The following is a 143,254-nucleotide window of genomic DNA, read 5'->3' as shown; positions in this document are numbered from 1 at the left end:
GGGTTGCATTACAGGGAGTATTTTTTCACGGCCCCTGCGGACGCAGACAAATTTGTCCAGGAAAACGGGCTGGGAAAACAGCAGCAAAGACAACGGTGAAAAGATCACCCGAAGGGTTTGAATTAACCTGAGAGTCACTTTGCGCGGGACCGCACTGCCTCACTCTGAATACGAGAACCAAAATATAGGAAGGAACAGCCGAGGGCAGCGGAGCACAGGAGAGGGTGAGGAAGATAGCAGGAGGGGAAGGGTAGATGCATAACCGACCCCAGGAGGGTGTAATGATATGCATAAGCAATTCTATATGTTAATATGTTAGACCTCCAACCAGCAGGTGGCAATAGAACTACACCACATGACACTGCAACCTCGGGGAGTCTGGGTGAGGAGTCATCGTGTTTTGTATTAGCTCTCGTAGTCTAGTTGTTAACAGTTTTCAGTTCATTAGTAGTATTAGTATTGTTTTCTACCCACGTTATTGTAATTTAATAAATCTTAACTAGTCACAAACTAAGGGCAGCACGGTGGTGCAGTGGATTAACCCTGCTGTCTCACAGTGCCGAGGTCCCAGGTTCGATCCCGACTTTGGGTCACTGTCCATGTGGAGTTTGCACATTTCCCCGTGTTTATGTGGGTCTCGCTCCCACAACCCAAAGATGTGCAAGCTAGGTGGATTGGCGATGCTAAATTGCCCCTTAATTGGAAAAAATGAATGGAGTACTCTAAATTTAGAAAAATAAACGAGTCACGAACTAAACGTTCTTTGGTGCACTGACTCAATTATTGCAATGCACTAGAACATAACATGGTACCAGAAGTGGTGATCTACTAATTGAAGATCTGAAGTAAAGAACGTAGGAAACGGTACTACTAAAAACAAAATCTATGAATCAACAAAAAGCATCAAAAGAACACATCTCAACACTCAACTGGTCACCAAAAAAAAAAAATGGATAGCCTGAAAACACCACAAAGTCTTTGTGTAACTGGTAACGTAGATGCAAATTGACGAGCTTTTAAGCAGCACTTTACCTTGTACATAGCGGCTCTAGGTTTACAGGCACAGCCTGATGAACGAAAAATAGTGTTGCTACTCACTGTAGCAGGTCCAGAGGCGATCAAAATGTTTAACACATTTGTATTTGAGTGAGGCAGATAGTGAGAACTTTGATGCCACTGTTAAAAAGTTCAATGAGCATTGTACCCTGAAGAATTAAACTTTTGAAAGGTACATTTTCAGAACGCACATGCAGCAGACAGCCGGGTCGTTCAACAGTTCTCACGCATCTAAAATTAAAGGCTCAGTCTTGTAATTTTGCCACATTAAAATCATCAATGATCAAGGATCAAATCATATTTGGCATAAAAAACAAGTGCGTGAACGTCTTTTGAGTGAGAATGAGCTCCAGCTTGAGGATGCGATAAACATTTGTCATGCCGACGAGTTAGCTGAGCAGCAAATCAACACATTGAACATGAGAAGTTTAGACGTGAAAATCGGGAATTGAGTCAACGCTATGGATGTTGTGACACACCCAAAAGTAAAATGTGGTCTCAACAGCAGTGGCCATTTTAAATGATTGCCAGAGGCCACCATTTTGTGTAAGCGGTGTGAAAATAGATTCCCGCCTTTGGGAAAATCTGTGCGAAGTGCAAAGGCAAAAAAACAATTTGCCAAGCAGTTTTTCCAACACAAAAAGTCAACTCACAAAAATCTATAAACACTGTTGAAGAAATTAATTTAGAGGATACATTCTTCATTGATGGGCGGCACAGTAGCACAGTGGTTAGCACTGTTGCTTCACAGTGTCAGCGACCCGGTTTCAATTCACGGTTTGGGTCACTGTCTGTGCGGAGTCTGCACATTCTCCCCGTGTCTGTGTGGGTTTCCTCTGGGCACTCCGGTTTCCTCCCACAAGTCCCGAAAGACGTGCTTGTTAGGTGAATTGGACATTTTGAATTCTCCCTCAGAAAACCTGAACAGGCACCGGAGTGTGGCGACTAGGAGATTCTCACAGTAACTTGATTGCAGTGTTAATGTAAGCCTACTTGTGATAATAAATTATTATTATTGAGGTCGTTACTAATGAAGACAGGGCCAACGTAGCCAATCAAAATGAAATGTCTTTGATGAACAAAAGAAGTAGTAATAATGAAGTATGCTCTATAATTAAAGATAACTGGACAGTTTCTTTACTTGTAAATCAAACGTTTAAAAATGTCAAACTCGACACAAGAGCGAGAGCAACTCTCATCAGTATCACGGATATTGAAGCGATGAGAATCAAGCCCAAGATTTTGAACAGACCAGTATTTTTAAAAGATTACAATGGTCAAAGGATTAATTCTTAAGGCATGTGTGAGCTTGAAGTTCAAATCAAAGACAGAATCCATCATGTGAAATTTTCATTTGTAGCCACAGATTGTGAATTGTTACGAGGTGTGGAAACTTGTGAAACATTTCAGTTAGTCAAGAGAGTATATAGTGCTGACTATGGTTTGAATGCGCACAGTGGATTGGTGGATTCAAAAGTACAAGCATTTTCGGAGATTTTTCAAGGTTTCGGTGTCTTGCCATTTACTTACCAAATTCACTAAAGGATAATGCGCAACCCATAATACGTGCTCCTAGCATCATTAAGGGATTGGTTGAAAGCTGAACTTGATAGAATGACGAATCTGTGAGTTATTAAGAAAACCGAAGAACCAACAGAGTGGGTAAATTCAATGGTGTGTGTTAAGAAACGCAATAACGATTTAAGAATATGGATCCGAAAGACCTCAATTTCAACATCAAGCGAGAACATTATCCAATACCAAAACGTTTATGTGATTCTCTAATTCTGAATGAAGACTGAAGACTTACAGTTAACACAAGCTCTTTATTCAAAGGGTTCTTTCTGCTTCCAGAGCTCAACTAGATGTAAAACAGTCAAGAGATATGACCAGTGAAACTAAGGTAAACTGCCTATGCTGAGCTCTCTCTGTCTGCTGCTGCTCCCCAGCTCTGTGCTTCTCAAAGAGGCGGATCCTACCTTGGGCTTGACCCGTTATACCCGTCTCTGATGCTGCCCTCTAGTGGTGCTGTGACTGTTACATCTGTGCTGCAGTCCCTGATGTATGTGCAGATGTATGTACAGATGTACAGATCACTACAACATGAAGAAATAATGAGTGAAATGTCAGGTGTGACATGCTTCAGTAAACTGGATGCATCTCAGGGTTTTTGGCAACTCAAATTGGTTGAAAAGAGTACAAAGTATTGTACATTTAACACTCCATTTGGGTGCTTCTGTTTTCTTCTAATGCCTTTTGGGATAATAACCGCATCTGAAATCTTTCACGGGGCAATGGAGCACATTGTGGAAGGTATTCAAGGAGTTTATGTGTATTTTGACGACATAATAATATGGGGTTCTACGAAGGAACAACGCAACGACCGACTCATCAAAGTACTAGAATGTTAAGACGTATGGGCTAAGGTTGGACAAAGCCAAGTGTCAATTTGGCACTAAAGAAATTACGTTTCTGAGGGACAAGTTGTCTGCTCAAGGCGTACAGCCCGATCAAATGAAAATACAGGCAATATTGAATATGCCACGACCATCAGACGAGAAAGGATGTCTGAGGATATTAGGAATTATCAACTTTATAGGCAAATCTATTCCGAATTTGTCAGTGAAGACAACGTGTCTGAGAAAAGTGATCAAGAAGATCAATACTCTTGAATAGATGAGCATGAGCAAGAATGGCTTCTCTGAACACAGCTTTGAAAACAGTTCCACTGCCAGCATTTTTCAACCTGACCAAGAAAATGAAAAGGATTGGAAGCCAGTTGCCTCTGCGTATACATCCATGACCGAATCCAAGTGTCGATAAGCTCAAATTGAGAAGGAATGTCTTGGACTAGTTAATGGCCTGGAAAAGTTTCATAGCTATGTGTGTGGCCTGCCAACTTTTCTGGTAGAAACGGATCACAGACCGTTGGTAGCCATTGTCAAAAACAACCTAAGTGTGATGTCACCACGCATCCAGAGAATGATGAAGAAGCTACAGTGGTATAATTTTGATGTAATTTACACTCCAGGCAAGCACATTGTAGTTGCAGATGTGCTATCAGGAGCTACAGCTGTGCTGCAAGACAATCATATTGAAGATGCTGTGCAGGCATCCAGTGGCGGCCATGATGTGAGTGGTCGCATTTTTGGTGGCTCCCGCTCTTGGTGGTATTTGCGGACCTTTTCCCCGGCTAACGGGTGGATGTGTTGAGCGAAAAAGGTGCAGGAGGGGTGGAAGGAGAAAGTGTCCCACCGGTGGATGGATTGGTGGACCAGAAGTGGTCGAAAAAGAAATGAGCAGTTGGAGATAATAAGAACTAGGAGCAGGAGTAGGCCATCTGGCCCCTCGAGCCTGCTCCGCCATTCAATGAGATCATGGCGGATCTTTTGTGGACTCAGCTCCACTTTCTGGCCCGAACACCTTTATTCTTCAAAAAACTATCTATCTTTATCTTAAAAACATTTAATGAAGGAGCCTCAACTTCTTCACTGGGCAAGGAATTCCATAGATTCACAACCCTTTGGGTGAAGAAGTTCCTACTAAATTCAGTCCTAAATCTACTTTCCCTTATTTTGAGTCTATGCCCCCTAGTTCTGCTATCACCCACCAATGGAAACAACCTGCCCGCATCTATCCTATTTATTCCCTTCATAATTTTATATGTTTCTATAAGATCCCCCCGCATCGTTCTAAATTCCAATGAGGACAGTACCAGTCTACTCAACCTCTCCTCATAATCCAACCCCTTCAGCTCTGGGATTAACCTAGTGAATCTCCTCTGCACATCCTCCAGCGCCAGTACGTCCTTTCTCAGGTAAGGGGACCAAAACTGAACACAATATTCCAGGTGTGGCCTCACTAACACCTTATACAAATGCAGCATAACCTCCCTAGTCTTAAATAGTTGATAGTTGCAGGGGAAGATGGCGGAGGGTCAGGGACCGGACTACACTCTCAATGGTCGATGGAGCGGGTAGTGGGCTTCCTGAAAGTGAATGGACAACCAGGGTGATCCACATCTGGCATTGCTCAGTTATCGAGCATCATCTTTAAGCAATGGTTTGTCTATGCTGTGGGACTGGTTAGGATCTGGAATACACTGACTATGCAGTGAGTGGTTAGGATCTGGAATACACTGACTATGCAGTGGGACTGGTTAAGATCTGGAATATACTGACTGTGCAGTGAGTGGTTAGGATCTGGAATATACTGTCTATGCAGTGAGTGGTTAGGATCTGGAATACACTGACGATGCAGTGGGACTGGTTAGGATCTGGAATATACTGACTGTGCAGTGAGTGGTTAGGATCTGGAATACACTGACTAAGCAGTGGGACTGGTTAAGAACTGGATTATACTGACTGTGCAATGAGTGGTTACGATCTGGAATATACTGTCAATGCAGTGAGTGGTTAGGATCTGGAATACACTGTACAGTGGGACAGTTTGGATCTGGAATTTACTGACTATGCAGTGGGACTGGTCAGGATCTGGAATATACTGACTGTGCAGTGAGTGGTTGGGATCTGGAATACACTGACTTTGCAGTGAGTGGTTAGGATCTGGAATACACTGTCTGTACAGTGGGACGGGTTAGGATCTGGAATACACTGACTATGCAGTGGGACTGGCTAGGTTCTGGAATATACTGACTATGCAGTGAGTGGTTAGGATCTGGAATACACTCGCTACGCGGTGAAAGGTTAGGATCTGGAATATACTGTCCATGCAGTGGGACTGGCTAGGATCTGGAATACACTGACTATGCAGAGAGACAGGCTAGGATCTGGAATACACTGACTATGCAGTGGGACTGGTTCGGATCTGGAATATTCTGTATGCAGTGAGTGGTTAGGATCTGGAACACACTCTATGCAGTGAGTGATTAGGGTCTGGAAGGGAATGAATATGCAATGAAACTGGTTAGGATCTGGAAGGCACTGACGGTGCAATACGTGTTAGGATCTGGAATATACTGTCTATGCAGTGAGTGGTTAGGATCTGCAATACGCTGACTATGCAGTGAGTGGTTAGGAGCTGGAATACACTGTCTATGCAGTGAGTGGTTAGGGTCTGGAAGAGACTGAATATGCAATGAAACTGGTTAGGATCTGAAAGACACGGACGGTGCAGTGTGACTGGTTAGGATCCGGAATTCATTGCCTGTGCAGTGCGACTGGTCAAGACCCAGAATTCACTGTCTATGCAGTGACAGCGTTAAGCCCTAGAATATCCTGACTATGCAGTGAGTGGTTAGGATCTGGAATATATTGACTATGCAGTGAATGGTTAGGGTCTGGAATATATAGACTATGCAGTGAGTGGTTAGGGTCAGGAATATATTGTCTGTGCAGTGAGTGGTTAGGATCTGGAATTTAGTGTCTATGCATGGAGTGGCTAGGATCTGGAATATACTGACTGACTGCAGTGAGTGGTTAGGATCTAGAATACACTGTCTATGCAGTGAGTGGTTAGGATCTGGAATATCAGGGGCTGGTTTAGCACAGGGCTAAATCGCTGACTTTGAAACAGACCAAGGCAGGCCAGCAGCACGGTCCAATTCCCTTACCAGCCTCCCCGAACAGGCGCCGGAATGTGGCGACTAGGGGCATTTCACAGTAACTTCATTTGAAGCCTGCTTGTGACTATAAGCGATTTTCATTTCACTATCTATGCAGTGAGTGGTTAGGATCTGGAATGTACTGACTAGGCAGTGAACGGTTAGAATCTGAATAGGCTGACTATGCAGTGAACAGGGAGAATCTGAAATACACGTCCATGCAGTGAGTGGTTAGGATCTGGAATGTACTGACTATGCATGGAGTGGTTAGGATCTGGAATACACTGTCTATGCAGTGAATGGTTAGGGTCTGGAATACACTGTCTATGCAGTGAGCAGTTAGGATCTGGAAGATACTGACTATGCAGTGAGTGGTTAGGATCTGGAATATACTGACTGCAGTGAATGGTTATGATCTGGAACATACTGTCTGTGCAGTGAGTGGTTAGGATCTGGCATACACTGTCTATGCAGTGAATGGTTAGGGTCTGGAATACACTGTCTGTGCAGTGAGCGGTTAGGATCTGGAATATGCTGACTGTGCAGTGAGTAGTTAGGATCAGGAAGGGAATGAATATGCAATGAAACTGGTTAGGATCTGAAAGACACTGACGGTGCAATACGTGTTAGGATCTGGAATACACTGTCTATGCAGTGAGTGGTTAGGATCTGGAAGAGATTGAATATGCAATGAAATTGGTTAGGATCTGGAAGACACTGACGGTGCAGTGTGACTGGTCAGGATCCGGAATTCACTGCCTATGCGGTGTGACCGGCTAAGACCCGGAATTCACTGTCTATGCAGTGACAGAGGTTAAGCCCTGGAATATCCTGACTGTGCAGTTGGTGGTTAGGATCTGGAATATACTGACTATGCAGTGAGTGGTTAGGGTCTGGAATATACTGACAATGCAGTGAGTGGTTAGGATCTGGAATATATTGACTGTGCAGTGAGTGGTTAGTGTCCGGAATATATCGACTATGCAATGAGTGGTTAGGGTCTGGAATACACTGTATGCAGTGAGACTAGTTAGGATCTAGAATACACTGTCTATGCAGTGAGTGGTTAGGATCTGGAATATCAGGGGCTGGTTTAGCACAGGGCTAAATCGCTGACTTTGAAACAGACCAAGGCAGGCCAGCAGCACGGTCCAATTCCCGTACCAGCCTCCCTGAACAGGCGCCGGAATGTGGCGACTAGTGGCGCTTCACAGTAACTTCATCTGAAGCCTGCTTGTGACTATAAGCGATTTTCATTTCACTATCTATGCAGTGAGTGGTTAGGATCTGGAATATACTCACTATGCAGTGAGTGGTGAGAATCTGGAATATACTGTCCATGCAGTGGGACTGGCTAGGATCTGGAATACACTGACTATGCAGAGAGACAGGCTAGGATCTGGAATACACTGACTATGCAGTGGGACTGGTTCGGATCTGGAATATTCTGTATGCAGTGAGTGGTTAGGATCTGGAACACACTCTCTATGCAGTGAGTGATTAGGGTCTGGAAGGGAATGAATATGCAATGAAACTGGTTAGGATCTGGAAGGCACTGACGGTGCAATACGTGTTAGGATCTGGAATATACTGTCTATGCAGTGAGTGGTTAGGATCTGCAATACGCTGACTATGCAGTGAGTGGTTAGGAGCTGGAATACACTGTCTATGCAGTGAGTGGTTAGGGTCTGGAAGAGACTGAATATGCAATGAAACTGGTTAGGATCTGAAAGACACGGACGGTGCAGTGTGACTGGTTAGGATCCGGAATTCATTGCCTGTGCAGTGCGACTGGTCAAGACCCAGAATTCACTGTCTATGCAGTGACAGCGTTAAGCCCTAGAATATCCTGACTATGCAGTGAGTGGTTAGGATCTGGAATATATTGACTATGCAGTGAATGGTTAGGGTCTGGAATATATAGACTATGCAGTGAGTGGTTAGGGTCAGGAATATATTGTCTGTGCAGTGAGTGGTTAGGATCTGGAATTTAGTGTCAATGCATGGAGTGGCTAGGATCTGGAATATACTGACTGACTGCAGTGAGTGGTTAGGATCTAGAATACACTGTCTGTGCAGTGAGCGGTTAGGATCTGGAATATGCTGACTGTGCAGTGAGTAGTTAGGATCAGGAAGGGAATGAATATGCAATGAAACTGGTTAGGATCTGAAAGACACTGACGGTGCAATACGTGTTAGGATCTGGAATACACTGTCTATGCAGTGAGTGGTTAGGATCTGGAAGAGATTGAATATGCAATGAAATTGGTTAGGATCTGGAAGGCACTGACGGTGCAGTGTGACTGGTCAGGATCCGGAATTCACTGCCTATGCGGTGTGACCGGCTAAGACCCGGAATTCACTGTCTATGCAGTGACAGAGGTTAAGCCCTGGAATATCCTGACTGTGCAGTTGGTGGTTAGGATCTGGAATATACTGACTATGCAGTGAGTGGTTAGGGTCTGGAATACACTGTCTATGCAGTGAGTGGTTAGGATCTGGAATATCAGGGGCTGGTTTAGCACAGGGCTAAATCGCTGACTTTGAAACAGACCAAGGCAGGCCAGCAGCACGGTCCAATTCCCTTACCAGCCTCCCCGAACAGGCGCCGGAATGTGGCGACTAGGGGCATTTCACAGTAACTTCATTTGAAGCCTGCTTGTGACTATAAGCGATTTTCATTTCACTATCTATGCAGTGAGTGGTTAGGATCTGGAATGTACTGACTAGGCAGTGAACGGTTAGAATCTGAATAGGCTGACTATGCAGTGAACAGGGAGAATCTGAAATACACGTCCATGCAGTGAGTGGTTAGGATCTGGAATGTACTGACTATGCATGGAGTGGTTAGGATCTGGAATACACTGTCTATGCAGTGAATGGTTAGGGTCTGGAATACACTGTCTATGCAGTGAGCGGTTAGGATCTGGAAGATACTGACTATGCAGTGAGTGGTTAGGATCTGGAACATACTGACTGCAGTGAATGGTTATGATCTGGAACATACTGTCTGTGCAGTGAGTGGTTAGGATCTGGCATACACTGTCTATGCAGTGAATGGTTAGGGTCTGGAATACACTGTCTGTGCAGTGAGCGGTTAGGATCTGGAATATGCTGACTGTGCAGTGAGTAGTTAGGATCAGGAAGGGAATGAATATGCAATGAAACTGGTTAGGATCTGAAAGACACTGACGGTGCAATACGTGTTAGGATCTGGAATACACTGTCTATGCAGTGAGTGGTTAGGATCTGGAAGAGATTGAATATGCAATGAAATTGGTTAGGATCTGGAAGACACTGACGGTGCAGTGTGACTGGTCAGGATCCGGAATTCACTGCCTATGCGGTGTGACCGGCTAAGACCCGGAATTCACTGTCTATGCAGTGACAGAGGTTAAGCCCTGGAATATCCTGACTGTGCAGTTGGTGGTTAGGATCTGGAATATACTGACTATGCAGTGAGTGGTTAGGGTCTGGAATATACTGACAATGCAGTGAGTGGTTAGGATCTGGAATATATTGACTGTGCAGTGAGTGGTTAGTGTCCGGAATACATCGACTATGCAATGAGTGGTTAGGGTCTGGAATACACTGTATGCAGTGAGACTAGTTAGGATCTAGAATACACTGTCTATGCAGTGAGTGGTTAGGATCTGGAATATCAGGGGCTGGTTTAGCACAGGGCTAAATCGCTGACTTTGAAACAGACCAAGGCAGGCCAGCAGCACGGTCCAATTCCCGTACCAGCCTCCCTGAACAGGCGCCGGAATGTGGCGACTAGTGGCGCTTCACAGTAACTTCATCTGAAGCCTGCTTGTGACTATAAGCGATTTTCATTTCACTATCTATGCAGTGAGTGGTTAGGATCTGGAATATACTCACTATGCAGTGAGTGGTGAGAATCTGGAATATACTGACTATGCAGTGAGTGGTGAGGATCTGGAAAACACTGACTATGTAGTGGGACTGGCTAGGATCTGTAATATACTGACTGTGCAGTGACTGGTTAGGATCTGCAATACGCTGACTATGCAGTGAGTGGTTAGGGTCTGGAAGAGACTGAATATGCAATGAAAGACACTGATCTGGATCTAGAATACACTGGCTATGCAGTGGGACTGGCTAGGTTCAGGAATATATTGTCTGTGCAGTGAGTGGTTAGGATCTGGAATTTAGGGCGAAATTCTCACCCAACGGCGCGATGTCCGCCGACTGGCGCCAAAAACGACGCCAATCAGACGGGCATCGCGCCGGCCCAAAGGTGCGGAATGCTCCGCATCTTTGGGGGCCGAGCCCCAACATTGAGGGGCTAGGTCGACGGCGGAGGGATTTCCGCCCCGCCAGCTGGCGGAAATGGCGTTTGTTGCCCCGCCTGCTGGCAGAAATGGCGTTTTGTGCCCCGCCAGCTGGCGCGGAAATGCGGCGCATGCGCGGGATCGTCAGCGGCCGCCGACAGTTTCCCACGCATGCACAGTGAGGAGAGTCTCTTCCACCTCCGCCATGGTGGAGGCCGTGGCGGAGGCGGAAGGGAAAGAGTGCCCCCACGGCACAGGCCCGCCCGCGGATCGGTGGGCCCCGATCGCGGGCCAGGCCACCGTGGGGGCACCCCCGGGGTCAGATCACCCCGCGCCCCCCCCCAGGACCCCGGAGCCCGCCCACGCCGCCTGGTCCCGCCGGCAAATACCAGCTTTGATTTACGCCGGCGGGACAGGCAATTTCTGGGCGGGACTTCGGCCCATCCGGGCCGGAGAATTGAGCGGGGGGTCCCGCCAACCGGCGCGGCCCGATTCCCGCCCCCGCCCAATCTCCGGTACCGGAGACTTCGGCGGGGGCGGGATTCACGGCGGCCAACGGCCATTCTCCGACCCGGCAGGGGGTCGGAGAATGACGCCCTTAGTGTCTATTCATGGAGTGGCTAGGATCTGGAATATACTGACTGACTGCAGTGAGTGGTTAGGATCTAGAATACACTGTATATGCAGTGAGTGGTTAGGATCTGGAATATCAGGGGGTGGTTTAGCACAGGGCTAAATCGCTGACTTTGAAACAGACCAAGGCAGGCCAGCAGTACGGTCCAATTCCCGTACCAGCCTCCCCGAACAGGCGTCGGAATGTGGCGACTAGGGGCTTTTCACAGTAACTTCATTTGAAGCCTGCTTGTGACTATAAGCGATTTTCATTTCATTATCTAACCAGTGAGTGGTTAGGATCTGGAATATACTGACTAGGCAGTGAACGGTTAGAATCTGAATAGACTGACTATGCAGTGAACGGGGAGAATCTGAAATACACGTCCATGCAGTGAGTGGTTAGGATCTGGAATGTACTGACTATGCAGAGAGTGGTTAGGATCTGGAATACACTGTCTATGCAGTGAGTGGTTAGGATCTGGAAAACACTGACTATGCAGTGGGACTGGCGAGGTTCTGGAATACACCGACTAAGTGCTGAGTGGTTAGGGTCTGTCGCCAACATTAAGGGCATTTAAATGGTCATTGGATAAACATATGGATGGTAATGAAATAGTGTAGATTGGCTTTAGATTGGTTTCACAGGTCGGCGCAACATCGAGGGCTGTTGCTGCGCTGTAATGTTCTATTGTCTATTGCACTGACTATGCAGTGAATGGTGAGAATCTGGAATACATTATATGCGGTGAGACTAGTTAGGATCTAGAATACACTGTCCAGGCAGTGAGTGGTTAGGATCTGGAATATCAGGGGCTAGTTTAGCACAGGGCTAAATTGCTGGTGGATCTGGAATTTCAGGGGCTGGTTTAGCACAGGGCTAAATCACTGGCTTTGAAAGCAGACCAAGGCAGGCAGCAGCACCGTTCAATTCCCGTACCAGCCTCCCCGAACACGCGCCGGAATGAGGCGACTAGGGGCTTTTCACAGTAACTTCATTTCAAGCCTACTTGTGACTATAAGTGATTTTTGTTTTACGATCTATGCAGTGAGTGGTTAGGATCTGGAATAAACCGACTAGGCCTTGCGTGGTTAGGATCTGGAATACACTGACTATGCAGTGAACGGTTCGAGTCTGGAATAGACTGACTCTGCAGTGAGTGGGTAGGATCTGGAATATACTGACTATGCAGGGAGTGGTTCGGATCTGGAATTTAGTGTCTATGCAGGGAGCGGCAAGGATCTGGAATATAATGACTGACTATGCAGTCAGTGGTTAGGATCTGGATTACACTGACTATGCAGTAAAGGGTGAGAATCTGAAACACACTGCCTTTGCAGTGAGTGGTTACGTTCTGAACAACACTGTCCATGCAGTGAGTGGTTAGGATCTGGAATGTACTGACTACGCAGTGAGCGGTTAGGATCTGTCGCCAACATTAAGGGCATTTAAATGGTCATTGGATAAACATATGGATGATAATGGAATAGTGTAGACTTCCGGTTGCGGCGATGCCCTGCTAGCCGCACGTTTCGGCGGCTCCAGCTCCAACGGACCTTCGGGCTCTTTGAAGAGCCCCAACGGGAAATTTTTGGGCGACGCAACCCGGTGTGGGGTGAGTGAATAGGGAGTCCCCCCCAACGAAAGAGGAAAATATCGGCGGCGGCTGCAGCGCGAGGAATCGTCGACGAAAGGGACAGAAAGGGAGAAGACACAAGATGGCGGCGGAGAAAGCCCAGGCGACACGGGGGCCCGAGCAAGACGAATTTCTGAGACGGTGTGTGGAGCTACTAAAGAGGGAGGTGCTGACCCCGATGCTACAGGCAATTGAGGGGCTCAAGGAGGCACAAAGGACCCAGGAGATGGAGCTCCGCGTGGTGGAGCAGAAGGTGACGGATAATGAGGACGAGATCCTGGGCCTGGCGGTCAAAACACAGACGCACGAGGCACTCCATAAAAAGTGTATTGAAAGGATTGAGGCCCGAGAAAACAGAGCGCGGAGGAAGAACCTTCGGATACTGGGTCTCCCTGAGGGAGTGGAAGGAGCGGACTGTGGAGCTTATGTAAGTACGATGCTAAGCTCATTGATGGAGGGCGAGAAGGAGGGCGAGTTTTAACCGAGCCAAGGAGGTGTTACACAAAAAGGTGAAGTTCGGGATGCTGCACGACTATGGGTCACGTACCAGGAGAGACACCATTATTTCGATACGGCGGAAGAAGCATGGATCTTTATTAAAGAGGAGAAATTGGATCGGAACTGAGGGACTGATACTGTAGGGAATGTTATTGTTATTGTTATGGTTGATGTAAATAGAGAAGTAAATTGGGATGGGGGGAGACACTAGGAAATGTGGGCGCCGGTGAGGGGGGAAAGAAGGGACATAGGCGGAGAATGAGGAATGGGAGGGGGAGAGGAAAGGGAGCTGCGCCACAAGAGGCGGGTCAGATAAAGGGATGTTCCCGCGCCAGAAAGATTATGGCGGGAAGACAGGCGCAAGGTGGATGGGAGTTCCCCACACGGGGGGGTCAAGGAGTGAGCAGGAGTAGCCGGGGTCAGTTGAAGTCAGCTGACTTGTGGAAGTAATATGGGGGGAGCAATCATGCTAGAAAGGGATCTAGCAGGGGGGGGGGGGGGGGGGTGGGACAACTGGGTTGCTGCTGCGGAAATCAAAAAGGAAATGGCTAAAGAGTGGGTGGACGGGGATGGAATGCGACGCCTGGGGAGCGAGTGGGAGCACGGAGGCGGGATATGGGACTGGCCTAGAGAAGGTGATGGCTAGCCGACACGGGAGGGGGGCAGGTACCTCCCTAGTGAGGCTGATCACGTGGAACGTGAGAGGCCTGAATGGACCGACAAAAGGGCCCGAGTGCTCGCGCACTTGAAAGGACTAAGGGCAGACGTGGCTATGCTCCAAGAGACACACCTGAAGGTGGCGGACCAAGTTAGGTTAAGGAAAGGATGGGTGGGACAGGTGTTCCACTCAGGACTAGATGCAAAGAATAGAGGGGTGGCCATATTGGTGGGGAAACGGGTAGCATTTGAAGCAAAGAACATCGTAGCAGATAGCGGAGGTAGATATGTAATGGTGAGTGGCAGGCTGGAGGGAATGGAGGTCGTGTTGGTTAATGTATATGCCCCGAATTGGGACGATGCGGGATTTATGAGATGGATGCTGGGTCGTAGACCGGACCTGGAGGTAGGAAACTTGATATTGGGAGGGGACTTCAATACCGTGCTGGACCCAGGGCTAGATAGATCCAGATCAAAGACCGGAAGAAGGCCGGCAGCGGCCAAGGTGCTCAAGGGGTTTATGGACCAAATGGGGGGAGTGGATCCATGGCGATTTCTTAGACCGAGGGCCAGGGAGTTCTCCTTCTTCTCCCACGTCCATAAAGTGTACTCCTGGATAGATTTTTTTGTTTTGGGAAGGTCGTTGATCTCAAGGGTGGAAGAAGCTGAGTATTCAGCCATCGCGGTTTCGGACCATGCCCCACACTGGGTGGACCTGGAATTAGGAGAGGAAAGGGAGCAGAGAGCACTCTGGCGATTAGATGTGGGATTGATGGCGGACGAGGGAGTGTGTGGAAGAGTGCGGGGGTGTATTGAGAGATACCTGGAGGTCAATGACGACGGGGAGGTCCGTGTGGGAGTGGTATGGGAAGCACTAAAAGCAGTGGTCAGAGGAGAGCTGATCTCCATTGGGGCCCACAAAGGGAAAACAGAGGCCAAGGAAAGGGAAAGATTACTGGGGGAGATTTTAAGGGTGGACAGGGAATTTGCAGAGACCCCGGAGGAGGGACTGTACAGGGAGAGGAGACGACTCCAGACGGAATTTGACCTCCTGACCACCAGAAAGGCGGAGGTGCTGTGGAGGAAGGCACAGGGGAAGAGGTATGAATATGGGGAAAAGGCTCATCAGTTGCGAAAGAGGACAGCGGCGAGGGAGATAGGGGGAATTAGAGACAAAAAGGGAGCCACGGTGCGAAGAGCAGGGAAGATAAACGAGGTGTTCAAGACCTTCTATGAGGGACTGTATAGGTCCCAACCCCCAGAGGGAGAGGAGGGGATGCGGCAGTTCCTGGATCAATTGAGGTTCCCGAGGGTGGAGGAGCAGGAGGTGGAAGGCCTGGGGGCACCGATTGGGGTGGACGAGGTTATTAAGGGGCTGGGGAACATGCAAGCAGGGAAGGCTCCGGGACCAGACGGGTTCCCGGTGGAATTTTATAGAAAATACGTGGACTTGTTGGCCCCGTTGTTGGTGAGGACGTTCAATGAGGCCAGGGAAGGAGGGACTTTACCCCCGACAATGTCGGAGGCGACGATATCGCTAATTCTGAAGAGGGATAAAGATCTGTTGCAGTGCGGGTCCTATAGACCTATTTCATTATTGAATGTGGATGCCAAATTGCTGGCAAAGGTACTGGCATCGAGGATAGAGGACTGTGTCCCGGGGGTGGTGCACGAAGACCAGACAGGGTTCGTAAAGGGGAGACAACTGAATGTCAACGTGCGACGACTATTAGGGGTGTTAATGATGCCCCCAGTGGAGGGGGAGGCAGAGATAGTGGCGGCAATGGATGCAGAGAAGGCATTTGATAGGGTGGAGTGGGAGTATTTATGGGAGGTGTTAAGGAGGTTTGGGTTCGGGAACGGGTTTATTAGCTGGGTCAAACTTCTTTATGGGGCCCCAACGGCAAGTGTAGTCACGGGTCGGCAAAGATCGGAGTATTTCCGATTATATAGGGGAACAAGACAGGGATGCCCGCTGTCTCCACTGTTGTTCGCGTTGGCAATTGAACCTCTGGCCATGGCGTTGAGAGACTCCAGGAAATGGAGAAGGGTGATTAGAGGGGGAGAAGAACACCGAGTCTCGCTATACGCGGATGACCTACTGTTGTATGTGTCGGACCCAGTGGGGGGGGATGATCGAGGTTATGCAGATGTTGAGGGAGTTCGGAGATTTCTCGGGCTATAGGCTTAACATGGGGAAGAGTGAACTATTCGTGATACACCCAGGGGACCAGAGTAGAGAGATAGAAGGCCTGCCTCTAAGGAAAGTGGAAAGAAACTTCCGATACCTGGGGATTCAGATCGCTAGGAGCTGGGGAACCTTGCACAGACTTAATCTGACACGATTGGTAGAACAAATGGAGGAGGACTTCAAGAGGTGGGACATGCAGCCTCTGTCGTTGGCGGGCAGAGTGCAGGCAATTAAGATGATGGTCCTCCTGAGGTTCTTATTTGTATTTCAATGTCTCCCTATACTAATCACTAAGACCTTTTTTAAAAAAATAGACAGGAGCATCACGAGCTTCGTGTGGGCAGGGAAAGTCCCGAGGGTAAGGAGGGGGTTCCTACAACGTAGCAGGGACGGAGGAGGATTGGCGCTACCGAATTTGGGCGACTACTATTGGGCCGCCAATGTGGCGATGATTCGTAAATGGATGATGGAGGGAGAGGGAGCGGCGTGGAAAAGACTGGAGAGAAAGTCCTGTAAAGGGACGAGCTTAGAGGCGCTGGTGACGGCGCCGCTACCGCTCTCACCAAAAAAGTTTACCACGAACCCGGTGGTGGCGGCAACATTGAATATCTGGGGACAATGGAAACGACAGAGAGGTGTGCGGGGAGCCCTGGTGGGGTCCCCAATCAGGAACAACCATAGGTTTGCCCCAGGAAGAATGGATGGAGGATTTCAGAGCTGGCACCAGTTGGGAATTAGGAGGGTGGGAGATTTATTTATAGATGGGACGTTTGCGAGCTTGGGAGCATTGGAGGAAAAGTATAAGTTGCCCCGGGGAAACTTTCTTAGATATATGCAGGTGAGGGCGTTCACAAGACAACAGGTGAGGGAATTTCCGCTGCTCCCGGTACAGGGGATTCAGGACAGAGTGCTTTCGGGGGGGTGGGTCGGAGAGGGCAAGGTGTCAGAGATATACCGAGAGATGAGGGAAGAGGGGGAGGAGTTGGTGGGCGAATTAAAAGGAAAGTGGGAAGAAGAGCTAGGGGAGGAGATAGAGGAGGGTATGTGGGCTGATGCCCTAAGCAGGGTAAATTCCTCTTCCTCATGTGCCAGGCTTAGCCTGATTCAATTTAAGGTGCTACATAGAGCACACATAACGGGAGCAAGGTTGCGCAGGTTCTTCGGAGTGGAGGACAAGTGTGGGAGGTGCGGCGGAAGCCCGGCAAACCACACACATATGTTTTGGTCGTGCCCGGCACTGGATGGGTATTGGAAGGGCGTGACGGGAGTGCTTTCCAAGGTGGTGAAGGCCCGGGTCAAACCAGGCTGGGGGCTAGCTCTATTTGGAGTAGCGGATGAGCCGGGAGTGCAGGAGGCGAAAGAGGCCGACGTTGTGGCCTTTGCGTCCCTAGTAGCCCGGCGAAGGATTCTACTCATGTGGAAGGAGGCAAAACCCCCCGGACTGGAGTCCTGGGTAAACGATATGGCGGGGTTCATAAAACTGGAGCGGATATAGTTTGCCCTGAGAGGATCGGCTCAAGGGTTCACCAGGCGGTGGCAGCCATTCCTCGACTACCTAGAGGAACGTTAGAGGGAAGACAGATGACCAGCAGCAGCAACCCAGGGAGGAGGGGGGGGGGGGGGGAAGTTTTAGTTTATGTTAAACGATTAGATTACCATGTTGATTAGCCATTTGTTTATTGTTAAACTTTCTTTACTGTTATGTTTGATCTGTAAAGGGAAAAAAAAAATTTCGAAAAAATTTTCAATAAAACATTTTTTTTTAAATAAGATAATGGAATAGTGTAGATTGTCTTTAGATTGGTTTCACAGGTCGGCGCAACATCGAGGGCCGAAGGGCCTGTACTGTGCTGTAATGTTCTATTGTCTATTATACTGACTATGCAGTGAATGGTGAGAACCTGGAATACACTGTATGCAGTGAGACTAGTTAGGATCTAGAATACACTGTCTATGCAGTGAGTGGTTAGGATCTGGAATATACGGACTGTGCAGTGAGTGGTTAGGATCTGTAATACACGGACTGTGCAATGAGTGGTTAGGATCTGGAATATACTGACTGTGCAGTGAGTGGTTAGGATCGGGAATACACTGACTACACAATAAGTGGTTAGGATCTGGAATACACTGACTATGCAGTGAGTGGATAGGATCTGGAATATACAGACTGCGCAGTGAGTGGATAGTATTTGGAATATACTGACTACACAGTAAGTGGTTAGCATCTGGAATACACTGACTGCAGTGAGTGGATAGGATCTGGAATATACTGACTATGCAGTGAGTGGTTAAGATATGGAATACACTGACTATGCAGTGAGTGAATAGGATCTGGAATATATTGACTATGCAGTGAATGGTTAGGATCTGAAATATACTGACTGTGCAGTGAGTGGTAAGGATCTGGGATATACTGACTATGCAGTCAGTGGATAGGATCTGGAATATACTGACGACACAGTGAGTGGTTAGGATCACAATACACTGACTATGCAGTGGGACTGGCTCATTTCTGGAATTCACTGTCTATGCAGTGAGTGGTTAGGATCTGGAATATACTGACTGTGCAGTGAGCGGTTAGGATCTGGAATATACGGACAGTGCAGTGAGTGGTTAGAAACTGGAATACATTGACTATGCAGTGAGTGGTTAGGACCTGGAAGGGAATGAATATGCAATGAAACTGGTTAGGATCTGGAATATACTGTCCATGCAGTGAGCGGTTAGGTTCTGGAATACACAGTATGCAGTGAGACTGGTTAGGATCTGGCATATCCTGACTGTCAGTGAGTGGTTAGGATCTAGAATATATTGACTATGCAGTGAGCGGTTAGGGTCTGGAATACACTGTGTGCAGTGAGACTGGTTAGGATCTAGAATACATTGTCTGTGCAGTGAGTGGTTAGGATCTGGAATATGAGGGGCTGGTTTAGCACAGGGCTAAATCGCTTGCTTTGAAAGCAGAAGAAGGCAGGTCAGCAGCATGGTTAATTTCCCGTACCAGCCTCCCCGAACAGGCGCCGGAATGTGGCGACTAGGGGCTTTTCAGAGTAACTTCATTTGAAGCCTACTTGTGACTATAAGCGATTTTCATTTCACAATCTATGCAGTGAGTGGTTAGGATCTGGAATATACTGACTATGCAGTGAGTGGTTAGGGTCTGTCGCCAACATTAAGGGCATTTAAATGGTCATTGGCTAAACATATGGATGATAAGGGAATAGTGTAGATTGGCTTTAGATTAGTTTCACAGGTCGGCGCAATATCGAGGGCCGAAGGGCCTGTACTGCGTTGTAATGTTCTATTGTCACTATGCAGTGAATGGTGAGAATCTGGAATACACTGTATGCAGTGAGACTAGTTAGGATCTGGAATACACTGACTATGCAGTGAATGGTTAGGATCTGCAGTACACTATGCAGTGAGTGGTTAGGATCTGGAATACACTGACTATGCAGTGCGTGGTTAGGATCTGGAATACACTGACTATGCAATCAGTGGTTAGGATCTGGAATACACTGTGCAGTGAACGGTTAGAGTCTGGAGTATACTGACTACAGTGAGAGGTTAGGATCTGGAATATACTGACTATGCAGTGATTGGTTAGGATCTGTAATACACTATCCATGCAATGAGTGGTTAGGATCTGGAATATACTGTATGCAGTGCGTGGTTAAGATCTGGAATATACTGACTATGCAGTGAGTGGTTAGGAACTGGGATACACTGTCTATGCAATGCGTGGTTAGGATCTGGAAGAGACTGAATATGCAATGAAACCTGTTAGGATCTGGAAGACACTGACGGTGCAGTGTGACTGGTCAGGATCCGGAATTCACTGCCTATGCGGTGTGACTGGCTAAGACCCCGAATTCACTGTCTATGCAGTGACAGCGGTTAAACCCTGGAATATCCTGACTGTGCAGTGGGTTGTTAGGGTCTGGAATATACTGACTATGCAGTGAGTGGTTATGGTCTGGAATATACTGACTATGCAGTGAGTGGTTAGTGTCTGGAAGATATTGACTATGCAGTGAGTGGTTAGGGTCTGGAATACACTGTATGCAGTGAGACTGGTTCGGATCTAGAATACACTGTCTATGCAGTGAGTGGTTAGGATCTGGAATATCAGGGGCTGGTTTACCACAGGGCGAAATCGCTGGCTTTGAAAGCAGACCAAGGCAGGCCAGCAGCACAGTTCAATTCCCGTACCAGCCTCCCTGAACAGACGCCGGACTGTGGCGACTAGGGGCTTTTCACAGTAACTTCATTTCAAGCCTACTTGTGACTATAAGCGATTTTCTTTTCACTATCTATGCAGTGAGTGGTTAGGATCTGGAATAAACTGACTATGCAGTGAGTGGTTAGAGTCTGGAATATACTCTCTGTGCAGTGAGTGATTCGGATCTGGAATTTAGTGTCTATGCAGGAAGTGGCTCGGATCTGGAATGTACTGACTGTGCAGTGAGTAGTGAGGATCAGGAATACACGGACTATGCAGTGGGACTGGCTAGTTTCTGGAATATACTGACTGTGCAGTGAGTGGTTAGGATCTGGAATATACTGATTATGCAGTGAATGGTTAGGTTCTGGAATATACTGACTGTGCAGTGAGTGGGTAGGGTGTGGAAGGGAATGAATATGCAATGAAACTGGTTAAGATCTGGAAGACAGTGACAGCACAATACATGTTAGGATCTGGAACATACTGTCTGTGCAGTGAATGGTTAGGAACTGGAATATACTGTCTATGCAATGGGACTGGTTAGGATCTGGAATTCACTGCCTATGCGGTGACAGCGGTTAAGCCCTGGAATATCCTGACTGTGCAGTGGGTGGTTAGGATCTGGAATATACTGACTATGCAGTGAGTGGTTAGTGTCTGGAATACACTGTCTATGCAGTGAGACTGGTTAGGATCTAGAATACACTGTCTATGCAGTGAGTGGTTAGGATCTGGAACATCAGGGGCAGGTTTAGCACAGGGCTAAATCGCTGGCTTTGAAAGCAGACCAAGGCAGGGCAGCAGCACGGTTCAATTCCCGTACCAGCCTCCCCGAACAGGTGCCGGAATGTGGCGACTAGGGGCTTTTCACAGTAACCTCATTTGAAGCCTACTTGTGACTATAAGCGATTTTCATTTCACTACCTATGCAGTGAGTGGTTAGGATCTGGAAGATACTGACTAGGCAGTGACTGCTTAGGATCTGGGATACAGTGACTGCGCAGAGAGACTGGCAAGGAACTGGAATACGCTCTATGCAGTGAACGATTGGGATCTGGGGCGCAATTCTCTGGTATCGGTGCGATGTCCGCCGACTGGCGCTCAAAACGGCGCAAATCAGTCGGCCATCGTGCCGCCCCAAAGGTGCGGAATGCTCCGCATCTTTGGGGGCCGAGCCCCAACCTTGAGGGGCTAGGCCTGCGCCGGACGAATTTCCGCCCCGCCAGCTGGCGGAAAAGGCCTTTGGTGCCCCACCAGCCGGCGCAGGAATGACATCTCCGGGCGACGCATGCACGGGAGCGTTAGCGGCCGCTGACGGCATTCCCGCGCATGCGCAGTGGAGGGAGTCTCTTCCACCTCCGCCATGGTGGAGACCGTGGCGAAGGCGGAAGGGAAAGAGTGCCCCCACGGCACAGGCCCGCCCACAGATCGGTGGGCCCTGATCGCGGGCCAGACCACCATGGGGGCACCCCCCGGGGCCAGATCGCCCCACGCCCCCCCCAGGACCCCGGAGCCCGCCCACCGTGGGGGCACCCCCCGGGGCCAGATCGCCCCGCGCCCCCCCCAGGACCCCGGAGCCCGCCCGCGTCGCCTTGTCCCGCCGATAAGGTAGTTGGTCTAATCTACGCCGGCGGGACAGGCATTTTAGTGGCGGGTCATCGGCCCATCCGGGCCGGAGAATCGGGGGTGGGGGCCCGCCAACCGGCGGGGCGCGATTCCCGCCCCCGCTCAATATCCGGTGCCGGCGAATTCGGCAACCGGCGGGGGCGGGATTCACGACAGCCCCCGGCGATTCTCCGACCCGGCGGGGGTCGGAGAATCTCGCCCCTGGAATATACCGACTATACAGTGAGTGGTTGGGATCTGGAGTACACTGAGTATGCAGTGGGACTGGCTAGATCTGGAATACGCTATGTAGAGAGGCAGCCTAGGATCTGGAATACACTGTCTATGCAGTGGGACTGGTTAGGATCTGGAATATACTGTCTTCCCAGTGGGACTGGTTAGGATCTGGAATATACTGTCTATGCAGTGGGACTGGTTCAGATCTCCAATACACTGTCCAAGCAGTGAGTGGTTAGGATCTGGAATACACTGTCTATGCAGTGAATGGTTAGGATCTGGAATATACTGTCTGTGCAGTGGGACTGGTTCGGATCTGGAATGCACTGTCTAAGCAGTGAGTGGTTAGGATCTGGAATACACTGACTATGCAGTGAGTGGTTAGGGTCTGTCGCCAACATTAAGGGCATTTAAATGGTCAATGGATAAACATATGGATGATAATGGAATAGTGTAGATTGGTTTCACAGGTCGGCGCAACATCGAGGGCCGAAAGTCCTGTACTGCGCTGTAAAGTTCTATGGTCTATTATACGGACTATGCAGTGAATGGTGAGAATCTGGAATACACTGTATGCAGTGAGACAAGTTAGGATCTAGAACACACCGTCTATGCAGTGAGTGGTTAATATCTGGAATACACTGACTACACAGTGCGTGGTTAGGATCTGGAATTCAGTGTCTATGCAGGGACTGGCTGGGATCTGGAATATACTGACTATGCCGGGCGTGGTTAGGATCTGGTACACTGACTATGCAGTGAACGGTTAGAGTCTGGAGTATACTGACTATGCAGTGAGTGGTTAGGATCTGGAACATACTGACTATACAGTGAGTGGTTAGCATCTGGAAAACACTGTCTATGCAGTGAGACTGGTTATAATCTGGAATACACTATCTATGCAGCGAGTGGTTAGGATCTGGAATATACTGACTAGGCAGTGAGTGGTTAGGATCTGGAATATACTGACTAGGCCGTGAGTGGTTAGGATCTGGAATACACTGTCTATGCAGTGAGTGGTTAGGATCTGGAATACACTGACTATGCAGCGAACGGTTAGATTCTGGAATACACTGACTATGCAGTGAGTGGTTAGGATCTGGAATACATTGTCTATGCAGTGAGTGGTTAGGATCTGGAATACACTGACTATGCAGCGAACGGTTAGATTCTGGAATACACTGACTATGCAGTGAGTGGTTAGGATCTGGAATACATAGTCTATGCAGTGCGTGGTTAGGATCTGGAATACATAGTCTATGCAGTGCGTGGTTAGGATCTGGAATAAACTTACTGTGCAGTGAGTGGTTAGGATCTGGAATAAACTGACTGTGCAGTGACTGGTTAGCATCTGGAATACACTGGCTATGCAGCGAGTGGTTAGCATCTGGAATACACTGGCTATGCAGTGAGTGGTTAGGATCAGTAATACACTGTCCATGCAGTGAGTGGTTAGGATCTGGAATACACTGTCCATGCAGTGAGTGGTTAGGATCTGGAATACACTGGCTATGCAGTGAGTGGTTAGGATCAGTAATACACTGTCCATGCAGTGAGTGGTTAGGATCTGGAGTAAACGGACTATGCAGAGGGACTGGCTAGGATCTGTAATGCAGTGACTATGCAGAGAGACTGGCAAGGATCTGGAATACACTGTCTATGCAGTGAATGGTTAGTATCTGGAATATATTGTCTGTTGTGTTATGCTTCTTCATGTAGCATAACTGCTTCTTTGATGTATGGTCTGACGAAGGAAGGTTCAGACTTGGAGCTAGGTTTAACGCATTTATTTAACAGTTAACAATTCTGCTACTTGAGTTGAAATGAAATGAAATGAAAATCGGAACACCCGGAGGAAACCCACACGCATACGGGGAGAATGTTCAGACTCTGCACAGACAGTGACTCAAACCGGGAATTAAACCTGGGACCCTGGAGCTGTGAAGCAATTGTGCTATCCACAATGCTACCGCGCTCCCCGTCTGGAGTCATGTCCGGTGCACTGGAATCATCCTTGGCTTGTCAATGCTCCCCGTCTGGAGTCCTTTCGGTTCACCTGAATCAGCTTTGGTTTCTTGACACTCCCCATCCGGAGTCATTTCAGGTTCATTTGAATCATCTGAGGTGTCACATGAATCATTTGAGGTGTCACATGAATCATCTGAAGTGTCTTGATGCTCCCCGTCAAAACGTTCAGGAATGCATTTTCTTGTGGAGAGGCTCGAGTGGATGAGGTTTGAATTAACGTGGTGTCACTCTATCACTAGTAACCTCACTTTGATTGTCGAGTGCCTCTGTACATACTAGCTGAGGTCTGTCAGTCTCACTGAGATGTCGCACATCTTGTATGGGAATTGCGAAGCTTTTGTCACTTGTCGCACATACAGTGGGTATACCTTCAGTGTCTTCTTGTCGGTTAGATGAGCTGGGTAGACTGTCAGAGTTTTCTTCTGGTGGCTCAAATAATCTGGGTAGACTGTCAGAGTCTTTTTGTTGTTCACGTGAGCGTTAGACTGCATAGTCGTCTTGCTGTGCACTTGAGCATGGCAGACTTGCATCGTCTGCTGCTGGTTGCTCAGATAAGGTTGCTAGACGATCATGGTCTTGTTCATGCAAAGACTGCTCTCTGGAGTATTGCATTGCTTCCATCGTGGAGTCTGTCAACGAGCTCGCTGTGGAGGCTTGTACCGCTCTTTGTGTGGAGTCTAGCATCGTTCCCTTTGTGGAGTCATGCAGTGGTCTCGCTGTGGAGTCTTTCTGTGTTCTCTGTGTGGAGACGTGCAGTGGTCTTGCTGTGGAGTCTGTCATTGCTTTCTGTGTGGAGTCGGGGACTCTTCGTGGTGAGTGGATCACTCTTCGTGGTGCGTGGATCACTGGTTTGGTGTCAGGCCGCTCTCTGTGGGTTGTATCTCTCCCTGTCTTTTGGCATCAGGCTGCTCTCTGTGGGCTTGTAACGCTCTCTGTCTCTTGGCGTCAGGCCGCAGCAGAATCCTGTACTTCTGGGTTAGGATGTCGTCTGTGCTGGGCTGAGGATCCTCAAATCCGAACAACTGTGTGTCGGATTCTTCACTGTACAACACATCTCGTTGCGGTTCGGATTTGGTACTGAGGTCGCCACGTCCAATGATGAAATCATCTTCCGAGTCATAGTCTTCAAGGACCATATCATCACTTTCTGTGTCGGAGCTGTCATTGTGCTCGCGATGTCCAAAGAAGAAATCAATGTCTGAATCGTAGTCTTCAAGAACCAAATCATTTCTTTGGGCGGTGCTAGCTGCTTGTTTCAGGGTTCTGCAGATTACTTTCAGCTACGGTCGAAGTTCAGGCATTGTGCTGTCGTTCCAGGTGAAAGAATTGTGTTTTACGGCTTTAAAACTTTTTCCCCTTATTTTCCGGAATTTGCCCTTAAAATGGGCATGGTCCGCCTCTGACGTCATGACGCTTGTGACGTAGAGCGTAGGAATGGATTGCGCATGCGTAGATCGCTTTTCCTTTACTTTGTGCCGTTTGCCCACGCATGCGCGAAACACTGTTTTGCCGGTTCTCGTCTTCTAGGGAACTGCGCATGTGCGGCTCCTTTCTCAAGATGGCTGCCAATCAAAACTCCCGTTTTCTTTTGCTGCAAGCCTACCTCTGCCTCGTGGTGAGTGTGGGATCCAGTTTTACTGATTTTGTTTGTGTTTTTCTTGCAGTATTTTTCAAACTTGTCCAGTACTGTCTGGAAGTCTCTCTTGTCTTGCCCTTTGAAGTACTTGAAGGTCTTGAAGATTCTGCTGCACTTGCACGCGCAATGGTGAGCATAAGCTTTATTTTCTTTGCATCCGCCGCGCTATCTAGGTCGGACGCTACCAGGTAGATCTCAAATCTTTGTTTGAATGCACGCCAGTTGGCACTGAGATTGCCGTGGTACCTGAGCTGCTGAGGAACCGGAATCTCGAACATCTTGCCTGGATGCTGTTGCTGGTAGTCACGGATCTTGAGTTGAACTATATAGATTCAACAGGGCACTACTGGTACCATGTTGTGTTATGCTTCTTCATGTCGCATAAGCTGCTTCCTTGATGTATGCTCTGACAAAGAAAGGTTCAGACTTGGAGATAGGTTTAACACATTTATTGAACAGTTAACAATTCTCCTACTTGAGTTTGACTCTCCTGCTAATCTTGCTACAGTAACTCAGTCCAACTAACCAGTCTGCTCTAATCCATGCGGTGGGTGTGATGCTTCCGATCTACCCCGTCCTTCTCCCCTGGTGTCGCCTGTGGAAAGAGCATGTGTGCCCTGTCCTTTTATATGGGTTGCCCCCTTGTGGTAGTGTCACCTCTGGGTGTCTTGACTGCCCATTGGTCGTGTCCTTTTCTATGTGTTCATTAGCTGTATGTCTGCATGTCAAAATGTCTCTGGTGTTCCCTCTAGTGTTTACTTAGTCTTAGTGTATTTACATTAAACCCTTGAGTATTTACAGTGATGCATATCACCTCACTGTCTATGCAGTGAGTGGTTAGGATCTGGAATGCACTGACTATGCAGTGAGCGGTTAGGATCTGGAATGTACTGACTATGCAGCAAGTGGTTAGGATCTGGAATATACTGACTACACCGTGAGTGGTTAGGATCTGGAATACACTGTCTCTGCAGTGAGTGGTTAGGGTCTGAAATATACTGACTGACTATGCAGTGAGTGGTTAGGATCTGGAATATACTGACTATGCAGTGAGACTGTTTAGGATCTGGAACTCACTGTCCACACAGTGAATAGTTAGGATCTGGAATACACTGTCCACCCAGTGAGTGGTTAGGATCTGGAATACACTGTCCAAAGTGAATGGTTAGGATCTGGAATACACTGTCTACGCATTGAATGGTTAGGATCTGGAATATACTGACTATGCAGTGAGTGGTTAGGATACGGAATTCTCTGTCTACGCAATGAGTGGCTAGGGTCTGGAATACACTGTCTACGCAATGAATGGTTATGCAGTGAGTGGTTTGATCCGGAATACACTGTCTATGCAGTTCGCTAGGATCCAGAATGCACTGCCCGAGTGTGTGGTGGAGGTAGATGGCTTTCAAAGGGAATTTGAGCAGGTATCTGAAGAGAAAAAGTTGATAGTGTTACGGGGAAAGGGCAGTGGATTGCGACAAGCTAAGTTGCTGTTCCAGGAACCCGGCACTGACTCAATGGGCCAAATGGTGTCCTTCTCTGATGTAAACAATCTATGACAATTCCTGCTGGAACCTAAGGAGTGAGGAACATCCATTCATTTGCTTGAAGGTTAAGTTTCCATTGATCTTAAAAGCGGATTCACATGACATGCACATAGACCGTCTGATTGAGATACCAAGCGCAAATAAAAAGTATGGATTCAATCAGAAAGATCACACCTAAGGATGGTGGATCTGGAGTATTCACAGAAATAAACCAGGAAGTATTGTAGGAAGCAAGATGCTTGATAGCTTAAACATGGAAGTCTGCCCTGGTGATTTCCACCATTTGAAAATTCCTATTCTGTCAGGCAGAGGATAAAGAGAGAAATAATGGATACCGAAGAGAGATTTACAATCTGCCATCTAATGGGTTATGAAAAGAGTAAAGGATACCGTGGATACAATTCAATTTCAACTGGCTTCCGATCATTTTGAGGTAGATTAATGGATGTCTCGAAGCACAAGTATTGCACAGATGAGAACAACAGACACTAGCACTGCCAGTGAAGTGTTTGAGCAACTCAGCATTTCAAGCTGCACGAGAGGTTTATTTTCTGATACTAGTTATGGAAAAGGACAGAAAGTGGAGTTGCAAGAAAGAAGGCAAATAGAAGGAATTGAAAGAAAAGAGGAAGCGATGCCCCTGAAATTTATACAGCATCTTTGATATATTCAGGGCATCCCATAGCTGTTTATAAACACTGTTGTGGTGTAGTCAAACACAGCAGCCAGTTTAAGCAAAACAGGGTGCCAGGAATAGCAAAAGGATCTTCAGCCTTGTCTTTTTCACTCGCTTGCAATGTTCCATCATCTTTGAGGATAGCAATGTTCATAGAACTTCCTGCAGCTCCCATTAATTGTCCACCGCCATTAATGGGACTGGATGTAGCAGGACTGCAGCGCTTCAATCTGACTCATTGGGCTGTGGGATTTCTTAGCTCTGCGTATGGCATGCTGTTTCTGCTGTTTTAGCAGGCGTGCAAACCTCAGTTGTAGCTTCTTTGGATTGCCATTTCATTTTTCCAAATGCCTGGTGCTCAGGCATGCTGTCCTATACTTCTCAGTGAACCAGGGTTGATGCCCGACTTGACTGCAATGGTTTGGTGAGAGATGTGCCGGGCCAGGAGGTTACAGTTTGTGGTCGAGTACAATTCTGTTGCTGTCGGTGGCACATAGCGCATCATGAATGCCCTGTTTTGTGCTGTGAGATTTGTTCTGAATCTATCAAATTTAGCACAATAAGGTGGGACATCTTTGGACACTAAGGGGCAATTTTTTTAGTGTGGCCAATCCACCTAACCTGCACAGCTTTGGACTGTGGGAGGAAACTGGAGCACCCGGAGGAAACCCATGCAGGAACGGGGAGACCTCCACACAGACAGTCACCCAAGCTGTGAGACAGCAGTGCTAACTTCTGCTTAAAGGATGAGTGTGATACTACTGAACCGAGCTGACAGCTTAGTCTAAAACTACTTAGTGACACCAATGATCCACAGCCACATTGAAGGGTTACTGAAATTTATAAATGCAACTTCATTCACTGTTAAATAATTCTATTTATCCAAAACTAGTCACAACAAACGATCGATATAGATTTTGTACATTCCCAATCTCATGAAGGCACTGATTTACACAGACGTTTCGATTCAAACTCCACTGCAGTAACACACCCAAGTGGCTTATTCTTCAATGCTGACAAGAAATTTAACTGCAAAGTCATTGCAGCTGACCTGATCACTTTGACACACACTTTCCCAGGGAGCGGAGTGGAAGATTTGAATGAATCAGCTGGGGGAAGGATCTTCTCTATCCTTGATACTCATAAATAAGTTGCATGCATACAGGAGAAAATAGCTGAAGGATTATATCAATACTAAATCTCTCCGTTCTGCATCAGAACCTATTTGAGAAGAAGTACTTTCACACATTTCTTCACCTATATTTAAGTTAATGCGGAAGGGTGAGAAGATTTTATCAGTCCTGCAGGCCAGCACAGCTCACGCTACCCAGGTTAGCACCCTGTTTCTTGCACTCCTTTGCCAACCTGTTCTTCAGTTTGAAAACTTCAGTTCAACATTATGAGATTGCACAGCAGAACACGCAGTGATTGTCCTGACAACATGCTGTACTGTCACTTCCAGCACACAATGATGTTTGAGTCGTTCTCCAGCCTCTCATCCAATTCCTTGTAACTAATTCCTGAGAGAAAGACAAAAAAAAGTTATAATTCCCGTGAAAAAATATCAAATCCTCCCAAGCAGTTGGTCTCGGCTACAGCACAAGCCAGGCACAGAGTCAAGATGTCAAAATGAACACTCTTGCTTTGGAGTCAGTAGGTTATCGGGTTCACAAGCTCCACTTTGACACTAGAGCACCAAATCTAGGCCGATACCCCAGTGCTGGAGGTGCGGCCTTTCAGATGAGATGTTAATCGCCCATCAGCTCTCTCAGGCCAAGGTGAAAGACCCCGTGGCACTGTTTTCAAGAGCAACAGGGGAAAATCTCCTGTTCTGTTACAGTATGGGTTAGATACAAAGTAAAGCTTTGTTTCAATCTCAGAGATCTGCTTTGACAAAATGCTTCACTTCAATCTCAAAGATCCTGTAATATTGTTCCTTTTCTAGCGCCAGCCCTTCTATTGCCTCTCTGATTGAGAATCCCAGTTATGCTGCTTATTGGAGCTATAGATCCATATCCAACATACTACTCAGACTGAATTCATAAAGGTCCCTTACTGCCAATCGTCTGGATTGTGAACACTCTTCATAGTCCTGAACTCATCTAATCCTTTGCATCATTCTATTCCCTTGGCTGCCTTTGTTCTCATAACGGAGTGATTCTTTGTGGGCTGGTGTACCTGTTTTGCAGCAGATTTCATCGTAGCTGTGTGAACCAGTGTAGAGACGTGGTGGCCGGCTCCTCTCGTCGCGGTTGATCTTTACTGGATATTTGTGCAGTCGCCGAATTAGATCTTTCATTAGACCAAACTGGATCAACTTCCTGCCATCAGAGGAGAATGAGATAGGTTGGCTATTCTTTAGCAAGTCACTTACAAGGCGCCCCGAAGTCTCTCCACTACTTACAGGTGTTACGACAGCCTGGGCTAGGGTGTGGTCAATTCCAGCCCCGCTTGACCCGGACTCGCTACGTGAGTGACTTAACCAACAATTTTTATAAAGGTTTTGAGATCTTTGGTCCTAGATTGCTCCAATGACTTCCAGGCACCAGATTTGTAAGTAAAAACACAATAACTGTTTATTTATAAAAAGAACCAACGCCCCACATGGAGGTTGGACGTTGCCCTACTAGCTGACAAGGCCTTCAACGAAAAGATATCGCAGGCCATAGCAGAGTACACGGAGAACAATCAGAACGGGGAGGTCTCACCCTCCCCGTTCTGGGAAGCGCTATAGGCTGTGCTAAGAGGGGAAATCATTGCTTTCAAAGCGCGAAGAGATAGGGAGGAAAGGGCGGCTAGGCAGCAGCTGGTCGACTCCATACTGAAGGGAGACTGTAAATACTCCGAGGCCCCGACCGGAGAGCCCCTGGCGGAGAGGAAAGAGTTACAAAAGAACTTTGATCTGCTCTCCACCAGGAAAGCAGTGCATCAACTCCACCAGGCACGTGGGACCCTATATGAACACGGAGACAAAGCCAACCGCCTGCTGGCACACCAGCTGAGAAAACAGGCAGCCACCTGAGAAATTGCACAAATCAGGGATACCAGAGGCACACTAGAAACAGAACCAGAAAAGATCAACAAAGCCTTCAGGGCCTTTTATCAAGAAGATAAACACCTCAGAGCCCCCAATGGAGGAGCCCGGGATGAAACGGTTCCTTGATGGACTGGACATACCAGTCATGGGGGAGGGCAGAAAACAGGGCCTGGAAGCACCACTAGCACTGGGAGAGATCATGGACAGCATTAGCTCCATGCAGGCGGGGAAGGCGCCGGGACCCGACGAGTTCACGGCAGACTTCTACAAAAAATTTGTGACAGCACTGGCCCCGCACCTGCAGGAGATGTTCACAGACTCGCTGGCCAAGGGCACACTGCCACCCACGCTAGCACAGGCCTCAATCTCGCTGATACCTAAGAAAGATAAAAACCCAACGGAATGTGGGTCATACAGACCCATCTCATTGCTGAACGCAGATGCCAAAATACTGGCCAAGATTCTGGCCAAAAGGCTGCGTGCCAGAAGTGGTCACAGAGGACCAGACAGGCTTTGTCAAAGGTAGAAAGCTTACTTCGAACATTAGGCGCCTGCTGAACGTGATAATTACCCCCTCCGGGGAGAGAACACCAGAGGTGATCGTCTCCCTAGACGCAGAAAAGGCCTTCGACAGAATCAAATGGAAATACCTCATAGAGGTACTGGAGCGGTTCGGGCTTGGAACAGGATTCACCTCCTGGGTAAAGCTCCTATACACCGCTCCCATGGCGAGTGTACGGACAAACAACACCAACTCCCGATACTTCCAGCTGCACAGGGGCACCAGACAAGGATGCCCACTGTCCCCGCTGCTGTTTGTTCTAGCAATCGAACCACTAGCAATTGCGCTCCGAGCAGCAAAAAGCTGGAGGGGGGATCCGAAGGGGCGGCAGAGAGCACAGAGTCTCACTCTATGCAGATGACCTACTCCTCTACATTTCGGACCCACAAAGCAGCATGGACGGAATCATCGCGCTCCTGAAAGAGTTTGGCGCCTTCTCGGGCTACAAACTCAACATGAGCAAAAGCGAGGTCTTCCCAGTACACCCACAAGTAGCACTAATGGGACTGCCGTTTAAACAAGCCCGACAGAAATTGCGCTACCTGGGGATCTAAATAGCCCATGACTGGAAAGGGACCCACAAATGGAACCTCACCAGTCTGACAGTGGAAGTAAAAAAGGACCTGCAAAAAATGGAACACACTCCCACTCTCCCTTGCAGGGAGAGTCCAGACGATCAAAATGAACGTGCGGCCCAGGTACCTTTTCCTCTTCAGATCCATCCCGATCTACATCCCCAAGGCCTTTTTCAAAGCACTGGACAAACTAATCATGGAATTCGTATGGTTGGGGGGGGGGGAAATTACTGCTGGCAGATGTACTGTTTGGTTTGACCTCTGGAGACCCCCAGTACCAGTGCTACAATTCTACCACTGGCGGCGACGGCTGAGCGAATAAGGGGATGGATCAAGGAGCCAGAAGCCGAGTGGGTGCGTGCGGAAGAGGCCTCCTGTAAGGGGACCTCCCTCCGGGCCCTCGCCATGGCGACACTCCCATCCCCACCCAATAAACACTCCAGCAGCCCAGTGGTGATCGCCACCCTCCAGTCCTGGAACCAACTATGGCAGCAATTTGGCCTGACCAAAATGTCGGACAAAGCTCCCATCTGTAACAACCATAGGTTCACACCAGCGCTGACTGACGCCACCTTCAAAAGGTGGGGACAGGACGGAGGGACACTGACAGTCAGGGACCTATACACGGACGGCAGGATCGCAACAATGGACGAACTGACAGAGAAATTCCAGCTCGCCAGGGGGAACGAGCTAAGCTACCTGCAACTCAAAAACTTCCTACGAAAGGAGACAAGGACATACCCACAACCGCCACAACAGACATTACTGGAAAAGCTACTGGACGCAAACATACTAGATAAAGGAAACTGCAGAGACATGTATGACCGACTGGTAGAAGGGTCCGACACTGTACTGGACGCAACAAGAATGAAATGGGAGGAGGATCTGGGGATCGAAATAGGGTGGGGACTCTGGAGCGAAGCACTGCATAGGGTCAACTCCACCTCCACGTGTGCAAGGCTCAGCCTGACGCAACTAAAAGTGGTACATAGAGCCCACTTAACAAGAACCCATACGAGTAGGTTCTTCCCGGAGTTGGAGGATAGATGTGAACGGTGCCAAGGAGGCCCGGCCAACCACGCCCACATGTTCTGGTCTTGCCCCAGACTTGCAGGGTACTGGACAGCCTTCTTCGAGGCAATGTCCAAGGTGGTGGGGGTGAGGGTGGAGCCATGCCCGAAAGTGGCGGTCTTCGGGGTTTCAGACCAGCCAGATCTATTCCTGGGGAGGAAGGCGGACGCCCTTGCCTTTGCCTCCCTGATCGCCTGACGTAGAATCCTGTTCGGCTGGCGGTCAGCAGCACCACCCAAAGCTGCAGATTGGCTGTCCGACCTCTCAGAATCTCTCCAAATGGAGAAAATGCAAATTCGCCATCCGAGGGTCAGACGACTGCTTCCACAGAACGTGGGAGCCATTCACCCAATTGTTCCGGGACCTGGTTGTGGCCAACCAACCAGCAGAAGAATAGCCAGGTAGCTTATGGGGAAAGTAGCCAAAGCATGCGAGGGAGAGATAGACCGGGAGAGGGGGGGGACAGCTAATTCTAAAAGGAAGGAAAGGCGAACCACGGGGAGGGGGGCGGAGGCAGGGGGAGGGGGGAGAAGGGGGAAGAGACAGAGAACAATAGAGGAGAGCCAGGGAGGTGGGGGCGGCGGGGAAACATTAACAAACTTGGCATCCACAGGAACAGAGAAAAAGGAAAAAACAGACGGAAGACGGGAGGGCTGGCTGAAGCGGAAGTGAGCACGAGACGGCAACGGCAGCGAAATCCATCCGGGAAAAGCAAGGGACACCACCAGCACCATTTGAGTATTGCCCTCCGTAATTGTCTCTCCGGCACCCAAATGTATATCGACCCCCCCCGCCACAAACAGATGGCTACTTGTGTGTAAATAATTGATTTTGTATTTCTCCCGTGTTGTTACCTTTTTTCTTTCTTTCCCTTTGTGATTTGTGTGTGTATGCCCTTCTCTTCTTCTATATATATATATATATATATATATATGAATATATAATATCCTGTGCCCATAACGGCAAATATACTTTGTTCAAAAACCCAATAAAAAACATCTATATAAAAAAAAAAATTAGAATTAGAAAAAGAAAAGTTAAAAAATGCAATAACTAAATTAAAATAATGGCCTGCTAATCTATTACTTTCCCCTTTGACCGTCCCACCCTCGACCCAAACACACACAAGACAGATGCACATAGAGCAAGGGAAAGGGGTAAAATGATAAGGGATTCAAATATGGAAGTCAGAGAGATGTGTTGATGATGTTGAAGCCTTTGTAGCCGGCTATCCTCCCAGACATGGAGTGTTGAAAACCTCCAGTTCAAGAGGATCATTTGGCATGTTCATTCAGGCAGAATTCACAATTATCACTCACTGAGGTAAGATTAGAGTTCTTCAATTATCAGATTTTAAAAGGAGGTTTCAAATAACCCAGCTTGCCTGGTGCTGGTCTGGATCTTCCAGACCAGCACCAGGCAAGCTGGTTTATTTGAAACTGGCTGTGTGTGGAGAGAGAGAGAGTGAGAGAGAGCGAGAGAGAGAGCGAGAGAGAGAGAAAGAGTGAGGTTCAAAAGTGAACTTCACTCTACAAAATGAAGTCTGTCTGAATTTGGCAGAACATTCCGGAACTCTGGCACCAATCATCATCGAGAGCCAGTCAAGTCCTGGGAAATCAAAGTAGCCGATTGACTGCCAGCCAAGTCCATCAAAATATGTTATTACTGGGCCAGACCAAATAGCACTGGTACTGGGGGTCTCCAGAGGTCAAACCAAACAGTACATCTGCCAGTGGGGGTTTCAGTAATTCATCCAGATACAAAAGTTATAACAGCCATGACAACAAAAAAATAAAGGGAATACACGAGAGTAATCAGGTTTAAATAGGAGGGTCCTTACACAGGGCATAAGACAGGAGCACGTTGGGATTCCCTCCATTTTGCTAGGTTGCGGCAATGAAACTCTATGCCACCTAGGACAAGGCAGTCAGCTTGATTGATACATTACCTACAGACCAAGAATTCACATCCCTCAACCACCGCCGCACTGTGGTTACACTGAAATACCATCTACAAGATGCACTGCAGCCACTTGTCAAGGCTTCTTCGACCAGACCTTCCAAACCTGCGACCTCGACCAATTAGAACGACAAGGGCAGTAGGCACTGAGGAACACCATAACTTGCCAGCTTCCCTCTTAAATCACTCATTATCATGACTTTGTAGGTGTATCACTGCTCCTTCATCATCACGGAGAGGAAACCCTGGAATATCCTACCTAACAGCACCCTGTGGGAGCACCTACAACCCCCAAACTGCAGCAGCTTAAGAGTAATTAGAGATGGGCAATGGCTGCTACACATCTCGAGAATTAAAGAAAAGAAAGCATTAGACAAAATCAGCAGGAGCAGAACGAGGGTAGGGAGCCCATCATCCTCATTCGTTCGATTTGCTCGTTTAAATAAATCACAAAGAGTATGAAGAAGTTATAGTTTGTCCACACTGTGCCACAAGTTCTGGCTCAACATCTTACCTCTCGTCCACGTGTTGAAGTTGTTGTGCGTAGCGGGAGCAGAGATCTCGAGCTGTAGTGCCAGGACTGAGCCCACAGTATAGCTGGAATACATCTCGCAGATTGGCACGCTTGTGTCCTGCAAACAAAGGCTGCAATTAACAGGTCTCCAAAGGCTTCCCACTGCTATAGGACCCACCTCTCCTCCACAAGAGCCCATGGGGAAGTTTGAACTACATTTACATCCAGTGCCATTGAGAATGTAAGAAACCATAGGGTATTCAGTTCAATATATGCATTCTCTGACTGATTTCAATTCTAGATATTAACTAGTGTTTTACACAGCAACACCATTACACCTTTTGTATTAGTAACCTCACTCTCTCTCAAACACTAAGTTGGTGGTTTCCACAATAATCCTCTGGGATCTGTACAATGTTTAAGACTATTCCATTTAATGTATTAATCCAGGAATTAGCCCTGATGCTAACATACAACCGTGATTGTCTGCTAATGTAGCATAGGATGAGTTAACACCAGCAGTAAATTAGCCAACTGAGGCATGTCATAATTACACAGCAAGCATTTGTTCACTATTATGAACAGTAGTTTCTATCCTGTAATGCCTTCTCCTGGTTCCTCAATCCCATATCAGTTATTTTTATTGTGACTGGGCGACGGCTGGTTTGTGATGCGGAGGAACACCAACAGCGTGGTGTTCAATTCCTGAACTGGCTGAGGTTATTCATGCCTTCTCAACCTTGCATCTCGTCTAAGGTGTGATGACCCTCAGGTTAAATCACCACCAGTCAGCTCTCAAAGGGGAGCCTATGATTCCAGGACTGTGGCATATTTCTCCTTATTGTGAACGTCACTTGCCAACTACTAGCTCAGTTTCTCAACAGATCCAAATCCTTCCCAATCTATTTGGATAATTTCTCATCAGTTGTCCTGCCTCTAATTTTACCCTTTAATCGCTTTTAATGTCTTCTCCAAATGATGCATTTTCAAACTAAAATAAATAGCCCCCCCCCCCCCCCCCCCCAATTAAAGGGCGAGTTACTCACAAACTCCCTTCATCTTGAAAAGTTTCCATTTATTGAAATTCTTTCTTCTCTTTTGGCAAATTAAATTGCTCCATAGGGGCTGGTTACCATGTACCATTCCACAAGTGCCAATTGTTGGGCAAATATTACACAGGTCCTGACAGATCTCGGGTACTTGGTCCGAATAAATGTCATCTGTGGAGGGCCCAAATGTGTTCTCATCCAATATTCACACATCTCCAACAAAGGTCATCAGATGCTGACAAAGAAATGGGAACATTGGACAACTTGTTTCTTGCTCCCTAACCCAGGGTTAATTTGTCGCCATGGCGAAGATCAGTGCAATGGGTCTGGGATAGGCCTGCAGGGCTCATGCACACTGTCCGGGGCCTCGGAGGAGCCATTTCCTATTTAAGGCAGTTTTCTATGCAGCGGTCTATTCCATTTCCTTTGTCATACCACGGATTTACCTGAGCCACTAATCAAAAAGGATGCTTATTAAATACTTTGTAAATCTAACTGTATGAAATCTGTCCCATCCAATAAACCAGCCTTATCTTGGAACACTCCATTAGCCTGTATTTTCAAAGTAATTTCAAAGATTTTTCAATGTTATGTCTGTAACATTTATTCGGCAGTGTATGCTTCAACCATTTTATTTAAAGAATGGTGTTATAATTGTCACTGTCTAAATCTCAGGGGCATGATCACTTCAGAAAATCTCTAAAAATGAATAACAGTTTCACCTGAATAACGCAGTAAAGTGGTAAAAACAGGGATTTCTCCAACAGGGGCATGGAGTTGGGATGGCTCAGACAGGACATTTCTCAGCTCAGTTGGCCGTAAAACATTTATGCTGCTACAGAATCTTGTTCAAGCGGCAAAATCAGGAGTGAAGTCTGTCGTGTTAAGCACACTGAGATAACATGGGCTGCAACTGGATGCAGCTGTAACTGAAATGTACTCCAGACCTTGAAGTTAGTTCAATTAGATTTACTGAACCTGTCACACAGTTAGCACAGTTCTCTGTGAGTTCAACTCTCTGCTCACCTAAGTGTGATTACTCTGTCTGACTGAACCAGACTAGCTCTTAGCCACGTGCTGTAGGTGTTATGTGATATATACACCGGACTCACTCTGTAGATGTCCCCAGTGGAAAGAGGCGGAGTGTGAGTGCCTCGTGCCTTTTATAGTGGGAAACCACCCCCAAGTGTTCTGCCTGCTGATTAGTTATGTCCTGTTCTCTGTGCTCATTAGCTGCCTGTCTGTATCTCATTATATGCATGTCTGCATATCATGACATCTCCCCTTTTGAAATGTTTTTCTGCAGCATATGTGAAAGTATTTACATGTGTAGGCCGAAAAACTAACTTATTTACATACTATGGCAGATGGGAACATATGTACATGTGAAAACAGATGTCTAATGTGCGAAAACAGAACATAGCAAACAAAACAAATATTCATAAGTCCAGTCTCTGGGGCTTGCGTCTGATCCTGGTCGACCGCCGGAGAGGTGATGGTGGGGACGACGACGCCTTGATGGGCGGGATTGCAGCCGGACTGGTGGCCTCGTGGTTCGAGGTGTCAGGAGGTGGCACAATAACAGATGGAAACAACGAAGAATGTGGTTGCGGGCGGGCAACTGTGCGCAGTGCCCATCTGTTTCGCCGCATAACAGAGCCATCAGCCATACGCACAACATACGATCGAGGAGCAACCTGTTGAAGAACAACCGCTGGAGCTGACCAGCCTCCATCAGGTAGCTTGATCCGAACAGCATCCGCCGGGGATAGCACAGGCAAATCGGTGGCATGAGCATCATAGCCCTGCTTTTGCCGGTCCCCGAGTTTCTGCACCTTCTGCAGCACCGGGAGGTGATCCAGGTCAGGCAAGTGTATGGCTGGAAGAGTCGTCCGCAGGTCCTTGTTCATCAGGAGTTGGGCCGGTGACATGCCAGTAGACAGAGCGGTTGCCCTGTACGCAAGCAGCGCAAGGTTGATGTCAGAAGCAGAATCCGCGGCCTTGCAGATGAGCTGCTTCACTAAGTGCACCCCTTTCTCAACCTTCCCGTTGGACTGCGGGTAATGTGGGCTGGAAGTGATGTGATGAAACTGATATACCTGGGCAAATCTTGACCACTCTTGGCTGCTGAAGCAAGGACCGTTGTCACTCATGACAGTGAGTGGAATACAATGCCTGGAGAACGTCCCCTTACAGGCCTTGATGACGGTCTTGGATGTGAGGTCCGAGAGCTTCACGACTTCTGGGTAGTTGGAAAAATAATCAATGATTATCACATAATCACGACCATTGGTGTGAAAGAGGGCGATGCCCATCTTGGACCATGGGGAGGTCACGATTTTGTGCTGCTGAAGCGTCTCCTTGCTCTGTGCTGGCTGGAAGCGTTGACAGGTTGGACAGTTGAGGACCATATTTGAGATGTCCTGACTAATCGCGGGCCAGTAGACAGCTTGCCTGGCTCTGCGCCTGCACTTCTCGACACCCAGATGTCCCTCGTGGATTTGTCGGAGCACCAAGCTCTGGAGACTGAGTGGAATGACAATGCAGTCCAGCTTGAGGAGGATACCATCAACCACCGTCAGGTCGTCCTTCACATTGAAGAATTGAGGGCATTGTCCTTTTCGCCAGCCATTGGCGAGGTGGCGCATGACATGCTACAGAAGAGGGTCTTTGGCTGTCTCGTTGCGAATGTGGATCACCTTTTCATCCGACGCTGGGAGGTTACTGGCCCACAGCTGCTGTGATTCAATCTATTGGATGAATGCCGGCAGGTCAGCAGGCAAGGTTATGGAGCGGGACAAGGCATCCACATTAATGAGCTCCTTGCCAGGCGTGTACACGAGCTCAAAGTGATACCTTCTGAGTCTGAGGAGGATGCGCTGCAGCCGGGGTGTCATGTCGTTCAGGTCCTTGTGGATAACGTGGACCAGAGGCCTGTGGTCCGTCTCGACGGTGAACGTCGGCAGGCGAGAGACATAATCGTGGAACTTGAAAATTCCACTGAGAAGGCTCAGGCATTCCTTTTCAATTTGGGCGTACCGCTGCTCGGTGGGTGTCATCGCCCGTGATGCGTAGGCAACCGGTGCCCAGGATGAGGTGTCATCGCGCTGGAGCAACACCGCGCCGATGCCGCCCTGGCTCGCATCTGTCAAGATTTTTGTTTCCCTGTCAGGGTCAGAAAATGCCAATACAGGTGCCGTGGTGAGCTTGGCTTTCAGCTCCAACCACTCTGCTTGATCAGCTGCCTGCCACTCAAAGGCAGTAGACTTTTTAACCAGGTGTTTGAGGGCCGTAGTGTGCGAGGCCAGGTTTGGGATAAACTTGCCCAAAAGGTTTACCATGCCGAGGAAGCGCAGCATCGCCTTCTTGTCTTCAGGGGTCTTCATGGCTTTAATGGCCTTGATCTTGTCCGTGTCCGGACGCACACCCTGCTGAGATATCTGGTCCCCAAAGAACTTCAATGTCGACATGCCAAAGCAGCACTTGGCCCTGATCAGCTTGAGGCCATTGGCATGGACACGGCGGAATACCTGCTGGAGACGAGAGATGTGCTCTTCGGGGATTGTGGACCATATGATAACGTCGTCCACATACACATGAACCCTTCAATGCCCTCCATCATCTGCTCCATGATTCTATGGAAGATCTCCGAGGCCGAGACAATGCCGAACGGCATACGATTATAGCAGTACCTGCCAAACGGTATGTTGAAGGTGCAGAGCCTTCTGCTGGACTCATCCAGCTGGATTTGCCAGAACCTATGTGACGCATCTAACTTTGTGAAAAGCCGGGCGTGTGCCATCTCACTTGTTAGTTCCTCCCGCTTCAGGATGGGGTAGTGTTCCCGCATTATATTCGGGTTGAGATCCTTGGGATCAATGCAGATGCGCAGCTCTCCCGAAAGCTTCTTTACACATACCATCGAGCTGACCCAGTCAGTTGGTTCAGTAACTTTGGAGATGATGCCCTGATCCTGAAGATCCTTTAACTGTGCCTTCAGGCACTCCTTCAGTGGAGCCGGAACCCGGCGTGGAGCGTGGATCACAGGCGTGGCATCAGGCCGCCACAGGATCTTGTACCGATATGGCGGGGTGCCCATCCCGTCAAACACATCCGGATACTGAGCGAGGATGTCGTCAATCCCGGCTTGAAGATCCACATTGGGGGAGGTCATTGTGTAGACCCGCTGCACAAGGTTTAACAGCTTGCATGCATGTGCGCCGAGCAGGGAGGCCCTGTCTGGCTTGACAATTTCAAACCTTAGCCTTGCGTGAATGCTCCTGTTGGAGACGAGCAGATGGCAGGATCCAAGTGCTGTGATGGCATTGCCGTTATAGTCCAGGAGCTGGCAGGCTGCTGGAAGGAGTTTGGGTGGCTTCTTGATGCGGTTGAAATCTGCCTGTGAAAGGAGGTTGGCAGAAGCACCTGTGTCCAGCTTGAACTGGATAGAGCATTGATTTACCTGCATCACCGCACGCCATTCGTCCGCAGAATCCAGTGAGGATGGGCAGGCTCAGTGCTGATGTCGGTTAGGCATGTTCACGTGTGGTGATGATGCCCACATGGTAGGGGGACTCCAGGCAATCATCCTCTGGATCCTTTATACTGTCAGGATCAGAATCCTGTAAACCTTATTGGACACTCCGAACGCGCCGTCGTCGGAATTGGGACCGCTGGCCCCTGACTGGTGGTGCAGACCTGCACAAGGCTGCATAGTGTCCAGGCTTTCCGCAATTTAAACAGCGCCTGCCTCTTGCAGGGCGGTGTTTCTTTAAGTGGGCGGTGCCGCAGTTCGGGCACGTCATGATGTCGTTATGCTCAGTGCGTTGTCACACATGAGCAGTGCAGTCGGCAGATGTTTGCACCTGTGCAGTGTAGTGATCGGTCGCCTCGTTATCCCATTCGCATCGCGCATGCTTGGGGCTCCGGAAGGAGCGCGCGAAATGGCAGCTTTCATCAATGCTGAGGCGCTGCATCCGGACGATGGTCTGCACGCACTGCCTCGTGGGAGGCAAGTTTCTCATTTTCAGCTGATTTGTATTGGGAATACCGATTTTTGTCGTGCTCATGCACTGTACATGTTTCAATCGCGACTGACAGGGTCATATGCTTGATTTTTAAAAGCTGCTCTCTCAGAGGATCAGAGTGAATTCCAAAAACGATTTGGTCTCTGATCATGGAGTCAGAAATAGCACCAAAGTTGCAGGACAGCGCTTGTAGACGGAAATTAGTGAGGAAGGAGTTGAAATATTCACCTTTACCTTGTAGGCATTGTTTGAATATATAGCGCTTGAAGATTTCATTGGTGTCCACTTCACAATGACTATCAAACTTGTCCAGGATGGTCTGAAACTTTGTCTTTCCTGGCCTTCGGTGAAGTTAAACGAGTTGAAGAGTTGGATGGCTTGAACCCCTGCAGTTGAGAGGAGCAGCGCGATCTTTCTTTTATCATACGCACCCTCGATCTGAGGCTTCGATGTACAGCAGAAACCTTTGCTTGAAAGTCCGCCAGTTGGCACTGAGATTTCAGGAGGTCCGCAGCTGTTGAGGAGCCTGGATCTTCTCCATGGCGCCAGAATACTGGTCGTCACGGAACAGATTGAGGTAAACCTAGGGATAACAGTCTTCTGGTACCATGTCATGTTAAGCACACTGAGATAACACGGGCTGCAACTGGATGCAGCTATAACTGAAATATACTCCAGACCTTGAAGTTAGTTCAATTTGATTTATTGAACCTGTCACACAGTTAGCACAGTTCTCGGTGAGTTCGACTCTCTGCTAACCTAAGTGTGATTACTCTGTCTGACTGAACCAGACTAGCTCTTAGCCACATGCTGTAGGTGTTATGTAATATATACACCGGACTCACTCTGTAGATGTCCCCAGTGGAAAGAGGAGGAGTGTGAGTGCCTCGTGCCTTTTATAGTAGGAAACCATCCCCAAGTGTTTTGCCTGCTGATTGGTTATGTCCTGTTCTCTGTGCTCATTAGCTGCCTGTCTGTATCTCATTATGTGCATGCCTGCATATCATGACAAAGTCCTTCAGTGAATTAACGAATATCTTAAGAGGAATATTTCTCTCCCAACCGTTATTGATTGTAGAAAGTCTTTGGTTCCACCGCCGTAGTCAGAAAGAAGGTGATACCATTTTACAGTTTGCAGCATCTTTTAGGTTAGCTAGATAACAGAGAAGGGCTGGATGATGATTCAAAATGGATACCTTAAGGAACAAGGCTGCAAAAGTGCAACCATGTCACTACTGCACATAGGTTGGACACTCAGCGGGGGAATGTTGAAGTAAAACAAATACATGCAAGAACTGTGGTACGTTGGGCTCAGAAAATGTCTTCTACACCAAGAAGGTTCAAGAAGAACAGCACAGTCAAACAATCTATTTGTGAAACAAATTAGTGGATAAAGCTCAAGATCATTCAAAAGACAGCAAAACCGAGTGACTGCAAGAGCTAAAGCTGGGTGTTTTGTCTTTGCAGTGCGATCAACAACGTTTTTAGGCATATCCAAAACTTGAAGGTCATGAAATTAAAGTCGGTATTGTCATGTTACGTTACTACGTGTAACGCAGGCTGCTACTTGATGCAGTCTTTACTAAAGGATACTCCAGACTCTGAAATGAGTGCAACGTGTTTATTGAACAATTAACACAGTTCTTAAATGAATTTGGCTCTCTGCTAATCTAGCTGTAGTAACTCAGTCTAACTATACCAGCTTGCTCTAAGCCATGTGCCAGGGTGTGATGCTGCTGCTGATCAACCCTGTCTTACTCTCTGGGTGTCTGTCTGTGGAAGAGGCAGATCCTGTGTGCCCTGTCCTTTTATATGGGTCGTGTAGTGCCCCCTTGTGGTAATGCCACCTCGGTGTGTCCTGATTACTCATTGGTTGTGTCGTGTTCTAATGACCCATTGGTTGTATGTCTGCATGTCATGACATCTCTGGTGTTCCCTCTAGTGGTTACTTAGTTGGAGTGTATTTACATTAACCCCTTGTGAATATAGTGATGCATATCACTACAGGTACGAGCGCAGCAGTATTGCTAATACCTGAGACAATTTATCACCAGAAATTGAAGTATTTGCTGTCATGTGAGAATACCTTTAAGAAATGGGTGTTTACTACTGCAGTGATGTCAGAGAGTGGGTGGAGCTGGGTTGTCTGTCAGCTTTTCACTTTCGTTTTTGAGCAGGCTGCAGGGTGTGTTTTAGTTTTGTTTTCAGTGTTGGAGCTGAAGCCAGACCAAGCAGGTGTACTGCTGTTCTCTCTGCCATCAAAAGACTATCTCTTGATCATTTGATGAATTCAGAATTATCAATGTTTTCAGTAGTGACTTTAACCTGGTGTGCTTCTGATAAAGGTTTTGTTTTAAGTCGTATGGATGTTAAAAAGGAAAGCTTAAAGGTTCACTTAGTGTTTGAGTCTTTGGGGGTTGTATTTGAATTAATGGATGCTAGGATGTTCACTGTATGTTTTAAAAAGGTTAACTTGAGTTCATAGAATAAACATTGTTTTGCTTTACAAAATACGTTTCCATTTTTGCTGTACCACACCAGTAGAGTGGGCCGTGTGCTCCCCATACCACAATCTATTAAAAGTTGTGGGTCAGGTGAACTCCATGATACACTTCGGGGTTCTCTAAACCCTGGCCCATAACAAATTGGGGGCTCGTCCGGGCTAAAAGTCTATCTATTGGACTGGCTTAGTGAACGTAAAGACAGTGAGGGGTGAGCATATAGTGATTGCTATTCAGGTGTGGTATTTCAGGGCTTCCGGTTGCGGCTATGCAGAGCTAAGTCGCACTTTCGGCAGCTCCCGCTTGGAACGGACTTTTGGGCTTTCTTCAGGGCCCCCAACGGAATTTTTTCTACATTTCCTGGTGTGGGAAGAAGACTGCAACATTCCCCCGACAGTGTATGGCTTGGACCAGGAGCGGGGCGACTAAAAAAGTGGTGGTGAACCCAGAGAAAGTGCGAGGGAAGAAGAGCCAGATGGCGGCAGGCGGGGACCAGGCAGCATGGATGCAGTGGGCGCAGGAGCAGCAGGAGGTTATCCAGCGCTGTTTCAGGGAGCTCAAAGCGGAACTGCTAGAGCTGATGAAGGCTTCTATCGATAAGCTGCTGGAGACCCAGACGGCCCAGGGGGTGGCGATCCGCGAGGTCCGATAAAAGATCTCCGATAACGAGGACGAGATCTTGGGCTTTGCGGTAAAGGTGGAGGCGCACGAGGCGCTCCACAAGAAATGACAGGAACGGTTCGAGGAAATGGAGAATCGGTCGAGGCGGAAGAATCTGCGGATCCTGGGCCTCCCGGAGGGGTCGGACGTGGGGGCATATGTGGTCACCATGTTAAACTCGCTGATGCCCCTGGAGCTGGAAGGGGCCCATAGAGTGCTGGCGAGGAGGCCCAAGGCTAACGAGCCGCCGCGAGCGGTGCTGGTGCGGTTTCATCGGTTCGCTGATTGGGAGTGCGTGCTCAGATGGGCCAAGAAAGAGAGGAGCAGCAGGTGGGAGAACGCGGAGGTGGCGAAGAAGAGGGCCGGGTACAACCGGGCGAAGGCAGTGCTGCACAGGAAGGGGATGAAGTTTGGCAAGCTGCAACCGGCGCGACTGTGGGTCACCTACAAGGACCAGCACCATTATTTTGAGTCCCCGGAGGAGGCGTGGGCCTTTGTTCAGGCCAAGAAGCTGGACACAAACTGAGGGTCGGGATGGGTGGTCGGGGGTTGCTGTTGGGGTGTTACATTTTGAAGGGGGGGTTCTTTGCTCTTGTTTCTTTTTGATTCGGTGTGGGTGGTTAGGGTGGGTTGGGCACTGTTTTGGTTGGGTCTGTCGGGTGGGCTCTTGGAGGGGGGCAAGTAAATGGAGTAGGGGTGGATGGCCGGTAGGGGGGATGGGGCCCCGCGGGGGAGGGGGAGGCCCGAGTCGGGGGTGAGGGGACTGGGCCTGTAAAAGGAGCTGCGTCAGAGATGACGGGGCCGGGCAGGTGGAAAGCGCGGGCTTTTTCCCACGCTGAAGGCTGGCGGGAGCGGGGCCGGGGCGGGGAAGCAAGGGTTGTTTCCCCCGCTTGGGATGGAAGGGGGAGGCGGAGAGCCTGATGATGGGTAATGGAGGAGGAGGGGATGTACCACAATGGGAAGAGTCAAAGGAGAGGCGGGAGTGGCCGGGGTCAGAAGGAGTCAGCTGACTTGCGGGAGTGCAATGGGGGGAGCAAAGCAGCCAGGGGGGGGGTTCTAGCTGGGGGGTGGGAACCGGGTTGCTGCTGGTATGGTCAAGGGGGAGCTGGAGCGAGTAGAGGGGGTTGGGACAGGGGTCTGTCGCCGTGGGGAACGGGCCGGGCGTAGGGTGCGGGCGCATGGCTGGCCGAGGAGGGGTTATGGCTAGTCGGCGGGGGAGGGGGGCGGGTAGCCCCCTGATCCGGCTGATAACCTGGAATGTAAGGGGACTGAACGGGCCGGTCAAGTGGGCCCGGGTGTTCGCGCACCTGAAGGCGGATGTGGTCATGCTCCAGGAGACACACCTGAAGGTGGCAGACCAGGTAAGATTGAGGAAGGTGTTAATTTCGGGGTGTTAATTTATTATTTATGTATAGGAGGGAGGGGGGCACGGGGGTTGTTTTATTTTGTTTTGTATTTAATTCTATTGGGTTCCTTTTTCATTTTGTTGTTGATATTTTCTGAAAACTTCAATAAAAATTATTTATTTAAAAAATGGTGTGGTATTTCAGTTTAAGTAGGGAGTGTGTTGTGGACAATGGCTCTTTCAGAGGCTCTGAAGTTTTTGGGGCTGGAGACGGTCACACGCAGTACCTTACGGACAGAGACTAAAAACAGACTGTTAGATTGGGAAAAACATTGCAGTTAACATTACCTGGCAAAATGCGAAAAGATGAGGTCATTATGGCGGTGGCTAAGCATTTAAAGTTAGCTGAGACTCATTGGAAATAGCAAAAATTCAGTTACGAGTTAAACAAATGGAACACGAGAAAGAATTAAAGCAGCTTGAATACGAAGGAGAGAGGAAAAAGAAAGAGAGGTAGAGAGAGAGAGAGAGGAATAAGAAAGAGAAAGAGAAAGAGAGAGAGAAGAAAAAGAGAGAGAAGAAAGGAAAACAGAAAGAATAGCCCAAGCAGAACAAAAAGAAAGAGAAAGGGAGATACAGATCAGGGAAAAAGATAAAGAGAGAGAGTTTGAACTTCAGAAAATGGCCATGAAACATGACAGTCAGTTAAAATTGGCAAACGTAAAGGGAAACGTACAGTTGGATGATAGTGATGAGGATAGTGTGAAAGAGCGTCATAGTCGAAGGCTTGGTGGGAATCTATTTAAATATGACCAAGCATTGCCAAGGTTTGACGAGAAGGAGGTAGAAGCGACTTCCGGGTGCGGCTATGCAGAGCTAGGTCGCATATTCGGTAGCTCCCGCTTGGAACGGACTTTTGGGCTCTTTTACAGGGCCCCCACAGCATTTGTTTGACATTTCCCGGTGTGGCAAGAAGACTGCAGCATTCCCCTGACAGTGTCCCCCAGGAATGTTGTGTCTTTTGGCTGCCAGACCCGGCAGAAACAGTAAAGGATTTGGCTTTGGCTGCAGGTTTAGACAAGGGCCTCTTCCAGCATGCAGGCGGGGGAAGGGCAAGCTTAAAGCTGCAATCTGACTTGACTCTATCAAAGGTGAATTCTAGCAGCAGAGGGAACAACTGTGAAAGGATCTACCAGGGCCATTGAAGAAGCAGGGACGAGGCTTCCGGTGGCGGCCATGGAGGAGTAGGTCGCGCATTCGGCAGCTCCCGTCTGGAACTGACTCTCAGACCTTTTTCAGGAGTTTCCATAGACTTTTTAAACGGACCAGAAGTGTAACGGCCAAATGAGCGGCACTGGGGCAACGGGAGAAGCGAGGGAAAGAAAACAAAATGGCGGCGGCCAGGGACAAAGGGGAGCTGCAGGAGTTCATCAAGCGCTGCTTCGAGGAGCAGCGCGAGGAGATGCGCAAGGAGATGTTGGCGCCTATGCTTTCGGCAATTGAAGGACTCGGGATCACCCAGAAGGTCCATGAAGCTAAGATCCAGGAGGTACAGAAAAGAGTCAGTCAGAACGAGGACGAGCTCGTGGGCCTGGCGGTGAGAGTGGAGCAGAACGAGGCGCTACACAAGAGGTGGGCGGGAAGATTCGACGACCTGGAGAACAGGTCGAGGAGAAAGAATCTGCGAATCCTGGGTCTCCCTGAGGGAGTGGAGGGGGCTGATGCCGGGGCACACGCGAGCACAATGCTCGAGGCGATGATGGGCACGAAGGCCCCTTCGAGGCCGCTGGAGTTGGACGGGGCACATCGGGTGCTGGCGAAGAAGCCCCAGGCAAATGAGCCGCCAAGGGCGATGGTGGTGAGGTTCCACCGGTTCACGGACAGAGAAAGGGTCCTGAGATAGGCCAAGAAGGAGCGGAGCAGTAAGTGGGACAATGCAGAGATCCGAATATACCCGGACTGGAGCACGGAGGTTGCAAAGCGGAGAGCGGGTTTCAACCGGGCCAAAGCGGCGTTGTACCGGAAAGAAGTGAAATTCGGAATGCTGCAGCCAGCGGCGACTGTGGGTCACATACAAGGGCCAACACTATTACTTCGAAACGCCTGAAGAGGCGTGGACCTTTGTACAAGCCGAAAAGTTGGACTCTAACTGAGGGTTTGTGAGGGTAGGGGGGGATGTTTGAGGTTTGATGTGTGATGGTTGTTGTATATAGGGGGTCAATCACGCGCAGGAAATGTTACATGGGCTGGGGGAAGAGAGACAAGGCCGCAACAGGAGCTGCACCAGAGGGGGTGGAGCGGGCGTTGGAAAGCGCGGGATGTTTTCCCCACCTCCAAGAAAGGCGGGAAGGGGAACGAAGGAATGCATATGGATTGGGAGACTCCCACGCGGGGAGGTCAATGGGACAGTGGGGGAAGCCGGGGTCAGCAGGCGTCAGCTGACTTACGGGAGTGACATGGGGGAGCAAAAAAGCTAGACAGGGGTCTAGCGGGGGGGAGGGGAGGGGGGGAAAAAGGGTTGCTGCTGCACTGGCCGAAAGGGAATGGGACACAGAAGAGGTGATCGGGACGGGGATCCCCCTTCTGGGGGACTGGACGGTGAGGGAGGTGTGGACACGGGACTGGCCCAGAAAAGGAGATGGCTAGTCGGCGGAGCTTGGGGGGGGTGAGAGCCCCTCCAATCTGGCTGATAACGTGGAATGTGAGGGGCCTGAATGGGCCGGTGAAGAGGGCTCGAGTGTTCGCGCACTTAAAGGGACTGAAGGCGGACGTGGCCATGCTCCAAGAGACACACCTGAAGGTGGCGGACCAGGTCAGGCTAAGAAAGAGATGGGTAGGACAGGTATTCCACCCGGGACTGGACGCGAAGAATAGAGGGGTGGCAATATTGGTGGGAAAGCGGGTGTCATTTGAGGCCAAGACTATTGTAGCGGACAATGGAGGGCGATATGTAATGGTGAGCGGTAGGCTGCAAGGGACGTGGGTGGTGTTGGTAAACGTATACGCCCTGAACTGGGATGATGCAGGATTCATGAAGCGCATGTTGTGGCGCATTCCGGACCTGGAGATAGGAGGCCTGATAATGGGAGGGGACTTCAATTCAGTGTTGGATCCAGCACTAGACTGCTCCAAATCAAGGACTGGAAAGAGGCCGGTGGTGGCCAAGGTACTTAGGGGGTTTATGGATCAGATGGGGGGGAGTGGACCCATGGCGGTTTGCAAGGCCGCAGGCCAGGGAATTTTCTTTCTTCTCCCATGTACACAAAGCCTACTCCCAGATAGATTTCTTTGTTCTGGGTAGGGTGCTCATCCCGAGGGTGGAGGGGACGGAGTATTCGGCTATAGCCGTTTCGGACCATGCCCCACACTGGGTGGAACTGGAGCTGGGAGAGGAGAGGGACCAACGCCCGTTGTGGCGGCTGGATGTGGGAATGCTGGCGGACGAGGTGGTGTGTGGGAAGGTGAGGGGGTGTATCAAAAGGTACTTGGAGGCCAACGACAACGGGGAGGTGCGGGTGGGGGTGGTATGGGAGGCGTTGAAGGCGGTGATCAGGGGAGAGCTAATTTCCATTAGGGCTCATAGGGAGAAGACAGAGGGTATGGAAAGGGAGAGGTTAGTGGGGGAGATTTTGAGAGTGGACAGGAGATATGCAGGGGCCCCGGAGGAAAGATTACTTGGGGAAAGACGACGGCTCCAGACGGAGTTTGACCTGTTGACCACAGGGAAGGCGGAGGCACAGTGGAGGAAAGCGCAGGGGGTGACCTACGAGTATGGGGAAAAGGCTAGTCGGATGCTGGCACACCAGCTCCGTAAGAGGATGGCAGCGAGGGAAATAGGGGGAGTCAAAGATGGAAGGGGAGCCATGGTTCGGAGTGCGACGAAAATAAACGAGGTATTCAAGGCCTTTTATGAAGAGCTGTACAGATCCCAGCCCCCAGCGGGGGAAGAGGGGATGAGACGATTCCTAAATCAGCTGAGATTCCCGAGGGTGGAGGAGCAAGAGGTGGCTGGTTTGGGGGCACCAATTGGGTTGGAGGAGCTGAGCAAGGGTTTGGGGAGCATGCAGGTGGGGAAGGCCCCGGGACCGGACGGATTCCCAGTGGAGTTCTACAGGAAGTACGCAGACCTGTTGGCCCCGCTACTGGTGAGGACCTTTAATGAGGCAAGAGAGGAGGGGACCCTGCCCCCGACAATGTCGGAAGCGACAATTTCTTTGATCCTAAAGCGGGACAAGGACCCACTGCAATGTGGATCGTACAGGCCGATCTCGCTCCTCAATGTGGATGCAAAGTTGCTGGCAAAAGTGCTGGCCACGAGGATCGAAGACTGTGTCCCAGGGGTAATCCACGAGGACCAGACGGGATTTGTAAAGGGCAGGCAACTAAACACCAATGTGCGGAGGCTCTTAAACGTGATAATGATGCCATCGGAGGAGGGAGAGGCGGAGATAGTGGCAGCTATGGACGCGGAGAAGGCCTTTGACCGAGTAGAGTGGGAGTACCTCTGGGAGGTGCTGCGCAGGTTTGGGTTCGGGGTAGGGTTTATCATCTGGGTTAAGCTCCTTTACAGAGCCTCGGTGGCAAGTGTAGTGACGAACCGGCGGAGGTCGGAGTACTTTCGACTGTATCGAGGGACGAGGCAGGGGTGCCCCCTGTCCCCCCTGTTGTTCGCATTGGCGATCGAACCATTGGCCATGTCATTGAGGGAGTCTAATAAATGGAAGGGGGTGGTCCGAGGGGGAGAAGAGCATCGGGTGTCGCTATATGCGGATGACCTGTTGCTGTACGTGGCAGATCCAATGGAGGGAATGGTGGCGGTCATGCAGACTCTAAGGGAGTTTGGGGAGTTTTCGGGCTATAAGCTCAATGTAGGGAAGAGTGAGCTCTTTGTATTACAGGTGGGGGACCAAGAAAGAGGGATAGGGGACCTACCGCTGAGGAGGGCGGAGGGGAGCTTTCGGTATCTGGGGATCCAGATAGCCAGGAGTTGGGGGACCCTACATAAACTGAATCTGACTAGGTTGGTGGAGCAAATGGAGGAGGATTTCAAAAGATGGGACATGTTACCGCTCTCGCTGGCGGGTAGAGTGCAGCCGGTCAAAATGGTGGTCCTTCCGAGGTTTCTGTTTGTGTTTCAGTGCCTTCCCATCGTGATCACTAAGGCCTTTTTTAAGAGAGTAGGCAGGAGTATTATGGGGTTTGTGTGGGCGAATAAGACCCCGAGAGTAAGGAGAGGGTTCCTGGAACGCAGTAGGGACCGAGGAGGGTTGGCGCTGCCAAACCTGGGGAGCTACTACTGGGCAGCAAATGTGGCGATGATCCGCAAGTGGCTTATGGAGGGAGAGGGGGCGGCATGGAAGAGGATGGAGATGGCGTCCTGTAAAGGAACGAGCCTGGGGGCGTTGGTGATGGCACCGCTGCCGCTCTCGCCGACAAAGTATACCACGAGCTCGGTGGTGGCCGCAACGCTAAGGATCTGGGGCCAGTGGAGACGGCACCGAGGTGCAATGGGAGCATCGGTGTGGTCCCCGATCAGGGGTAACCACCGGTTTGTCCCGGGGAAGATGGACGGGGGGGGGTTCCTGAGCTGGCATCGGGCGGGGATTAGAAGAATGGGGGACCTGTTCATCGACGGGACGTTTGCGAGCCTAGGGGCACTGGAGGAAAAGTTCGAGTTACCCCCGGGAAATGCCTTTAGATATATGCAGGTGAGGGCTTTTGTGAGGCGACAGGTGAGGGAATTCCCGTTGCTCCCGGCACAAGAAGTTCAAGATATGTGATCTCGGGTGTATGGGTCGGGGAGGGCAAGGTGTCGGAAATACACCAGGAGTTGAAAGAAGAGGGGGAAGCGCTGGTAGAAGAGTTGAAGGGTAAATGGGAGGAGGAGCTGGGGGAGGAGATCGAGGAAGGTCTGTGGGCTGATGCCCTAGGTAGGGTTAATTCCTCCTCCTCGTGTGCCAGGCTCAGCCTGATATAATTTAAGGTGGTCCACAGAGCGTACTTGACGGGGGCGAGGTTGAGTAGGTTCTTTGGGGTAGAGGATAGATGTGGAAGGTGCTCAGGTAGCCCGGCGAACCATATCCATATGTTTTGGTCATGCCCGGCACTGGAGGGGTTCTGGAGAGGAGTGGCGGGAGCAATATCTCAGGTGGTGAAAGTCCGGGTCAAGCCAAGCCAAGCTGGAGGCTAGCAATATTTGGAGTAGTGGACGAACCGGGAGTGCAGGAGGCGAAAGAGGCCGGCATTCTGGCCTTTGCGTCCCTAGTAGCCCGGCGAAGGATCTTGCTAATGTAGAAGGAGGCGAAGCCCCCCAGCCTGGAGGCCTGGATAAATGATATGGCTGGGTTCATAAAGTTGGAGAGGATTAAGTTTGCCTTGAGAGGGTCTGCGCAGGGGTTTTACAGACGGTGGCAACCGTTCCTAGACTATCTCGCGGAGCGTTAGAAGAAGGTCGGTCAGCAGCAGCAGCAACCTTGGGGGGTGCATCCTGGGAGGGGGGGGGGGGGGGGAAGAGGGGGGACAGCCTGGGAGGGTGGATGAGCAAGAGATAACATGAAGGGTTGGGGAAACTGGCACGTACGGGTGAGGGCCAGTGTACAAAGCTGTGTAAATATATCATTTTGCCATGTATATATCTTGCTCTCGTTTTTTTAATGTTACGGGGTTGGGGGGGGGGGGGGTTTATTGTTTGTGAGGGAGAAAAATTGTGTTGTAAAACTTTAATAAATATATATATATTTTTTTTTAAAAAGGAGGTAGAAGCTTTTTTCATTTAATTTGAGAAGGTGGGTAAACAAACGAAATAGCCACAGGAAATGTGGGTATTACTGATTCAAACAAAGCTGGTAGGTAGGGCTAATGAAGTGTTTGCATCATGACCAGAGGAGGTACCCAAGTCGTATGAGGTGAGAAAATCCATCTTAGGTGCTTATGAACTCGTGGCTGAAGCCCACAAAGGTTTAGAAATTTAAGGAAAGAATTTGGTTCAACATACATGGAGTTTGAAAGGATCAAACAGAGTAATTTGATAGGTGGATAAGGGCTTTGAAAATAGACCAAACGTATGAAGCTCTCAGAGAAATTATACTTTGAGGAGTTTAAAAATTCAATTCCTGATGTAGTGAGAATTCATGTGGAAGAACAGAGGGTTAAAACTGCGAGATTAGCAGCAGAAATGGCAGATGATTATGAATTAGTTCATAAATCAAAGCTTGGTTTCCAACATCAGTTTCAGCCTGTGAGGGATAGAAACTGGGGACATGAGAAATACTCAAGTGGTAAAGGTAAAGGTGATCTGATGGGAGATAATAAGGATTATAGTCAGATTAAAGAAGAAATTCAGGAGGGTGGAAGAGACATGAAAAGTTTCAAATGCTTTCATTGTAATAAACTAGGCCATGTAAAGTTACAGTGTTGGTGGTTGAAGAAAAGCACTGGGAAGGCTGATGTGGTAAAACAGGATAAGACAGGAGGGTTTTTTTTAAAGGAAAGCCCAAGTGAAGCGAAGGAGGTGCAAAATATTGTACAGCCTGATCAAGAGATGATTGATAAGAAGGTGCCAGATCTCTTTAAAGAATTTACTTGTGTGGGTAAAGTTTACTCATGTGTATCAGGAGGAGCAGGTAAATAAGTCACAATTTAAAGAGATACGGGAGCTAGTTAATCTTTAATGGTAAGAGATGAGGAGTTATGTAGTTTGGGAAGAATGTTGCCAGAAAAGGTTGTAATATGTGAAATTCAGGGTGAGAGGAGTAGCGTTCCATTATATAAGGTAAGGTTGGAAAGTCCAGTGAAGGGTGGTGAAGTGGCAGTAGGAGTAATAGAGAAACTATCTTGTCCCGGAATACAGTTTATCTTGGGTAATGATATAGCTGGATCACAGGTGGGAGTGATGCCTACTGTGGTTGATAAGCCAGTGGAAAATCAGACAACTGAAGTGTTGAAGGACAAATATCCTGGGATTTTTCCAGATTGTGTAGTAACAAGGTCGCAAAGTCACAGGTTAAGACAAGAGGAGAAATCAAAGAGTGAAGATGGCGTTGAAGTGCAATTGGCAGAAACAATTTTTGATCAGATGGTTGAAAAAGAAGAATGGGGGAGGATAAGGCGGATATTTTTAGTTCAGGAAAATTGCCGGGGTTACAACAGAAAGATGTAGAAATAAAACTGATGTATCAGAAAGCATACAGAAGAGGAATCTGAGTGCATATCAGAGTGTTATTACCATAAAAGTGATGTCTTGATGAGAAAATGGGGACCTGTACATATGCAGGCGGATGAAAAGTGGGCATAAGTTCATCAAGTAGGATTGCCGATAGGGTATAGAAAGGAGGTGTTGCGAGTTGCATGAGGCACCCGTGGGAGGTCATTTGGGAATAAGGAAAACTCAAGCTAAAATCCAAAAACATTTTTATTGGCCTGGACTACATAAAGATGTAGTTAAATTTTGTCAATCAGGTCACACATGTCAAGTGATAGGGAAACCTCAAGCAGTGATAAAACCAGCGCCCTTAATACCCGTTTACAAGGGTCCTAATTGATGGCCTAGGACCGCTTCCTAAAACAAAAAGTGGGAATCAATATCTTTTGACGATAATGGATGTGTCTACTAGGTTTCCAAAGGCCATTCCAGTGCGCAATATTACAGCTAAAAAGATTGTGGAGGAGTTACTTAAATTCTTTACTAGATATGGACTACCAACAGAAATACAATCGGATCAAGGATCAAATTTTACCTCAAGGTTATTCAAAGAAGTTATGGATAGCTTAGGAATAAAACAATTTAAATCAACTGCGTACCATCCAGAATCACAGTTAGAAAGGTGGCATCAGACATTAAAGACCATGTTGAGGACTTATTGTCACGATTATCCAGAGGATTGGGATAAAGGAATTCCATCCGTACTGTTTGCAATTAGGGATGCACCTAATGAGTCAACCAAATTTAGTCCTTTTGAACTAATTTTTGGTCATGAGGTAAGAGGACCACTTAAATTGATTAAGGAAAAATTGGTGAGTGAGAAATCGGAAATGACACTATTGGATTACGTGTCAAATTTTAGGGAACAATTAAATAGAGGTGAATTGGCTGGACAACATTTAAAAGTTGCACAAAATGTGGTGGAACAGGTAATGGACAAGAAATCCAAAGTTCGTAGTTTTGCCAGTGGAGATAAAGTTTTAGCGTTGTTACCAGTGGTAGGTGAACCTTTAAAAGCAAGGTTTTGTGGACCTCATCAGATTGAAAGGAAATTAAGTGAGGGGAATTATGTGCTAAAAACACCAGATAGAAGGGAAGACTCACCGAGTGTGTCATGTGAATATGCTTAAAAGATACTTTGAAAGGGAAGGAGAGAAAAAGGAGGTTTTAATGATTCTAACTCAAAGTGACGAACCAAATCCAGATGACTGTGATTTTGACATACCTCAAATTAAATTGGAAAATGAGGATGTTCTTAAAAATTGGGATAAATTGTTGAGTTACCTTCCAGAGGAAATACAAACTGACCTGAAAGAGTTATTGATATCACATGGACAAGTTTGTAGAGATAAATTGGGAAGTACTAAAATGGCTATACATGATGTAGATGTGGGAAATGCTGCTCCAATCAAACAACATCCATACAGACTTAACCCTTTAAAATTGGTTAATAAAGGTGAACAAAGAGATTGAGAGTATGCTTAAAAGTGGCATAATTGAAGTGGGTTGCAGCCAATGGAGCTCACCCATAGTGATGGTACCAAAACCAGATGGTACCCAACGGTTGTGTGTGGACTATAGAAAGGTTAATGCAATTACAAGAACGGACCCCTATCCTATCCCACGTTTGGAAGATTGCATTGAGAAAGTGGGACAATCAGCTTTTATTTCCAAACTGGATTTACTGAAAGGTTACTGGCAGGTACCTTTATCCGAAAGGGGAAGGAGATTTCAGCTTTTGTGTGACTCCAGATGGTAAATACCAATTCAAAGTTATGCCATTTGGCATGAAAAACGCACCAGCCACATTTCAATGGTTAACTAACAAAGTTGTTTCAGGATTACCCAATTGTGCGGTATACATCGACGTTCCTGTAATTTTCAGCCAGACATGAACAAAACATTTGAAACATCTGATGGAGTTATTCAATCGACTTCAGGAGGCGGATTTGGTGATAAACCTAGCCAAAAGTGAATTTGGAAAGGCCCAAGTCACTTTCCTTGGCCATACAATCGAACAGGGTCGAATGGTCCCACGGGATGTGAAAACAAAAGTTATTGGGGAGTTCCCGATACCCTCGACACAACGGGAAATAATGCGATTTCTTGGTATGGAGTGGATTTTACCGGAAATTTGTACCCAATTTTAGCAGTGCTCCACTGACGGACTTGCTCAAGAAGCGTAACAAATTCCAGTGTACAGCGGAGTGTCACCAGGCATTTGACGGCCTGAAGGCTGTGTTAACCACTGCTCCTGTATTAGCCATCCCAAATTATACAAAACCATTCAAAGTGGCTGTTGATGCGAGTGATGTGGGTGTAGGTGCGGTGCTTCTACAAGACGACGACGAAGGGTTAGAGCGGCCTATTGGGTATTTTTCAAAGAAATTGAATTCTCACCAGAAAAAGTATTCCACAATTGAGAAGGAGACTTGAGTTTGGTGCTGGTTTTGCAACATTTTCACATTTATGTGACCAGCAATCCATCTGACACCGTTATATATACTGATCATAATCCGTTGACGTTTTTGGAGCGATTCCGGAATAACAATGCAAGGCTGTTTCGCTGGAGTTTATTGTTGCAGCCATTTCATTTAAAAATAGTACATGTGGCAGGACGAGAAAATATGATAGCCGATGCTTTGTCATGAATGTGATGAACGGAAGCAATTTCAGTTGGAGGAAGAAAAACGAAAAGAAAATGGACTATATTATTGTACCTGTTTGCGTGTGTTGTTTTTTGAAACGAAAAAGTATATTTACTGTGCGCATTTCTTAAAGGATAGGGAAAAGGTGAAAAATGAAACCATCTTGAAGTTGATGGTTTATTTTTTTTCTTGGGGGGTACTGTCATGTGAGAGTACCTTTAAGAAATGGGTGTTTATAAATGGGTGTATCCATAAATATCTGTAGTGAGAGTAACTAAGAAATGGGTGTTTACTACTGCAGTGATGTCAGAGAGTGGGTGGAGCTGGGCTGTCTGTCAGCTTTTTACTTGCGTTTCTGAGCAGGCTGCAGGGTGTGTTTTAGTTTTGTTTTCATTGTTGGAGCTGAAGCCAGACCAAGCAGGTGTACTGCTGTTCTCTCTGCCATCAAAAGACTATCTCTTGATCTTCTGATGAATTCGGAATTATAAATGTTTTCAGTAGTGACTTTAACCTGATGTGCTTCTGATAAAGGTTTTGTTTTTAAGTCGTATGGATGTTAAAAAGGAAAGCTTAAAGGATTACTTAGTGTTGTAGTCTTTGGGGGTTGATTTGAATTAATGGTTGCTAAGATGTTCACTGTATGTTTTAAAAAGGTTGAGTTCATAGAATAAACATTGTTTTGCTTTTAAAAAATACTTTTCCATTTCTGCTGTACCACACCTGTAGAGTGGGCCAAGTGCTCTCCTTACCGCAATCTATTAAAAGTTGTGGGTCAGGTGAACTCCATGATACACTTTGGGGTTCTCTAAACCCTGGCCCATAACACTGCCTTTAAAATAGTCAAATGAATGTGACCCTAAGGATGACTGAAGACCATTAAAAGGATGCATCATGGTGAAAGTAGAAGCAAATGGACAGACGGCAAAGTCGCCTCTTTACATTGTCCGTGGAAACTTTCCTGCTCTATTTGGCAGAACATGGTTGACTAAGATTAGGCTTAACTGGGATTAGTTGTTAATCGATTAGTTGTTTCAAAGAGTAACTTGCAACAATTTCTGAAGAAATACGAGAAGTTGTTCGAAGATTCGCTGGGCTCTCTGAAAGTCATTGGTAACGTCATGCTGATCAGTTCCTTGCTGCACGAAGTGAGTTTGTAGAAACTTCTAAAGAGGTTCTACTCTAATACGCCAATCCATTTGTAAGAAAAACACATGGAATTTCAATGCCTTTTCACGGAATAAAAACTTGAACCATACCTGGCTTAGTGACATATGCCAGGCACTCTTCCTGCAAGGACTTGTCATCGACCAGATCTTGCACCCGAGGAGTCGGGCAGTACACGTTGGAATACTGCAAAGGGAAAGGAACAAACGCAGTGAAACATCACAGAACGATAAGATTAGTGCAGATTCAATAAAACTCAAGAGTTTTTGTTTTTACTATTCATTCATGGGCATCGCTGGCTCGGCAATTTCTAATTGCCCATTAGAAGGTGATGGTGAGCTGGCTAATTGAATTGTTGTAGTCCAAGTGGTGTCGGTACACCCACAATGGTGTTTGGCAGGCAGTTCCAAGATTTTGATCCAGCAATAGTGAAGGAACGGCTGATATATTTCCAAGTCAGAATGGTGCGTGATTGGAGGGGGAAGTTGCAGATGGTGGTGTTCCCACGCACCTCTTGCCTTTGCCCTGCTAGGTGGTTGATTTCCTGCGTTTGTAAGGTGCTGAAGGGGTTAGTGAGGTGCAGCAGTGCATCTTGCAGATCAGGCCTGTTCAAAGAACAGCCCACAGTTCGAATGCAGCACGCAAAGCACGTCAATGTGGCCCGTTGGAGGCGGATTAGAAAATGCCGGTCAAGGAGGTAACATGCAATGGAGGATTGTTTATGCGGAACCCCTCCAATCACAGCCTGATTCTCCCGATGTGTTTCATGTTGATAGGCCCAATACTTGTGGGTAAAGATCCTTCATACGTGGTGTGGGAGGGGGGGGGCGGCGAGAGGGGGGGGGGGCGAGAGGGGGGGGGGGGCGGGGGCGAGCGGGGGAGAGGGGGGGGCGGGGGCGAGGGGGGGGGCGGGGGCGAGGGGGGGGGCGGGGGCGAGGGGGGGGCGGGGGCGAGGGCGAGGGGGGGGCGGGGGCGAGGGCGAGGGGGGGGCGGGGCGAGGGGGGGGCGGGGGCGAGGGGGGGGCGGGGGCGAGGGGGGGGCGGGGGCGAGGGGGGGGCGGGGGCGAGGGGGGGCGGGGGCGAGAGGGGGGCGGGGCGAGAGGGGGCGGGGGCGAGAGGGGGGCGGGGGCGAGAGGGGGGCGGGGGCGAGAGGGGGGCGGGGGCGAGAGGGGGGCGGGGGCGAGAGGGGGGCGGGGGCGAGAGGGGGGCGGGGGCGAGAGGGGGGCGGGGGCGGGGGCGAGGGGGCGGGGGCGGGGGCGAGGGGGGCGGGGGCGGGGCGAGGGGGGGGCGGGGGCGAGGGGGGGGCGGGGGCGAGGGGGGGGCGGGGGCGAGGGGGGGCGGGGGCGAGGGGGGGCGGGGGCGAGGGGGGCGGGGGCGAGAGGGGGCGGGCGAGAGGGGGGCGGGGCGAGAGGGGGGCGGGGCGAGAGGGGGGCGGGGGCGAGAGGGGGGCGGGGGCGAGAGGGGGCGGGGGCGAGAGGGGGGCGGGGGCGAGAGGGGGGCGGGGGCGAGAGGGGGGCGGGGGCGAGAGGGGGGCGGGGGCGAGAGGGGGGCGGGGGCGAGAGGGGGGCGGGGGCGAGAGGGGGCGGGGGCGAGAGGGGGGCGGGGGCGAGAGGGGGGCGGGGCGAGAGGGGGGCGGGGGCGAGAGGGGGCGGGGGCGAGAGGGGGGCGGGGGCGAGAGGGGGGCGGGGGCGAGAGGGGGGCGGGGCGAGAGGGGGGCGGGGGCGAGAGGGGGGCGGGGCGAGAGGGGGCGGGGGCGAGAGGGGGGCGGGGGCGAGAGGGGGGCGGGGGCGAGAGGGGGGCGGGGGCGAGAGGGGGGCGGGGGCGAGAGGGGGGCGGGGGCGAGAGGGGGGCGGGGGCGAGAGGGGGCGGGGGCGAGAGGGGGGCGGGGGCGAGAGGGGGGCGGGGGCGAGAGGGGGGCGGGGGCGAGAGGGGGGCGGGGGCGAGAGGGGGGCGGGGGCGAGAGGGGGGCGGGGGCGAGAGGGGGGCGGGGGCGAGAGGGGGGCGGGGGCGAGAGGGGGGCGGGGGCGAGAGGGGGGCGGGGGCGAGAGGGGGGCGGGGCGAGAGGGGGGCGGGGGCGAGAGGGGGGCGGGGGCGAGAGGGGGGCGGGGGCGAGAGGGGGGCGGGGGCGAGAGGGGGGCGGGGGCGAGGGGGGGCGGGGGCGAGGGGGGGCGGGGGCGAGGGGGGGGCGGGGGCGAGGGGGGGGCGGGGGCGAGGGGGGGGCGGGGGCGAGGGGGGGCGGGGGCGAGGGGGGGGCGGGGGCGAGGGGGGGGCGGGGCGAGGGGGGGGCGGGGCGAGGGGGGGGCGGGGGCGAGGGGGGGGCGGGGGCGAGGGGGGGGCGGGGGCGAGGGGGGGGCGGGGGCGAGGGGGGGGCGGGGGCGAGGGGGGGGCGGGGGCGAGGGGGGGGCGGGGGGCGAGGGGGGGGCGGGGGCGAGGGGGGGCGGGGCGAGGGGGGGGCGGGGGCGAGGGGGGGGCGGGGGCGAGGGGGGGGGCGGGGGCGAGGGGGGGGCGGGGGCGAGGGGGGGGCGGGGGCGAGGGGGGGGCGGGGGCGAGGGGGGGGCGGGGGCGAGGGGGGGGCGGGGGCGAGGGGGGGGCGGGGGCGAGGGGGGGCGGGGGCGAGGGGGGGCGGGGGCGAGGGGGGGGCGGGGGCGAGGGGGGGGCGGGGGCGAGAGGGGGGCGGGGGCGAGAGGGGGGCGGGGGCGAGAGGGGGGCGGGGCGAGAGGGGGCGGGGGCGAGAGGGGGGCGGGGGCGAGAGGGGGGCGGGGGCGAGAGGGGGGCGGGGGCGAGAGGGGGGCGGGGGCGAGAGGGGGGCGGGGGCGAGAGGGGGCGGGGCGAGAGGGGGGCGGGGGCGAGAGGGGGGCGGGGGAGAGGGGGGCGGGGGCGAGAGGGGGGCGGGGGCGAGAGGGGGGCGGGGGCGAGAGGGGGGCGGGGGCGAGAGGGGGGCGGGGGCGAGAGGGGGGCGGGGGCGAGAGGGGGGCGGGGGCGAGAGGGGGGCGGGGGCGAGAGGGGGGCGGGGGCGAGAGGGGGGCGGGGGCGAGAGGGGGGCGGGGGCGAGAGGGGGGCGGGGGCGAGAGGGGGGCGGGGGCGAGAGGGGGGCGGGGGCGAGAGGGGGGCGGGGGCGAGAGGGGGGCGGGGGCGAGAGGGGGGCGGGGGCGAGAGGGGGGCGGGGGCGAGAGGGGGGCGGGGCGAGAGGGGGGCGGGGGCGAGAGGGGGGCGGGGGCGAGAGGGGGGCGGGGGCGAGAGGGGGGCGGGGGCGAGAGGGGGGCGGGGGCGAGAGGGGGGCGGGGGCGAGAGGGGGGCGGGGGCGAGAGGGGGGCGGGGGCGAGAGGGGGGCGGGGGCGAGAGGGGGGCGGGGGCGAGAGGGGGGCGGGGGCGAGAGGGGGGCGGGGGCGAGAGGGGGGCGGGGGCGAGAGGGGGGCGGGGGCGAGAGGGGGGCGGGGCGAGAGGGGGGCGGGGGCGAGAGGGGGGCGGGGGCGAGAGGGGGGCGGGGGCGAGAGGGGGGCGGGGGCGAGAGGGGGGCGGGGGCGAGAGGGGGGCGGGGGCGAGAGGGGGGCGGGGCGAGAGGGGGGCGGGGCGAGAGGGGGGCGGGGGCGAGAGGGGGGCGGGGGCGAGAGGGGGGCGGGGGCGAGAGGGGGGCGGGGGCGAGAGGGGGGCGGGGGCGAGAGGGGGGCGGGGGCGAGAGGGGGGCGGGGGCGAGAGGGGGGCGGGGGCGAGAGGGGGGCGGGGGCGAGAGGGGGGCGGGGGCGAGAGGGGGGCGGGGCGAGAGGGGGGCGGGGGCGAGAGGGGGGCGGGGGCGAGAGGGGGGCGGGGGCGAGAGGGGGCGGGGGCGAGAGGGGGGCGGGGGCGAGAGGGGGGCGGGGGCGAGAGGGGGGCGGGGGCGAGAGGGGGGCGGGGGCGAGAGGGGGGCGGGGGCGAGAGGGGGGCGGGGGCGAGAGGGGGGCGGGGGCGAGAGGGGGCGGGGCGAGAGGGGGCGGGGGCGAGAGGGGGGCGGGGGCGAGAGGGGGGCGGGGCGAGAGGGGGGCGGGGGCGAGAGGGGGGCGGGGGCGAGAGGGGGGCGGGGGCGAGAGGGGGGCGGGGGCGAGAGGGGGGCGGGGGCGAGAGGGGGGCGGGGGCGAGAGGGGGCGGGGGCGAGAGGGGGCGGGGGCGAGAGGGGGGCGGGGGCGAGAGGGGGGGGGGCGAGGGGGGGGGCGAGAGGGGGGCGGGGGCCGAGAGGGGGGCGGGGGCCGAGAGGGGGGCGGGGGCCGAGAGGGGGGCGGGGGCCGAGAGGGGGGCGGGGGCCGAGAGGGGGGCGGGGGCCGAGAGGGGGCGGGGGCCGAGAGGGGGGCGGGGGCCGAGAGGGGGGCGGGGCCGAGAGGGGGGCGGGGCCGAGAGGGGGGCGGGGGCCGAGAGGGGGGCGGGGGCCGAGAGGGGGGCGGGGGCCGAGAGGGGGGCGGGGGCCGAGAGGGGGGCGGGGCCGAGAGGGGGGCGGGGCCGAGAGGGGGGCGGGGGCGAGAGGGGGGCGGGGGCGAGAGGGGGGCGGGGGCGAGAGGGGGGCGGGGGCGAGAGGGGGGCGGGGGCGAGAGGGGGGCGGGGGCGAGAGGGGGGCGGGGGCGAGAGGGGGGCGGGGGCGAGAGGGGGGCGGGGGCGAGAGGGGGGCGGGGGCGAGAGGGGGGCGGGGCGAGAGGGGGGCGGGGGCGAGAGGGGGGCGGGGCGAGAGAGGGGGGCGGGGCGAGAGGGGGGCGGGGGCGAGAGGGGGCGGGGGCGAGAGGGGGGCGGGGGCGAGAGGGGGGCGGGGGCGAGAGGGGGGCGGGGGCGAGAGGGGGGCGGGGCGAGAGGGGGGCGGGGGCGAGAGGGGGCGGGGGCGAGAGGGGGGCGGGGCGAGAGGGGGGCGGGGGCGAGAGGGGGGCGGGGGCGAGAGGGGGGCGGGGGCGAGAGGGGGCGGGGGCGAGAGGGGGCGGGGGCGAGAGGGGGGCGGGGGCGAGAGGGGGGCGGGGGCGAGAGGGGGCGGGGCGAGAGGGGGCGGGGGCGAGAGGGGGGCGGGGGCGAGAGGGGGGCGGGGGCGAGAGGGGGGCGGGGCGAGAGGGGGCGGGGCGAGAGGGGGCGGGGGCGAGAGGGGGGCGGGGGCGAGAGGGGGGCGGGGGCGAGAGGGGGGCGGGGGCGAGAGGGGGGCGGGGGCGAGAGGGGGGCGGGGGCGAGAGGGGGCGGGGGCGAGAGGGGGGCGGGGGCGAGAGGGGGGCGGGGGCGAGAGGGGGGCGGGGGCGAGAGGGGGGCGGGGGCGAGAGGGGGCGGGGGCGAGAGGGGGCGGGGGCGAGAGGGGGCGGGGCGAGAGGGGGCGGGGGCGAGAGGGGCGGGGGCGAGAGGGGGCGGGGGCGAGAGGGGGCGGGGCGAGAGGGGGCGGGGGCGAGAGGGGGCGGGGGCGAGAGGGGGCGGGGGCGAGAGGGGGCGGGGGCGAGAGGGGGCGGGGGCGAGAGGGGGCGGGGGCGAGAGGGGGCGGGGGCGAGAGGGGGCGGGGGCGAGAGGGGGCGGGGGCGAGAGGGGGCGGGGGCGAGAGGGGGCGGGGGCGAGAGGGGCGGGGGCGAGAGGGGGCGGGGGCGAGAGGGGGCGGGGGCGAGAGGGGGCGGGGGCGAGAGGGGGCGGGGGCGAGAGGGGGCGGGGGCGAGAGGGGCGGGGGCGAGAGGGGGCGGGGCGAGAGGGGGCGGGGGCGAGAGGGGGCGGGGGCGAGAGGGGGCGGGGGCGAGAGGGGGCGGGGGCGAGAGGGGGCGGGGGCGAGAGGGGGCGGGGGCGAGAGGGGGCGGGGGCGAGAGGGGGCGGGGGCGAGAGGGGGCGGGGGCGAGAGGGGGCGGGCGCGAGAGGGGGCGGGCGCGAGAGGGGGCGGGCGCGAGAGGGGGCGGGCGCGAGAGGGGGCGGGCGCGAGAGGGGGCGGGCGCGAGAGGGGGCGGGCGCGAGAGGGGGCGGGCGCGAGAGGGGGCGGGCGCGAGAGGGGGCGGCGCGAGAGGGGGCGGGCGCGAGAGGGGGCGGGCGCGAGAGGGGGCGGGCGCGAGAGGGGGCGGGCGCGAGAGGGGGCGGGCGCGAGAGGGGGCGGGCGCGAGAGGGGGCGGGCGCGAGAGGGGGCGGGCGCGAGAGGGGGCGGGCGCGAGAGGGGGCGGGCGCGAGAGGGGGCGGGCGCGAGAGGGGGCGGGCGCGAGAGGGGGCGGGCGCGAGAGGGGGCGGGCGCGAGAGGGGGCGGGCGCGAGAGGGGGCGGGCGCGAGAGGGGGCGGGCGCGAGAGGGGGCGGGCGCGAGAGGGGGCGGGCGCGAGAGGGGGCGGGGCGCGAGAGGGGGCGGGAGCGAGAGGGGGCGGGAGCGAGAGGGGGCGGGACGAGAGGGGGCGCGAGGGGGCGGGAGCGAGAGGGGGCGGGAGCGAGAGGGGGCGGGAGCGAGAGGGGGCGGGAGCGAGAGGGGGCGGGAGCGAGAGGGGCGGGAGCGAGAAGGGGCGGGAGCGAGAGGGGGCGGGAGGGAGAGGGGGCGGAGGGAGAGTGGCCGGGAGGGAGAGTGGCCGGGAGGAGAGAGGCCGGGAGGGAGAGAGGCCGGGAGGAGAGAGGCCGGAGGAGAGAGGGCGGGAGCGAGAGAGGGCGGGAGCGAGAGAGGGGGGGCGGGATCGAGAGAGGGGGGGCGGGAGCGAGAGAGGGGGGGCGGGAGCGAGAGAGGGGGGGCGGGAGCGAGAGAGGGGGGGCGGGAGCGAGAGAGGGGGGGCGGGAGCGAGAGAGGGGGGGCGGGAGCGAGAGAGGGGGGGCGGGAGCGAGAGAGGGGGGGAGGGAGGGAGGGCGGGAGGCTGAGAGGCCGGGAGCGAGAGAGGCCGGGAGCGAGAGAGGCCGGGAGCGAGAGAGGGCGGGAGCGAGAGAGGGCGGGAGCGAGAGAGGTAGTGCATGTGAGTAAGTGAGATGCTGAAAAGGCCTTTGATAGGCTGGAATGGGGGTATCTGTTTGAGATCCTTGGTAGGTTTGGTCTTGGACCTAGATTTATGTCTTGGATCCAGCCCCTATATAGGACCCCCATCACGAGCGTTCATACGGATGTCATGAGCGCAAAATATTTCTTTTTAAAAAAATTTTAGAGTGCCTGCACATCTTTTTGGGTTGTGGGGGTGAAACGCAGACAACACGCGAGAATGTGCAAACTCCACACGGATAGTGACCCAGGGCCGGGCTTCGAAGACGGGTCCTCAGCGGTGTAGCTACAGTGCCAACCATTGTGCCACCGTGCTGCCCTGCGCAATGTATTTCCAGCTGAAGAGAGGCATGAGGAAGAGGTGTCCATTACCCCGCTTATGTTTGCCGTGGCAATTGAGCCTTTGGCCATGTCAATGAGGTAATCCATGAGTTGGAGGCGGAAGGGGGGGGCAGTAGGGAGCATAAGGTATCTCTATACGAGGATGATTTGTTGCATGTGGTGGGTCCTCAATCCTTTGCAGGGAAGATAATAAAGTTGTTCAGGAGTTTTCTTTCCTTCTCAGAGCATAAATTGAACCTGTGCCAAAGCAAATACTTTCAGGCACATGATTGGGCCTCGCTCAATCAGCTAAGTTTTGCGGGTTTGGTAAATGGGGTCAAGGCTGGCTTGAGGAAGTGGGATCACCTACTCTGTCCCTGATGGGCAGGGTTCAGTCGGTAAAGATGAATATCATCTCAAGATTTTTATTTTTGTTTCAATGACTCCTGGTTTTCCTTCCCAAATATTCTTTGTGAAAGTCAATAAAATGATATCTTCTTTTATTTGGGCAGGCAAGACCTACGGATTTGCAGGGTGTTCTTGCAGAGGGAAAGGCAATCGCAAGGCCTAGCGTTGCCCAATCTGTTATTTTATTATTGGGCAGCGAATATTGAAAAAAACATTGGGGCTGTTTATGGCTTAAGAGTCCATATGGGAGCAGATTAAGAAGACTGTCGACAGGGGCACCAGCCTGAGGGCCTTGGTTACGGCTCCTCTTCCGTTTTCCCCTGCGAAGTGGACCATGTGTCCAGTGGTTGTGGCCACTCTGAGAATATGGAGACAGTTTAGCCAGCATTTCAAGCTGGGTGATATGTCGCTGTTAGCCCCATTTTGTGGTAACCATCGTTTTGTTCCGTCAGCCTTGGATTCGTCATTTGGGGCTTGGGGGGAGGAAGGGTTGGAGCGGATTGGGGAGATGTTTATAAATGGAAATTCATTTGTTTTGAGGAGCGGTTGAAGTTCCAGCTTCCAAGAACAAATCTGTTTAGGTTTTACCAGATGCATAACTTTTAGCAGAAGGGGATTCCTTGGCACCCTCCCCCTTTTTGATGGATAGGATTCTTTTGATGGTGGAGCTGGGGGAGGGGTAGATATTGGAGAACTACAGTTGGCTGGCGTCGGTGGAGCAAGATCCATTGGATGAGTTAAAATGAAAGTGGGAGAGGATTCTGGGTCAGGCTTTTGAGGGGGGGGGGGGGTGGAGTGAGGTTCTGCACAGAGTCAACTCCACCTCCTCATGTGCAAGGCTCAGCTTGATTCATTTCAGGGTGGTGCATAGAGCAGATGTGACCGGGGCACAGATGAGTGTTTTTTTCCCCCGGAGGTAGAGGATAGGTGCGAGCATTGTTCATGTGCCGTCAAATCACACGCATATGTTCTGGTCTTAATAATAATCACTTATTGTCACAAGTAGGCTTCAATGAAGTTACTGTGTAAAGCCCCTAGTTGCCACATTCCGGCGCCTGCTCGGGGAGGCCGGTACGGCCTCTTGTCCTAAACCTGTGAGCTTTTGGGTCTCCTTTAGCACCATGTCAGGGATTCTTGGGATTGAATTGGAGCCTTGCCCTTTGATGGCTATCTTTGGGGTCTCAGGATGCAGCACATGGCACAGTGGTTAGCACTGCTGCCTACGGCGCTGAGGACCCTAGTTCAAATCCCAGCCCTGGGTCACTATCTAGATGGAGTTTGCACGTTCTCCCCGTGTCGCCCCTACAACCCAAAGATGTGCAGGATTGGTGGATTAGCCAGGCTAAATTGCCCCTTAATTGGAACAAAAAATAATTAGGTACTCTAAATTTAAAAAAAAATCTTTGGGGTCTCTGACTTGCCGGAGCTGCAGACAGGGGTGGATGCTTTGGCCTCCGCCTCACTGATAGCCGGAGAGTTCTGCTTGGGTGGAAGACTCCAGTTCCGCCTAATGCTTCAATGTCGTTAAGTGACGTTATGGAGTTGTTGAAAAGGTCAAGTCTTTCATGAGGGCCTCGGCAGATGAGTTCTGCTCGAGGTGGCAGCCTGTTCATTTCCTATTTCAGAGAACTGGTCACCATCAGATGGGGGGGGGGGGGCTTTGGGATTTTTTTTGGGGGGGGGGGTTTGTCATGTCTGTTTTTTCTTTGTGGGGGTTGGGGGGGGGGGGGTTGAGTTCAGAATTCTAACAGTAATTGTGTAATTTTGTTTTTTTATTATGTTGAAAAATTTCTCTGAATAAAAATATTTTTTTCAGAAAAGTATACTGAGTTTGGCGGGGGGATTATTGAACTTAATGCGAGTTCTGAGAGACTGTGAACGTGTGAGGAACTGGTGCTTTCTTTCAGGTGTTGCAGTTTAAATAGGGTGTGGCTTTGGAAATGGTTCTTTCCATTGCAAAGAATTTCCTGGGTGTGGAAGAGATCACTCTGGCTGGTTTACAAAGGGTGGTTAAAACAGCTCTTGGATTTAGCAGTCAAGCTACAGTTGACTTTACCTGAAGCTGTGAGGAAGGTGGAGGTAATACAAATGATAGCTCAGCATTTAAATTTGCCAGTAACACAACCTGAATCATTAGAATTAGCTAGAATTCAATTGCAAATGAAACAATTAGAGATGCAGGAAAAAGATAAACAGAAAGAAATAGATCTTGAAGAAATTAGAAATGCAAGAAAAGGAGAGAATGGCTATGGCAGAGGAAAAAGAAAAAGAGTGTGGCTGTGGCAAAGAAAAAAGAGGGGGCATTTCAAAAGGAAATGAGGAAACTTGACGTGGAAATGGAAAGATTAGCAAGGGAAGAAATTATAAGAAAAAAGAGAGAATTGACGGAAACTGGGACTGCAAAGAGAACATCAATGTAAAATGTTGGAGTTAAAGGCTGAAGCTGAAGAAAATCTAGAGGAAGGATTAACACATACTGGTCAAAAGCCTAGTAGGGATATGGTTAAAAATATTCAAGCACTACCAAAGTTTGATGAGAAATTTGTGGAAGCCTTTTTTAAATCTCATTTGAGAAAGTGACTAAACAATTGAATTGGCCAAAGGCCATTTGGGTATTATTGGTTCAAACAATGTTAGTAGGTAGAGCAAGCGAAGTGTTGACATCACTATCAGAGGGGGTATCTAAGGATTATGATGAGGTGAGAAAAGCCACCTTCAGTGGCAGAAGCCTTCAGACAGAAATTTAGAAATCACCCGTACCAGCCTCCCCGAACAGGTGCCGGAATGTGGCAACTGGGGGCTTTTCACAGTAACTTCATTTGAAGCCTACGTGTGACAATAAGCGATTTTCATTTCATTTAATTTCAAAGAACCAGGTCAGGCATATAATTTCAAAGAATGAAACAAAATAAAATAGACCAAACATATGATGCTCTTAGGGAAATAATTGTTTTGGAGGAATTAAAAAATTCACTTCCCGCAGTAGTGAGAGCTCACGTGGAAGAGCACAGGGTTAAAACTACGAGACAGGCAGCGGAAATGGCAGATGACTGAATTAGTTCATAAATCAAGGTCTGGTTTTCAACATCAATTTCAATCTGTGAAAGTTAGAAACTGGAGAAATGAGAAATTCACAGGAAATCAAGGCAAAGGAGATAGAAAGGAGAGTTTGCCTTAGGTTAAAAAATAAACATATGATATTGGAAGAGAGATAAGAAAACTTGAATGTTTTCATTTCAATAAAGTTGGACACATGAAGTTGCAGTGTTGGTGGCTTAAGAAAAGTACCAAGGGGCAGCACGGCGGCACAGTGGTTAGCACTGCTGCCTCACGGCACCGTGGTTAGCACTGCTGCCTCACGGCGCCAAGGTCCTAGGGTCGATCCCGGCTCTGGGTCACTGTCCGTGTGGAGTTTGCACATTCTCCCCGTGTTTGCGTGGGTTTCGCCCCCACAACCCAAAGATGTGCAGGGTTGGTGGATTGGCCACGCTAAATGCCCCTTAATTGGAAAAAATGAATTGGGTACTCTATTAAAAAAAAAGAAAAAGTACCAAGAAGACAGACTCTTTAAAATAAGATAAGCCAGTGGGGTTTATTGAAGTGAATAAAAAAACATGGTTCCAGTGAAAAGTTGCAAAAAGGTCGACAGCTGGTTCAGAGGTTGGTGGATAAGTAGTGCCAGATCATTTAAAAGATTTTATTTGTGAGGAAAAGGCTTACGGCTGTGTACAATGTGGAGTAGGTAATTAAGATTAAGATCTCATTCTTTTTATTTATTTAATTTTTCCAATTAAGGGGCAATTTCCCGCTGGGTCAGTGTCTGTGCGGAGTCTGCACACTCTCCTAGTGTCTGCGTGGGTTTCCTCCGGGTGCTCCGGTTTCCTCCCACAGTCTAAAGACATGCAGGTTAGGTGGATTGGGCATGCTAAATTGCCCTTAGTGTCCAAAAAGGTTAGGAGGGGTTTTTGGGTTACAAAGATTAGGGTGGAAGTGAGGGCTTAAGTGGGTTGGTACAGACTCGATGGGCCAAATGGCCTCCTTCGCACCGCATGTTCTAATTTAGCCAGGCCAATCCACCCACCCTGCACATCTTTGGGTTGTGGGGGTGAGACCTATGCAGATCCGGGGAGAATGTGCAAACTCCACACGGACAGTGACCCGGGATCAAACCTGGGTCCTCAGCGCAGTGAGGCAGCAGTGCTAACCACTGCCACCATGCCTACCGGAGATTAAGATATTAAGGGATACAGGGGCAAGTCAATCCTTAATGGTGAGAGATAAGGAGATATGTTGTTCAGAAGGACTATTGCCAGGCGAGGTGGTGATATGTGGAATTAGTGGTGAAAGGAGTAGCATGCCGCTATGTAAGTAAGGTTAGAGTCCGGTTAATTTCATAGATTTCATAGAATTTACAGTGCAGGTGGCCACTCAGCCCATCGAGTCTGCACCGGCTCTTGGAAAGAGCACCCTACCCAAGATCCACACCTCCACCCTATCCCCATAACCCAGCAACCCCACCCAACACTAAGGGCAATTTTGGACACTAAGGGCAATTTAGAATGGCCAATCGACCTAACCTGCACATCTTTGGACTGTGGGAGGAAACCGGAGCATCCGGAGGAAACCCACGCACACACGGGGAGGATGTGCAGACTCCGCACAGACAGTGACCCAAGCCGGAATCGAACCTTGGACCTTGGAGCTGTGAAGCAATTGTGCTATCCACAATGCTACCATGCTGCATTAAAAATGGTGGTCGGAGTCATAGAGAAATGACCTTTTTGAGGGGTACAATTCACCCTGGGCAATGATATAGCTGGATCACGTGGGAGTGATGCTTACTGTGATTGAAAAGCTGCCATCTGTTACTGGTGGAGGGAGTGAATGCGGTAGATGTTGCTATGTTTGGATCATGACAGAGTGAATCTTAAAGTAAGCAGTCGATCTCAGGTTATAAATAAAGCCTGGCGCAGTTGGTTAGCCCTGCAGCCTCACGGTGCCGAGGTCCCAGGTTCGATCCTGGCTCTGGGTCACGGTCTGTGTGGAGTTTGCAAATTCTCCCCGTGTTTGCGTGGGTTTCGCCCCCCCCCCTCCCCCCACAATCCAAAAATGTGCAGGCTAGGTGGATTGGCCATGCTAAAATGCCCCTTAATTCGAAAAAAATTAATTGGGTACTCTAAATTTATTTTTAAAAATTATAAATAAAGTCCATTCAAAAGAGAAGTTATAAGGTTATTGAAACATGCCTTTCAAGCAGGTTCCTGAGCTTTGAAGTTAATCATTGCTTTACTGAGTACCCCCTCCGTGCAGCTAGTCAAAAGTTATAAATTACAGATGCACCTAATAATGGTTGCTTGGGGATTAATATTTGTTGCAAGATTGAGGCAAGGAAAATAATACGAACAGGCTGGAACAGCTTGTCTTTTACACACTGATCCAGAGGATTAACATAGGAGGGAACAAGAGCTGCAACCCCAACTTCCTGCCAGAGCAGGACTTGAGTGCCAAATACGCATTTATTTACACAATATTTGTATTAAAAAAATAGAAACATGGTGGGCAAAGCATCTTGCCGAACGCCAAAAGGTTTATATAATATATACACATTTATAATATTTTTATAATGGATAGAGAGACTTGTTTCGGTCACCAGGTAGCAGTGGACATTTAAAAACTTAGATATTATCCATGTTTTAAAAAAAAAAACATTTTTGATTGGATTTGCAGGCAGTGGGCCTTTTAGAATCCCTACACTGCAGAAGGAGGCCATTCGGCCCGTCAAGTCTGCACCAGCCCTTGGAAAGAGAATCCTACTTGCCTCCGCCCTATCCCTGAAACCCAGTAACCCCACCTAACCTTTTGGACACTAAGGGGCAATTTAACATGGTCAATCCACTTAACCTGTACATCTTTGGACTGTGGGAGGAAACCGGAGCACCTGGAGGAAACTCACGTAGACACAGGGAGAAAGTGCTTTTTGTTTTTTCCCCCCATCACTTTGACCTTTTTGCTGTGTTATTGTTGTGTGATTTCTGTTGCTGCCAGGTTGGGTCAGGTTGTACTTTGTAAATGTGAATTGGGCCTCGGCTGACTGGGCGGGTGGGATCAGGGAGGTACTAATGTAATTGGGGGTGGAGTTTGATATCATAGGGGGTGGGCTGCTGTGTCACCAGAGGCCAGGGTGTGACGTGGGGGACCCACAAAGAGAGTGCGCAGGGCTTCCAAAAGTCCGCCTGTGGATGGGATGCCAATCAAATGGGCTGATTTGTCCTGGGTGATGTTGAGCTTCTGGAGTGTTGTTGGAGCTGCACTCATCCAGGCAAGTGGAGAGTGTGAAGATAGGTAGACCATCATCTGTATATAATATGAGTAGCTCATCATCATCATCTGTACGTGTATTATAAGTTAGATGTTTTACTGCTGTAGTTCTAGCATCCGACCAGCAGGTGGGGCGAGTATGCAGGCCCGGAACTAGATGTACCATGTGTTTCATCAGAAGGTGTTTGTAAGGAGTTGATAGTAGTCGCAAATTAGAGTAGCTCTGTAGTATCTTAGTGTAAGTTAGTGTTAGACATTTATTTCCAACTGTATTCATCTTAGACATTTTAGTTATTCGCTAGTGTTAGTAATAAATAACTTTGCTTATAAAACAAAGTCTAATGTTCTTTGTTCACACTACAATATCGAGATTCCACATCCGCCCAATCAAAGAACACTACAGAGAGTATTCCATCACACTCCTGATTGGGCCTTGTAGACAGTGGATAGGCTTTGGTGAGTCAGGAGGTGAGTTACTTGCCGCAGGATTCCTAGCCTCTGACCCACTCTTGTAGCCACAGTATTAATGTGGCTAGTCCAGTTCAGTTTCTATCAATGGTAGCCCCCTTGATGTTGACTGTGGGGCATTCAGCGATGGTAATTCCATTGAATGTCAAGAGGAGATGGTAAGATTCTCTCTTGATTGAGATGGTCATTGCCTGGCACCGTGTGGTGCAAATGTTACTTGCCACTTGTCAGCCCAAGCCTGGGTATGGTCCAGGTCTTGCTGCATATGGCCAGGGACTGCTTCGGTATCAGGGGAGATGTGAATGATGCTGAACATTACACAATCATCATTGATCATCCCCATTCCTTTCTTTAAAAAATTTTTTTTTAGAGTGCCCAACTAATTTGTTCCAATTAATGGCCAATATAGCGTGGCCAATCCACCTACCCTGCACATCTTTGGGTTGTGGGGGCGAAACCCACGCAAACACGGGGAGGATGTGCAAACTCCACATAGGCAGTGATCCGGAGGGGGAACGAATCTGAAGCAGTGCTAACCACTGCGCCACCGTGCTGCCCTTGAACATCCCCATTTCTAACCTTATGGTGGAAGGAAGGTCATAGATGAAACAGCTGAGGACAGTTGGGCCTATTGTTTGACATTAGGGCCAGAGGGGGACTAACACAGAAGCAATAGCTAATTCCAGTTTATGACATAAACATACCAACCGCCCATAGTACACTCACCTGGAATATAGGGACTAAAGTCACAACTCCATAGTACCTGCAAGACAACAGCACACATTATGTTCAGAGTGCAACTCGCGCTGAATGAATATTAGTCCCAATCCTGGGTTGTGTGCAATGGAACACATAGCTTTGGTAAGATATATTCCCATACTGAATGTGGCCGAATGGACCTATTTTAAAGTAGGGACCAATTTGGGAATCGTGAAGAATGGAATGAAATAAGGTCCCCCGACTTATTAAAATATCTTCACCCCAAATTACCATAAATGTTCTGCATTGCTGTACACTCTACTTCAACCCATTGAATCTTCTGATTAACAACTACAATATCCTGGAACTCCTAGGATAAATACTACTCCTAGTGCAGGGCGGCATGGTAGCACAGTGGTCAGCACTGTTGCTTCACAGAGCCAGGATCCCAGGTTCGATTCCCGGCTTGGGCCACTGTCTGTACGGAGCCTGCATGTTCTCCCTGTGTCTGCGTGGGTTTCTTCCGGGCGCTCCGGTTTCTTCTCACAAGTCCTGAAAGATGTGCTGTTAGGTAATTTAGACATTCTGAATTCTCCCTCTGTATCTGAACAGGGGCCGGAATGTGGCGACTAGGGGCTTTTCACGGTGGCTTCATTGCAGTGTTAATGAAAGCCTACTATGCAAATTACTTCATCCCAAATTCCCAGATTCCGATCGCCAGCCACTTTCTGAAGCTCCTGAAAAAACATTGCAACCTCAAATGAGCAAAAGTTTAAGACAAAGATGAATGGGAGATTTTTGTCAAGAGAGACAGAATGGGAAAGACAGAGAAGGAACAATGCAAACTTAAGGTCAACGGGAGGAAGGAGTTTCATCACCACAAGGCGGAAGAGGAAGAGAAAGAAAGTCACTGCACTCTCAATTTGACAGAGAAACCCAGAATCTGGTTGGTAATGTTATGGAACAAAAGCAGCAACAACTTATATTTATATAGCATGACATCGTGAAATCAGAATTTACAGTGCAGAAGGAGACCACTTGGCCCATCTCGTCTGCACCGACCCCTGGAAAGAGCACCCTACCCAAGCCCACACCTCCACCCTATTCCCATAACCCAGCAACCCCATCCAACCCTTTTGGACACGGAGGGCAATTTAGCATGGCCAATCCACCTAACCTGCACATCTTTGGACTGTCTCAAGGTGCTTCACAGGAACATTATATAACAAAGTATGACACCGAGCCCATTAAAGATATTAAGAAAATGATCAAAAGCCTGGTGGTCAAAGAGGTAAGTGCCTTAAAAGAGGAATGAGGGAATTCCAGAGCTTAGGGTCCAGGCAACTGGAGGCATGGCACCAGTCGTGGAGCGGCTGCAATTAGGAATACACAAAAATCCAGAATTAGAGGACCAGATATGTCGGAGGTCATGGGGCTCGAGGAGATTACAGACAGACATAGGATGAGGCCATGAAGGGTTTGAAAACAATGAGAATTTTAAAATAAAATCAGGAGCCAATGAACACAGGGGTGATGGGGGAATGGAACTTGCTGTGTGTTAAGACACTGCAGCTGGGTTTTGGATGACCTGAGGTTTACAGCAAGTAGAATGTTGGAGACCAGGAAGGATTGCTTTGGAACAGTTGAGTCTATAGGTAATGAGTGCCTTCAGCTGTTTCTTGATATCATGTGGAATTAATCATATTGGCTTTTGTGATGTGGAGGACAGCAGGAGAAGACCGTGATGGATCATTCACTCAGCTCTTGGGGCAAAATTAAATATGGCAGAGGGGGTCAGACGTCATAGCATTCACACGGGTTCGGAGGATGTACCTGAGACAATGTCCCCCCCCCCCCCCCCACACACACACACACACCGCTAGCCGCTTCAGGCTATACAGAGAGTCGGAGCAGTTCCTGATCAAGATGCAGAGTTGCGGGCTGTACTCCACGGACGTTGCCCGTTCCAACTTGCAGTTGGCCCAATCCCAGCTTCTGCAGGACAGCCTGCCAGACCTCCTTATGGGCGGGGGCCCATGGGTTTCCCAGGCAGGGGGCCACGTCGCCCTCGGCACAGGGAGGGGCTGGCCCAGAAAGCTTGGGAAAAGAGGCAGGCAGAGCACTGGGGTTGGCGAAAAATCCAGAGTGGAGCGGCTCCTCATGGCCATTGAAAACAGGCTATCGCTCAATCACTTAAGACAGGGCCGTTTGTGGGTTCAAAGATGGGTCCTTGTCCATGTCAGAATCCAGCTCCTGTCAAGTGACACAATAATTTTTCCTGTTTCTTGTCTTGAAGAAGTACTGTTCCACATTCCGGACAACAGTCGGCCAGCATCCTGTATCTTTTCAGCAGGTAATCCCCCATCAGTTTGATAATCTTGTCCTGGCGTTCATGGCGATCACTTCATCTCCACCTCAGACAGGGGTTCCTGTATCCCCACAATTCAGAGCCATGCTGCTGCTGCGGCCGGAAGTCGTGGCCGGTAATCTGAAAAGCCAGTCGCTGTGTGCTTCTCCCGCAGTCGGGAACGTCGTGACTGATTGCTCTGTGACCCTACCTGCCTGTGACCTACCCTGATGTAGAGGCAGATTTACTCTGTATCTAACCCTGTTCTATAACTGGCCAGAGAATGTCTAGTTGAAATGAAAATCGCTTATTGTCACAAGTAGGCTTCAAATGAAGTTACTGTGAAAAGCCCGTAGTCGCCACATTCCGGCGCCTGATCGGGGAGGCTGGTATGTTAATTAGAGTACGAAATGTTCTTCTGGATCAAGGATTCTAGGCTTGAACTGACACTGCCAAAAACAGAAAAGCAGTCTATTTCCGACCACTACTAAGTCTTACCTTGATTAACGCACACCAAACAACCAGTTGGAAAAGCAAGAGAGCGGCCAGGTACTGAACAGGAAGAATCTATTACTAAAGGTGGTGACTTTCTCTTTAAAAGATATCTTCCTTAACTAGCCAACCAAAAGGCCAAGTGGGGATGAAATAGTTTGCAAGACACTGACCCTCTCTGTGCTACTCACAGTAAATTTTGCACTGCAATCCGCACCAAGTTCAGCTCCACGTCTGCTTCAGCAGAGATCTTCTGGATATGACGGAATCCGTCAATGTACGGCAGAATCTGATGGAGACAACATCAACCAAAACTTAGCACATAGCCCCACCAACACAACGGTTCAATGATAATCTTGATTGGACAATCACTGAGCCAGGTTGGCTCCTACAGTGCTTTTTGTTTCCAGTGGCTCCTCTATAGGATGCATCCTCACATTTTTGTACACAGAGAAAATGTGGACATTACTGCCACATTAAATGGCTGAAGCAGACAGCACTGACCTATTTAAGGGGAGGCTTGATGTATGCATGATGCATATGGCACAAGCTATGTGTGGTCTGTAGGTTCCAGTGATAGAACAGAAGCCACATGAGGTCAGCCAGACAAATTGGAATTCAGTAATTCCTCCAGGCGAGCTCAGGGTTTGATTCACTCAACAATAGGGTAACTTAATTGTGCAACACCGCGGAAAGTGGAGTTGTGTCTTCAAATCACATGGTAATTACTGGGGTGGAAAGCCATGTGGCCCACCTTAGCTCACCTGTCCAGAAAAATCCATCACCTCCCCCACATTGCAGCATCCATTATTTCAGAATTTACACTATCTTGGAGTCCTTCCATGTGATGATATGTGTGAAGACGAATTTACTGATACAAGTTGTAGACATTTAACTATTCTGATCCCTTTTCAAGTTACTAACATATGTTTATATCATGCTTTTAACACAATGAAAGCTCCGAAGTGCTTCACAGTAGCATTATAAAACAAAGAACGATGCCGTGCCACAATGGGAGAAACCTTTGTTCATGTCTTCGTATACAGGTCGTGTCTCAAATCTGGCTTTCTGAAAACCGGCAATGTCCAAAAGCTGGACATTTCTTGAAACTGCCATGCATGAATCTTCATTATTATTAGATGAGTAAAATAACATACCAGCTTGTTTAGCTACCTGCTGCATTGGCGTGGTGGCACCCGGTATAGTTATCAACTTCATCCACCTGTCTTTTCCCACGCTCTGAATAGTTCAAGCCACCCTTGACCCAAACTGAACCACCCAACCTGAAAGCTGGGAAGATTCAAATCCGGACGGACTCGGTCCTGATGTTGCCAGTTTTGAGACACTGTACCGGTGTTAAGTTTAATGACCAAAAAAGGAGAGTCTTAAAAGGAGGAAAGTGAGGTAGAGAGACAGAGAGCAGCAGGGAGGGAATTGCAAAGCTTGGAGCAACTGAAGGTTCAGCTACCAATGGCAAATCAATTATAATTGGGAATGCACAAGAGGACAGAATTAGAGAAGCACAGATAACTTTTGGAGGAGATTACAGAGATTGGGAAAGACAAGGCCTTTAAGGGAATGATAAAAACGAGAATGGGAATCTTAAAGTTAAGACTTTGCTGGACTGGGAGGTAGTGTAAGTTAGCAAGCACAGGGGTGATAGAGGAACAAGACTTGCTGGGAACTTTGAGATCATCCAAAGTTTTGGATGATCTCAAAGTTATGGAAGGTAGAATGTGGGAGACCAGCCAGGACTGCGTTGGAAATAATTGAGTTTAGAGATAACAAAGACGTAAACCAAGGTTTCAACAGCAGAAGAGCTGAGAGGCGGCGAAGTTGGGTGATGTTATGGAGGTGGAAACAGGCAGTGTTAGTGTTAGTATGAATATAAGATCGGCAGATCACCTTGAGATCAAATGTGACACCAAGATTACAAACAGACTGGCTTAATCTCAAAACTGTTGCCAGGGAGAGAGATGGAGTCAGTTGGCTTATGTCTTCCCAATACAGAACTGGAGGCAATTTCTGCTCTTCTTGGAGAAGCAGTCTGATCATTTATCAACAGTGGAGGGGTCAAGAGATTGCAGTGAGGTAGAGCTAGCTGATGTCAGCACACATGTGAAAGGTAACGCTGTGTTTTCAGATGATGATGCTAAGGGGCAGCATGTAGATGAGAAATAAGAGGGAGTCAAGGATAGATTCTTGGGGGAATACCATGGGTAGCAGTGCAGAGACAGGAAGAGAAGCGATTCCCTGGCTACAATTTGATAGATAAGAATGGACCCACTGAGTGCAGTCCCACCCTGCTGGATGACAGTGGAGAGGCACTGGAGAAGGATGTTGTGGTCACTCATGTCAAAGGCTGTAGACAGGATAAACAGGGAAAGTTTACCGTTGTCACTGTCACATAGGATGTCATTTGTGACTTTGGTAAGAGCTATGTGGCAGGGGTGGAAACCTGATTCAGGGAAATAAAATTTCATGACTTGTCCATGTGTCAACTATATACAGTATCATTTTAGAATTTGTTTCCTCCACCAGGTGCTTGTTCTGCTCTGCTTCACCTCCTTTATCATGCTCTGGCTCTGGAGAAAGCACCTACCGAGACCTCTGCTTTCACAACAAAAATCTGCAACAGACACCAACAAACGGACTTTTCCTCAAATGAGGAAGGACTGAGGAATCTGGTGTGTATTACTCAGCCAATGACTGCTGTTGTTTTGGCAGTGTCCAAAGCAGCCAGTCTCGTGTGTAGACCATTCACGATTGACAGGCTACTAGGCCAATGACTGCTGTTGTTTTGGCAGTCTCTAAAGCAGCATAGAATGTTTAAAGTTTCTTATGGAAGGCATAGACTTCCGGCCGACTCAGACTTTCATACACTTCAGGCATCCAATTTCCTATTCTTCTCGTGCCTTTCCTCTCACCTGCTGCGTTGTGAGATCCCAGTGAATTTTAATAAAATCCTCTTTACACTCGGTGAATACTGGAACATCATATTCCTGTACCACAGGCTGGTCTCTCCGCTGGGCGATCACCTTCAGGTGAATGGTATTGGATTCATCTACAAGAGCGACAAACCATAACTTACTTAGAACAGCAGCAGCATACACCTCCATCTTCAACAGCACTGAGAACCATCCGCAAACTGGGATTGCTTCTTTCAAACATTCAGCTTTACCATCACAGCCCCATGGTCGCCTCCCTATTAAACTGGCTTCCAACTGGAAAGGGTCACTGGTATGGAGTTACACTTTGCAATATGGCTGACTTTAAACTACCCCCTGAAGTAGCAAATCGTTCAGTTGGATCAAACCGCAACAAAGAATAATGAGAGCTGCGGTGACTCAAGGTGAACAACCACTACCTTTTCAATGAAAATAGACAATAAATGCAGACTTTGCCAGTGATGTCCACATCCTTGGATGAATAAAATACTACTCGCTCGAGAGTTAATGGTCACAATGTGCCTTTAGGATGGCCATTTTCTAATCATACAAACTAGGATAAGGTTGGCCTCTCGGCCCTTTGAGCCTGGTCCGCCATTCAGTCGGCTTTATTGGTTCGTCTGTTGGGCCTGGAAGAAGCATACTTACTCATTTTGCCCCACAAGCCTCAAATGTTTTGGGTGGGAAAACTAAGAAAGGTGAGATGGGGTCTGCCTCACCAGCAGTGCAGTAAAGGCATTGACCTTGTGCATTCAGTCTTTTCGCCCACTGCATAGTCCAAAGCCAGGAAAAGCTGGCTAACGGAAGTTCACAATGACCGGCAGCCTCACGATAATATTTAAATGACCAATACATATCCTACAAGTAGACTTGTTGCCTGCTCCTCATCCCACCTTCATTAGAAGTAGGAATTGGGCAATTCTGGCTCCCATTTCAGAATTTTGGCAGCTTAACGTCTGACCCGACTCCCCTTCTCCTATTTTTGGGGATGAAGATTCAGCATTAGTCTTTCTTAGTTTGTCCCATCTACTACAGCACAGCCGAGCAGAAAGGAATCATAGCAAAACTGACAATTAAAATAGATCACACATAGTGACTGTGTGGAGTTTGCGCTTTCTTCCAGTGTTGGCATGGGCTTCCTCTAGGTGCTCTGGTTTCCCCCCGTAGTCCAAAGATGTGCAGCTGGCTTGGCCATGCTAAATTGCCCCTTAAGTGTCCAGGAATGTGCAGGTTTGGTGACGGGGAAAGGGTGGGGTGGGGCAGTGGATCTGGGTACAGTGCTCTTTCTGAGGGTCGGTGCAGACTCGACGGGTTGAACGGCCTCTTTCTGCACTGTAGGGATTCTATATGGCACAGGTCTGGAACCTTGAGAAGGTCCCACATGGTAGACTTGCAACGAAGGCAAATGTACATGGGATACAGGATAACTTGATAAGGTGGATTTAAAATTGGCTACGTTGTAGGAGACAGAGAGTGATGATAGACGGCTGCTTTAGTGACTGGAAGCCAGTGTCCAGTGGTGTACCACAGGGATCTGTGTTGGGTCCCCTATTTTTTTGTCAGTTACATAAACGACATAGATGACTATGTGGGGGGTAGGATCAGCAAGTTTGTGGATGATGCAAAGATTGGCCGGGTGGTTAAGTAAGGTCGAGTGTCTTGGGCTACAGGAAGATATAGACGGGATGGTCAAAAGGGCAGAAAGGTGGCAGATGCATTTAACCCTGAAAGGTGTGAGGTGAAAGAGTAATTTGACAAGAAAGTATTCAATGAATGGCCTGACACTGTGAAGTTCCGAGGAACAACGGGACCGTGGCGTCTTTGTCCATAGATCTCTGAAGGCAGAACGGCAGGTTAATGGGGTGGTGAAAAAGGCATATGGGACACTTTTCTTTATCAATCGAGGCATAGATTACAAAAGCAGGGACGTCATGCTGGAGAACTTTGATGAGGCCACAGCTGGAATATTGTGTGCAGTTCTGGTCGCCACATTATTGGAAGGATGTGATTGCGCTGGAGGGGGTGCAGAGGCAATTCACCAGAATGTTGCCTGGGATGGAACATTTAAGTTATGAAGAGAGGTTGGATAGGCTTGGGTTGTTGTTTTCGTAGGAGCAAAGAAGACTGAAGGATGACCTGATCGAGGTGTACAGGATTATAGGGCCTTGAACAGGATGGATAGGGAGCAGTTGTTCCCTTTAGTTGAAGGGTCATTTACGAGGCGACACAAGTTTAAATAGAGGGGTGGGAGGTTTCGGGGGGGATTTGAGGAAAAATGTCTTTACCCAGAGGGTAGTGATGGTCTGGAATGCACTGCCAGGGAGAGTGGTAGAGGCAGGTTGCCACACATCCTTCAAAAAGTACCTGGATGAGTACTTGGCACGTCATAACATTCAAGGCTTTGGGCCAAGTGCTGGCAAATGGAATTAGGTAGGCAGGTCATATGTCTTTCATGCATTGGTGCAGACTCGATGGGCCGAACAGCCTCTTCTGCACTGCATTATTCTGTGATTCTTACAGGTCAGTACCAGAAAAGCAACATGCTCCCAGAACAACATCTAATTAAGTTAGATGTCAACATACTACAGACAACTTGCCTAAGGGTAAAACAAGTTCGCAGACAAGGAAGGTGATGAGAAATCTAAGCAAATAACCAACTGCTTTGTAACTAGCTGCTCAAAAAATACTCAAATAAAACCAAGATGCAAGTGAATTTGTCACAGTGCAATCACAGTCCTCACTATTCACAAGGAAAATACAGGCACTGCATACAATGAACAGCAATAGAAAACATGCCTCACTACCACACCATTTATAAATGAATACCGTGGCTGGATTCTCCGGCCCGCCACATTTCTGTTTCACCCGCCGGCGGGATGCTCCGTTACACTGGTTAGTCAATGGGGTTTCCCATTGTGGGGCAGCCCCACGCCGTCGGGAAACTCCGGGCTACCGGCAAAACGGAGCATCCTGCCGGCGCAGAATCCAGCCCCGTGTGTGTGACGACCAATCAGCAGTGCAGGCCAGCAAAACTGAATCATTAAAGCAAGGACGAGGTGTATTCTTCGAGATTTCCCTAGATTCTGGAATGATTCCAGCGGATTGGAAAACTGCAGATATAACACTTCTACTAAGAAATAAGGGAGTCAGAAAGCAGGAAACTATAAGCCAGTTACCCAAACATCTGTCATTGGGAAATTGTAGTGGCAGGACATTCAGAAAATTATTATTCAATCAGGCAGAGTCAAGGTGGTTTTGTGAAAGGAAAATCAGGTTTGGCAAATTTATCGGGAGTTCTTTGGGGATGCAACAAGCAGGTTGGATAAAGGAGGAGCAATAGATTTGTGTTCCTACTGAAGAGCTCATGGTTTTGGAGCATGATACACTAGCATTGTTAGAGGATTGGCTAATTAACTGAAACAGAGAATTGGGATAGAAGGGTTGTTTTCAAATTGGCCAACTATAACTAGTGGAGTGCCACAGGGATCATTGCCTCAATTATTTACGTTCTAGAGCAGGCATTGTCAAACTCGGGGGCGCGACCTGCGGGTGGGTGTCGGGAGGGTCGCGGAGCCGTCAGTCACGGCGCTCCCGATCGCGCAAATCTCAACGCAACAGCCGCAGCAGCCGGCTGTTAATAACGCCGGCTGCAAGCGGCCTTCAAAATGGCCGCGATCATGTAAAACAAATACGGCCGCACTGCGCATGCGTGCCCGATCATCACTTTGCCGCAGAAGGCTGTGGAGGCCAAGTCATTGAGTGTCTTTAAGACAGAGATAGATAGGTTCTTGTTAATAAGGGGATCAGGGGTTATGGGGAGAGGGCAGGAGAATGAAGATGAGAAACATGTATGCCATAATTGAATGATAGAGCAGACCCGATGAGCCGAATGGCCTAATTCTACCCTTAAGTCTTGTGGTCTTACGGTAGAAAAATACAGAGATCTTGTAAAGGCATATGGATAGACTAAGTAAGAACACTCAAACATTTGGCAGATGGGAGTATAATGTGGAAAAATGTGAGGTTCTCCACTTTGGCAGGAAGATTAGAAAAGCAAAAATTATTTAAATCACAGAATTTACAGTGCAGAAGGCCATTCGACCCATCAAGTCTGCACTGGCCCCTGGAAACAGCACCCCACTTAAGCCCACAACTCCACCCGATCCCCGTAACCCAGAACCCCACCAAAACTTTTTTGGACACTAAGGGCAATTTATCATGGCCAATCAACCTTACCTGCACATCTTTGGACTGTGGGAGGAAACCAGATCGCCCGGAGGAAACCCACGCAGACATGGGGAGAACGTGCAGACTCCGCACAGACAGTAACCCAAGCCGGGAATCGAACCTGGGACCCTGGAGCTGTGAAGCAACTGTGCTAACCACTGTGCTACAGTGCTGCCCTTGGAGAGAGATTGCAGAACACTGTAGTACAGAGGTATCTGGGTGTCCTTGTACATGAATCACAAACAGTTACCGTGCAGGTAGAGCAAATAATTGAGAAGACACATGAAAGGTTGGTCTTTAATTCAAGGGGTTGGAGTATAAATGTAGGGAAGTCTTGCAACAACAGTACAGGACACTGGTGAGACCGTATCAAGAATATTGAACACAGTTTCTATCTCCTTATATAAGAAAATATATACTTCCATTGGAAGTTGTTTAGAGAAGCTTCAGTGGGTCGATTCCTGGGATGAAAGGAATGTCTTATGAGGATAGTACGAAGTCTTACAACACCAGGTTAAAGTCCAACAGGGTTGTTTCGATGTCACTAGCTTTCGGAGCGCTGCTCCTTCCTCAGGTGAATGAAGAGGTCTGTTCCAGAAACACATATATAGACAAATTCAAAGATGCCAAACAATGCTTGGAATGCGACCATTAGCAGGTGATTAAATCCTTACAGATCCAGAGATGGGGTAACCCCAGGTTAAAGAGGTGTGAATTGTATCAAGCCAGGACAGTTAGTAGGATTTTGCAGGCGAGATGGTGGGGGATGAATGTAATGCGACATGAATCCCAGGTCCCAGTTGAGGCCGCACTCATGTGCAAACCATTGTTTGCAGCAAACTACCCAGTCTTCAGAACAGTGACCACGACACCACACAACCCTGTCATGGCAATCTCTGCAAGACGTGCCAGATCATCGACATGGATACCACTATTACACGTGAGAACACCACCCACCAGGTACGCGGTACATACTCGTGCGACACGGCCAACGTTGTCTACCTCATACGCTGCAGGAAAGGATGTCCCGAAGCGTGGTACATTGGCGAGACCATGCAGACGCTGCGACAACGAATGAACGCACATCGCGCAACAATCACCAGGCAGGAATGTTCCCTTCCAGTCGGGGAACACTTCAGCAGTCAAGGGCATTCAGCCTCTGATCTCCGGGTAAGCGTTCTCCAAGGCGGCCTTCAGGACCCGCAACAACGCAGAATCGCCGAGCAGAAACTTATAGCCAAGTTCCGCACACGAGTGCGGCCTCAACCGGGACCTGGGATTCATGTCGCATTACATTCATCCCCCACCATCTGGCCTGCGAAATCCTACCAACTGTCCTGGCTTGATACAATTCACACCTCTTTAACCTGGGGTTACCCCATCTCTGGATCTGTAAGGATTTAATCACCTGCTATGGTCGCATTCCTAGCATTGTTTGGCATCTTTGAATTTGTCTATACATGTGTTTCTGGAACAGACCTCTTCATTCACCTGAGGAAGGAGCAGCGCTCCGAAAGCTAGTGACATCGAAACAAACCTGTTGGACTTTAACCTGGTGTTGTAAGACTTCGTACTGTGCTCACCCCAGTCCAACGCCGGCATCTCCACATTATGAGGATAGGTTGAGCAGGTCGGTCTAAACTCTTTGGAGTTTAGAAGAATGGTCTTGTTGAAACATATATGATTTTGAGGGTGCTTCACAGGGTAGATGCTGAGAGGATGCTTCCCCTCAATGGAAAATCTAATAGAGTGGCGCAGTGGTCAACTCTGCTATCTCACAGCGCCAAGGACCCAGGTTCAATTTTGACCGTGGGTGACCGTGAGCAGTGGAGGCTGGGTCAGGGAATATATCCAAGTTTGAGATAGACAGATTTTTGATCTACAAGGGAGTAGAGGGTTATGGGGAACAAGCAGAAAAGTGGTGTTGGAGCCACAACCAGAGCAGCCATGAAAACTGAATGGCAGAGCTGACTTGATGGGCCGAAAGGCCTACTCTTGCTCCTTAAGATGTGATGGCACTTTAAAGTATCTGGTAGAGCAAGAGTTGAAGTAGTATTTTGGATCACTGTCTCCCATTTAAACTACTGGCTTGAAGTCTTGTTATAGTAATTTCCAAAAACTGAGATTGCTTCTCTCAAATATACTGCTGTGCCCCATATGCATATGGTAATCTTGTGGTCGTGGCACCGAACTAGGATAACAATTAACATAGTGCTTTCGACAAAGTAAAACGTCCAAAGATTCTTTCCAGGAGCATTATCAAATAATATTAACTGCTCATCCCTAATTGCCCTTTGAGTGGCTTGCTGAGCCATTTCAGAGAGTAGGTAAGAGAGTGGGTCAGGAGTCACAGGTAGGCCAGACCAGGTAAGGATAGCAGATTTCCTTCCCGAAAGGGCATCAGCGAAATAGATGGGACTTTATAACAATTGATGAACATTAGAATTAGGAGCAGGAGTAGGCCGCTCTGCCCCTTGAACCTGCCCCAACATTCAATAAGATCATGGCTGTTCTGATTGTAACCCCCTTGTTTATCAAGAATCTATCTAGCTTTGGCCTGAAAACATTCAATGACTGCTTCCACTAAACTTTGAGGAAAGGGGATCCAATAGGATCCAATACCCTCCGATAGAAATATAAATTCTTCTCATCTCTAATCTTAAATGAGCGACCTCTTATTTTTAAACAATGATGATAGCTTCATGGTCACCGTTATGGAGACTAGATTTGAAATTCAGATCTATTTTTAATCAATTGAATTTAATCTCCACCAGCTGCCGTGATAGGATTTGAAACCGTGTCCTCAAAGCATCTGTCTGAGTCTTGGGATGACTAATCCAGTGACATTACCACTATGCCACCATCTCTTCTCCCCAAGCTGTAGGGCTGGAGGAGATTACAGAGATAGGGATGCACAGCGCTATGGAGGGTTTTGAAAATAGGGAAGAGTTTTAAAATCAATGTGTTGCTTACCAGTGAACCAATGTAGGTAAATGATAGATGAACGGGACTTAGTGCAAGTTAGAATATGGACCTTTCCCATTTTTATCCCCAAATCCTTTTTCACGCGGGTGAACAGGATTCTAACGGGATTTGTGTGGGCAAATAAAACCCTGCAAGTCAAAAGGTTATTCTTGGAGCGTAGCCGGGGGGTGGGGTTGGCGCTGCCGAACTTCTGCAGCTACTATCGGGCGGCGAATGTGGCCATGATTAGGAAGTGGGTAATGGAGGAGGGGTTGGCGTGGGGGCGGCTAGAGGCGGCGTCATGTAAAGGCACCAGCCTAGGGGCACTAGTAACGGCACCGCTGCCGTTCTCGCTGGCGCGATACACCACAAGCCCGGTGGTGATGGCGGTACTGAGGGTCTGGGGTCAGTGGAGGAGGCACAGGAAGGAGGAGGGGGCCTCAGTTTGGACCCCGATACGGAACAACCATAGATTTGCTCCGGGTATGGGGGGTTTCAAGGCTGGTATAGGGCAGGCATTAGAAGGATGGAGACCTGTTTATAGATGGGATTTTCCCCAGCGTGCAGGCACTGGAGGAGACGTTCGGCCTGCCCCCGGGAAATGCTTTCTGATACCTCCAGGTTCGGGACTTTCTCAAGAAACAGGTGGGGACATTTCCGCTGTTACCCCCTCGAAGGATACAGGACAGGATTATGTCTGGCATTTGGGTAGGAGAGGGGAAGGTGTCGGACATATATCAGGAGCTGCGGGAGGCGGAGGAAGTCTCAGTGGAGGAGCTGAAGGGCAAGTGGGAGGAGGAGCTGGGCGAGGAGCTGGGTGAGGGCCTGTGGGCTGATGCCCTGGGCACGGTGAATTTGTCTGCATCATGCGCCAGGCTCAGTTTGATTCAGTTAAAGGTAGTGCACTGGGCTCACATGACAACGGCAAGAATGAGCAAGTTTTTTGTGGTAGAGGACAGGTGCGCGAGATGTGCAGGGAGTCCAACGAAACATGTCCATATGTTCTGGGCATGCCCGGCGCTTAAAGAATTCTGGCAGGGCTTTGCGAGGGCTATGTCCAGGATTTTGGACACGCGGGTGAAGTCGAGTCCAACAATAGCGATATTTGGGGTGTCGGAGGATCCGGGAGTGCAGGAAGCGAAAGAGACCGAGGTTTTGGCCTTTGCCTCCGTGGTAGCCCGGTTAGCGATATGGCGGGGTTAGCGATATGGCGGGGATCCTCAGCCTGGAGCGAATAAAGTTTGCCCTGAGAGGGTCCTTGATGGGGTTCTCCCGGCGGTGGCAACCTTTCCTTGACTTTCTAGGGGAGCAGTAAAGTGTCAGCAGCAGCAGCAATGGGGGGGGGGGCTCAGGTGGGGGGACTTGTTGATATAATGTGTTTTTTCATTTTGTATAATGATAGCAGCCACCTTGTTTAGTTAAATATTTTTTGTTTACTGTCTTTTTTGTTATGTAAAAATCCTGGTTGAAAAAAGCTTTTATAAAAATATATTTTTTTTAAAAGTTAGAATATGGACAGCAATGTTTTGGATGATTTTATTTTTGTGAAACTTGGAAGATGCAATGCTGGCCAGAGGTGCAGTGGAATAATCAGATATGGAGGTAACAAAGGTATGGGATGAGAGTTGCAGCAACAGATGCTCTGAGAGAGGAGCATAACTGGTAATGTTAAGGAGGTGGAAATAGGCAGTCTCAGTGATGGTGTGGACATGTGGTTTGAAGCTCATCTCAGGGTCAAGTCAACACCAAGGTTGTAAACTGTGAGATTCAGCAGCAGACGGTTGCCAGGGAGATTGATGGGAGTCAGTGGTGAGGAAACTGAGTTTGTGGCAGGGAGAGGAGACGATGTCTTCAGTCTTCCCAATATTGAGTTGGAGGAAATATCTGCCCATCCAGCACTAGATGTCTGACAAATTTACAGAGGCATGAGGGGAGGTAAAAACTGAGAGTTGTGGGGCCAAATATATGTTTGCATGATCAAGCCAAGGGGCAGCACACAGATGGGAAACAGGAGGAGGCCAAGGGTTAATCCTTGAGGGACACCAGAGGTAACAGTATAAAAAAGGGAATAGAAGTCATTACAGGTGATTCTCTTGATATGACTGGTTGCATAACATTGGAAACAGGAGAGCACAGTCTCACCCAGCTGGACAACTTTGGAGGGGGGTTGGGGGCATGGCGTGGTCAACCGTGTCAAAGGCTACAGACAGGTTGAGAAGGATGAGGAGAGGAACGTTTACCTCACATAGGATGTAATTTGTGATTTTGATAAGAGCCGTTTTGGTACTATGGCAGGGGCAGAAACCTGATTGGAGGGATTCCAACATGGAGTTTCGGGAAAGTTGGGCATGGATTTAGGAGGTGACAGCAGGTTCAAGGTTACTGGAGAGGAAAGGGAATTTGGAAGTGGGACAGGAGTGAGCAAGGACAGAGAGGTGAGGGGCTCTATTTTTTGAGAAGGGGTGACAATGGCAGATTCGAAGGAGGGGGACATTATCTGAGCAGGTGGAATCATGAACAATTTCAGCTAATATGGGGCCAGGAAGGGAAGTTGGCTGGTCAGCAGTTTCATGAGAATAGGATTAATGCAGCAGGAAGTCATTCAAAGAATTTAAGTACTCACGAATGTACCTATTGGTAGTGAACACTCTCCATGTGCATTCAGCTCCTCCAGAATAATGGTCATCAGCGGGACTAGTTTCTGCTTGCTGTCTTCATTAGAGATGAAACCGCTCTCCAGCTAGAAATAAAAAGCTATCTTTATAGATCAGACTATGTATTGTCAGATTAAGCTGTTTCATCGAAACCAAAACACTTCACAAAATTCATTCCCCTGTTCTCTAGATTTTCATAAAATCCTTCCGGACTGAAAGCTCAGGGCTCTAACACAGTGTCAATTCTAATTGTGAGGAATTGAACAAAAGAAAGGAGCATTAGACTGGGATGACCAGTTAGAATAGTGCATTATGGACATTAATTCAGGTTGCAGGGAGTGAACAAAGAGATGGGGGAGGGATGGCGAGAGGGGGAGGGGTGGCTATCTGGACTGGCTCTTTGCACAAAGGGTGCTGGGAGGCAGCGGCCCAGAGGAAGGAAAGGAATGTGTAATGAGCCTATCAGAATCAGTGGCAGTTAGATTATATGACCAGGTCAAGGAAAGGGCCTATCGGAATCTTGTATTCGTGTATGTGGAACTTGATACTGCATGAATGTATATGAGACCACATGTGTTGCCTCCCTTTGTCTCACTCGCTCTGGGAGTTTCAAGAGACATGGGTCTCCTGCCTTCATCAGAGGGAGTGTAAGCTTGCAAGCTGTTTGAAATAAACTAAAGGAATTTCTAAATCCAAACTCAGCCTTTGATTGAGACCAGGCGGGACAGAAAGAACTCATTTCATCAATTGAAGGGGCCGTAAACATTGAAATTTTCCAAGGCATCCAGGACTGCTTCCTAGATCACTAAGTTACGAGAAAAGTGAATACAAAGACAGTTCCAGAAGGGTGAATGGCCTTTTTTCTGTGCTGTTCTTACCTCCAGTGTAGTGAGGTAGCCTGCCAGCTTTTTTACAATTGGCTCCAAGGAGCAGGTCTTGGCTTTTGCATCACAGACAAAGCCCAGATTGAAGAGCAATGCGTTTCGAACATATTTCTTGTGCTCAATGCACACAGGGCAGCCAATTAGCTTCTTATCCATAGCAGTGCTTCACAAAATAGAAAGAAAAACTGATCATCGGAAATGCAGAACAATAGCAAACCGTATTTACAACAATTATTCTTTATGTGTAACAATCATATACAGGTAACATAGATCCCACAGTGAAGGTGGAGTTTAACAAAATATACCAATTGCCTAGGTGACCTCTATACCAGGGCTTCCCAAACCGTGGGCCGTGACCCTCAGTGAGATGAGATTTCGGGGTTCAAAGCTCTGAGACAGCAGTGGCTGCTGTGGAGCTCAAGAGTGCTTTCTGATGGCAGATGTTGCAGCCTTCGTCTCGTTGATCGACCAAAGGTGGATCCTGTTGGGATGGAGAGCAGTCTCTCCACCCTGTGCCGTGGCGGGAGGACCTGTTGGAATTCTTGAATCTTGAGAAGGTTAAGTTTGAACTGAGGGGAAGGATGGAGGATGAATTCATGGGTGTTATTCATTATGCACTTTCAAGAATTGTACAACATCAAACATTAGTGGGGGGGGGGGGGGACAGGGGACGACGACTGTATGTGTTAATGGTGACTATGGGCGATTCCTTTTTGTTATTTGTTTATGTTTTTAAAATTTATTTTAGTGTACCCAATTAATTTTTTCCAATTAAGGGGCAATTTAGCGTGGCCAATCACCTAGCCTGCACATCTTTGGGTTGTGGGGGTGAAACCCATGCAAACACAGGAAGAATGTGCAACTCCACACGGACAGGGACCCAGAGCCGGGATCGAACCTGGGACCTTGGCGCCGTGAGACTGCAGGGCCCACTTCGCCACCGTGCTGCCCTTGTTATTTGTTTATGTTAACATGCGGGAAGTTGTTTGGGGGTTGGTGGGAGGATGGGATTGTTGTTGTTGATATGGGGATTGACATTATATTTGTTACTGCTTATTGTTTATTGTTGGTGGGTGCAAATTTGGGAGAAAATGTGAAAAAGGAGGAATAAAAATATTTTTTAAAAAGAGTGCTTTCTGATGGCTGCAAAGTCTCTTTAAATCTTCACATTTTTGTATTGGTGGGTGTGGCCTAGCAAACAGATCTTTCAGGCCTGGTTTGTTTAAAAAAAACCTGCAGATTAAACAACTCCGACTACTCTGAACTTCACCCCGCCCCCCTCACACACAGAAGCTAAAACGACCCCTCTCAGGAGCTGAGCACCCCCCCCCCCCCCCACTCCTCAAGAGTTAAGCCCATCCTTTCCTCCTGGTCAGCAGCTGAAGCTACCACTCAATTCACCACCAGCTCCCCCAACCCCCACCCCCGCCCCAGTCACATGAAGTCTGAGGCATTAAAATGGGATCACATCAGGAAAAGGTTTGGGAATCACTGCTCTATACATTGCATTACTGCTTTTCTGCTCTCCTTGGTTGACGCAAAAGATCTTGCAGCACTATTCGACCTGCAGAGTTCTCCCAGGAGTCTTGGCCAATTTTACCCCCCAACCAACATCACTGAAAGAGATTATTCTGCCATTCACTTCACTGTTTGTGGGGCCTTTATTGTGGACAAATTGGCCACAATTCCTACAACAGCGACTACGCTTCAAAATAATTTGCTGGCTCTGATGTACTTGGGAGAACCTGAAGCCACGAAAGGCATTCCGTAAAGACAAGGCTTTTTAAAAATTGTAGCAGCAACTCCTTAGTTCAGTGGAAAAGCTGTGGATTCAATGGGCTGCTACTAAATGTCAAGAAGCACCAAGGTGGATGAATTCCACCCCGCCCCATCATCTCTGGGATCAGAAGCACCAGTGATGGCAATAATACCAAGGTAAATTTTCCACGTCTGTGCTCTGGTTGGCACTGAACACAGTGCCTGTTCATACAGGCCAGCAAGGAGATCCTCAACCACTGGCCTGGTAAGATCTTTTCCAGCCATCAGGGGAAACTGGCAGCCAGAAATAAAATCAACATCTGTAATTCAAAAATAACATCCGTTCAGAGTAAAATAAGTCACCAGAGTCAGAGTGGAGAAATGTTACAGTGCACAACAAATTACAATCTAGAAAGCCCCATCTGAAAATGTGGTGGAGGCCGATTCACTAGTGGAATCGGATATTTAAGTGGAAAGGAAATATTTACAGTTCTATCAGGAAAGGACAGGTGAGTGGGAATAACTGGACAGCTCTTTCAAGGAGCCAGGATAAGCACAATGGGCTAAATGGCCTCCTGTTGCGGTATTTGATTTAATATGCCCCTGCTGTTGTTTATTGGTGGTCGCAGGTCCGGCGAATCCTTGCACGACACCAGGTTATTGCACAACTTATGTAGATTCTCGAATGTGAAAAGACAGCGTACGAGCGTGCAGGTTTGTGATTTGTGGAACTTACACAGTAATGAGTTTATTCTGCAACTCTGGCTTTGTTATGATGTACACCTGGACTGTATCAAACAGCTCCCTTGAAATGTACTCCTCAGGCACCTGTAACAGATCCAGACAACTGAGTGAAAGGACTGACTGCAAGTGATATCCATCTTCGCTGTGTACTTACACTCACCAAATAATAGGTTACCTAATAAACCAGTGACAGTAAGTGAGCTGCCATCCTTTATTCTGAAAGGAAGGGCATCAGTACAGCAGATCTGTGCTCACAGTATAAACCCATTGCCATCACTGTTCTTACTGAGATGCTGGCACTGACACACTTAATTCATCACCTTAGCTTCCTCCCACTACCACTGCCAAACATGGAACCTCATTTCACCCAAGAGTGGAATTGTTTTTACTGGGTTGAGTGCTGTTGGCAGGCCTTGATACCCAGGTCTCACATATCCGAAGACAAAGCGGGACTTCCGGTGGTGGCTATGGAGTGAGTGGTTACACATTTGTCAGCTTCCGCTTGAGGCATTTTTTTGGGTCCTTTTCCCTCGTTGTTGGGCGGATGTTTTGGAGGAATAGAGGTGGTGGAGGAAAGTTGTACTTCACTGGTGAGGTCGGTGGATGCATTCTTGGACCAGAAGTGGGTCTAGAAGAAAGGAGCTGCAAGAGCAAGAAACTCTTCATGCGACACAGGGAAAGATGGCGGAGAGTAAGTGGTCGGCCCTACCAGCCAATGGTCAACGGAGCAGTTGGTGGACTTTATAAACAAAGAGTTTAGACAGGAGAGGAGGGATGCTCAGGAGGACCTGGCGAAGGTGGTAGACCCGCTGAAAGCAGGGATCGGCCAGGTGGCGCGGAGGCTGGAGACCCAGAATCAGGCGATCCAGAAGGCGGTGGTGGGGGAGATGAGGAGCAGCTTACCTCGTTGGTGGCCGAAATTAGGATGTTGAGGGAGACCCAGAAGCGGCTCAAGGAGAAAGTGGAAGATCAGGAGAACCGCTCCCAGAGACAAAATTTGAAAATTGTGAGGATGCCAGAGGGCATCAAGGGAATGGACGCTGGCTCTTATGTTGCCAAAATGCTGGAGCAGCTAATGGAGGAGGCGGCCTTTGGCCGATCCCTGGAGGTCGATTGGGCGCATAAGGCGTTGATGAGGAGGTGAATGAGCCGCTGAGGGCGATGGTGGTGAGGCTACACGAGTTTTGGATAAAGAGATCTTGTGGTGGGCCAGGCAGACGAGGACATGTACCTGGGAGGGTAACAAGCTCCGGGTATATCAGGACCTGGGCGCAGAACTGGCCAAGAGGAGTGCTGGATTCAACTGAGTCAAGGTTGCCCTCTTTAAGAAGGGGTGAAGTTCGGGATGCTGTACCCGACCCGCCTCTGGGTGACTCACAACAGCCGTATTATTTTGGAAGACCGGAGGAGGCGATGGAGTTCTTGAGGGACATTGGACTGGCAGGAGTGAAAGGACATTGAACTTTGGAGGACTTGTGAGATGATGTTGGTTCTCTCTGACATTTTGTTTTATTGCATTGTTACTTTTTGGGTGATGGTTAGGGGAGAACCTCTTTTCTCTCAGGGGTCATTTTTCTTTCTTGTGGGGTTCTTTGGTGGGATGCTAGAGGACCGTAAGTGAGTGCACCTTTTTTCTTATTGTTTGCACTATGGAAGTGTGCAAGCGGGGAGGGAGGGGAATCAATGCGGGGTGTGTGAGGCTTGGTGCCATGGGCGACGGCTGCCAGGCTAGCTGGGCGAGCTAGTTTATGGGAGCGCATTGGGGGATGAGCATTGGTGGTCGAAGTGCCATAAGGAGGGAATTAGTGATGGTGAAGGGCGGCATGGGGGCGCAGTGGTTAGCACTGGGACTGTGGCGCTGAGGACCCGGGTTCAAATCCCGGCCCTGGATCACTGTCGGTGTGGAGTTTGCACAATCTCCCCATGTCTGCATGGGTTTCACCCCCACAACCCAAAGATGTGCAGGTTAGGTGGATTGGCCACGTTAAATTGCCCCTTAATTGGAAAAAAATAATAATTGGGTACTCTAAATTTATTATTTTTTTTAAAAGGAATTGTTGATGGTAGACGTCCGAAGGCGTGCCTGGAGAGTCACGTAACGGGGGCAGGCCCAAGGGCGGCTGTGGTCGTTTGTCAGGGGAGGGGGGAGCAGGTGCCCCCCTGACCAGGCTGGTCACATGGAATGCGAGGGGGCTGAATGGGCCGGTCAAACGGTTGCACGTGTCCGTGCACTTGAGGTGCTTAAAGGCGAATGTGGCATTTTTTACAGAGAACGCATTTGAAGGTTGGGGACCAGACGGGGAAAGGGCGAGTGGGGCAAGTCTTTCACTCAGGATTGGATATGAAGCAGGGGGTGGCGGTGCTGATAAATAAGCGGGTAGCGTTTCAGGTGGGGAATATAGTAGCAGATTCAGGGGTAAGATTTGTGATAGTGAGTGGAAAATTGGAGGGGATGCCTGTAGTCTTGGTGAACGTATATGCCCCAAATTGGGACGATGTCGAATTCATGATGTGTTGGGGAAGATCCCGGACCTGGACTCGCCCCTGTTGATTATGGGGAGGGGGGAAACCTTAATATGGTTATCGGGCCAAGATTGGATCAGTCGAGTCCGCGGGTGGGGAGAGTGTCGGCGGTGGCGAAGGAGCTAAAGGGGCTCATGGAGCGCACAGGGCGGGGTGGATTCGTGAAGGTTTGGGAGGCCGAGGGCGAAGGAATTTTTGTACTTCTCCCATGTGCATAGGGTGTACTCGTGGATCGATTACTTAGTAGTGGATAAGACTCTGCTGATGGGGGTGGTTGACTCGGGTATTCGCCGATTGTGGTCTCTGATCATGCGCTACATTGGGTGGACTTGCAAGTGAAACGGGGCTGGGGGGCCAGGGCCCGCAGTGGAGATTAGACATGGGGTTGCTAGCTGATGAGGGGATGAGTGAGTGGGCGAGGGCCGCTATTCGGGGGATGTGGAGCTGAATGACATGGGTGAGGTTTTGGCCGCACGTCTGGGGAGTCGCTTAAGGCAGTGGTCAGAGGGGAGTTTATATCAATCCAGGCATAGGGATAGGACGGAGTGGGCTGAGATGGCTAGGCTGGTGGACGAGATTCGGCGGGTGGATAGTAGGTACTCCGAGGCCCCGGGGGCTGAGTTGAAGAAGGGGCAGAAACTCCAGATGGAGTTCGGGTTGGTGTCTACGGGGAAGACAGGAGGACTGTTGCGGATGGCCAGGGGGCAGTTTATGAGTACGGGGAGAAGGCTAGTAGGATGCTGGCTCACCAACAAGGAAGCAGGGGGCGGCGAGGGTGATCGGAAAGGTGAAGAATGGGAGGGGAAGGGTCGTTTCGCTTGGACCCGGTGGGTGTGAATGTGATGTTTGAAGAATTCTGCAAGAGGCCAAATGAATTGGAGCCCCTGGCAGGGATAGAGGGGATGCGGCGATTTCTGGATGGGTTAGAGTTCCCCAATGTGGAGGAGAGCCTGATAGAGGGCTGGGGGCACCCATTGGACTGGTGGAGGTGATGGAGGCGATGCAGGCAGGCCCCGGGCCCAGATGGGTTCTCGGTAGAATTTTCTAAAACGTTTTAGGGGGATCTGGGCCCCCTGTTGGTAAGGACACACAATGAGGCGAGGGAGAAGGGGAACGTGCTCCCATTGTCGCTGACGGGGCATGTGTAGACCGTGAAAATGACAGTACTACCGAGGTTATTATTTGTTTTCCAGAACCTTACGGTCTTTATTCCAAAGACCTTTTTAGGAAAATTAATGCTTTGATTTTGGGGTTTGTGTGGGCGTCGAGTTCCCCACGGGTAAAGAAGGTGCTATTGGAACAGGGACGTGGGGGGGGTGGGCTGCCCTTGCCAAGTATTTATTTGAAAAAAAAAATATAGAGTACTCAATTCACTTTTTCCAATTAAGGGACAATTTAGCATGGCCAATCCACCTACCCTGCACATCTTTGGGGTGAAACCCACGCAAACACGGGGAGAATGTGGAAACTCCACACGGGTAGTGACCCAGGGTCGGGATCAAACCTAGGACCTCGGCGCCGTGAGGCAGCAGTGCTAACCACTACACCACCGTGCTGCCCAGGCCTTGCCACATATAATGAACTATTACTGGGCAGCGAATATAGCCATGGTTAGGAAGTGGGGGAGGGGTCGGTGGGGGAGGGGTCGGTGTGGGAGAGGATGGAGACAGCCTCTTGTAAGGGCACAAGCTTTGGGGCCTCTGCTGTTCTCGCTGGCCAGCTGCTCCATGAGCCCGGTGGTGGTGGCAGCGGCCGACAGTGTGGGGACAGTGGCGGCAGCATCGGAGGTTGGAGGGTGCTTTGGCGTGGGCACTGATCTGTGGGAATCATAGATTTGCACCGGTGGGAGGTTGTATGTGGTGTTTCAGGGGTGGCGCCGGGCAGGGATCAAATGGTTTGGGGACCTATTTGTGGAGGGCAGTTTTTCGAAGCTAAAGGAATTGGAAGAGGAGTATGATCTGCTCAGCGGGAACGGGTTCTGCTACTTACAGGTGCAGGATGTTAGGAGGCAGGTGCCGTCCTATCGCGCCCCACCCCCACCCCCCACCTGGACTGCAGGACAAGGTGGTGTCGAAAACAGGGGTAGGCAAAGGTAGGGTGTCGGAGATTTATAAGGAGTTAATGGACTGGGAAGGAGCCCTGATAGGAGAAGTCAAGCAGAAGTGGGAGGGGGACCCGAGGAGGGAAATGGAGGCTGGGGTTGTGGGAGGAGGCTTTGAGGAGAATGAATGCATCCTTTTCATGTGCTGGGCTTAGCCTTATTCAATTCAAAGTAGCCTATATGGCACATATTACAGTGGCCAGAATGAGTAGGTTCTTTGAGGGGGTGGTGGATAGGTGTGGGCGGTGCGCGGGGGGGGGGGGGGGGGGCGCGAACCATGTTCACATGTTTCGGGCTTGCCCGAAGCTGAAGGGGTTCTGGCACGGGTTCACAGACGTAATGTCCAAGGTGCTGAAAGTGAAGGTGTCCCGAGTTCAGAAGTGCCAATATTCAGAGTGTCGGGAGTCCAGGGATTGAGAGAGGACAATGTTTTGGCCTTTGCCTCCCTGGTAGCCCGAAGATGGATTTTGCTGGAGTGGAGGGACTCGGGGTCGCTGGCAATAAACCCATATAAAATTAAGACAGCGAGTGCTATACAGCTGGCAACATGCTTTGCAGTGTCATCCATAGATCAGTAACAGCACTCCAGCTTCCAAGTCAATGGTTGTGGTTTTAAGTCGTACTCCTGCAAGAGTACAGTATCTCAGCTGACACGCTGCTGCAGAAGTGAGGGAGTGCTGCACTGCTGGAGGTGCCGGATTTTGGAGGAGATTAACTGAGGCCTCATCTGTCCTCTCTTTGTTTATTCCTTCATGGGATGTGGACATTGCCGGCAAGGCCAGCATGTGTTGCCCATCCCTAATTGCCTTTGAGAAGGTGAGCCACCTTCTTGAACCACCGCTGTCTGTAACATGGATCGCTGGGCCATTTCAGAGGGCAGTCAAGAGTCATTGCCGTGGGTCTGGATTCACATGCAGGCCAGACCAGGTAAGGACGGCAGATTTCCTTCCCTAAAGGACAGTAGTGAATGAGATGGGTTTTTACAACAATCGATGCTAGTTTCAGGGTCACCATGACTGAGAGTAACTTTCAATTGCAGATTTTAGAAATTAATTTAATTTAAATTCCATTGGCTGATGCGATTTGAACACATTTCTCCAGAGCATTAAGCTGGGCCTCTGAATTACTATCCCAGTGACAATGTGACAACGACACCATAGTAAAAGATCCCATGCCGCTATTTCCAAAAGCAGGGGTAGTTCTGGCTAATATTATTCAGAATATCTGGTCTTTTCCATGTTGATCTTTGTGCGATTTGCTGTGTGCAGAATGACTGCCACATTTCCTCCAATAGCAGCTACAGTTCAATTGGCTGTAAAATGCTTTGGGAAGCTCTGGGCCTGTGAAAGGCACTACCTAAATGGAAGCCTTTCCTCTTCTAGACAACTTAAGCCAAATGCTCCAGCCACACCTTCACAGGCAGACAGAAGCCGAGAACAAAGTTTAATGTTTTGATTTGGCTCAATATTGATTGTAAACATTAATAATCGACTCTTCATTCTGAGACATTGTTTTCCAATTTACATTTTACAGACCCAAACATCTCTATGAATAATACGGATTATATAATGAGAAGCAGGCTGAATATAGGCGGTTGAGGGGGTGTTTGAGGGGGGAAGACTGAGAAGGTAAACAAGCAAAGAGAGAATATGGCACCTGACATAAAAGGGAATCCCAAAGTCTGCTATAAGCATAGAAATATTAAAGGGTGGTAACTACAAAAGAGATTTATACATGGAGGCAGGGGCCATGGCTAAAGTATTAGATGAATATTTTGAATCTGTCTTTACCAAGGAAGATGAAGCTACCCAGGTTATTAGCAAAGAGGAGGTATTTCAGTAACATTATGGTGGGGCAGGCAATAAACAAAGAAATAACGGATGCATGTAGAAATGGTACAGCAGTTATCATGGGGGGATTTTAATCTACATGTCGATTGGTTTAACTAGGTCGGTCAAGGCAGCCTTGAGGAGGAGTTTATAGAATGTATTCACGATAGTTTCCTAGAACAGTATGTAATGGAACCTACGAGGGAGCAAGCGGTCCTAGATCTGATCCTGTGTAATGAGACAGGATTGATTCAGGATCTCATAGTAAGGGAGCATCTCGGAAGGAGCGATCACAATATGGCGGAATTTAAAATACAGATGGAGGGTGAGAAGGTAAAATCTAACACTAGTGTTTTGTGCTTAAACAAAGGAGATTACAATGGGATGAGAGAAGAACTAGCTAAGGTAGACTGGCAGCAAAGACTTTATGGTGAAACAGTTGAGGAATAGTGGAGAACCTTACAAGCGATTTTTCACAGTGCTCAGCAAAGGTTTATACCAACAAAAAGGAAGGATGGTAGAAAGAGGGAAAATCGACCACGGATATCTAAGGAAATAAGGGAGAGTATCAAATTTAAGGAAAAAGGATACAATGTGGCAAAGATTAGTGGGAGACTAGAGGACTGGGAAATCTTTAGGGGGCAACAGAAAGCTACTAAAAAAGCTATAAAGAAGAATAAGATAGATTGTGAGAGTAAACTTGCTCAGAATATAAAAACAGATAGTAAAGTTTCTACAAATATATAAAACAAAAAAGAGTGGTTAAGGTAAATATTGGTCCTTTAGAGGATGAGAAGTGAGATTTAATAATGGGAGATGAGGAAATGGCTGAGGAACTGAACAGGTTTTTTGGGTTGGTCTTCACAGTGGAAGACAAATAACATGCAGTGACTGATAGAAATGAGGCTATGACAGGTGAGGACCTTGAGAGGATTGTTATCACAAGGAGGTAGTGATGGCAAGCTAATGGGGCTAAAGGTAGACAAGTCTCCTGGGCCCTGATGGAATGCATCCCAGAGTGCTAAAGTAGATGGCTAGGGAAATTGCAAATGCACTAGTGATAATTTACCAAAATTCACTAGACTCCCGGCAGTGGTCCCGGCGGATTGGAAATTAGTGACACCACTGTTTAAAAAAGGAGGTAGGCAGAAAGCGGGTAATTATAGACCAGTGAGCTTAACTTCGGTAGTAGGGAAGATGCTGGAATCTATCATCAAGGTGGAAATAGCGAGGCATCTGGATGGAAATTGTCCCATTGGGCAGATGCAGCATGGGTTCATAAAGGGCAGGTCGTACCTAACTAATTTAGTGGAATTTTTTGAGGATATTACCACTGCGGTAGATAACGGGGAGCCAATGGATGTGGTAGATCTGGATTTCCAGAAAGCCTTTGACAAAGTGCCACACAAAAGGTCGCTGCATAAGATAAAGATGCATGGCATTAAGGGTAAAGTAGTAGCATGGATAGAGGATTGGTTAATTAATAGAAAGCAAAGAGTGGGGATTAATGGGTGTTTCTCTGGTTGGCAATCAGTAGCTAGTGGTGTCCCTCAGGATCAGTGTTGGGCCCACAATTGTTCACAATTTACATAGATGATTTGGAGTTGGGGACCAAGGGCAATGTGTCCAAGTTTGCAGATGACACTAAGATGAGTGGTAAAGCAAAAAGTGCAGAGGATACTGGAAGTCTGCAGAGGGATTTGGATAGGTTAAGTGAATGGGCTAGGGTCTGGCAGATGGAATACAATGTTGACAAATGTGAGGTTATCCATTTTGGTAGGAATAACAGCAAAAGGGATTATTATTTAAATGATAAATATTAAAACATGCTGCTGTGCAGAGAGACCTGGTGTGCTAGTGCATGAGTCGCAAAAAGTTGGTTTACAGGTGCAACAGGTGACTAAGAAGGCGAATGGAATTTTGTCCTTCAGTTCTAGAGGGATGGAGTTTAAGACTAGGGAGGTTATGCTGCAATTGTATAAGGTGTTAGTGAGGCCACACCTGGAGTATTGTGTTCAGTTTTGGTCTCCTTACTTGAGAAAGGATGTACTGGCACTGGAGGGTGTGCAGAGGAGATTCAGTAGGTTAATCCCAGAGCTGAAGGGGTTGGATTACGAGGAGAGGTTGAGTAGACTGGGACTGTACGCGTTGGAATTTAGAAGGATGAGGGGGGGATCTTATAGAAACATATAAAAATTATGAAGGGAATAGATAGGATAGATGCGGGCAGGTTGTTTCCACTGACGGGTGAAAGCAGAACTAGGGGGCATAGCCTCAAAATAAGGGGAAGTAGATTTAGGACTGAGTTTAGGAGGAACTTCTTCACCCAAAGGGTTGTGAATCTATGGAATTCCTGCCCAGTGAAGCAGTAGAGGCTCCTTCATAAATGTTTTTGAGATAAAGATAGATATGTTTTTGAAGAATAAAGGGATTAAGGGTTCTGGTGTTCGGGTCGGAAAGTGGAGTTGAGTCCACAAAAGATCAGCCATGATCTCATTGAATGGCGGAGCAGGCTCGAGGGGCCAGATGGCCTACTCCTGCTCCTAGTTCTTATGTTCAGGCTCTTGAAGGGTTTAAAAATTGATAGGGAGGAGGCTGTCTGTACTTTTTTGTTGATAAGGAGCCAGGACTGGATGAGATGCATCCAAGGATACTGAGGGAATTGAGACTGAAACTGTGGAGGCACTGACCATAGTTCTCCTTATACAGGGATGGTGCCAGAGGACAGGAAAATTGCAAATGGTACATCCTTGATCTAAAAAGGGTGGTGTAAAGATTAAAGTCCAGCAACTCCAGGCCAGTCAGTTTAATCTTGGAAATGACGACAATCTCAGGTGGTGAAAGTCCGCGTCAAGCCAAGCTGGGGCCTAGCAATATTCGGAGTAGTGGACGAACCGGGAGTGCAGGAGGCAAAAGAGGCTGGCATTCTGGCCTTTGCGTCCCTAGTAGCCCGGTGAAGGATCTTGCTAATGTGGCAGGAGGCGAAGCCCCCCAGCGTGGAGGCCTGGATAAACGATATGGCTGGGTTCATAAAGTTGGAGAGGATTAAGTTCGCCTTGAGAGGGTCTGCGCAGGGGTTCTACAGGCGGTGGCAACCGTTCCTAGACTATCTCGCGGAGTGTTAGAGGAAGGTCGGTCAGCAGCAGCAGCAACCTGGGGGGGGGGGGGGGGGGGGGGTCCGGGGAGGGGGAGCTGCCTGGGGGGGGGTGGATGAGCAAGAGATAACATGAAGAGTCGGGGAAACTGGCACGTACGGGAGAGAGCCAGTGTACAAAGCTATGTAAATATACTATTTTGCCATGTGTATATCTTGCTCCGCGCGATTTCTCGTTTCTTTTTTTTTGTTACGGGGGGTGGGGGGGTTATTGTTTGTAAGGGAGAAAAATTGTGTTAAATACTTTAATAAATATATATATTTTTTAAAAAGGAAATGATGACAAAATGAAAAGTCACTTGATCAAATCCAGGTTAATAAAAGAGAGTCAACAAGGACTTATGACCGTCAAATCATGTTTAACTTGTTTGAGTTTTTGCTGAGAGGAAATGGGAGGTATACATAGACTTCCAAAAGTAATTTGATAAAAGTGCCACTCAAGAGGCTTGTGCGCACAGTTACAACTCATAGAATAAAATAGACAGGAGCAACATGGATATGAAATGGGCTGAGTGATAGGAGAGTGTGTAGTGATGAAAGGTTGTTTCATTGCACGGAGGAAAATTTATAGTGGAGTTTCCAAGTGGGCGGCTTTAGGACCCCTGATCATCCTGATATATATTAATGATGTAAACCTGGGTAAACACGACACAATATCAAAATTTATTTTTGACACAGAACTACTAGGGAGTATTGTGAACTGTGAATGGGTACAAGGGGCAGATGAAATTTAATGTGCTTTAAGTGTGAAGTGATTAATTTGGTAAAAAGAATGTGGAGAGGCAATATAAACTAAAAACTAAAAGGCACAATTCTAAAGGGTGTACAGGAGCAGAGAAACCAGGATGTAAATGTGCACAAATCATTAAGGTGGCAGGAGAGGTTGAGAGCACGGTTATAAAGCATACAACATCCTGAACTTTATCAGTAGGGGCAATGAGTGCAAAGCATGGAAGTGAAGTTAAATCTGCAAAAAAAAAAAACATTGGTTCAGCCTCAGCTGGAATATTGCATCCAGTTCGAGGCACCACACTTTCCAAAGAAATTGAAGACATTTGAGAGGGTGCAGAAAGGATTCATGAGAATGGTTCAGGGATTAGGGACTTCAGTTATGGAGACAGATTGGAGAAATCGGGACTGTTCTCCTTGGCGACTGTTGCGAGCAGTTTTTAAAGAGTTCTTCAAAATCACATGGGGTCTGGGACAGAGGTGAGAGGGAGAAACAGTTTCCTTTAGTGGAAGGATCAAGAATGAGAGGACATGTATTTATCTAAAGAAGTAATGGTGACGTGAGGAAAATCGTCTTTACACTATAAGTGGCTAAGATCTGGAATTCACTGTCTGAGAATGTGGTGGAGGGGGGTTGGGGGGGTGGGGGGGGTTGGGGGGTGGGGGGGGTTGGGGGGTGGGGGGGGTTGGGGGGTGGGGGGGGTTGGGGGGTGGGGGGGCGGTGGTGTGGGGGGGGGGTGGGGGGGGGGGGGGGTGGGGGGGGGGGTGGGGTGACGGGGGGTGGGGGTGACAGGGGGGGGTGGGGGTGACGGGGGGGGTGGGGGTGACGGGGGGGGGGGGGTGACGGGGGGGGGGTGGGGGTGACGGGGGGGGGTGGGGGGTGACGGGGGGGGGGTGGGGGTGACGGGGGGGGGGGGTGGGGGTGACGGGGGGGGGGGTGGGGGTGACGGGGGGGGGGTGGGGGTGACGGGGGGGGGGGTGGGGGTGACGGGGGGGGGTGGGGGTGACGGGTGGGGGGGTGGGGGTGACGGGGGGGTGGGGGTGGGGGGTGACGGGGGGGTGGGGTGGGGGTGACGGGGGGGGTGGGGGTGGGGGTGACGGGGGGGGGGTGGGGGTGATGGGGGGGGGGTGGGGGTGACGGGGGGGGGTGGGGGTGACGGGGGTGACGGGGGGGTGGGGGAGGGAGGGGGAGGGAGGGGGAGGAGGGGGAGGGAGGGGGGGAGGGGGAGGGAGGGAGGGGGGAGGGGGAGGGAGGGAGGGGGGAGGGGGAGGGGGGGAGGGAGGGGGGGAGGGGGGGAGGGGGAGGGAGGGGGGGAGGGGGGGGAGGGGGAGGGGGGAGGGGGGGGAGGGGAGGAGGGGGGGAGGGGAGGAGGGGGGAGGGGGGGAGGGGGGGAGGGGGGGGGGGAGGGGGGGAGGGGGGGGGGGAGGGGGGGGGGGAGGGGGGGAGGGGGGGGGGAGGGGGGGGGAGGGAGGGGGGGGGGAGGGGGGGGAGGGGGGGGGAGAGGGGGGGGGGGAGAGGAGGGGAGAGGAGGGGGGAGGGGGGGGAGGGGGGAGGGGGGAGGGGGGGGGAGGGGGGAGGGGGGAGGGGGGGGGAGGGGGGAGGGGGGGGGAGGGGGGAGGGGGGAGGGGGGGGAGGGGGGAGGGGGGGGGAGGGGGGAGGGGGAGGGGGGGGGAGGGGAGGGGGGGAGGGGAGGGGGGGGGGGGGGAGGGGGGATTCGCGCCTTAGTGTCAGCCCCAGGTACCTGGAAGGTGATTTTCGGCCCAAGGGTCGGGTGAAACTCGCTGAAAAACACACACTCGATCCGGCTCCCCATAGCTGGCTGGTTGGGTGGAGGAGCGCTGGAAGGGTCTTCCCAACAACTGTGACCCCCCCGAGCTGACCCCAGCTTCCCGGTCACCTGACCGCGCAGCGCCGTGACCTCACCGCCGTGACCTCACCGCGCAGTGAGCACGGAGCCGCTCGCGGCCATGGCGGAACCCAGTGACGACTACTGGCTTTACGGAGCCCTGCGGAAAGCGGCCGGGGCCGCAGCCCATATCCTCAGCCTGGGATTCCCAATCGGCGTTGCGGTGGTCTCAAGGCCCGGGAGCAGTGAGTATCCGACAGCTGGAGAAGGAACAGACAAGTGGACCAGCGGAACGGTTCATGATGGGGTGGGATGGAGGAGGGGCTCCAGGTGGGGGGTCGGGAGGAGGATGAGGGAGGATGAGTATGGGGGGAGGAGGATGAGCTCCAAGTGGGTGGGATTGGATTAGATTTGTTTATTGTCACGTGTACCGAGGTACAGTGAAAAGTATTTTTCTGCGAGCAGCTCAACAGATCATTAAGTACATGAGAAGAAAAGGGAATAAAAGAAAATACATAATAGGGCAACACAACATATACAATGTAACTTCATAAGCACTGGCATGGGATGAAGCATACAGGGTGTAGTGTTAATGTGGTCAGTCCATAAGAGGGTCATTTAGGAGTCTGGTGACAGTGGGGAAGAAGCTGTTTTTGAGTCTGTTCGTGCGTGTTCTCAGACTTCTGTATCTCCTGCCCGATGGAAGAAGTTGGAAGAGTGAGTAAGCCGGGTGGGAGGGATCTTTGATTATACTGCCCGCTTTCCCCAGGCAGCGGGAGGTGTAGATGGAGTCAATGGATGGGAGGCAGGTTCGTGTGATGGACAGGGCGGTGTTCACGACTCTCTGAAGTTTCTTGCGGTCCTGGGCCGAGCAGTTGCCAGACCAGGCTGTGATGCAGCCTGATAGGATGCTTTCTATGCTGCATCTGTAAAAGTTGGTAAGAGTCAATGTGGACATGCCGAATTTCCTTAGTTTCCTGAGGAAGTATACGCGCTGTTGTGCTTTCTTGGTGGTAGCGTCGATGTGGGTGGACCAGGACAGATTTTTGCAGATGTGCACCTCTAGGAATTTGAAACTGCTAACCATCTCCACCCCACCCTGGAGCCCCTCCTCCACCCCACCCCCACCCCCACCCCATTCCAGTGGGGGGGGGGGGGGTGATGGGGGAGGGGATGGAATGGGGGGGGTTATGGGGGTGGGGTGGAGTGGGAGGGTGGCTCCAGGTGGAATGGGGAGGGGATTCAGGTGGACTGGGGAGGGGCTCCAGGTGGGTAGGGTGGAATGGGGGAGGGTGTCCAGCTTTTGGGGGGGGGTGGAGGAAGGGCTACAGGTGGATGGGGTAGAATGGGGAGGAGCTCCAGGTGGGTGGTGTGAAATGGGGGAGGGGCCAGGTGGGGGAGTTGGATGGAGGAGGGGCTCCAGGTGGAGGCTGAGGGGGGGAATGGAGGAGGGGCTCCAGGTGGGAGGGGGGATGGAGGAGGGGCTCCAGGTGGGAGGGGGGGATGGAGGAGGGGCTCCAGATGGGAGGGGGGTTGGAGGAGGGGCTCCAGGTGAGGTGGGAGGAGGGGTTCCAGGTGGGGTGGAGTGGAGGAGGGGCTCCAGGTTGGCCGGGGGGGGGTGGAGTGGAGGAGGGGCTCCAGGTTTGGGGGGGGGGGGTGAAGTAGGGGCTCCAGGTGGGGGAGGGGGGGGGTCGAGGAGGGGCTCCAGGTGGGGGAGGGGGGGGTCGGGGAGGGGGGGGTCGGGGAGGGGCTCCAGGTGGGGGAGGGGGGGGTCGAGGAGGGGCTCCAGGTGGGGGTTGGTGGGGTGGGGGAGGGGCTCCAGGTGGGGGTTGGTGGGGTGGGGGAGGGGCTCCAGGTGGGGATGGAGGAGGGGCTCCAAGTGGGGGGTTGATGGGGGAGGGGATCCAGGTGGGGGGAGGGATGGGGGAGGGGCTCCAGGTGGGGGTGGGGGAGATGGGATGGAGGAGGGGCTCCAGGTGGGGGGGGATGGAGGAGGGGCTCCATGTGGGGGGGGGGTGATGGAGAGGGGCTCCAAGTGGGGGGGGGGTGATGGGGGAGGGGCTCCAGGTGGGGGGGGGGGTGATGGGGGAGGGGCTCCAGGTGGGGGGGGGGGTGATGGGGAGGGACTCCAGGTGGGGGGGCGCCGGATGGGGAAGGGGCTCCAGGTGGGGGGGTGGGATATTGGAGGGGCTCCAGATGGGTGGGGCAAGACGGGAGAGGGGCTCCAGTTGGGTGGGGCGTGATGGGGAGGGGCTCCAGTTGGGTGGGTTGAGGAGGGGCTCCCGATGGTTGTGGTGGGAAAGGGACACGGCCTCAGGTTGGTGGGGTGGGATTGGGGAGGGGCTCCAGGTGGGATGGGTGAGGGGTTCCAGGTGGGTGGAGCAGATTGGAGGAGAGGCTCCAGGTGGGTGGGATGGAGGAGGGGGCTCCAGGTGGGTGGGGGAGGGACTCCAGGTGCATGGGATGGGGAGTGGTTCCAGGTGGGTGAGGCAGGATGTTAACGTCTATCGCTTGAGATATAGACACATTAACGAGGATATAGATTTTTAATACAAATTTTAAGTGCCCAATTATTTTTTTCCAATTAAGGGACAATTTAGTGTGACCAATCCACCTAACCTGCACATCTTTGGTTGTGGGGGTGAGACCCACCCAGACACAGGGAGAATGTGCAAACTCCATACGGACAGTGACCCATGACTGGAATTGAACCCGGGTCCTCGGCGCCATGAGGCAGCAGTGCTAACCACTGCGCCACCGTGCCGCCGTAATGGGGATATAGATTTAACGTTTATTCGACATCCCAATTCTCCATTATACTTATACCTATGCCAAACACTTGGACGTATCTGACTAATGCTGACAGTCTGATTACTGGAACTTGCAGGCTGAACTGCAACTAACCCACTGGCTGTACCTACTTCTCCATAGACTCTTACATATTCAGAATTTGTTGATTGAACAACATGAGGAAAACTAGCACCTTCTCCATTCTGTTAGTTTCCCACATCTGTGAGCCCATTGACTCAATACAGTACACTTTTGCCAAACTCTTTCAAACCCTCCTCAAGTTATCTTCCTTTCGATTAGTCCTGCACTAGCAAAATGGGCCACATTACCTTGTTTTGTGCTGTAAATTTCTATGATTTTATGAAAGTGTTGTGATGAAGGTGTTAATGGAATGTACCTTAAAGAGTAGCTGATGATTTCATTTTATCCTTTTTGTTCTAGGTTTATTTTCTTGGCATCCATTCCTAATGTCTGTTGCTGTAAGTAATCTACACTTGTGTACCATGGAGATATTCACCAGATGCTGCCTTTTTAGGCCAAGCTTTTTTTGTTTGGAGGATATGCTTCCCTCCAAAGTGAGCACAATCTCCCCATTTCTCTTGCACAATCTTTCTCCGTTTCCCACCCCTCTTAACACACCCCTGCTCTCTTCATCAGTTCTCGCTGACACACAAACTCAGCAGAAAGGAGAAAGTGTCATAGAATCATAGAAATTACAGTGCAGAAGGAGGCCATTCGGCCCATCGAGTCTGCACCGGCTCTTGGAAAGAGCACCCTACCAAGGTCCACACCTCCATCCTATCCCCATAACACAGTAGCCCCACCCAACACTAAGGGCAATTTTGGACACTAAGGGCAATTTAGCATGGCCAATCCACCTACCCTGCACATCTTTGGACTGTGGGAGGAAACCGGAGCACCCGGAGGAAACCCACGCACACACAGGGAGAATATGCAGACTCCGCACAGACAGTGACCCAAGCCGGGAATCGAACCTGGGACCCTGGAGATGTGAAGCAATTGTGCTAATCACAATGCTACCGTGCTGCCCCGTGTCCTGTCTCTGTGGGCTAGCTCCCTCTACATCAGTAACCTTTTCAATACTAAATGTATAATGTCCACCATGCTGCACTCACCACCCTCCGTGTCCCATAGGTTGTTGGGATCCTGGTTTTAATTTTATTTTCAAACAAAGTTGCTCCTTGAGAGAACCTGCCTGTCTCTGTCACACACATCCAGATTTTAAACAAAAACATTTCCTGCTTTGGACACAAGTCAGTTGACACATTCTCCCAAGGCTGTGTTGTGCTGGGGTTCCTGACTTGTTTTTCACACACAGGGTGGTGGATGGATCTCAGAACGACCTGCCACAGAGATTGTCATCAGCTTGCATGCCCATTGGCAGGTTTTCTGTGACTATGCTCAGAGTCAGAAATTCCACTGTTTTGAAAGAATGTGATCATGCGAAAATTGGAATTTGAAGAAAAAAAAATCATTTATGGCATGTGGGTGTCGCTGGCTAGATAAGGATTTATTGCCCATCCTTAATTGCCCTTGAGAAGGTGATGGTGAGATGCCAAATTGAACCACTGCAATCCGTGTGGTGCAGGTGCACCCACAGTGCTGTTGGGAAGGGAGTTCCTAGGTTAACGCTGGGTGGACCATCCAGTTTCATTCCTTTTAGACTTCCTAATGGTTTGATACAACTGAGAGGCTTGTTGGGCCGTTTCAGAGGCCATTTAAGGCCACTACATTGTTTTGGTCTGGAGTCACATGTAGGACAGACCAGGTAAGGACAGCAGATTTCCTACCTTAAAGGACATTGGTGAACCAGATAGATTTTTATGACAATCAATGATAGTTTCATAAACATCATCACTGAAACTAGCTTTTAATTTCTGATTTATCAATTGAATTTGAGCGTGGTGGGAATTGAACACGTGTCCCCAGAGCATTAGCCTTCACCTCTGAATTACTACTCCAGTGTAAAGTTAAGCCTATGCAGGGCCCCCTGGCCACCTGGACCCCCAAATATCTGAAGCTCTTCTCCTCTCTTTTTAGTGGGAGCTCGCCAATCCCCCTCTCCTGGTCCCCTAGCTGAACTACGAACAGCTCGCTCTTCCCCATGTTGAGCTTGTACCCCGAAAAGTCCCCGAATTCCCTAAGGATCCTCATTACCTCTGGCATTCCTCCCACCAGATCCGCCACATACAGCAGCAGGTCGTCCGCATAGAGCGACACCCTATGCTCCCCCCCCACCCCTCACCAACCCCCTCCAGTTCCTCGACTCTCAGTGCTATAGCCAGGGGTTCAATCGCCAGTGCGAAGAGCAGGGGGGACAGGGAACACCCCTATCTCGTCCCTCGGTGCAACCGAAAGTACTCGGACCTCCTCCTATTTGTGGCCACACTCGCCATCGGGACCTCATACAACAGCCTAACCCACCTGACAAACCCCTCCCCAAACCCGAACCTCTTCACCTCCCACAGGTACCCCCACTCTACCGTATCGAAGGCTTTCTCAGCGTCCATCGCCACCACTATCAAAAAGAAGGAGGCATATGACGTAAATAAGCAACTGGGATCAAGTGGATCCCTTGAAGAGTATAGAGATTGTCGAAATAGAGTTAAGAGGGAAATCAGGAGGGCAAAAAGGGGACATGAAATTGCTTTGGCAAATAATGCAAGGGAGAATCCAAAGAGATTCTACAAATACATAAAGGGGAAAAGAGTAACTAGGGACAGAGTAGGGCCTCTTAAGGACCAACAAGGGCATCTATGTGCAGAGCCACAAGAGTTGGGTGAGATCCTGAATGAATATTTCTCATCGGTATTCACGGTGGAGAAAGGCATTGATGTTAGGAAACTAAGGGAAATAAATAGTGATGTCTTGAGAAGTGTGCATATTACAGAGGAGGAGGTGCTGGAAGTCTTAAAGCGCATCAAGGTAGATAAATCCCTGGGACCTGATGAAATGTATCCCAGGATGTTGTGGGAGGCTAGGGAGGAAATTGCGGGTCCCCTAACAGAGATATTTGAATCATCGGCAGCCACAGGTGAGGTGCCTGAAGATTGGAGAGTGGCGAATGTTGTGCCCTTGTTTAAGAAGGGCAGCAGGGAAAAGCCTGGGAACTACAGACCGGTGAGCCTAATGTCTGTAGTAGGTAAGTTGCCAGAAGGTATTCTGAGAGACAGGATCTACAAGCATTTAGAGAGGCAAGGACTGATTCGGGGCAGTCAGCATGGCTTTGTGCGTGGAAAATCATGTCTCACAAATTTGATTGAGTTTTTTGAGGGGGTGACCAAGAAGGTAGATGAGGGCAGTGCAGTAGACGTTGTCTACATGGACTTTAGCAAAGCCTTTGACAAGGTACCGCATGGTAGGTTGTTGCAGAAGGTTAAAGCTCACGGGATCCAGGGTGAGGTTGCCAATTGGATTCAAAATTGGCTGGATGACAGAAGGCAGAGGGTGGTTGTAGAGGGTTGTTTTTCAAACTGGAGGCCTGTGACCAGTGGTGTGCCTCAGGGATTGGTGCTGGGTCCACTGTTATTTGTGATTTATATTAATGATTTGGATGAGAATTTAGGAGGCATGGTTAGTAAGTTTGCAGATAACACCAAGATTGGTGGCACAGTGGATAGTGAAGAAGGTTATCTAGGATTGCAACGGGATCTTGATCAATTAGGCCAGTGGGCCGACGAATGGCAGATGGAGTTTAATTTAGATAAATGTGAGGTGATGTATTTTGGCAGATCGAATCAGGCCAGGACCTACTCAGTTAATGGTATGGCGTTGGGGAGAGTTATAGAACAAAGAGATCTAGGAGTACAGGTTCATAGCTCCTTGAAGGTGGAGTCGCAGGTGGACAGGGTGGTGAAGAAGGCATTCGGCATGCTTGGTTTCATTGGTCAGAACATTGAATACAGGAGTTGGGACGTCTTGTTGAAGTTGTACAAGACATTGGTACGGCCACACTTGGAATACTGTGTGCAGTTCTGGTCACCCTGTTATAGAAAGGATATTATTAAACTGGAAAGAGTGCAGAAAAGATTTACTAGGATGTTGCCGGGACTTGATGGTTTGAGTTATAAGGAGAGGCTGGATAGACTGGGACTTTTTTCCTTGGAGCGTAGGAGGCTTAGGGGTGATCTTATAGAGGTCTATAAAATAATGACGGACATAGGTAAGGTAGATAGTCAACATCTTTTCCCAAAGGTAGGGGAGTCTAAAACTAGAGGGCATAGGTTTAAGGTGAGAGGGGAGAGATTCAGAAGGGCCCAGAGGGGCAATTTCTTCATTCAGAGGGTAGTGAGTGTCTGGAATGGGCTGCCAGGGGTAGTAGTAGAGGCGGGTACAATTGTGTCTTTTAAAAAAACATTTAGATAGTTACATGGGTAAGATGGGTATGGAGGGTTATGGGCCAAGTGCGGGCAACTGGGACTAGCTTAATGGTAAAAGCTGGGCGGCGTGGACTGGTTGGGCCGAGGGGCCTGTTTCCATGTTGTGGACTTCTATGATTCTATCTCCGCCTCCCCCTCCCTCGCCGGCATCATGATAACGTTCAAAAGCCTCCGCACATTCGCGTTCAACTGTCTCCCCTTCACAAACCCCGTCTGGTCTTCATGGATGATCTGCGGCACACAATCTTCAATCCTCGTGGCTAAGACCTTCGCCAGCACCATGGCATCTACATTTAGCAAGGAAATCGGTCTGTAACACCCACATTGCAGGGGATCCTTGTCCCGCTTCAGGATCAACGAGATCAGTGCCCGGGATATCGTCGGGGGTAAAGCCCCCCCCCCCTCCCTTGCCTCATTAAAGGTCCTAAATAACAGCGGGCCCAACAGGTCCATATATTTTTTTATAGAACTCGACTGGGAAACCGTCCGGCCCCGGTACCTTCCCCGCCTGCATGCTTCATATCCCTTTAATCAGCTCCTCCAGCCCAATCGGGGCCCCCAGTCCCGCCACCAGTCCCTCTTCCACCTTTGGAAACCTCAATTGGTCCAGGAAACAGCCCATCCCTCCCTCCTCGCGTGGGGGCTTGGATCGGTACAATTCCTCGTAGAAGTCCCTGAAGACCCCATTGATGCCAACCCCACTCCGCACCACGCTCCCTCCCCTGTCCTTAACTCCCCCGATCTCCCTAGCTGCGTTCCGCTTCCGAAGCTGATGCGCCAGCATCCGGCTTGCCTTTTCCCCATACTCGTAGACCGCCCCCTGAGCCTTCCTCCACTGCACCTCCGCCTTCCTGGTGGTCACCAGGTCGAATTCGGCCTGGAGGCTGCGCCTCTTCCTCAACAATCCTTCCTCAGGCTCTTCCGCATACCTCCTGTCTACCCTCACCATCTGCCCGACCAGCCTCTCCCTCTCCCCCCCGCTCCCTCCGCTCCTTGTGGGCCCTAATGGAGATCAGCTCTCCCCTCATCACCGCCTTCAGTGCCTCCCATACCATCCCCACTCGGACCTCCCCGTTGTCGTTGGTCTCCAAGTACCTCTCTATACTTCCTCGGACCCGCTCGCTCACCTCCTCGTCCGCCAACAGCCCCACCTCCAAGCGCCACAGCGGGCGCTGGTCCCTCTCCTCCCCCATCTCCAAGTCCACCCAATGCGGGGCGTGGTCCGAAATGGCTATTGCCGAATACTCCGTATCCTCTACTCTCGCTATCAGCGCCCTACTCAAAATGAAAATGTCGATTCGAGAATAAGCCTTATGGACATGTGGAGGAAGGAATGATTAGAAGACATTATTAGCTTCTGATAATTACATCCATAAATTTAACTTTGGATAATGGGAGGTTTGAACAAGTTTGAATAGAAATATGCATTGTCAAAGTAAGGAAATGAATAATCAGGAATTGCTGCAGATTACCTGGAGAGGAAGAAATTAGCATGGAACAGATGGGGAAAAGGGCCTGGGAGTAATAATTGTGGGGATAATTAATATGTGGGATACTAGTTACTCTAAATTAACAACAGCAGCTTGTAGTCATATAGCAAATGCAATGTAGAAAATGTCCCAAACACTCCACAGGAGAAATATCAAACAAAATTTGACACTGAGCCACGTACGGTGATATTTGGGTCAATCAGCAAAAGCTTGACCAAAGAGGTAGGTTTCAAGGAATGTCTTAAAGGATGAGGAGAGGTTTGGGGCAGAAATCTAGCGCTGTGAACCTAGACAGCTGAGATACCTGGGGTGCTGCAGAGTTGGATGATTTTTAAAAAAAAATATTTTCGGAGATGTGGGCTTAGCTGGCTAGGCTAGCATTTGTTGCCCATTCCTAATTGTCCTTGAGAAGGTGGTGGTGAGCTGCTGCCTTGAACCGCTGCAGTCCATGTGGTGTACGTATGCCCACTGCGCTGTTAGGGAGGGAGTTCCAGGATTTTGACCAGTGACCATGAAGGAATGGCAATATATTTGCAAGTCAGGAGTACAGATATCTGGAGGCATTGTGGAGCTGGAGGAGATTACAGTGATTGAAAGCAGTGAAGCTGTGGAGGGTTTTGAAAACCAGGATGAGAATTTTAAAATTGAGGCATTGCTTGAACGACAGCCATGGTCGTCAGCAAGCACAAGATGAATGGAACTCCAGTTTATGGAGACTGGTCTGATATTTGGGAGGCTGGTCAGGAGTGCATTGAAATAATTACAGCTAGAGATAACGAGAGGATTTCAGCAAAGTAGGGCAGCACGGTAGCATTGTGGATAGCACAATTGCTTCACAGCTCCAGGGTCCCAGGTTTGATTCCGGCTTGGGTCACTGTCTGTGCGGAGTCTGCACATCCTCCCCGTGTGTGCATGGGTTTCCTCCGGGTGCTCCGGTTTCCTCCCACAGTCCAAAGATGTGCAGGTTAGGTGGATTGGCCATGATAAATTGCCCTTAATGTCCAAAATTGCCCTTCGTGTTGGGTGGGGTTACTAGGTTATGGGGATAGGAGACCTTGGGTAGGGTGCTCTTTCCAAGAGCTGGTGCAGACTCGATGGGTCAAATGGCCTCCTTCTGCACTGTAAATTCTATGATCTGAGGCAGGGCAGGTATAAAGTTGGAAGCTCATCTCCGAGTCAGGGTGACACCAAGCTTGAGAACAATCTGGTTCAGCCTCGGACATTTGCCATGGAGATGGATTTAGTCAGTGGAGAGGCAACAGATTTTGTTGTTGGCCAACGGCTTTAGCCTTCCCAGTAATTAACTGGAGGAAGTTTCTGCTCAACCAGTTTTGGATGTCGGACAAGCAGTCTCATAATTTCTAGATGGTGGAGGGGTTGAGGGAGGCAGTAGTGAGGGCTAGCTGAGTGTATATGCAAAGCTAAAGTATTATCTGATAGTATTACCATGGGCAGCATGTAAATAAGAAATGAGAAATGAAAATTGCTTATTGTCACAAGTAGGCTTCAAATGAAGTTACTGTGAAAAGCCCCTAGTCGCCACATTCCGGCGCCTGTTTGGGGAGACTGGTACGGGAATTGAACCGTGCTGCTGGTCTGCCTTGGTCTGCTTTCAAAGCCAGCGATTTAGCTCTGTGCTAAACCAGCCCATAGATTTAGAAGAAATAGAAGGAAGGGCCAAGAATAGATCCTTGTGGGGACACCAGAGGTAACATTGTGGGAATAGGATGCGTAGCCATTACAGGTAATTCTCTGACTACAACTGAATAGATAAGAATGGAACCATGTGAACACAGCTGGTCAACCAGGGAGAGGCTTTGGAGGTCAACTATGTCAGACAGGTTGAAAATGATGAAGAGCATTGTTTATCTTTGTCACAGTCACATAGACTGTCATTTGATAGACTTTGATAGGAGTTATTTTGGTATGGGCTTGGAGGCAACAACATTCATGGACTTTGGAGAGGAAAGTGAGGTTAGAGATATTGGTAGTGCACAAGGATGAGCGGATGAGGGGTATTATTTTTACTAAGTAGAAGGCAGATTTGCAGGATACTGGGAGAGTATCTGAGGTAAAGGAACCATTAACAATATTAGCTAACATGCAAACCAAGAAGGAAATGGTGTCCTAGGTTCAACAATCTTCAGCTACTTCCTAATAAGGCAGAAGTGATGTTCGCTAGTGATTGCACTGAGTTCAGGATTCTTTACAACTCCTCAGCAAATTAAGCAATTTGTGCCTGCACACAGCACGACCTGAAAATATTTAGGCTTGGGCTAGTAAGTAGCAAGTAACATTTCACCCCACGTGTGTCAGGCAATGAACATCCCCAACAAGAGAGAATCTAACAATTTTCCCTTGACATTGAACTGCCTTACCATCATGCAATTCCCCACCATCAACATCCTGGGGATTACCATTGACCCGAAACATAACTGGATCCAGCCATATACAAACACTCTAACTCCAGAGACTGGGAACTTTGCAGTAAGTAACTCACCTCTTGACTCCTCAAAGCCTGTCCACCATCTTCAAGACGTAAGTCAGGTGTGTGATGGAATATGCTCTACTTTTCTGGATAAGTGCAGCTCCAACAACATCCAAGAAGTTCAACACATCCAAGACAAAGAAACCTGCTTGATTGGTGTACCATCCATAACATTGAAGATTTGCTCCCTTCACTGGCACACAATGGCAGCAGTGTGTACTTTATACCAGGGGCGGGATTCGCCCTTCTGGGGACTAAGTCCCCATGCCTGCCAGGAAACGGGCAAGAATCACTCCGGACTTTTTCCTCGAAGGTCCGGGATGATTCTCCGTTATCCAGGGGCTAGCAGAGCCCTGGCGTGCATCCCGCAGCTCTGGCTGCTGGCGGGACTCTGATAGACAGGCCGCGCATGCGCACGGTGGCCACAAGCGGGTCCGTGCATGCACGCGGCGGCCCACCTCGGCGCAGGTGCCGCCGACATGGCGGAGCCACACAGCGGGCCCGCGGTAGGCCCCACAGATCACGATGGCCCGCCGATCAGTGGCCCCCGATCGCGGGCTTGGCTGAGGCCCCGCCCGGAGTCAGATACCCCCCACCAGGACTGCCACCGCGATCGCGGGTCCCAACTCTCACCCGGTGGTACCACATGTAAACCACGCCGGCAGGGGTTTGGCTGGTCGACTGCGGAGAATCGCCGCGGGGGCATGTTGCAATGGCCCCCAACTGGCGGCGTGTCGACCGCGCGCGTGGGACTGGAGGATCCGCGGAGGATCGCAGAAGCATCGTCGCGCCGGATTTCCAGCGTGAGCGGCTATTCTCTGCCCCCGCGCCGGGCGCCATTCCGTTGCGGAGGGTCAGAGGTTCCCACCCCAGATGCACCACCACAACTTGCTAAGGCTCCTTCAACAGTACATTCCAAACCTATGACCTCTACCGTCCTAGGAGAACAAAGGTAGCAGTATCCCTCCAAGTCACACACCATCCTGATTTGGAGCTATCACCATTTGCCATGGCAAAATCCCGGAATTCCCTCCCAAACAACACTAAGGGTATTCCTGCACCAAATGGACACATATAAATGTGTTGGAAGCAGTTCAGAGAAGGTTTCTTAGACTAATTCCAGGAATGGGTGGGTTGTCCTATGAGGAAAGGGTAGATTTTTATCCACTTGAGTTTAGAAGTGTAGGAGCTGCCCTGATCAAAACATTTAAGATCCTTAGGGTATTGACAGGGTGGAAGTGGAGAGGATGTTTCCTCTTGTCGGAGAATCTAGAACGAGGGGTCACTTTAAAAATAAGGGTTCACTCATTTAAGATAGATAAGGAGAATTTATTTCTGAGGATTGTGAGTCTCTTGGAAGCAGAGTCTTTGAATATTTTTAAGGCAGAGCTAGATAGATTAACAAGGAGGTGAAAGGTTATCTTGGAAAGGCAGGAAGGTGGGGTTGAAGTTACAATCAGATCAGCCATGATCCTGTTGAATGGCAGAGCAGGCTCAAGGGGCTGAGATGCCTACTCCTCCTAATTTGTATGTTCCTATGCAACAGTTCAAGATGGCAGCTCACCACCACCCCCTTGAAGGCAATTGGAGATGGTCAATAAATGCTGGCCTAGCCAGCAATGCATCCATCCCGTGAACAGAAAAGAAATAAATACAGAAAATGCTGGAAATACTCAGCAGGTCAGGCAGCAACTGTGGAGAAGGAAATAGCGTATTTCCAGCATTTTATATTTTTATTTTATATTTCCAGCATCTGCAGTACATTGCTTTTGTAGCCAAGAAGGGATGTTGCATGGTCAATAGTTTTGTGTGAATGTAGTAAGTTCATGGATAAGGTGTGCTCAGAGAGTGCATGAAGGGGGATAGAAGAGGAAACTACCGAAATATGTGACTTTGGGGTTAGACCCAGGGGAAATGAGTCTTTGAAAAGGCTAATGAAAGATATTTCTTTTTAAAACAAAAATATATTTATTCAAATTTTTCAACAGATTTTCAACAACCCCCCCCCCCCCAACAAAAAGAAAGAAACAAGAACACAACAATCAAAAATTACGCATTGGATTTCCCCCATATACAATAACCCCCCATATGACATTTAAAAGCACCACTAGGGAACCCCCCCCCGGGCTGCTGCTGACCTCCTCCTAACGCTCCGCGAGATAGTCTAGGAACGGTTGCCACCGCCTGAGGAACCCCTGCACAGACCCTCGCAAGGCAAACTTTATCCTCTCCAGCTTGATGAACCCTGCCATGTCATTGATCCAAGCTTCCACACTAGGGGGCTTCGCATCTTTCCATAATAGCAAAATCCGCCGCCGTGCTACCAGTGATGCAAAGGCCAGAATACCGGCCTCTTTCGCCTCCCGCACTCCTGGCTCGTCCGTTACCCCAAATAATGCGAACCCCCAGCTCGGCTTGACCCGGGCTTTCACCACCTTGGACATAGTCCTCTCAAAACCCCTCCAAAACCCATCCAGTGCCGGGCACGACCAGAACATATGGACGTGATTTGCCGGGCTTCTCGAGCACCTCCCACATCTGTCCTCCACCCCAAAGAACCTACTCAACCTCGCCTCTGTCATATGCGCTCTGTGAGTAACTTTGAACTGTATTAGGCTGAGCCTGGCTCAAGAGGAGGAACAGTTACCCTACTCAGGGCGTCAGCCCACAGACCCTCATCTATCTACTCCCCCAGCTCCTCCTCCCACTTGCCCTTTAGCTCCTCCACCGAGGCCTCCTCCTCTTCCTTCAGCTCCTGGTAAATCGCCAAAACTTTGCCTTCTCCAACCCATACACCCGAAATCACCCTGTCCTGAATCCCCTGTGCCGGGAGCAGCGGGAATTCCCTTACCTGCCGCCTCACAAATGCCCTCACTTGCATTTACCTGAAAGCGTTTCCCGGGGGTAACCCAAACTTCTCCTCCAGCACCCCTAGGCTCACAAACGTCCCATCGATGAACAGGTCCCCCATTCTTCTAATCCCTGCCAGATGCCAGCTCCGAAACCCCCCATCCATCCTTCCCGGGACGAATCGATGATTCTCCCGAATCGGGGACCAAACCGAGGCTCCCACCTCGCCCCTGTGTCGCCTCCACTGCCCCCACATCTTCAGCGTCGCCGCCACCACCGGACTCGTGGTGTACCTTGTCGGCGAGAGCGGCAGCGGTGCTGTCGTCAGTGCCCTCAGGCTCGTGCCCACACAGGATGCCATCTCTAGCCTCTTCCACGCCACCCCCTCTCCCTCCATTACCCACTTACGGATCATCGCCACATTGGCTGCCCAATAATAGCCGCACAAATTCGGCAGCGCCAGCCCCCCCTGTCCCTGCTACGCTCCAGAAACACTCTTCACCCTCGGGGTCTTATTCGCCCACACAAAACCCATGATGCTTCTACTTACCCGTTTGAAAAAGGCCTTGGGGATCATATTGGGAAGGCACTGGAACACAAAGAGAAACCTCGGGAGGACCGTCATTTTGACCGCCTGCACCCTACCCGCTAGTGAGAGTGGCAGCATATCCCATCTTTTAAAATCCTCCTCCATCTGCTCCACCAACTGCGTCAATTTGAGCTTGTGCAGGGCCCCCCAACTCCTAGCTACTTGGATCCCTGGGTACCGAAAGCTCCTTTCCGCCCTCTTCAGCGGTAGCTTGTCTATCCCCCTTCCCTGGTCCCCTGAATACACCACAAAGAGCTCACTCTTCCCTACGTTGAGTTTATACCCCGAAAAGTCTCCAAACTTCCTTAGGATCCGCATGACCTCCGCCATCCCCTCCACTGGATCTGCCACATACAGCAACAGGCTGTCAGCATGCATCGACACCCGGTGTTCCTCTCCCCCCGGACCAGTCACCTCAATTTCCTGGACTCCCTCCGTGCCATGGCCAGAGGCTCAATTGCCAGTGCAAACAACAAGGGGGACAGGGGGCACCCCTGCCTCGTCCCCCGGTACAGCCGAAAGTACTCCGACCTTCGCCGATTCGTAGCCACACTCGCCACCGGGGCTCTATATAGCAGCCTGACCCAGCTGATGAACCCCTCCCCGAACCCAAACCTCCGCAACACTTCCCAAAGATATTTCCACTCCACCCGGTCAAAGGCCTTCTCCGCGTCCATAGCTGCCACTACCTCCGCTTCCCCCTCCACCCGGGGCATCATAATCACATTGAGGAGCCTCTGCACATTTGTATTTAATTGCCTACCCTTCACAAATCCCGTCTGGTCCTCACAAATCACCCCCGGGACACAGTCCTCAATTCTCTTTGCCAGCAACTTAGCATCAACATTGAGGAGCGAGATCGGTCTATACGACCCACATTGCAGTGGATCCTTGTCCCGCTTCAGGATCAAAGAAATCAGCACCCTAGACATTGTCGGGGGCAAGGTCCCCCCTCCCTCGCCTTATTGAAAGTCCTCACTAGCAATGGGCCCAGCAGGTCCACGTATTTCCTGTAGAATTCAACCGGGAACCCATCCGGCCCCAGAGCCTTCCCCACCTGCATGCTACCCAATCCTTTAACCAGCTCCTCCAGCCCAATCGGCGCCACCAAACCAGCCACCTCCTCCTCCACCCTCGGGAACCTCAGCTGATCTAAGAATCGTCGCATCCCCTCCTCCCCCGCTGGGGGCTCAGACCTGTACAGATCCCCATAGAAGTCCCTAAATACCTCATTTATTCTCACCGCACTCTGCACCATATTCCCCCCTCTATCCTTAACTCCACCAATCTCCCTCGCTGCCTCCCTCTTACGAAACTGATGTGCCAGCATCTGACTCACCTTCTCCCCATACTCATACATCGCTCCCTGCGCTTTCCTCCACTGTGCCTCTGCTTTCCCTGTGGTCAACAGGTCGAACTCCGTCTGGAGGTTCCGTCGCTCCCTGAGTAGCCCCTCCTCGGGGGCCTCTGCACACCTCCCGTCAACCCTTAAAATCTCCCCCACCAACCTCTCCCTCCCCTCTCTTCTCCCTGTAGGCCCTAATGGAGATTAGCTCTCCCCTGACCACCGCCTTCAGCGCCTCCCAGACTACCCCCACCTGCACCTCCCCGTTGTCGTTGGCCTCCAAATATCTTTCAATGCACCCCCGCACCCGCCCGCACACCCCTCATCCGCCAATAGTCCCACATCAAGGCGCCACAGTGGGCGCTGGTCCCTCTCCTCCCCCAACTCCAGCTCCACCCAATGTGGGGCGTGGTCCGAGATGGCTATGGCCGAATATTCCGTTTCCTCTACTTTCGGGATTAGCGCCCTACTCAAAATGAAAAATTCTATCCGGGAGTAGGCTCTATCCCCCCCCCCCCCGCCCCCATTATCAAGCTTCCTACCTCCAGATCCGGAATCAGACCCAGCATCTGTTTCATAAATCCGGCATCATCCCAATTCGGGGCATATACGTTCACCAGTACCACCCGCACCCCCTGCAACCTACCACTCACCATCACATATCGACCTCCATTATCCACTACAATATTCATTGCCTCAAACGACACCTGCTTCCCCACCAGTATTTCAACCCCTCTGTTCTTCGCATCCAGCCTGAATGGAAGACCTGCCCGACCCATCCCTTTCTCAGCCTAACCTGATCTGCCACCTTCAAATGTCTCTCCTGGAGCATAACCACGTCTGCCTTCAATCCCTTTAAGTGCGCGAACACCCGGGCCCTCTTTACCGGCCCGTTCAGGCCCCTCACATTCCAAGTTATCAGCCGGATTGGGGGGCTACACCCCCCCCCTCATCCTCGTTCTCCGAGGCTTTTTGCCGCACCTCCCGGATCGCCGCCCCTTGGGCCCTCTGGGTCTCCACTAGTTTGTCAATCGCCGCCTTCATTGGCGGCAGCATTTCTGTCTTCAGCTCCTCAAAGCAGCGTTTAAGAAACTCCTGCGACCACTGCGCCCATGCTGCTTGATCTCCGCCATCTTGCTTTTCCTCCCTCGCACTTTTCACTGCCCCAGGATCACTTTTTTAACCGCTCCACTCCTGGTCCAATCCATATAATGTCGGGGGGACCTTGCTGTCACCTTCCCACATTGGAAGTCGTCGAACAATTGCCGTTGGGGCCCCTCTAGAGAGCCCAAAAGTCTGTTCCCGGCGGGAGCTGCCGAACGTGCGACCAACGTCGGCATAGCCGCAACCGGAAGTCATGAAAGATATTTCTTGATGTGGCTTGTTACAATGAGGACTCAAAGGGCTCTTACTTGGCATGTATTTATTAACCTGTTTGAGGGAGAGAAAGACTTGTAAAGTGACGTTTAAGCTTTTTGATGTTGTGACTTCAGTAGAAGCAAGGCATAATAAAATGTATTGGAGATTTCAGTGAAGGCATTATCAGAAGGTTGAAAATTGGAGGAGAGGTGAGGCAGGGAAATAAAAGGCAAAATACAAAACTTCTCCCTAACCCCTTTTCCCCTGTATGAAGATTTGAGTAGTTAAATGTGCTATAAAGGGTGAGCAGTGGGTTTTTAAAGGCTTAATGGATTAAAGAAGAGAACAAAGAGTTCTCCTGAATGCTGTACGTGAATGCACTGCATGGTTTGTTACTGAGCAATTTAGACCAGGGGTTGGTGTGATTAACTTCAAGTGTTCAAAGATTTGTGAGGGGGGTGTTTGCACGATTACCCAAGTGAATTGCTGTAAGAATTCTCCTCTAGCAGCATTTCAGGAAGGGAGGTAAACTGGAATCAGATTTAAAAAAACATACAAAGCTTGATCTTAAAAAACAACACAACAGGGGGGAAGGCAAAGCATAAGATAGCACATTTGAGAGAAGTTGAAAGGAACAATGATCGTAGCAATATTCATGGGCGGCATGGTAGCAAGGTGGTTAGCACTGTTGCTTCACAGCGCCAGGGACCCAGGTTCAATTCCCAGCTTGGGTTACTGTCTGTGCGGAGTCTGCACGTGCTCCCTGTGTCTGTGTGGGTTTCCTCCCACAGTTCCGTGGTGAATTGGACATTCTGGATTCTCCCTCAGTGTACCTGAACGGCGCGTAGTGTGGCATGTAGGAGATTTTCACAGTAACTTAATTGCAGTGTTAATGTAAGCCTACTTGTGACAATAATAAAGATTATTAATTATTATTAATAAATTGGAACTGTTGATGGGAAGAGAAGGAGGATCCTTTTTCAGCATTTCCCCATATTCTTTCCACAAATTCACGAGAGCTGCTTTAGGTTGGGGTAGTTTTTAAATCATGGATGAAGCCATGAGTTACAGAGAAGAAAAGAAGTGTTTGGCACTAAAGAGAGCAAACTTCTCTAATAAGTAAATTGGCTTTAGAAATAAAAGAGATATAGAAGATCCAGAATGGATCAGAAGACACGCAGTGGCAAACAATACCAGTGGAGGGGGGTAGTTAGGCTGGTCCTTGTAGGAGGGGAGCTGGTTGTCCTGCACTATAATGATTGTTTTTTGCACACTGTTTTATATTGTTGTTGTTTATTGTGCCAAAATGTCTCAATAAAATTGTTTATCAAAAAAGAAACAATACCAGTGGATGAAGTCATCAATGGTATGAAGTGACCGTTGATGGTTGTAGGTGTGGAGAAACTTGCAAGAAAGACATGATTTTTACTGTCCCATGTCTGTAGTATGGAATAGATTGAGCTTTGGTGCTTCAAAAATGCTACTGCGTGAACAGAAGCTGTTTACACTGACTGATGTTTTAGGAGAATGGCGTGAATTCATGAACAAAAGTGTCGAACTGGAGGACTGTTGGAAGAGATCATTATGTGGGAGAAGAAATAGATTGGGAGGAAGATCCTGAGGTGATGGAGAAAAGAATCAGAAAATAAATCATAAAAACATAAAACAAGGAGAGGGAATGTTGGATTCTGAGTAGGAAAGATTGTAAAGCTGTGTGCAATGTGGACAGGTTCAGAGGCAGATGCCTTGAAGACAATAGGATGGACAGCAGCAAGAGCCAATACCTAATAGATTCCTGAGTGAAGGATCTGACAGACCTAGTGGGGATAAATCCTGACGTGGCTCTGGTGATAGAACAGAGTAGAACAAAATGATAGGGGAAAGTATGTGAAAAAGTTCAGTTTTCTGTTTCGGAGAGCTGGCTGAATTACCAGGACAGAAGAGACAGGAAAGGAGGATTCACAGACGTTTTGATGTGCAAAATATTAACTGTGCTTCTGTTTTCTCCTAGTTTTCCTTCATTATGACTCAAGCCATTCTGCTGTTCTCTCCAGAGACGTCTCTTATTCTGTCCTATTCGAGGAAAATCAAAGTCCGAGTCCACTGGTTGTTGCAGGGACTGACCACAATGTGTGCTATCCTAGGTCTGACCATTATTAGCTATAACAAATACCTGAATGACAAACCGCATTTTACCAGCTGGCATGGTCTGGTTGGCCTGGTGACCGTCTTTTACATTTGCATGCAGTCCATCGGTGGGGTGTCGCTGCTGTACCCCAAACTAATGGGGAACTGGTCCCTATCCAAACTGAAACTCTACCATGCCACCTCTGGATTGGTTGGCTACCTGCTGGGCTGCACCAGTCTCCTGCTGGGCATGTGTTCATCATGGTTCACTGAAACAGTGAATGGTATTAGCTGGTACATTGCAGTTTGCTGCCCAGCCCTGTTGGCATTGGTCTTGATGAACCAAATATCCAGTGCCTACCTGAAGAGAAAGAGGATGCAACCTTGAATCAACTTTTCCGTCCCATCTGCAGACGATCAGCAATGACCTGGACTTGTACTAATCTGCAGTAGAACTGTCACAACCAACTTGAGCTATTACTCGAAGACCCATTCATCAATACAGGTGACTGCGACACCAAAATGAGGACAGTTCCGTGGACTTTGTGATCCTACTCCATGCTAACTGGCATTGGGAGATTTTAAAGCACATTTGATCATTGAGCAAATTGTTTCCCAGTTTGCTGAATTAACATTATCTGCTGCTTTGTGACACGGTGTCAAGATGTCTTTATGTATACTTCATCCATAATGAAATGTCTATGTTTCTCCTTTGGTAATCAGCACAGCAGTGAGCAGTGCTGCACCTTGGTCGTAGTGATGTTCTCTGAATGTTCCTTCTTTTGCTCTTACTGATTGAAGTTCAAGGAAATATTTAACAAAATGGAAACAAATGTTGTACTCCTGAACCATGAAATTAGAAACAGGTTGTGTTCAAACCAAAATGTTGAGCCTTCTGCAATAACCTGGAATTCTGAAAGATCTGTCATTTTTAACCCTTTTGTTTTTTGAGTCCTCATTTAATGTAAGATAATATTCCTTAATCCTATCCCTCCTTAATTCCTGCATGTAGAATTTGCAATGAAGGGGGTGGACAACCTCATTCTTGTTTAGAATACGTTGTTAATTGTGTTTTTTCTTCTCAAACTTACACATTCCAAATCTTTGTATGTGTTTAATCCTATTGCTTTCTGTGTATGTATGTGTGTTGCTAAGTGTTGCTCTTACAGTATTATGTGAATGCTTTACCCCGCTTGTCATTTATTAAAAGTATTTTTATATTGCTGATTGGACATCATGTGAGTTGAGAGGATTGGCTTGTGCAGTATTAGTATGATCTCTGGCCCTTTGTGCTATTACCATCTACGGCCGTTCCAATACTCAACGGGGTGAACTTGGATATGCAGGGAGACTCAGAACAGGCAGACTCACCATTGCCAACTGCATTTGATATTTAGTTTTATCTAAGTCAGTGACTGGAATATGTGGTGGTGTGTATAAACAGGCAATTAATGCGATGTGGTATGTTTGGTGTTCTGGCCCATGACAAATATCACTCCTGATATACTGTTCTAAGCTGCGGGTAAGATCTTAAGCTCCAATAAATTATTTTAATCTTCAAACAATTAAAACTTACTTTATCATGTGATCATCACTGACAGAGTAACTGTACTCGTGTCCTGTGTGTGCACAAGTGTCTTTGTGACTCTGCTTTGACAGAATCACACCACCCTAGCAGACATTAGATTCTTCCTGTGAGGGATTTGCCTGTGTGTGCAGTAAGCTCTCTCGCACAATATCATCAGTTGCTTGTGTTTGAATTGCAGCAGCTAGAGGCTGGGCTGTGCTCAAAGCAAGAGACCAAAGAGATTGGTAGACATAGATTGTAACTCTGAACAAGGGATGATCTGACTGAACTGTAGCTCAAAGGGAAACCTGCATTAACTACAGATTTCCTTTCAAACTCTTAAGAATATCTACAGAAACTGAGAGAATTTCTGTGGGCAGACTGATGATGAAAAATGTTCAAATTCTCAGACTTCATGTACTGGCCTGACTTGCCATACTTGAGTCCTCAATCCACTGGATGGCTGAGGATAGTCCTACAATAGAACGGAAACAGTAAATTAAATGAACTCCAACTGTATCCAGGCACCCACTTGCCTCTTTCTTTGCTAACCTGAATCGGTACAAAATGGCTTCTTATTTGTTTGGGTTCCCAGTACGGGTAACAACTGATACATCCTGCCATCACATAGATGTATCCTGTTTATTGGTGGTGCACTTTAGTAATGGTACTAAAAGCCTGTCAGATTCAGATATGTCTGTTTAACTGTTGGATTTTGTTGCTGATCGACTTGTGGCTGAGCTCTATTGGTTTACTGAAGCTGCAATGAGCCAGGCGGCCTTCCAGCTCTGAATAAACAAAAATATATCATCATCTTTCATGTGTTGCATTCTGTCTTCCTTGAATGCTTTTTGACTTCTGTTCAGTTCGGCTCTGCATTCCTTTGTAAGAAATACAAAGTGAATGTCAGGAGGTGTCTGTCCCAAAAGCACAATGTTCATCAGGGTGTTTTTGTTTGTCTAAGTTTGACTCGGTGGCTGTCCCTTTTAAGTTCAGTCACCACATATAAGTGAATGGATTTAAATTTTATGCAATAGTATTGGCAGCCCACTTCACATTTCTCGCCTTTTTTTCCCCACTGTTTGCTTCAATGGACCGGCTGCTGATTCACATTGCTGCATAAAACCAGGGTCAACTCTAAAGACCATACAGTCAGATGCAGTTTAAGACTGAAACCTGCATCACAGCTGAATTCAAAACACATGTTGCAAGCACTGTTTTGACATGTTTTCATACTTTCAGTGGTGGGGTGAGCATGGGGGCAGGTTTGAGCTACTTTTGGAGAAACACTGGTTGTAATTTGTTCAGTTAAATGTATGGCAAGTAATTATTTTTGAGTCTGAGTGTCTCATATGAATATCAAAGCAAGCCATGACAACTGGAATTAAATAAACAGGAGTTAGCAGAAGATGGTTAAATTGATTGACATCTTCACAATGAGATACATGGCAGATAAGTTAGCTCCTGTAGTCAGAATAGATGATGAGAAAAAGTCTACATATGAAAGTTATCTATAAAATAGTCTACTGAAAATATATAGTTGAATTATTTATTAATCCAATTAGATTATTCAACTAATTTGCTCAATATTTTAAACTTAAATTAGGTCTTATGTGACTTACGACTGCTTTCAAAGTCTGGAGGCATAGAATAAATTCCAGTCGTTTAAAGGTAATTATCAGGGGCTTCCGGGTGTGGCGATGACCAGCTGAGTCGCACGTTTCGGCAGCTCCCTGTGAAACGGATTTTTGGGCTCTTGATAGGAGCCCCAACGGCAATTTTAACGGCTAAAAACACCGTGCGGTAAACCAGGAGGGTGTTCCCCCTGGACACGGATGGAAAAAGGAGAGGAAAGTGGCCGGATTGCAGCGGATCCTTTGGAACAACGGCAAGGAAGGCAAGCAAAAACCAAGATGGCGTTGGAAGGTGGCAGTTTCATATGGGGCCCTGAACAACAAGAGTTTTTGAAATGCTGCGTGGAGGAGATAAAAAAGGAAATGAAGAAAGAGTTGTTGGCCCCGATACTACAGGCGATCGAAGGGCTGAAAGAGGAACAAAAGACCCAGGAGCAGGAGCTTCGGGTCGTGAAGGCGAAAGCAGCCGAGAATGAGAACGATATACAGGGCCTGGTGGTGAAGTCGGAGATACAGGAGGCACACCAGAAACGATGTGTGGAGAGGTTGGAGGCACTGGAAAACAACGCAAGGAGGAACAACCTGAGGATTCTTGGCCTTCCTGAAGGTGTGGAGGGGGCGGACGTCGGGGCATATGTGAGCACGATGCTGCATTCGTTAATGGGAGCGGAGGCCCCGACGGGTCCGTTGGAGGTGGAGGGAGCGTACCGAGTTATGGTGCGAGGATCGAGAGCAGGAGAAACTCCCAGAGCCATAGTGGTGAGATTCCTCCGTTTTAAGGATAGAGAAATGGTCCTTAGATGGGCGAAGAAAACTCGGTGCAGTAAATGGGAGAACGCGGTGATCCGCGTTTATCAAGACTGGAGTGCGGAGGTGGCGAGAAGGAGGGCGAGCTTTAATCGGGCCAAGGCGGTACTTCACAAAAGGAAGATAAAATTTGGAATGCTGCAACCGGCAAGACTGTGGGTCACATATCAAGGGAGGCACCACTACTTTGAGACGGCGGATGAAGCGTGGACTTTTATTGTAGAAGAAAAACTGGAATGAGTGGATTATGAAAAAGAACGTTTGGACAAAGTGGTGGGGCGAATGGGGGGGGCGAAGAGGGGTTTTATGTTCTAATCCTGCGGTATGGTAACTTTTCTTTCTCCCACAGGTGGTGATGGGGGGAGGTGGGGAGGGAGAGGAGATGGGGCGTTGGCCAAGGGAGGCGGGGCCGAGGGAGAGGCGCGGGCTTGGTTCCCGCGCTATGATAATTATGGCGGGAATAGAGAAGCAGGAAGGAGGGGGCGTCGCACAGTGCGAGCCGTGGTCATGTGGTGAAGCCGAGGTCAGCCAGAGTTTGCTGACTTCTGGGAGCAACATGGAGGGAGTAATTACGCTAGCGGGGGGTCTAGCGGGGGGGGTGGGAGGGGGGAATTACTGGGTTGCTGCTGCTGGGGAAAGGGGGGAGTGGGTACGGGAGAGGATGGGCGGGGGGGCACCGCCTGGGGGAGATACAGCTGCGTGGGAACTGTGTGAGAAGCTGGAAAAAGATGATGGCTAACCGGCAAGGGTGGGGGGGGTGGGAAGCCCCCCAACTCGGCTGATCACGTGGAACGTGAGAGGGCTCAACGGGCCGATAAAGAGGGCACGAGTACTCGCACACCTTAAGAAACTTAAAGCAGATGTGGTTATGTTACAGGAAACGCACCTGAAACTGATAGACCAGGTTAGGCTGCGTAAAGGATGGGTGGGGCAGGTGTTCCATTCGGGGCTGGATGCGAAAAACAGGGGGGTGGCTATATTAGTGGGGAAGCGGGTAATGTTCGAGGCAAAGACTATAGTGGTGGATAACGGGGGCAGATACGTGATGGTGAGTGGCAAATTACAGGGAGAGATGGTGGTTTTGGTAAACGTGTATGCCCCGAACTGGGATGATGCCAACTTTATGAGGCGAATGCTAGGACGCATCCCGGACCTAGAGACGGGAAAGCTGATAATGGGGGGAGACTTTAACACGGTGTTGGAACCAAGGCTGGATAGGTCGAAGTCCAGGACTGGTAGGAGGCCGGCAGCAGCCAAGGTGCTTAAGGATTTTATGGAGCAGATGGGAGGTGTGGACCCGTGGAGATTCAGTAGACCTAGGAGTAAGGATTTCTCGTTTTTCTCCTATGTCCATAAAGTCTATTCGCGCATAGACTTTTTTGTGTTGGGTAGGGCATTGATCCCGAAGGTGAGGGGAACGGAATATACGGCTATAGCCATTTCGGATCATGCCCCACACTGGGTAGACTTGGAGATAGGGGAGGAAACAGGAGGGCGCCCACCCTGGAGAATGGACATGGGACTAATGGCGGATGAGGGGGTGTGCCTAAGGGTGAGGGGATGTATTGAAAAGTACTTGGAACTCAATGACAATGGGGAGGTTCAGGTGGGAGTGGTCTGGGAGGCGTTGAAGGCGGTGGTTAGGGGGGAGCTGATATCAATAAGGGCACATAAAGGGAAGCAGGAGAGTAAGGAACGGGAGCGGTTGCTGCAAGAACTTTTGAGGGTGGACAGACAATATGCGGAAGCACCGGAGGAGGGACTGTACAGGGAAAGGCAAAGGCTGCATGTGGAATTTGACTTGCTGACTACAGGCACTGCAGAGGCACAATGGAGGAAGGCGCAGGGTGTACAGTATGAATATGGGGAGAAGGCGAGCAGATTGCTGGCACACCAATTGAGGAAGAGGGGAGCAGCGAGGGAAATAGGGGGAGTGAGGGATGAGGAAGGAGAGATGGAGTGGGGGGCGGAGAGAGTGAATGAAGTGTTCAAGACATTTTATAAAAAATTGTATGAAGCTCAACCCCCGGATGGGAGGGAGAGAATGATGGATTTTTTGGATCGGCTGCAAATTCCCAAGGTGGAAGAGCAGGAAAGGGTGGGACTGGGAGCACAGATCACGGTAGAAGAAGTGGTGAAAGGAATTAGGAACATGCAGACGGGAAAGGCCCCGGGACCGGACGGATTCCCAGTTGAATTTTACAGAAAGTATTTGGACTTGCTCGCCCCGGTACTGACGAGGACCTTTAACGAGGCAAAGGAAAGGGGACAACTGCCCCCGACTATGTCTGAAGCAACGATATCGCTTCTCTTAAAGAAGGAAAAGGATCCGCTACAATGCGGGTCCTACAGACCAATTTCCCTCCTAAATGTGGATGCCAAGGTCCTGGCCAAGGTAATGGCAATGAGAATAGAGGAATGTGTCCCGGGGGTGGTTCACGAGGACCAAACTGGGTTTGTGAAGGGGAGACAGCTGAACACGAATATACGGAGGCTGTTAGGGGTAATGATGATGGCCCCACCAGAGGGTGAAACGGAGATAGTAGTGGCGATGGATGCCGAGAAAGCATTTGATAGAGTGGAATGGGATTATCTGTGGGAGGTGTTGAGGAGATTTGGTTTTGGAGAGGGGTATGTTAGATGGGTGCAGCTGTTGTATAGGGCCCCAGTGGCGAGTGTGGTCACGAATGGACGGGGATCGGCATATTTTCGGCTCCATAGAGGGACAAGGCAGGGATGTCCTCTGTCCCCATTACTGTTTGCACTGGCGATTGAGCCCCTGGCGATAGCGCTGAGAGGTTCCAAGAGATGGAGGGGAATACTTCGGGGAGGAGAAGAACACCGGGTATCTTTATATGCGGATGATCTGCTACTATATGTGGCGGATCCGGCGGAGGGGATGCCAGAAATAATGCGGATACTTGGGGAGTTTGGGGATTTTTCAGGGTATAAATTGAACATGGGGAAGAGTGAGCTGTTTGTGGTGCATCCAGGGGAGCAGAGTAGAGAAATAGAAGACCTACCGTTGAGGAAGGTAACAAGAGACTTTCGTTACCTGGGGATCCAGATAGCTAAGAATTGGGGCACATTGCATAGGCTAAATTTAACGCGGTTGGTGGAACAGATGGAGGAAGATTTCAAGAGATGGGATATGGTAGCACTGTCAATGGCAGGGAGGGTGCAGGCGGTTAAGATGGTGGTCCTCTCGAGATTCCTCTTTGTGTTTCAGTGCCTCCCGGTGGTGATCACGAAGGCTTTTTTTAAAAGGATAGAAAAGAGCATCATGGGTTTTGTTTGGGCCGGGAAGACTCCGAGAGTGAGGAAGGGATTCTTACAGCGTAGTAGGGATAGGGGGGGCTGGCATTACCGAGCCTAAGTGAGTATTATTGGGCCGCTAATATTTCAATGGTGAGTAAGTGGATGGGAGAGGAGGAGGGAGCGGCGTGGAAGAGATTAGAGAGGGCGTCCTGTAGGGAGACCAGCCTGCAGGCTATGGTGACAGCCCCATTGCCGTTCTCACCGAGGAACTACACCACGAGCCCGGTGGTGGTAGCTACACTGAAGATTTGGGGACAGTGGAGACGACATAGGGGAAAGACCGGAGCATTGGGGGGGTCCCCGATAAGAAACAACCATAGGTTTGCCCCGGGGGGAATGGATGGGGGATATGGAATGTGGCAAAGAGCAGGAATAACGCAACTGAAAGATCTATTTGTGAACGGGAAGTTCGCAAGTCCGGGAGCGCTGACCGAGAAATATGGGTTGCCCCAAGGGAATGCATTCAGGTACATGCAATTGAGGGCTTTTGCGAGGCAACAGGTGAGGGAATTCCCGCAGCTCCCGACACAAGAGGTGCAGGACAGAGTGATCTCAAAGAAATGGGTGGGGGATGGTAAGGTGTCGGATACATATAGGGAAATGAGGGACGAAGGGGAGACTATGGTGGACGAACTAAAAGGGAAATGGGAAGAAGAGCTAGGGGAGGAGATCGAGGAGGGGCTGTGGGCAGATGCCCTAAACAGGGTAAACTCGTCGTCCTCGTGCGCCAGGCTAAGCCTGATTCAGTTTAAGGTATTACACAGGGCACATATGACTGGAACACGGCTCAGTAAATTTTTTGGGGTGGAGGATAGGTGTGCGAGGTGCTCGAGAAGCCCAGCGAATCATACCCATATGTTTTGGTCATGCCCGGCACTACAGGGGTTTTGGGTGGGGGTGACAAAGGCGCTTTCAAAAGTAGTAAGAGTCCGGGTCGAACCAAGCTGGGGGTTGGCTATATTTGGGGTTGCACAAGAGCCGGGAGTGCAGGAGGCGAGAGAGGCCGATGTTTTGGCCTTTGCGTCCCTAGTAGCCCGGCGCAGGATATTGCTAATGTGGAAAGAAGCCAAGCCCCCGGGGGTGGAGACCTGGATAAATGATATGGCGGGGTTCATAAAGCTAGAGCGGATTAAGTTCGTCCTAAGGGGGTCGGCTCAAGGGTTCACCAGGCGGTGGCAACCGTTCGTCAAATATCTTGCGGAAAGATAGATGGGGGAAAAAAGAAGGCAGCAGCAGCAGCCCAGGACTTGGGGGGGGGGGGGGGGGAGGGGGGGGGTGGGGGGGGGGGGGGGGCGGTATAGCCTGTGACAAGGCAGTTGCCAATTAGGGCTAGTTTTCATTTTTGTTATTTAATATTTATTTATTTGTTGTTTTTTGTTTATATAAAAAAGGTCATTATTATCTGTATTGTTATAAAGTTGGGTAAAGGATGCACAATGTACTGTGTTGGTTGACCAAAAATTTTCAATAAAATATTTATTTAAAAAAAAAGGTAATTATCAGACAGTGTAATTATCTGGAAATGTCTGTGGTTTGTTAATTTGGGAATGTAATTGAAAACCTACCCTGGTCTTAAAGTTAGAACAGATTTGCTTGAATACATAGTATGCTGGGACTTGCTGATGTGATGTAAGATCTGACAGTCAAACTAGTCTAAAGTAAAACTGTTGGAAAAGATTCTAAGATAATGGTGGCAGTAGAGCTCATTCCAAACTTAAAACCAGCAGAATATTTTGTTGTAACATAGTTTCAATAAAATCTCCAACTAGAGTTGCTGAGATACAAAGGAAAAGAAAAGTTCATACAGACACAAATTATGATTGGGTGACAAACTTGTTGCAAATGTTCTGATTGATCGCCCATTTTCCTGTTGAAGAGATGACCAGGATTCTGAGGTACTAGCCTAGGTAACCTCAAGCTGCAGGGCATGATATGGGAAACTGGCCCTTTGGACTCTCATCAGCAGGTGTCATTTTTCAGCGCATAAGGGAGAATATACTCCCAGAATGGCTGAAGGTGGTGGGGTACCTTGATGGCATACTGATTACAGGGACAGGAGCATCTAGCAAACCTGGAAGAAGTTTTATGGTGGTTTTCAAACACAGGGATGTACCTCAAAAGTAAAAAATGCGTATTCCAAGCAGGCGTGGTTACCTTTTTTAGGATCCAGATGGACAAGAAAGGCCTACATCCTGTGGAGGACAAGGTCAAAGCCATTAAAGAAGCACCTGTTCCGCGAAATACCACGGAACTGAAATCCTTCCTGGGACTGCTCAATTATTATGAGAAATTCATCCAAACTTTGTCTCTGCTGTCAGTCCTTCGTTTGGTGCTGAAGAAACACCAGAAATGGTTGTGGCAGGTGCCACAAGATGCCTTTGAGAAAGTTAAAATGGCAGCTATTATCATCTATCATCTAACATACTAGCCTATCATGATTCCAAGAAGGAGCTCATACCGACATGTGATGCCTCTCCCTATGTAACTGTCGAAGATAGTGATAGTTACTGGGATCATATGCAAAATTAGCCAGGTTTGCTAGAAGTTGCTCCTTTGCTTCTTGACTATCAGTATCTAGAAGCTCAGTAACAAGGGCTTGTAGATAAACCGGTCTTGGGATTGTTGGGAAGATGGCACAGAAAGACTCAATTCCTAAGTGTCCAGGACCCTTGCAGATACAGAGTGGCGTTATTCACAAATTGAGAAGGAGGGTTTGGTGGTTACCTTCGGTTCTCTGGCCGCCACCATGATAGTGACAGAACGCAAGCCTTTATTGGGCCTCTTTAAAGAATATGGGGCAATCCCTCCTATCAACCCCGACCCAGTTACAGTGTAGGGCCTTGGTTCAGGCAGCCTACCAGATACTCCCTAGATCTTAACCCTGGAGCATGCATAGTCAACGCTAATGCCCTGAGTCATCTCCTGCTGCCCACATGCCTAGCTCACTTGCTGGTGTTAGAAGAGGTCACCATGGCCTTAAATTTCTTAGAGACCTTACCGGTATCGACAAACAGATCAAGGCTTGGGCACAAAAGGACCCTGTATTGTCTAAACTGAGACACATGATCCCAAATGGCAGGATCAAAGGACAACCCTCTGACTACATGAAGCCTTACCTATCCAAGGGGAGAAGAACTGCGTGGCGCTCAATCGTAATTTATTTTTTGTTAATATAAATTTAGAATACCCAATTCATTTTTTTTCCAATTAAGGGGCAAATAAGTGTGGCCAATCCACCTACCCTGCACATCTTTGTGTTGTGGGGGCGAAACCCACGCAGACATGGGGAGAATGTGCAAACTCCACACGGGACAGTGACCTGCAACCAGGATCGAACCTGGGACCTCGGTGCCGTGAGGCAACAGGGCTAACTCACTGTGCCACCGTGCTGTCCAGTGCCCAATCTTAATAGAACTGCACAACGTCCACCCCGTGGTTTCCATATTGAAGATGCTCACGAGAAGCTACGTTGAGTGGCCTGCTCTCGGCACGGTTATTGTGGACCTGTAAAACAATGCACCCTATGCCAAGTGTTATGGGCCAGTGTTTAGAGAACCCCAAAGTGTATCATGGAGTTCACCTGACCCACAACTTTTAATAGATTGTGGTATGGGGAACACAGGGCCCACTCTACAGGTGTGGTCCAGCAGAAATGGAAAAGTATTTTTTTAAGCAAAACAATGTTTATTCTATGAACTCAAGTTAACCTTTTTAAAACATACAGTGAACATCTTAGCAACCATTAATTCAAATACAACCCCCAAAGAATACAACACTAAGTAATCCTTAAGCTGTCCTTTTAACATCTATAAGACTTAAAAAAGCACTTTTAACAGAAGCACATCAGGTTAAAGTCATTACTGAGAGCAGTTATTAGTTTTAAATCACCAAAGGATTGATTTACAGTCTTTTACAGAGAGAGAGACTAATAACACCTTCTGGCTGTGACTGCAGCTATCCAGCTCTGAAAACTAAACTAAAACACACCCTGCAGCAAACAGCCTAAAATGAAAGTAAAAAGCTGACGGGCAGCCCAGCTACACCCACACTCTGACATCACTGACAAACACCCATTTCTTAAAGGTACATTTCTTAAACGCCCATTTCTTAATGGTACTCTCACATGACACAAGAGAATCAGAAGCTCCACCCTTCGGCCTCCCTACACCCATGGGAGTGGACAAGCAGACAATGGTGTGGGTACGTGTAGGCTTCACTGGTCTGTTTATACATTCTATGTTCCTAATCTTAGTGGATGTTTGTTCCAAATGGATGGAAGTACACCGCATGGCCTCTATAACTTCCCACGCCATGATTGAGGAACTCCGTCAGAGCATTCATGGCCTTCACCAGTGGGGAGTTCTATGCTTCAAATTCCATCAAACGCATTAGGACGGTGCCATATCACCCATTGTCCAATGGTCTGGCAGAGCAAGCAGTACAGACCTTCAAAAGTGGAATGAAGAAGCAGCCAGCTGGATCCATGGAGACCAGGGGCTGAATTCTCCAAAAATGGGGTTATGTCCCTGGCGTTTCACTCTTGATTTTCCTCAGAAATATCTACAGCTATTCTCCTACCTTGCATATACATGGACTTCAGTAAGGCGTTTGATAAAGTTTCCCATGGCAGGTTGATAGAAAAAGTGAAGTCGTATGGGGTTCAGGCTGTACTAGATAGATGGATAAAGAACTGGCTGGGCAACAGGAGACAGAGAGTGGTGGTGGAAGGGAGTATCTCAAAATGGAGAAAGGTGACTAGTGGTGTTCCACAGGGATCCGTACTTGGACTACTGTTGTTTGTGATATACATAAATGATCTGGACGGAGGTATAGGTGGTCTGATTCGTAAGTTTGCAGATGATACTAAGATTGGTGGAGTTGCAGATAGTGAGGGGGACTCAGAGAATACAGCAAAATATAGATAGATTGGAGAGTTGGGCAGAGAAATGGCAGATGGAGTTCAATCCAGGCAAATGCGATGTGATGCATTTTGGAAGATCCAATTCAAGAGCGGAGTATGCGGTCAATGGAAGAATCCTGGGGAAAATTGATGTACAGAGAGATCTGGGAGCTCATGTCCATTGTACCCTGAAGGTGGCAACGCAGGTCGATAGAGTGGTCAAGAAGGCATACAGCATGCTTGCCTTCATCGGACGGGGTATTGAGTACAAGAGTCGGCAGGTCATGTTACAGTTGTATAGGACTTTGGTTTGGCCACATTTGGAATACTGCATGCAGTTCTGGTCGCCACATTACCAGAAGGATGTGGATGCTTTAGAGAGGGTGCAGTGGAGGTTCACCAGGATGTTGCCTGGTATGGAGGGTGCTAACTATGAAGAAAGGTTGAGTAGATTAGGATTGTTTTCATTGGAAAGACGGAGGTTGAGGGGGGACCTGATTGAGGTCTACAAAATTATGAGAGGTATGGACAGGGTGGATAGCAACAAGCTTTTTCCAAGAGTGGGGGTGTCAATTACAAGGGGTCACGATTTCAAGGTGAGAGGGGGAAAGTTTAAGGGAGATGTGCATGGAAAGTTTTTTACACAGAGGGTGGTGGGTGCCTGGAATGCTTTGCCAGCGGAGGTGGTAGAGGCGGGCACGATAGCATCATTTAAGATGCATCTAGACAGATATATGAACGGGCGGGGAACAGAGGGAAGTAGATCCTTGGAAAATAGGCGACAGGTTTAGATAAAGGATCTGGATCAGCGCTGGCTGGGAGGGCCTAAGGGCCTGTTCCTGTGCTGTAATTTTCGTTGTTCTTTGTTCTTTTGCAGGGTCTGTCAGGGCCCCGGAGTGCTTCTCACAGCTTCAGCTGCAGATACGGGCCCCCGCACTTCCGGTCGCGAGTCTGCGCATGCGCATGGCGACAGCCTGCAGCCGCCGCGCCGTGCATGTTGGCTGACTCGGACCGCTGACCGACATGGATAATGTAGGCCCCCCCCCCCGAGATTGCGCGCCCGCGATTCCGAGCCTCCCGATCGCTGCCCTGACCCCCCCCACAGTGCTCGATTTCCCCCGCCCCCCAAACTGGCGGCCGCGGACTGAGTGCGCAGCCGCCACCCGAGGTTCCCGATGGGCAATATGTGGTTAGAACCACGCCGTTGGGAACTCGGCCAGTTTTGCCCAGAGAATCGCTGGGGGCGGGGACCAGAGAATCGCGGGAGCGGTGCCGGCTACGATTTCCGCGTAAACGGGGATTCTCCGAGAATCCAGGCCCTGGTTGGCACGATTTCTGTTTGATTACAGAACCACACCCCAGACCACAACAGAAGTTGCCCTGGCAGAACTATTGATGGGAAGACGACTTCACACCAGGTTGATCTTGCTGTTTCTGAATTTGGCAGGGAGGATGGAATCCAAACAGGAGAATCAAAAAATCAATCGTGATGCCATGCGACCCGAGAGAGTCTTGTGGGGATGCTGTCTACGTGCAGAACCTTGGAGCTGGCTCCTATTGGATCCCAGGAGTCAAACTAGAAAAGACGGGGCCCATCTCCTACAAGTTGAAGATCCAAGTGAAAGTCCTGAGGAAACACTTGGATTACCGTAGAAATTCAGAGCCCACTCCAGTCAAAACCGTATCTCCAACTCCTGTTGCAGTTGCCTCTGGCAGAAGGCTAAAGCCAAAAGAGGACCCTATGTCTATCTCCCCGGTAGTGAAGACTCAAATTCTGACATGCAGGCCAAGGATCAGGTATCCCCTCTGTAGCCGGAACTGTTGAAGAACCAGTGTCGGTGACCCTCGGGTGCTCTCTGAGGAAGCAAAGGTCACCTATCTGTTGGATTGGATTGGATTGGATTTGTTTATTGTCACATGTACCGGGGAACAGTGAAAAGTATTGTTCTGCATGTAGCTCAGACAAATTATTCCGTACATGAAAAGAAAATACACAATAGGGCAAACATAAAATACACAATATAAATATATAGTCACAGGCATCGGGTGAAGCATACAGGATTGTAGTACTACTCGGTAGACAAGATGTGTGAAGAGATCAGATCAGTCCATTAGAGGGTCATTTAGGAGTCTGGTAACAGCAGGGAAGAAGCTGTTTTTGAATCTGTTAGTGCATGTCCTCAGACTTTTGTATCTCCTGCCCAATGAAAGAAGTTGGAAGAGTGAGTAAGCCGGGGGAGGGTTCTTTGATTATGCTGCCCGTTTTCCCAAGACAGCGGGAGGTGTAGACAGAGTCAATGGATGGGAGGCGAGTTTGTGTGATGGACTGGGCAATGTTCACAACTCTCTGTGGTTTCTAACGGTCTTGGGCCGAGCAGTTGCCAAACCAGGCTGTGATGCAGCCAGATAGCATGCTTTTTCTATGGTGCACCTGTAAAAGCTGGCAAGAGTCAATGTGCACATGCCGAATTTCCTTAGTTTCCTGAGGAAGTATAGGCTTTGTTGGTTGTGGTGTCGACGTGAGTGGACAAGGACAGATTTTTGGTGATGTGCACACCTAGGAATTTGAAGCTGTCAACCATCTCCACATCGGCCCCGTTGATGCAGACAGGGGTGTGTACAATACTTTGCTTCCTGAAGTCAATGACCAGCTCTTTAGTTTTGCTGACATTGAGGGAGAGATTGTTGTCGTTACACCACTCCAATAGTTTCTCTACCTCCCTCCTGTATTCTGAGTCATCGTTGTTCAAGGTCTGATTCGCTACAGTCGTGTCGTCAGCAAACGTGTAGATGGAGTTGGGCCAAATTTTACACCCACTCAATCCGGCTCCACCTGCCACTGATTCGAGGCCAAGTGCAAAGAGACAGAGGAGGCCACATCACCTTGGAAGCACCAGGGATGAAATGGACTTGAGGGTGGAGGGATGTTATGATCCCCACGAAGATCACGGGGGATCGTCAATTGATCTTCCCATAGGGTTTGTGGAATCTGAATTCCCGTATTGAATGGGTGAAGGCTCACCCAATAGGGACTCACCGACAGGACGTTAAAATGTGTAAGCCAGACCCAGACCGGCATTCCCGATGGTCCCGGGCTGGGACTCTAGCTTTGTACGCCGCAGCTTATTTTTGTTTAAGAAATAAACCCGAGGAGTTTTAGCCTGGCCTCGGCCAGAGTTATTACAATAACAAAACGGATGATGATGCAACATGAATCAAAGTGGTAATGGGATAAGTGAAAAGGCCAACAACAGAACCATGATCAGCACCTCTTGTCAGAAAAAGTGGGAGGAGTAGTCATGATCGGAAATAGCTGGATTGAGTATTGAGTACATAAGGTTGTAAAGTAACAAATTGATAGATGAACTGCACTGATCAGTAGCTAAATTCTGAGATGAGAATACGTCAGTCCATACAGTGATGCCAAAGCGTGTAAAAAGGCAAGGTTTCAATGTCCTGCATCATATGATCAACCTGTGGAACAGGGAAGTTTGGAAAGAATGAAGTTTTATTTATAAAGCACCAAAAATGTGTTTAGAAAGCACTTATTGGATTCCTAAGATGTCATCAGGTGCTTTACAGACATTGATAATGACCAGCTAATCTGATTTATATATTGGTTGAGGGATAAATATTGGCCGGGATATTGAGAAGAACTCTGCTGTTTTTCTTCAACATAATGCCACAGGATTTTTACATCCACTTCAGAGGACGATGGACATCAATTTAATGTCTCATCTGAAAGACATCACTTCTGATGGTGTACCAACCACTTCCTCAGCACTATATTATGTGCTCAAGTCTCTGTTGTGGGACTTGTACCCACAATCTTCTGACTCAGAATGGAGAATGCTGAACCATGGCTGAGAATACATGGAATTAGCAAAAAGCACAGCAGCTTGACCCTGCCATTTCGGACATGTGGACTCAAGCCACCTGGGGCAGCATGAGATGGCATAGTTACGAGAAGGGTCTGTTGGTTACAAATTCAACACAGCGAGGGACAGAAACTGGAAAAGGAACACGGTAGCACAGTGGTTAGCACAGTTGCTTTACAGCTCCAGGGTCCCAGGTTTGATTCCCAGCTTGGGTCACTGTCTGTGCGGACTCTGCACGATCTCCCTGTGTCTTCCGGGTGCACCGGTTTCCTCCCACAAGTCCCGAAAGACGTGCCGTTAGGTAATTTGAACATTCTGAATTCTCAGGATAGTGCATAGCGATTTGGATTGTGTCCAAACCCCATGTTTTTCATCAAATCTTTCGGTTTCTGGAATACTGACTGGTGTGAGAGTCCAGGGTGCAACCCTTATAAAGCAGACCAGACTGTATTGTCTCTGCTTGAGTGCCATGGAATTATCAACAATAGGAAGGAATCTCAGACCGTTCTCTACAGAGAACTGGTCGCAGACATAGTGCGGCAAAGTTTAACTTGTGGCTGACTGAATGGCAGAGGGCATTCACCTGACTGCCCATTTCCTGTCAGCCTATGCCATCTCAAGACATGTACCAAACTTCCATTTCACCAAAAAGCTGCAAAAATCAAACGGGTATCCCTCTGTCTCTTGCTGTCATCAGGCTGGGCAGCTTAGACAGTGAACTGGTCTGCAAGAGGTCCTGGGCAGGAGGCCAGGCCTGCAGTATATTTAAGAAGTTGGGAGCATTTATACTCCTAACTCCACAAAATTATAACTCAGAAAAATATCTTGAGGCCATTTAGAGTGGCTAACAGTAATTTCTTTTGGTGCTTAGGGGGTTTATGGACCAGATGGGGGGAGTGGACCCATGGAGGTTTGCAAGACTGCAGGCCAGGGAATTTTCTTTCTTCTCCCACGTGCACAAGGCATACTCCCGGATAGACTTCTTTGTGCTGGGCAGGGCACTCATCCCGAGGGTGAAGGGGACGGAGTATTCGGCCATAGCCGTTTCGGACCATGCCCCTCACTGGGTGGAAGTGGGGCTGGGAGAGGAGAGGGACCAACGCCCGCTGTGGCGGTTGGATGTGGGACTGTTGGCAGATGAGGTGGTGTGTGGTAAGGTAAGAGGGTGTATCGAAAGGTACTTGGAGGCCAACGACAACGGGGAGGTGCGAGTGGGGGTGGTATGGGAGGCGTTGAAGGCGGTGATCAGGGGAGAGCTAATCTCCATCAGGGCTCATAGGGAGAAGACAGGGCAGGGAAAGGGAGAGGTTAGTGGGGGAGATTTTGCGAGTGGACAGGAGATACGCAGAGGCCCCGGAGGAAAGATTACTTGGGGAAAGGCGACGGCTCCAGACGGAGTTTGACCTGTTGACCACGGGGAAGGCGGAGGCACAGTGGAGGAAGGCGCAGGGGGCGACCTACGAGTACGGGGAAAAGGCCAGTCGGATGCTGGCACACCAGCTCCGTAAGAGGGCGGCAGCGAGGGAAATAGGGGGAGTCAAAGATGGTGGGAGAGCCATGGCCCAGAGTGCAACGGAAATAAACAAGGTATTCAAGGCCTTCTATGAAGAGGTGTACAGATCCCAGCCCCCAGGGGGGAAAGAGGGGATGGGAAGATTCCTGGACCAACTGAGATTCCCGAGGGTGGAGGAGCAAGAGGTGGCTGGTTTGGGGGCACCAATCGGGTTGGAGGAGCTGAGTAAGGGTTTGGGGAGCATGCAGGCGGGGAAGGCCCTGGGGCTGGACGGGTTCCCGGTGGAGTTCTATAGAAAGTATGCGGACTTGTTGGCCCCGCTACTAGTGAGGACCTTTAACAAGGCAAGAGAGGAGGGGACCCTGCCCCCAACAATGTCGGAGGCAACAATTTCCTTGATTCTGAAGCGAGACAAGGACCCAATGCAATGTGGATCGTACAGGCCGATTTCGCTCCTTAATGTGGACGCTAAGCTATTGGCAAAAGTGCTGGCCACGCGGATTGAGGACTGTGTCCCGGGGGTGATACATGAGGACCAGACGGGATTTGTAAAGGGCAGGCAATTAAATATGAATGTGCGACGCTCTTAAACGTGATAATGATGCCATCGGAGGAGGGAGAGGCAGAGATAGTGGCAGCATGGACGCGGAAAAGGTCTTTGACCGAGTTGAGTGGGAGTACCTCTGGGAGGTGTTGCGTAGGTTTGGGTTCGGGGGAGGGTTTATTAGCTGGGTTAAGCTCCTTTACAGCGCCCCGGTGGCAAGTGTGGTGACGAACCGGCGGAGGTCGGAGTACTTTCGGCTGTACTGAGGAACGAGGCAGGGGTGCCCTCTGTCCCCCCTGTTGTTTGCATTGGCGATCAAACCCTTGGCCATATCACTGAGGGAGTCTAATAAATGGAGGGGGGTGGTCCGCGGGGGGGAAGAGCATCGGGTGTCGCTATACGCGGACAACCTGCTGCTGTACATGGCGGACCCAATGGAGGGGATGGTGGAGGTCATGCAGACTCTAAGGGAGTTTGGGGAGTTTTCGGGCTATAAGCTCAATGTAGGGAAGAGCGAGCTTTTTGTACTACAGGCAGGGGACCAAGAAAGAGGGATAGGGGACC

General features: G+C 50.1%; 2 protein-coding genes and 1 pseudogene across 4 annotated transcripts; 1 reads left to right on the top strand and 2 right to left on the bottom strand.

Moving 5' to 3' along the window:
• Window positions 1-29,285: 29,285 nt before the first annotated feature.
• nprl2 (NPR2 like, GATOR1 complex subunit) lies at window positions 29,286-105,303 on the bottom strand. 2 transcript variants are annotated; one of them, XM_072472060.1, is made up of 11 exons: window positions 105,169-105,303; window positions 92,901-92,992; window positions 90,401-90,569; window positions 89,500-89,608; window positions 79,657-79,793; window positions 76,921-77,018; window positions 73,918-73,954; window positions 58,868-58,961; window positions 36,182-36,299; window positions 30,642-30,784; window positions 29,286-29,983 (listed from the first exon to the last, which is right to left on the bottom strand). In XM_072472060.1, exons 3-11 carry the CDS (start codon window positions 90,560-90,562, stop codon window positions 29,916-29,918), a joined length of 966 nt encoding a protein of 321 aa, XP_072328161.1. In that variant the 5' UTR covers window positions 90,563-90,569; window positions 92,901-92,992; window positions 105,169-105,303; the 3' UTR covers window positions 29,286-29,915. The 2 variants fall into 2 exon arrangements, with proteins under 2 accessions (XP_072328161.1, XP_072328160.1); XM_072472059.1 differs by lacking the exon at window positions 105,169-105,303 and adding an exon at window positions 104,987-105,158.
• On the bottom strand, window positions 74,553-76,294 carry LOC140387777 (protein ZNRD2 pseudogene; annotated as a pseudogene).
• Window positions 105,189-126,916, top strand: cyb561d2 (cytochrome b561 family, member D2). Of its 2 annotated transcripts, XM_072472061.1 has the most exons (3): window positions 105,189-105,336; window positions 108,323-108,360; window positions 124,414-126,916. In XM_072472061.1, the coding sequence occupies exons 1-3, from the start codon at window positions 105,213-105,215 to the stop codon at window positions 124,915-124,917; spliced, it is 666 nt and encodes a 221-aa protein (XP_072328162.1). In that variant the 5' UTR covers window positions 105,189-105,212; the 3' UTR covers window positions 124,918-126,916. The 2 variants fall into 2 exon arrangements, with proteins under 2 accessions (XP_072328162.1, XP_072328163.1); XM_072472062.1 differs by lacking the exon at window positions 108,323-108,360 and having other exon boundaries at window positions 105,193-105,336.
• Window positions 126,917-143,254: the final 16,338 nt, after the last annotated feature.

The sequence above is a fragment of the Scyliorhinus torazame genome, chromosome 13, assembly GCF_047496885.1.
Source record: "Scyliorhinus torazame isolate Kashiwa2021f chromosome 13, sScyTor2.1, whole genome shotgun sequence".
NCBI classification, from domain to species: Eukaryota; Metazoa; Chordata; class Chondrichthyes; order Carcharhiniformes; family Scyliorhinidae; genus Scyliorhinus; species Scyliorhinus torazame.
This window is presented reverse-complemented; position numbering and strand designations above follow the sequence as displayed.

Excerpts from the sequence above, each read along its gene's own strand:
- nprl2 (XM_072472059.1), bottom strand. The coding sequence starts at position 105,058 with ATGGGGAGCCGGATCGAGTGTGTGTTTTTCAGCGAGTTTCACCCGACC. Across the intron at positions 89,609-90,400 it reads GCTACCTCACTACACTGGAG|CTGGAGAGCGGTTTCATCTC; the intron begins GTAAGAACAGCA and ends TTTTATTTCTAG. Across the intron at positions 79,794-89,499 it reads AGAGTGTTCACTACCAATAG|ATGAATCCAATACCATTCAC; the intron begins GTACATTCGTGA and ends TCGCTCTTGTAG.
- cyb561d2 (XM_072472061.1), top strand. The coding sequence starts at position 105,213 with ATGGCGGAACCCAGTGACGACTACTGGCTTTACGGAGCCCTGCGGAAA. Across the intron at positions 105,337-108,322 it reads GGTCTCAAGGCCCGGGAGCA|GTTTATTTTCTTGGCATCCA; the intron begins GTGAGTATCCGA and ends TTTTTGTTCTAG. Across the intron at positions 108,361-124,413 it reads CATTCCTAATGTCTGTTGCT|TTTTCCTTCATTATGACTCA; the intron begins GTAAGTAATCTA and ends GTTTTCTCCTAG.